We start from the raw sequence: 144016 nt of genomic DNA, 5'->3' as shown, positions 1-144016 counted from the left end.
CGAACAGCAGCTCTCACTCTCATCACGCAGTAGTCCAGTTTCCTGTTTATGTACACTTACCATTATGAATGGGGTCGAGTTTAATCATTGTCATTTACATTTGTGAGCCATGCATTTGTGGAATGAGCAGCAGAGCAGTCGAGCTCAGTATATGGGTTGGCCCCCATGCCAAACAGTTCATTCTGTTGTTGCTGTTGTTTATCGCTTTGAGCCTCTGCTTCCTCCAGGTGCTGACAAGGTGCCAATCATGCAGGCAGTTTGATTGGTGGCTGATTAACTGCATCGCCACTACGTCTCGCTTCTTCAGACTTCAATCAACAATAGAAGACCAAACAGGAACCGGCAGCAGAACAGGCTGCTTACATTAGCATCAAATATTTTATGGGTGCAACCATAATAATCTGCCACACATACCACAAATGCATGTTCCACAAGAACAAATTTCTCAATTCCCTTACTTTCCAGGCCATGCTTATTTGGAAAAAAGCATTTGATATGTTTATACATTCTTTTCTGAAACTGCTGTATTGCACCTTCAGAAGTTTAAACTGATACAATTATTTACATTCTTTATGAAATATTAAATGATTGTACATCTTTATGTCTAATATCCGTGGAACATTTCTATCGCAGAAAAAAACAGCATTTCATCTTTAAATACGTAAGACAGTTTTTTTTCTCATTACATTCAATCCCTTTTTCTCTCGAAGAGAAGATTGCCAAATGGATGATATCTCATTTTTTTTCTAGAGGAAGCTGTCAGACAACTGAGAGATTGTTTTTTTTCTCTCTCAAATAAGTAAAGAAAGGAGCTGCAGTGAAGAAAAGGTTTTTACTTGTCTCCCGTGCACCACAGTGAGTTCTGCCCATGTGTCAAGTAATAACCAGACAGTCAATCATTATTCTCTCAAAGTTCTTGGAAAAAAGATGAAAAAGCCTTTTGGTGTTAGACTCATGCTGCATGTGAATGAGCAAGCGTGGCAATATATTGAGAAAGCAGGTAAAGAACTGTGTCGATGGAGTGTCTAGACACCCGGCTCTGGTTCTTGTGTACAGAAATAGACGGTGACCTGCTGCGTGTCTGTCAGGTAACACACACTGCAGCATCGGGGATTTGGCTCAGTCAGTCTGTTTTATCAAAGCAGCTGGCAGTACAGGACATTACATTCATACATCGAGCCCAGAGTCACTCAGCCTATAGACCTCAGGTTTTTATTTATTTATTTTTTTTAGTTTAAAGACTGAAGGTTGGTACTTGTGAATGTATCAAAACGAGATGGAAATGAATCATTATAAATGACACCAACAAAACATCACAATGTCTATAGAGAACCAGCAGTCACTTACTACCTCGCTGAGACCAATTATATAACATTTCAAGTAAAAAGTTTAGTTTTCGTGATGTGTTTTTTTTTTCAGAAAAGACTGGCATTTTTTGCAATTACAGGGCAATGTTTTGAAAAAATATCTGTTTGCTTGAAAACGGCAAAAAAGCTTAAAATATATTCATGTCATTAGTGTGTGTTATAGCTTGTTTTTCTAACGAAATCTCGCACACAGACCAGAAAATACAGTATAAACATCAACAATCGCTAGTACAGACATTCATATGGATAAACGGATGTCTGTCAACTATAAAACTACAAAGTCCCACAAGAATATGGACTCGGAGTTATGACTCTAGAAGCCACCAGTGTTGTTAATTTCCATTTTATTAGGCCTCCGTTTGTCCCGTCTAATCCTCCGTGAAGTCTGTGTCTGTCTCCTGTCTTTGTGTGTGTTCATTGCTTCTGGTAAAAATGGTAAATGGTAAATGGACTTCACTTATACATCGCTTTTCAACAGCGTGAGCGTTCCCAACGAGCATTACATGGTTAGCCAACACACTGCGACCATGCGAAGCACTGTCAATCCAATCACACCTGCAACCTTCCGATTGGGAAATAGGAGTACTGGCAACTGACCCATACAGGGAGGGGAACTGAGGTCATGTTTACACGTACCCGGGTTTTTATGGGTTTCACAGGTTATCCCCTAAGACGCAACAGAGATTTTCTATTTTCCCTTGAAAAAGTTGTGTAAATGGGGCCTAAATGTTTATGTTTATTTGATCGATTAAATTGAGCCCTGAAAATCAAACTGCACACTGACATAATGAAGGTCACGACCCTTTTTCGATGAAGTACAAGTTTTGAAACTATGATGGCTGCTTTTTTAAATCAATGGGGCCATATGTTCCACCAGTATGTGTTTGATCTTTTCACAAGTTATTATTATCATAAACATATCTTTTTTGCCAGAAACACTAATATCAAACAGCTGTACTCTCTGATAAACCAAAGCAGTATGTCCAAGTCATTTACCCTGATTGATGCATGAGCAGAACTGATCCCATAATTCTGTTTAACACCCCAGTTATTTTTCAGGACTTGACAGGAATAGACCTCATCCCCACCACATCTACTTACCCTGAGTAAACACCTCATTATTACCACCTTTGATTTACTCGCTATGTATGACAAACTTTCCTGGTAATATAAATAAAATTATGAATTTATGGTTAGGGTTAGATCAACATCAGTAAGCTTGTTATCTCACTATAAGATGTATTCATTTTTTAGTGAGAAATCTCTAATAGATTGTATCACACCTATAACTCACAGTAAAATAAGTTTTCCTTAATATTTATAATTTGTTATATGTCCTGCGAATTGTTATAAGACACCCCCGAAGGTATGCATGAGAAGTTGTTGGGAAAAAATAGAGAAGACAGAAAAAGTGCTCTGTTATACATCTGTTTAATAAAATCAAGGCTATCGTCAATCAACAACAAAAAATATGTGGACTTGGCCTTGTGCTCCAGTAGCCAGGTCTATAAATGTTGTTTGTGTACAAATTGTTTACAAGGTATACTCTCACACTCCTCTTACTCATCTCCCCTAAGGTATTATCAAATATAAATGTTATGAAAGATCATCACCAGGATCTATCAAAGTAAGTATACATTTATTTGAAACAGCCTTGCATTGATTCTATTTGAAGTGCAAAATAAACAGTATGTATGATGGGAGATATGAGTGCACCAACAAGCAAGACAACAAGATCAGGTGTGGAGAAACTGGCAGCCTCTGGAGCGAAACAGAAACAAGGACCCACATGTGGAAGAAGAACCATTGACAAGCTGCACAGTGGTCGTGGTGACCATTGTTGTTTCATAGAGATGGAATAGTTCAATGAGACTTGTTTGTTCTTTGAAAACATACATGGAGTTTTTTGTGTGAGGATGATGGATGGATGGATGGATGGATGGATGGATGGATGGATGGAAAGTTCACAGGGATGTAATCAAAATACTGTATGACATACAGTATATAAACAGTGGGACCTTGAAAGTCAAAGACAGAAAATCCCAGATGTTAAACTGAATTAGACTAAAATGAACTTTGAAGTGCACAAGCAGAATCAGTTACTTTATTCTTTTCTGAGGTACATTAATGCCACATAACAAACTCATGCACATCCAGCACCATTGACAAATACAGTGGCGTAAACCACTCAAGTTGATGTTTGATATTTGCAGTATAGAAATGCAACCAAATGCCTGGCAGGGCATCCTGCAAATTTGCCAGTATGCGTTTCCAAATAGAGCCACTAACTTAAATAATGTATTGCCTGCCATGTATACCTAGCTTTAGCAATGGGGATCTATGCATTAGATATTCATCTATAGACTTTCAGGGGTCTGCAGGGAGAAAAAGTATTGGTAGATCCATTTGAAAGGCTTTTCCAATCTTTTCCTGCACCCTTCTCATCTGCCAGATGGTACTAAATACATTTTATCTACCATTGGAGAAAAAAATTCACATCTCGTTCATCAGCAGGACCTCAAACCCTTATCATCCTGTCATACAGCTGTATAGATAGAAATTGGCCTGTGACGCACCTCTTTGATTTTTCTGTAGGTACCCCCACTTTTCTCTTTATCCAAGCTCAAAAGCAATGGTAGATCCATCATTTACAATGCTGCCATTCTGCCATTCCATCCCCACATGCCAGAGGCTACTCTTATATTTCATCTTTGGTAAAGTTCATATCTCATTTGAAACGGAGGCTCATATATGAAAAAATGAGTATGTGACGAGAACGTGCTCACCTTATGCATACTTAATAGCTGACATACGCTGATTTCCAGAGCCCAAGCTCCAGTAATAAGGCAGTGATTTGATAGAAAATTTGATTTATTTGGAAAGTGAAGCATTAGCATTGTTTAGGCGGTAAACAATAAATCCGATTGGTATTTATAAACAAAATGTGATTTTTTTCTAAAAATTTCACATTTAGCAGTGTTGTGTATAAGGGGACAGACACCCTTGAAAAGCCACTAGCCTATTGCCAGGCTCACACAACAAAAGAGAGAGATCCTTCCCATAGCCCAAAAACAATCATGAATGCCATAAATGCATATGTGACTTTCTTTCTGAGTACCTGAAGGAAATCCATGCAAGCTCTCCAATAGAATGCTATCTCTCTATTGCTAATGAGTGCACAAACCAAATGCTAAACCTCAGTATTTACCTGCATTGTGTTCAATGGAATCAGCAACATCTCATTCAGCCATAGTGCAAGTGATGCATTGATGTTCTTCTGTATTTGTAAGGATAGTGAGAGGCTGAAGTGGCACTATGAGGTCCAGTAGCACAGCCTTCTCAGGTTCCTTGTACTGTCATAATATTAATGAGGGTTTTATTCGATCACAGTACTATGAACCTCTCCAGCCATGTAAGTGAAACTACCAATAAGATGTATTACCTGGGTTTAGTCATCTTTCTTCCAAAAAAAATCTATATTCACACTGTGTGTATCTGGTCTATTTGTCCACATAGCTACAGTGGAAGTCTCAGCCTAATCGGTACACTTCAGTGAACCTCATTGATTTATTGATGCTTCAGTATTCCAACAGTATCACAATAGTCTGATGCATTGTATCTACTGCTTTGACTTACTGAAGGCCTGCTATCAGGTTTTGGTCTCTGTTCTTCTGGCAGCACTGTTGATTTCGACTAAAGATTGTTGTTGCACACCTGAGCGAGATGGCAGCACAGCCGATTGAGGATGACGCGTTTACTGACTCAGGCCACAGGTCAGTGGCCACACCGAAGGGGCAGAAACATCGGGACGCAGCCTGACATCCACAAGCCTCTGTTCCAATGAGAGACAGGACAAACACCTGGAATGGATGGAAGAGACTGTATGATAGAATCAATCCAACTATAAATCACATTGGGTTATTTACATTTACATTTCCGTTTCCATTTACATTATGTTCCCGGCAGCCACGGCGGCCACGTTTGCCAGAAACGTAATGCGCCGTGGGATTTTGGCCAATTTTTTCTTTGTATTCTAGTCTTGACAACTTTCCTCACAGTCCGTCACGGACCATGGGGGGAAAGTGGCTGCTGAGTTCCGGAGGCTCCAAGTCGCACTACGGTTCATCCAGCTGTCTATCACAGATTCCCTCAAGGCCTGTCACGTTCTGGTGGGACCCTTCACATTTGTCGCGTTCTGAGGAAGGTCTGGAATGTTTTTCACCTTCTTTCAAGGTTTTCTATGGATGAAACATGGACGCCGGGCCATTTTGAAGCACGTTGCAGAGAGGGAAGGCCAGAGTGCAACAGGTAGGAAGAAAGCAGGTGAGAAGGGCACGATCCATGTGGGTGCGCAAATGCTTATCAGAAGACAGAAGCTGGGGCACTACTCGACATTTCTTACCAGGGAGTTCCGCACCAAAGATGTCAAATAATTCATGAACTATCTGAGGATGCCCCCAGAGCTCTTCCACGAGATCCTGGAAAAATTAATAACAGCCGGTAAGGAAAATGCACAGGAACTGTCCCTGGTGCTGAAATCTAGGTTCAGCATAGAATGCAACGCGTCGGGTCGACAAACCATCACACGCCGGGACAAGCCACGAATGAACGCGATGAAACGGCTACCATACACCATTGCTTGCTGTGAGAACCGTGACGAAGGCGCGATGTAAAAATCTGGCACGGCACCCACAGCAATCACGACCTGTTACGTTTGTCCATCCCGTCCCCCTGCGTTGTCTCACGTCCATCCCGTTTTGTCCACGGTGGACTGAAACGTGGTTGCCGTGGCTGCAGGGAACATAGTGTAAACCCAGCTTAAAAATAAGTAGTTCAAAGTCTTCAGTAAAATGTAAATGGACAGAAAGCCCAAAAAATAAAATGCAGCAAAACAAGACAGTCTGACTCCAATATATTTTTTTTTTTCACAAGTTGTAAATGGAACATGGAATAAATACATTTTCTCAATTAACAGAGCAGGGTCCTGATTAGAAAGCTCGAAAATACAAAATTAATATGAAAACTATCCACACTGATAACATGTGATGGATGTTTAGTAAAAGGTTCAGTCCATATGTCCATCTGTCAAACCACTCAAAATAAAAAATAATTTCAGTATGTCCTTCTCTTCCTCACTCTTTGAACTAATTTTAGGAATGGGAATGGGAGAAGCAATTTCTTGCAGAGTATTCAAGCTGATCCCCTTCCACAGACAAATCTCTACCGATTTTCACAACCAAACTGCCCAATGGCCGTTGTCAATTCAATTCAATTCAATTCAATTCAATTCAATTCAATTCAATTCAATTCAAATCCATTTCTGTAGCACCACATACAACACCCTCATTTCAAGGCACTTTTACAGAAGATGGCTCAACAACTACACTTGAGCCAGCGTCGGTAACAGGGAAAAGGAAAAACAGCCTTTTAACGGGAACAACCCTCAGTCTAAGTCTCCCAGCAGCCTTAAACTACAGCAGTTTGACTAGAAAATTGTTCCAGGGTGGCCTGAACTGTAAGCTTTATTAAATAAAATGGTCTTAAGTCTAACCTTTAAAGTATAGACTCTGCGAGCCTCCCTAACTGACACTGGGAGCTGGTTCTGCATGAGAGGAGCCTGATATCTGAAAGATACTAATGTTCTATTGTAGCAGCAGAAACTCTTCAGCCCAGCAGGTCTGTCATTATTTTAGTTTTTCTGTTTAGTCCATGGCCCACAACTGCAAGAAAACCATTCGATTTCATCCTTCTCCATGAGAACTTTCCAATTCTGTTTGAACTGAATACACAAGCTCTCAGAAGCTCCTTTTCCATTGAATATTGATGTTGTTTCTCCACAAGTAAAGTGTAGTATTGTATTTGTTGTGGTAAATCACATGTAACTGCATGTTCAGCTGTTTGCTGAAGCAGCAAAACTTGAGCTTTCTTCACATTCTTTCAAGCCAGTAAATGACACAGAGGTCAACATCAGCCGGCGCATCAAGGAAAATGAACAAACTTCAAGTTTGATGAAAAGGCTGTGCCAAGAGAAGACGGACACAGCGTTCTCATCATTAGCACACGGCCATTTTTCAAGCAAAGCGGAGTGCTAATATCTGCTGCCACAGATTCTTCAGCTTGACGCTGTGTTGTGGAGCCGAGTGTCAGATACTGCCGGGGTGGGGCCATCGATCAGTCCAATCCTGCAAAGAAAACTTCACATCTGAAAAATGTAACCCAGGGAATTTAAAAGTCTTGCCAGGCCATCTTTTTTTATAAACTCTCAAATACTTGCTGTCTGTTTGTTTTTGACCCTGCACTGCAATTTCTCCTGGTTTTGTATTTTAGGACTATTTGTCTTGATCGCATAAAAATATATACCACTGATGGAATATCATTTATGATATCACAGTTATTGTTTGTACCTTTCTTCTGCCGAGGAGGTTTAAATGGTTATGAATGTGAAAGTGTGCATACAGTCTTCCTACATGAATACGCACACACACACACACACACACACACACACACACACACACACACACACACACACACACACACACACACACACACACACACACACACACACACACACACACACACACACACACACACACACACACACACACACACACGCACGCACGCACGCACTCATCAAATGAGTCACTGACAGGAGGTTAAACAAAGTAGCCGTGGCCTTTCACATTTCGAATTACACTGGAGAGGAAATGAACATGTTGGCGGAATGTGATGTTTTCCCACAGCTATTCTCCGTCTCCACGACATCCAGCTATTCATCCATCCAACCATTCAGTCATCCATAAATGCCATTACACTTACTTTGTGTAGAGAGCCACAGAAGAATGGGTAGTAGTAGTAGTGGTAGTAGTAGTAATTTAAGTATTGAGTGTGAGGGGATCTGCTTTAAAACCCCAGAGGCAGCAGAAAGATCACCCAGTGTGGACATGCTGCAATAACTTAAAGAGGAAACCCCTATAAAAGGGAGCAGTTATACAGTAACACTTTTACCCTATCAAGCAAATGCCAGTAATAATCGTAAATGCTCTACATCAACTCATCGTCATTTTCTAATGAAAAGCAAAGTCACAGAAAATCAGCCAAAAGAGTAAAAAAAAATCAATAAATGAATAAAGTACTGCAGCACAACCACCAATCCAGGGACTGTCCCGTTCTCACTCTGTCATCATGTTTTTGTCTGCTTGCCTAACAAGTTTTATTGTGAACTCAATATCACTATCCTTAACAGCTGTCGACTGTACTGCCTTGTTTATCCTCTTGCAATGATTCTCACTAAATGCTGTGAAAAAGTCAAGCCACTGTCCCGCATGAGTATTCATACAAACTGAGTTTGAACCGCTAGATATGTTAAGTATTAAATATTCAAGCTTTAACACAAAATGTGTGAAATACAGTTATTTTTTTTATGCTGATTTATAACACATTTCACCCAAAGCTGGCAAACTTGAAAAAGTTGTGTAAAATCTGGGTTTAAGCATATGTGCAGGCACTGAGCACCTGACCAATGGCTTTAAAGCGAGACAATAAGGAACAATTTTGTGGTTATGAGAAAATGTTGGTAAGTTCGCGCCACCTGGGGCTCTATTTCAAATGCCACTATGTTAATTTGAGATGGCAAAACAAATTCAGCGAGGATGAAAAAAAGAGAGGCTCCGATCTAATCAGGACTGCTGCTTCTGAGTGCAAATACAGCACTGTTTGCTTTGCCAGCAGGCTCCTCATCAGAGACGTTCCAAATGATTTTTCTTGACCTCATTGTCGAGCAGTAAAACGTCACAGGCAGTTGAGGATGACTCTTCCTCTTTTTCTGTAGGCACATAGAAATGATTTCAATGCAGCTGTGGAAATATGGTGCGGATGGTTAAAATGAGCAAATGTTTGTGTTTGAGTTCATTTGACTCAAACAGTTCAAAATGATTCAGCAAAGCTCCCCAATGTGGGTGTTGGCATAGTGTTGAACAAGGTCTTTGGTGCAAATGAACATTTCAAATGGTCCGAATGAATTTCGCAGATGTTCATATGGTTGTGGACATGGAGAGGAGTTTGGAGAGAAAGTTGATTTATGTTGTGATTAACACGACACACCAGGTGACCTTCAAGCATTTCTCTGTCACGACCTCGGCTGCAATTTCCTGTAATCTGCCCACAAAGACATAAAAGGTGCCTAAATCACTCTGGCAGAGGGTTATATGATAACGGAGACAAAGAGAGGACCAGCTGTGGTACAGACAGAACTATTTTCACTGAATAGAAGCTGTTTTCATAGTTTTTTAGAGTACAACCTGTAATTTTCTCTGGCGGAGTTTCACTCGAAAACAAACAACTGATGCTATAAAAGCAAAGTGTCACTTTGTGCTCAGACTGATTGGCTGTTAACGTGCACGTTCCTCCGAGCGGGCAGCACGACGTAATGTTTCAGTGAGGATCACAACTCTGACTTAGTTGGTGCTCTCAAAAAAAAAACCAAGTAGGAGACCAAGCCAGTGAGTCTCCAGCAGGATGCATAAATTAACTTTACTGTGGGGCTCATCTTTCACTTCTGTTTTGATGGACGACCAGTGACACCTGTCACTCATCTTCAAAAGCTGTCAATCATGCTGAGTTTATGATAATGGAGTACCCCCGTGTACTCAGTCGGGTTTTCTGGAAAGCTGCAGAGAACTTTGGTTTTTGTTCAATGACTCATTGTAGATGAGAGTGCCAAGTTGGAACAACATTTAAAGGCACAACGGACAAATTATTGGAAAACACACTAGTCTGACCTGCTGACTGTGAAATTAGTTTGTTCCTTATTTCATTCTGACGTTCGGGCCCATTCATTGGTTCTCTGAGGCTGCCCTTGTAAGTGTCCTTGGGAGATACAAGTCGCTCCAACTGGCTGATCAGCAGCTTGCACAGCATTTTTCGCCCTACAGATGTGTGAATGAGTGAATGTGACTGGAATATTCCAGTACTTTAAGTTCTAAAAGGTATGAACATGTTGGTCACAGTGCACCTAAAAACACAAAAACTGAAAATTTCCTTTAAATGCTACATTTGTAAATTACGGTTGGTTTGAATTGAGAGATATTAATACAAACTACAATCGATGTCTACGATAGGACTGAGCTTGTCTTGAGTAAGGTTTCGCCCCAAAAAACGGACATACAATATGCTATGAAATAAATCTCTTCCATTTCTAGCCTCAAAAAACAATCAGAGGAGAGCTCATAGCTTTGCTAATGATGGACGGATTTGGAGGCTTTTAACAGAATTGCAATGACACGAGGTCGTGGGGAGCAGGAAGTGCTTCAGTTTGCTCCAATAGTCTTCATTGCCCTGAAATCAGGTCAGAACCAAATGGACAGGAAATCAGGAAAGAAAATCTGTGGACAGTTACACAGGTCGGCTGTAGCCATCAAACGTTACTGCATATTTGAGCCAAAAAACATCTGGTAAACATCCAAAAGTTAAAATGGAAGAAAATATTGTACATCCATTAATATACGTTTCTAGTATGACCAAAAATCAATTAGCTCAGCATGAACAATGAAAAAAGAGGTCATTGAGGTATGATAGTCCTATATAAGATCTGAAATACTTTTATGTCAGTAAACAGAACAAATTTACCCCCATGTCTAAATTTATTTTTTAATTTTTAACTTCATAGTCGATCTGAAAGTTTCCCGCATTTTATATGTTCATGCCAAGCTGAACTAATTGCTTCCTGCTCTTCTGCGGTACTTACTGTACAGTTCAAGCGTCTGCCATTGATTTCCTCTTGCTCTGGACTCTTCGCATTGATGTGTAATAAACTCGTTTTCTCTCATGTCACTGTCCCTTTAAATACATACCGTGAAAAATATAGCTGCCATTTTCCATAACACAGATAATGAGCTTTAACTCACTTTGAGTCTGAGTTAGTTTTATTGAAAACAACATTGTGTGAATATACCCTAATTGAAAAGCTTGGCAGGATTGATAGGATCCTCTTTTGCTGTATTTCAGACGGTGGCATACACTCACCGGCCGCCCGCCCATATCTATTGTTCCCTGACATTTCCTCGAGAGCAGATTTATTGGCTCACATAATTAAAAGGGCTGGTGTGACATGCGTTGGGTTCTGCTACCTGTCGTCTCATAAAATCTGTCAGAAGTGTGACGAATGCAACTGCAGAACGTGGAACTGGGGCAGAAAACAAAACATGGCAGCCATAAATCTCTGAAACGCCGATGGAGCATCACCGCTCGCCACACACACACGTCACGTGGCTGACGTGCACCGATGAACAGGAGCGTGCACGCGGCAGAGTATGTATATAACACACACACGCAGGGCAGACTTACTGCAGTGAAACGGATACAGTTTGTCAACCACAACATTAATCTCATTTTGCATAGCATACATGATTTTAATCTGACTTTGCACATAGCATATGTATCTTTAATCCGTTTTAATACTCGAGCCGGGTGGAAACAGGCGCACAGTGGCCAGGATCAAATTTTTTCAAAAGCTTAGGATTTGATGTGATTTTCCACTGTAATGTGAGGAGATAGGGTTTCTCTACAAGGAATTGTGCTGTAGCCTCACTATGCCTCCATAACTCTTCATTTACCACGGCCCAGCATCTTGTTAGGGAAAATCATTTATTTCTTTATTTTTTGTTGGGGGGAAAAAAAGAAGAAGAAAAAAACGCAATCGTTGAAGGTGCAGAATGTAACGATTGTTTAATGTTAAATTGATATAACCCCAAGGGGAGAAAAACAACACTTGTGATGGTAATCGCAGAGACAATTTGAACGACTGCAATTACAGAACCAAGAGAGCCAAAAGTTTAAAATCCAGTCAAATAACTCACAAGTAAGAAAGGCAACCAAATGTATCACCCAATGGACAACAGAGGTATGAGCGTTATTCAACCCTCCACCGCATGACTTTTTATTTGGGTTCCTAATAATGGATCACGATGACTTGAATGTTCGAAGCTTCAGGCTTTCTTGTCTTGCCATATCATTGTCAATGCAAACTCTCCTGCCTAACAACCAAGCAGTCACAATCTTCATGTCAATAAGGTGATGGTACCACGTCTTCGGTACTAATCTGTTGCTGCCAACAGTACCAGCTGTGTGGATTCCTTACTGAGCAAACACAAGCATGAGCGGGACACTTACCAGTAAACCAGTCGTCAAAGTATAACACATGATTGTGTTGCTTGGGTTTTGGCTGGGCCAGATGGAGGACAACGTCACCACTCCCTCCAACAGCGGGTTGGACAACTCTCCCTTCACAAATCTCAAAGTTGTGTGGAATACCTTCAGAACTGGCCAAGACAAGTATTTTGTAACCTGATGGTGTTCATGTTGCTTTAGCTTTTTTCTTGGGAATGGGACCATTTATTCATCTATAGCAAGATTCTCATTCAGTGGGATGGTTTTCAACCCTGACGTGAGATGATCGACCAACGGCTGGATCTTGTGCAGAGGATTTGAACGGTGAGATGGAGAAGATAGCAGAAGAGGAGTTACATGGAACCGCAAGAACACTGGATTCATAGCACAGCCTTTATACTGCTGACAGCTGTTGGAAAGGGAAAACGCATTTTTGAAGCTGCAGGTGTGTCTCGCTCTCCCTGAGCAGCCCAGCAATAGGACTGATTAATGCTGAAATGGAACTTCCCCATGAAGGAATTAACAAAGTTTGATTAATTAGTTAGTTACAGATTTTTCACTCAACCATCCACCTGTTATGTCCTTTGAGGAGAAGAAGAATTGGTGTTCTCTTTCTGCAGGTGACCAGTCATGGAAATCAGATAGTCACATCAAAAATGAATTCCAAGAGAGAAGAACATCTGGATTGTGCCGTCAAATATGTTTTCACTTGTTTTTGCTTTGTCTGTGGCAATAGATAATTCATGTGACAATATTTCAAAGGAACAATGTTGTTTCCGTTTCAAACAGTTTACGCAGCAATGTTTGGAAAATGATGTTTGTTTACATGGAAAAGGTAGAAATGCTCAAAAAACATGCAGTTTCCATGTAGGGCCACAAACCACACACGTGTGAGTCCACAGACATTCACATGGACAGACAATGAAGTTGGATTGCTATAACAGGTGACTCTCGTCTATAAAGCTACCAAGTCCCAGGAGATTATGGCCTCGGAGTCACGACACTCTGCAGGCTGCCATTGTTGTTATTTCTCCATCTTTTTCACGCATGTAGAGAAGAAGTATTTCCTATAGTTGTGGTCTGCATGTGCAGTAGCAGAGAAGAGTTGCGCTTGGGAATGGAGTGTGTTTTGGAAAAGTTCCACCTTGGGTTTTCAGTGACTCTGAGCCAAACCACCAAAACTACTTATTTCAGGAATAATGAGGGCAATACAATTCTGCTGAATATGTTTTGAAAATATCAACACTACTAAATATCACGATGTTAAAAAAAATCTGCAACAATATCAAATTGTTGCACGATACAGTTTCAGTTATTTCAGTATTTCTTAATAGTCTCCCAGTAATTGTAAGAATAATGAAAGTCACATTTAGTGCAACTATCACAATTTTAAATTGATTTAGTGCATTGCTGTTTAATGAGGAATTTGAAAGCAGTGTTCTGTGAATTGTTGTTCTTCAGGTACTGTGGTGTAAGCAAACTTGGTCTGTGTTTGTTTTTGTGCTTTTCTTCCCTTTGCTCCATGAGTCTCAGCGGGCCTGACCCAATTTCCAAGACAAGGGGGACCTGGTGTCAATCTGAACTCAATCGAAGCTCACCATAAAGGACCGGCTCTGACTCCCCTCCCCTGCCAAATAATACTTTCTTTTCCCGTGTTGCCGGTCACCTGTGAATCTCTCGGTTACTTTTTCCTCTTTGGACTCTGCTGGAAAGTCATGCTCTGGTCTCTGTCGCCTCATCTCCAGGACTGACTCTTCTAGTGAAGACCTATCACCTGTTTGAGTAATAAAAACGGTTTTCTCTGCTCTCAAAGGGGTCTGAGTGTTTCTGTGGTGTGACCTAATTGGGCAGACACATGGACACCATCGCCACACGCCGTCTCACTCTGAACAGCCACTGCGCCTCCCACTTCCCTTGTTTTGCTGGGAGGACCTTCTATTCCCATTCCTGTCAGGTACTCGGGTAATTTGTGGACCTGCTCTCTTTTCTTTCATCCAAGTTCACTTAACAGCCACTTACACCTCCGGTCAGCTCAAGTCTATCCTGTGAATAGTGAAAATGGCCACAGACCTTCTTATAACAAGTTAAATAATCAGCCTAACAATATCCATTCACATTGTGAGTATTAGCTGCAGAAAGTGGGTGGATTAACAGAGTGTTTTTGAAGGGTCTTTCAGAGAAGCTAAATGAAAAATTAGCAGCCCGTGATAAAAAAAAAAAAACCTCCTGTATGGATGAGCCTATTAACTTCACAATAACACTGAATAATACGATGAGACCCCACCCCCTGACGTTCTTTTTCCAGGCAATCTGTAGGGTGTTTACAATCTGTCTCTGATCCCACTAGTCCTCATAAGCATGCTCCCAGTCAAACAGCGACACGAGCTCAACATCTGAGAGTGTTGACAGAGGGCTCAAGCACACGACCAAGTTCAAATAAAGCAACGTCTGTATAGGACCGGCTCAGACTCCATGAGTAGTGCCGTTTAATGTAAAGTTTTCTTCAATTGGATTGATATGGGGCATACCAAACCTACCTCTTGTTTGATGGCAGTGTCGTGCTTTTAATTGTCTGATTCCTTGGATTCTGTTGGAGAATCATGTTATTTTTCATCACCGTCACCTCATCTAATGGACTCTACTAGTCAACACCTTCATGACCCTCTTGTTTGACCAATAAACCGTTTCCTCTAGCTACTCTCCAATTAAACATGTCAGTGTCTCCACTTCTTGGTTGAGGCAGTGCCTTAAGAAAAAGTGCAATCATATCTGGTTAACCCACAGAAGATAATAATTACAAATTAAGTGCTTAAAAAAAGGAGTTTATTTTACACAGGAGCATATTGCCACTGGCTGGGCATGACTGTTTTTTTTTTATTTTTTCCTGGAAACGCTAGAAGCTAGAAGAGCATGGGGAAGATCCCAAGTCGGGGCTATGCAACAGTTCTACCCTGCTTGTGTCGTATGGTACCAATGTATTCAGAGACAAAAAGCAAATGACAGTTAAAAAAAAAAATCTGCAGCAAAAATACATTTCTATGCTAATTAATAATGATGTAATAATTAATAATAATTAGATGTTAATTCGACTTCAGCAATAGAAAACAGAACTTGGGTAAATGAGTTTTGTTTTTGTTTTTTCACACACAGCGGCACCATATTAGTTATAGTAGAGCTAATAGAACTTGATATTTCAATCAGTTATTGAGTCAGAACTCTTGAAGTGGACCCGGCTGATGATGGAGCACAGAAGAGAAAAATTAACTTTTTTTCTTCTCTTTTTTTTTTTTTTTTTTAAATCATCAAATGGTCCTCTTCATTGCTGGGGCCCTTTACGACCTACTCAGCAACATATACTGCCAAACAATCAGGGAATGGATACAGCAATAGCAGCTCCAATGGAGCAGCACCGGATTCTCAGGAGGGTAGCTTAGTCCTTGGGCGCCTCAGGTGGGCACTCTGGTTTATTAATGTTTTCTTGAAAAGCCCGCATCATCTCGGGTACGCTTACCTACAATTTCTGACCATCTTGTTATCCTTTCTTTTGATCCTAAGCCCATTGCCTCTATTTTCCACAACTTGATGATCTGTAACTCCAATCTGTTGGCAACTTCATTTGGCAGGTTGTTGATGTTGCAACAAATCCCAGTAGAATAGAGGAATTGGTTTTTTTCCCAGGGTATTCCTGCAGCTTGTTCCCAGCACATCAAGTTTTTTTATTTTTCTCTTGTGGTGTCCAACAGAAGTGGGAAGTTTTTTTTTTATTTCTTTCATCTCCTCTCAGGACTTTGGCACTTGAGCTTTTCAATCTTTGTTCTTGATCTTGACCCTAAAGAAAACCAACAAATTAATTTGTTCTTGTTGAGCATGTGGATACCTTTACCCCTCAGCTACAGATACAATTCCAAACAATTATCACCTTTCTGAATTTAGTAAGTGTAAAGATTTATTGCTCTTATTGTTCCACTTCAATGTAATTCTTCAAGTTTCTAGGTTCATTTTTCATATCATGACCCGGCTCTGCTCCCCACTAAATTCTGCCTGTTCTGACTGTTCTTCACCCTTTATTCTGTCACCTCATACAGTATGCCATCCCCAGCCTTGACCGGGCCCAGTCCGTCTTTTTACTTTTTACAAAACGCACTTGTACCCTGACAAGTGTGTGTTCCAGCCTTCTAGTATGCCACATCTGTTAACCACCTCCCCCCCCCCCCCCCCCCCCCCCCCCCCGTACTTCAGAATTGTTTAATAAAGTTGCAGCAGTAAGCATTAAACAAAGCCAAATTTTAAGATTTCATTCTGAAACTCTATGTTTGTGTGCATGAAAGTCCCTTAGCTTTAAATTGTTAAACCTGTCAAGCAGCGACACCCATCTCTCATTTATTTGATGTTCTTCTTAAGCCAGAATAAAGGCGTCCTACTTTTATCTGGAAAATTTGTAATAATTTCAATGAAAGCTCGAGAAGAGAAATAAGAGGTCGTTCAGGCTTCGAGTGCAGAATTCGTGCAGTTGCACTTTTGAAATAATTTTAAGTGTTTCTGTGAAGAAAATTTTGTTATATGACAAAATATTATCTCTCAAGTTAGTTGGCATGTTTTCCTTGCCCAAAATAATGTCTTTTTGACAATAATGGTAGAAAAATAACTCTTGGGTACAGAAAATCTAAATATAGCAACAGAAAAATAGTTGTATTCAAGTGGACTTTTTAGGACAATGATTCTTATAGTATTTGCCATTTTTGCGTGCGGTGCACTCTGCCTGCCATTTGTCCTGACTAGGATGATAAAATTACTTTTTTTTTGTTCATTTCCTTTAAAAAGCAGCACTTGCACTTTATTTTGTGGGCAGATAAGAGGCCATGCTTCTACGACTTCTGCTCTGTTTCTGAGCATATGAGAGCCACAAACAACAATCCATTCAGTTTAAATACACACCTAACAGTCCTGTAAAAAAACATATGTTTTCATACGAATTCAAAATACCCTCTGGGAAATACATATAGGATGTTTAAAAGTGTCCCGACAAAAGAGAAGGTTTGTTCATCCTACACTGCTTGTCATCATCTGAAGTCTCACTGACCCAGAGGATACTGCGACATTACCCTATTTTACATTATAACTATAAAGGCTTGCCATAAAGTCCCAAGTGATACCATCCTGTTCATATGCATTAAAAGGAGACGAGTATGTTCAGTCCCATGATAACACAGGGAAACCTGATCACAGTTCTGTCTCATTGAGCTGTCAGTGAATTACTTTCAGCCTGGTAGATCATTTAAAAAAGAATAATAAAAAAAGAAATAAGCCATCATTGTTTTTTTTTATCTCATCTATCATTTGGATTTTGTCTTGTTAGTTGGGCTTCAGTGATCTGTAAGTCCACTTGGGATGTTGCACTCTTTCTGGGACCTTTTTGTGTATGAATTTGCATATTTTCTCTGCGTGAAAGAATATATTTGAGGTTGATTGGCCACACACAAAAAAAAAGGTATTTGCCAAAAGTCAGCTTGACTTCATTCTGGCAGTCCCTGACTACAAGGCTAACAATTCTAGTGAAAACACATAGTTTTTTTGATACAGAAGGTCTACATTTACACAACATTTTTAAAAAGATGTAGAAATGCTGAAAATGAAGTAAATTTTATGGTGGGCCACTAGTGGGTGCTGTGTTTTGTTGTTGTAATGAAACCACACACGCTCACAGAGAACAATATGCTGTAAATATTAACAATGAGCGTACACTAGTATTCATATGGACAGACGACAAAGTTATATTACTATTATGGTGACTCCCAACTATAACCTACCAAGTCCCAAGAGAATATGGACTGGGAGTCATGACACTCCAGAGGCTGCCATTGTTGTTGTTGTTGTTGTCCATTTACTCGCACATGTGAAGAACTATTGGCAGAAGTGGCATTTTGAAAAAGTTGCCCTTTGCCACATATCCACTGAAATGGAGTGAGAGCATTTTCAAAAAGTTGTGTTTTCAGTGGCTCCGAACACCGTTGTTGTGAAGACTCCACCCCCCCCCCCCCCCCCCCCCCCCTCCAAACCCAATGAAAGTTTTGAAAGTTCACTTGTCATGTAAACAGGGCCTTGGATATACTTGGATATAGTGGTCTAGAACAGTGGCTCTCAAAGTTTTCGTAATTGGTACCACCTGAGAAAATATCAAGCTCTCCGTGTACCACCGTTATGACTGACCTGAACATACAGCTATGGACAGTTAAGAATTAATTCTAAGTTCTGCACTACTTTGATAATTCTACATATTTTCAAATACATATTATTAGAACAATATATTTACGACTCGCCCCCATGTACCACTAGAGGGAGCTTGTGTGCCACCGGTGGTGGCGTACCACAGTTTGGGAATCACTGGTCTAGCAGTTGAGTGAAAGACTTTACCTTTAACTTTAGTTTAACTCGGCAGAAGTGTTTTTTTTTTTTTTTCAACAAACAAATCAATCCAAAACATAGTTAAAAAAGTCTAATCCATAAATTGTTGCTTCCAGCAAAGAACTGTGACAATAATGGGAATTCAATTCAAAGAGGTACCTGAGGTGAGCACCAAAGACTCCTTTGAACACTGTCATTTCCATCTCGACACACGGCTCCTGTGTAACAGCTGCACTGAGCATTCATGTAAAATAGGAGTTTGTTATTTGACAGCGAAGGTTCTTTCTAAGTCACCTTCCCGATGTAAAAGCTTTCTGACTGCGTCAAGTCAGAGACACACCTGTTCTACTCCTGTCACCGCTCCCCTTTGCTTTAATTGGCAGACCACAGAAACCTTGAACAACCTGACTCATGGCCTGTCAGTCAAAGCAGTGGGACATAGGTGGTTTGAAAAAAAACAAAAAAAACTGAGAAACTAGGTCGATACAAGAAAAGAGCTTTCAGATGTTGTCGACTTTGGAAGCTTGATAATGGCTGTCTGCTGGAAAATGGATGGCAGATAAAGCGTCTGAGAGAGTGTTGGGTTATAAAGCCATCGCAGTGAGACAGAATTGGCGCCTTTTTCTATTTCTCTGCAACCAGTCTCAGTGGTTTGACTTAAAGTGGAAGCTTTGAGGAGACTGTGAAACATCCTGCTTGGCTCTCCTCCAGTAGAAAACATCGCCTGGGACACTTTCTATGAAGACAAAAAGTTTACACTCTGTTCGTGTTTGTGTTGAAAGTAAGACTCCTGCGGTGGTATCTCTGAAACTGATGATGAATTAATGTCCTCTTTTTTCATTCCCTCAGCTGGGATTTCAAACTGATGGATTTGGGTTGATGTCATCCTAAATGGCATGTGGTTAAAGATAACTTTCCTAAACTGAAAGAAAACAGCTTTCTAATAACCTTTAGAAATACGACTGCAGATTTACAGTTTGTCATCCCTCCCATATATCAAACACATATTGACTTTACTATCACTTTTAGTGCTTTCCCCAAATAATGATTGAAATAATTAGCAAGTATTTCATTTCTTTCTCTTTTTTAGGAGTAATGTGTCCAGCATATAGTCTACTTAGTGAATGGTCTGGATAAAGTGTGTAAAAAAAAAAAAGACAGATGGACACAAAATAATTTATTCATTCATGTTACTTAGCATGTGAGGGAAGACATCCATCCACATATTTGCTTCATAACTCTTTAAACCTCCATCTCAACCCCAACAGATTTGTCAGAAATCTATTCCAAATGAATTTTGCGTCCAATTACAATCCCATCACCCAAAATGAATTCTAAAGCTCCTGTGTAAAGTGTCTCACTGACCAAAGACAATCTCCTGATGAATTCTTTCGTCTGTTGCAGTTTGTCCGCAGAGTCTCGAGCCACTTATGACCGGAGAGACTCCAACTTATTCCAGATTTGTTATAAAGAAGAAGTAGGAGACGAATAACGTCAGAGCTAAACATGAACACATGAAAATATAAAGTGAAACAGCTGATGTGGAATCCCATGCAGTTCCATATTTTCTGTGCCTAAGTGGAGTTCAAGACGATGTGGAAATACACCTTCGCCAGCTGCGAGAAAAAAACAACCCTTTCTGGTTTATTAAAGATCCTCAGAACAATGTGTGAGAGTGTGACACGGTGGTAGTCGGAGTAGATTACATTCTTTTGCGGGAACAACCATGCTGGTTGAATTAAGCAAGTTATTGATTGTCAAAGCTGATGTGTCTCTGAAGCTTGTTCAGAGGCTCATGGATGAATTTGGTTGCTGCAACAATGGACATGTCTGGTTTACACATTAAATAGTTGACATCCAATGAGTTACTTTTGCCTTCCGAAGCTCTGGTATTAATAATTTAACAGAAAGAAAGGGTAGGAACTCCAAACAATGTTGCATGACAATGTTTTTTTTTCCACATCTTTACCAGGTCACAATTTGGGATGTGTGTATGTTCATGATGTTCTGGTCTCCAGTTCAGACTGAGTCGCACCCTGATTCACCTGATAGGAGCGAAGAAAGAGTCTGTCAGACCCCCTCGGGTCTCTTTAACCTTCCTACTTTTAATTGGGCCACTCCATCAAAGTGGGATGTCTTGCCAAAGAAACAGTGCTTCATTTTAATGTTCTCTCATTAGCTTTTAAATTACTTAGCAGCCCCACGACTGGAAATCGGTTGTTTAAATCCTGGAGATCAAAGACCAGCTCGGGGTGGAGGGGTAAAAGACCCTGCAGAGACTGTTGTGATTCACTTAAACATGCTTTCTGCTCTTTAACCTCCCATGGACGTCATGAATTTACAGATGTTCTTATTATTTCAGTGGATTACCTCAGCGAGTGAGTAGTGAGTGCATTACAGTGAGTATGCATGGTTAATGGTTCTCTTTTTCCAGAAAAAAAAAAAACATTTAAATGCCACTGACTTTTGCACCTGAAGATACTGAGAAATCCAGCTTGGTGCTTCCTTGCTGCCCTGGATGGTCAAAAAAAACAACTGGCTGATATAAAACTGTCATAAGCTGACTAAGTCTACAGAGCCTTCTTGGTTGATTTAAAAGCTGCTCCACCTGTTTGGTGAAAGGACCATCCTTTTTATTTGCTCCAGCATTATTAAATAGACTTGTTTGTTAAGGTTGTTACAGTTAAGGTGATCATTATATTGGGTGGAGCAGCGAGAAGCACCGTGCTGTCAGAGAACACAGACACATAACCAGGATTCAAAAAAACGTAACCAATAACAGGCAAGGTAAAGCAAATCATCAATCTGGGAAATAAAAACAGGGCTTAGATAAGCCAGGGGGAACAGAGCAGACAAGCTGAAACGTCAACGGGGTCATTTATATACTGTACATACACATGCACAGAAACAAGGCACACATGACATCAATCAAGAGGAGTCGGAGGAGGAGGCAAGAGCAGAGGAGGGCACTAAAATAATAACAGACCATTAATTAAAACCGGAAACAATATGAAATACAAGGTCGTCAGAAAAAATCTGATGAGATAGCCTATGAAAACAGGACAAAGCAAAAGGTGACAACGCCATGTCACTGTGCCAAGAGGCTTTTTTGGGCTGAACCACCCAAGGTTAGAAGTTGGTCGGATGAACATGCCGTAAAGCACTTCTGGATTCAACTTGCATGACATTTGTGTTGCATGACATGTAGTGTAGCTTAATTCAATGGATTCCTTTTTTCCACATTTACCCGATGCGGTGGGCAGTGTCAGGATTCGGCGGGTCCGGTCCTGGCAGTTTTATGTTTTGTGTTCTGTTTGTTTTGGTGGGTGTTGTCTTTCTGTTCTGTGTGTGGTGTTCCTTCCTCCCCCTCGCATTTTGACAGCAGAGCAGGCGCAGCCGTTGGGGAGGATAACTCGTTTCACCTGTGGCTCATCAGCGGCTCCGCCCTTAAAAGCCTGGAGCTGCCAGTGGTCGTCGCCAGTCCGTGCTCCTGTGAGGGTAGTCGTTTGTGCCAGCTCTCTCGCCAGGCTCACCATGCTCAGGTACCCACAGTTGGTGACCTGTCTGCTGTGGGATGCAAACGTGGGGAACTCCTGCTCTGAAGTCCGTTCTCTAGCTTCTAGGCCAGTGCTGCCCTTGAAAACCAATGGATGAGGCTGCCATGCAAGGTGCTCTATCCGTCCAAGGGGAGCCGTTCGGGGTTCAGTGTCCTTCACAACATACTGGAAAGGACCGCTCTACCGACCCAGCCACAACCAGCTCCACATTATTACACTTGATACCATGTTCTGTACCAAATTCTAAGCATAAACCTGGAATGTTGGTGATACACCTCAGATTGCTCACTGCTAGATTTTGAATGGTCATGATATGCAGAAATGGTACTGATGGGAAATGCATTTTTCTTGTACGACTCAGTGGCAAGGACTCAATATACTGAGAGCATGCAGATAAGGCTTAAGAAACACTGTTAACTTTATGGTAAACATAATGTTTTTGGTATTTCTGTGCAAATTGAGAGTGCAATCTATGTTTCTGACTCTGCTTCCATTAGTAAACCTTCTCATGACGTCTGTGTATGTAATCATGCTAATCCAGTTTGCGTACTTGGCTGTCAAAATAATGCCTGACAGCTGATTTGAAGTCGTGTAAATGTTTGCGCCTCTGCGTTCCAGTCCCGCAGCTGTGTTGACATTTTATTATTTTATATTTGATTGAACAGTGAGATGTAGAGCGCATTGAAATTCAATTTCATCTTGTTTGGGTTTATTTTTTTGATATATATAAATAAATAAATTGTCATCGACATGCTGGGAAATTGCTACAAACTTTTATGTTTATTTCATGTTTTTCTTTTCATTATGTTCATCATTATGTACTTCATGTAAAACTCCATAGGAGACAAGCTTGCACACGTGACTAAGCCACAAAAATATCCTGAGCTGACTTTTCTCAGATTAGTAAAACAGATCAAAAGTAGTATCCGTGCATTGATTTCATGGTCGGTGTACTCTTCATGTTTTACCTGTGCATTGATTCAAAGATGAGTGCTATGAGAACTTATGCCCTTCAAAACAGACCACATCCTTTCACAAAACAAATGTGGTTTCTGAATGAATGAATGAACGAACGAACAAATGAATGAACAAACGAATGAATGAACCCACAGGAAAAAAAATGTGTCCTGCCTTTTGGGAGCGAGTGGGTATTATTGGAACTGTTATTTATTCACAGGCTCAGTGTGTCAGTTCGTGGAAATATTGTATTACACTAATATTTATTCTTTACTACATTTATCTGCAATGCACGGCACAAATGCTTCAGAAAAGTGTTTAGGTTCGTTCATTTTTTTGTCTTATAAAAAAGGTTAAAATCAATCGTCTTTTGTAAACTGTTCTTGAAGAGTAACAAACTGGTGCATTTAGCCTTGAAAAAATAAACACTGCCTCTATTAGAGAGGCTTGCAAAAGCTTGTTTGGCAGGTTAAAGAATTAAATGAATGTATGCTTGTACAAAAGCTGGATTTGCTATAAATACATTTTTTTTTTTCCTTTCTTTAATCCTTTAGCTGATTGAAAATATGCGTGACTGTCTGTGTTAAAGTAGCAACTGATACTGCTAATATATTTGCAAATAATGTAATCATCTTAGTCAATGTAAATATATTGAAGTCGATAAATTGCCAACAGTGTAAAGAAATATTTGAACCAATCCCTTAATGAAATTAAGGTATATTGGTATCTTATTTAAATACCATTAAAAAAAATGGTATCTTATTGAAGTAGCATTGAAAATATTCTTATGAAATAACTGAAGCCAGTAATGTAATAATATATAAATAATGCTGCATATCCGTTTTTGTGCAGTTTGCTTATCAAAAACATTTATTGTGGATGTCATAGTTGTTATAGTCATTAAATATTCATCCTATGTAGTTCTGTTTTTCAAAAAAGGAAGTAAAGAATAATTAGAGTTTATAAGACAAGTGAATCCTTCCAGTTTATTCTTAAAGCGATAAGTAAAAATATGATGCATCTAAACATTAAAAGAGATGACGACATTTTGACAAATCTTTTCAATATCCTGAGCTAACTTGATGGAGTTGGTAGATTTAACCAACCGGATTTGTCTCAGTCGTTCTCGTGTCATCAGATCCTCCCGTATTGGACAAAGACAGAGCCCAGCATAACATCAGCGATGGGAAACAAGTTTAATGCAATCGCAGTATTGAAAAAAAACTTTGTTTTTGAGGGGGCTTGTTTAACAAATTGCCCTCTCAGTCTTACTATGGACACAATTTCCTTCCAAACTATGAACAGCAGCAACATATTTTACATTTTAAGGTCAGAGATATCGGGTAAGAAGCTTATACCTACGGCCCAAGTATCATTCTCTGCAGTTTTATTAAGCAAACGGATCATCAGCTTATGGAGAGCAGACTTTACCAAAGCTAGCGGAAAGTAGTTCAGTAAGGGAGGGAGCGGGGGGAGGGCTGAGGAGCTGTCTGGATGGTATATATGGAATTAAATCCCCTTTGCTTGGGGCTATCGTTTGAGTAAAGCCATTAAATGATTTGCCTGGTGTTTGTGACTTTTGTTTACCTTTGACATCTACTGCTGGATGTCAAAAATTTGGGAAACCGTTTACATATGAAACCAAGGTGCTTTTGCAAGAAGCTTTAAAAATGTTCTTGTTGATAAATGGTCTGGACTGCAGTTGGACGTTTCAGCACATGGGCTCTTCTTCTGTGATAAATGAAGTGTGTGGTGGGTCTGGCTGAAGTATGCAAGGGCTTCAATGAGAGAGATGTTGTCTCACTGGGAGCAGATGTTCAATATTGTTCATTTATATTTCACCGCTAATATTGGACTTCCAGATGGGTAGACCGTCCACAGCAATCACATTGAACACTTTGTGCTGGTTTTGAAACCGTGCACGGACAACCAGTGGCATTCTTGGTATCCAGAAAACAAAAATCAATTTTTATAGTGTTATATAGAATTTACTGAGTGCGTGCAGGGCTTTCTGCTGTAGAGTAATGTTTATTTTTATTGTCGAACTGCCTCAGATCCAGAAGATCCGGAGCGTCCAAAACTGACCCATAGCGACCTTCAGTCTCATTTTCTCTGCCAGGAGTGTCAAACATAAGGCACGTTAAACAAATGTCTTAAGAGTAGCAGACACAACACAACACTGAGACCCGAGATGAGATTTCAGTGATGCTGCCGTTAAAGATAGCCAACTATCAATAGCAAATCTATACTCTCGGGGTGAGTATGCAAAAACACCCACAATGCAACAGCTATACAGATTGTCGCCAGTTAAACTGACAACGTTCTGCATGAATTATTTCAACTTTTCAAAACAGTGGTTAACGTTGTTTAACACCTGAGTCATTAATTTAGAGTTTCACCTCAGTTGTGGGACATGTTAAACAAGTGTAACCCCCTCAAACACCTGATTGGAGTTCATTAGTCAGTCATTATTCAGTTACTGGAGCTGCTGGACTGTCGGTGTTGTTGTTCCCATCAGCAACACTTTAATAATCCTGGTCCACACAGGCGAGCACCACCACGCTATACGACATTCACGCCGCATAAAATTTATTTGAATAGGCAGCTGCTTTTGTCAGGAGGGATTCCATATTCCTAAATCTGAAAATCATATATCATAGTGTTACTATGACAACACTGCTTGTTCCAACTCTAATTAGTTAGTATTGTGACCAACAGAATCTGAAGGGAATAGCACAATTACTGTAGTACACCAGTGACTCACCGGCTGACATTTCATTCACATTGTGCCGCAAACGGCGTCTGTCTTGTGCTTGTTAAAGTAAAGCTTTTACAAATTAACAGCAGATGAAACACAAATACTCTATTTGGGTTGGAGTTGCTCTTAAAACACTTTGAAATATCGCATTTAGTTAGGCTGTTTTTTCGTTTTTTTTTTATTAATGTTTAGATTTTAATTCAAAAAAACAACTCTGTCGTCATTGTGTGGGTAAGTCAAATGTCTGATGATCGTGTATTGAAGGCAGCATAACTGGGGGAAGACGCTCTTTCTATCATTTGGACGTGAGTGGTTCTGAATTGAGAAGAAGAAGCAGCAACAACAACAGTTAAAAACTCGATGACAGCAGTCACACGTAAGAGAGAAGTAAGCTCAGAAATGTGAACGCGTACAGCACAAGAACAGATCATTTTGTACATATATTTCCATAGTTGGAAAGAACAAGGCCAAGTGCAGAGCGGACATGGATCAAGATGGCAATGTTCATTGTTCAACGCAAATTTGCAGGGTTTTGGCAACGTTCAGCTCAATCAGTGACACAGAGGTATAAATGGTATGAAAACCTCGCAGCCCAGGTTCAAAACGAGGTCAGCAAGAAACAAGACAATACAACGCCAGGTTTATAAGACGACAGAAGGGCCGTACAAAGGGCCTAACTTGATAGATAGATAAAAGATGGACGAAACTAACCAGCTGGCAGCAGTCAGACAGAACCTCACAGCTTATAAACACAGAAGGTGTGTTAAGGAACAAGTGAGACACATTAGAGAGAACGGAGGAGCGCGTGGGAGTCGGGAAAGAACAGATCTGGAATGACAGAAGGATCAGCCTGAAGGGACGCATGAATCTAAATATGGAATATTTATCGAGAAATACAAAAGCATGAGTTAAGAACAGGATTCAAAGCGAATAAGAAGGGAATTGGGCGAGGTTCTACAGAAGTGAGAGTGAAAACAGACAACTTTTGTTGCCTTATTGGCATCTGTTAACTGCAATCAGAAAGCGGCTCTCAAGGTGGATCTTTTTGAAAACGCACCGTCACTGTTGAAACAGTGAAAAATGCTTTTTTTTTATTTTCGCTTTTTTTTTTTAACACTACTGCTGTGAAAGCGCATCATGGACGTAGTAAATAATTCTTCTGCACATGCATGAGAATGTATATGAATGATAACATTGGCTGCCTCCAGAGTGTCATGACTCCCAGCTCATATTAGCTCATATTCTCCCGGGACGTGGCAGTTTTATAGTCGAGAGTCAAACTTAAAACCAACTAATTTCAACAACGTGTGATAACCACTTTAGCTTAATTTCCCCTTCGGATTCCTTGATATTAAACCCCATAGTTCATATTCAAAGCATGTTGTCTTCTACTTTGCTCCACTGTGGAGCTGATTATAGCCACTATTGATCTGCGTACCAGGGACACGAGAGTGGTAATAATTGAGTGGGAAGCTTGCTTGTTGATCGATGTACTAACTGATTGTTGGCTGATATAGAAAAAGGACAGAGCTGTCACCTTGGTATGTGAGCCCTCATGAGCACTCACGCACTATGTTCGCTCACAATACACACACACACACATCGACGCCACACTTTTGATATTACTCTTAACATCCTAAAATGTTGTCCACCCCGAACAGGAGATATTGCAGGACTGATATTAGTTTGAGGATAATGTATCTTGTTTCACCCGGTGTGAAGGTGTCCATCGCAAAACACGTTGAAACACACAAAGAAAGTGAGTTCCTGGTGACCTCTGCACCAACCTCATTCATCATGCCTGTCCACGTTCCTGTGGGCACCCCCCCCCCCCCCCCCCCCCCACACACACACACACACAATGCTTTGCACAATTGGGAGTTTAAATAAAGTTCCACAAAGCTGTTGATCTTCTTTCAGAAGATATCCGATGACCTGTAGTTTTTATTTAGACCACACAAGGACGATGCTAAAAACAGCCTCGGACGTGCCATATAAGGAGCGTTCAGTGCTGAGAGAGGATAAAGCTGTGAGGAGGCGAGGAACAAAGGATGTGGAGATAGATTTGCAAAAAAAAAAAAAAGGGTCAAATTAATTAGTCATTGTAGAATGTCCTATATGAGGCACAGTGGTTAGTGCTCCTGCGTCATTGTGAAAAGTATTTAAAACACCAGTCGGCCCATTCTGTGTGGAGTTTACATCCTTCCCAATTCTACCTGGGTATTCCAGTTTCCTCTAACACTCTATACACACAAATATCCGTATGAGTTTAATCTGCGACCCTAACTTGACCATCAGTGTAACTATTTTTTGTATTTTCCCTGTGATGGACTGATGACCTGTCCTGTTGGCCCTCGTTTAGCTGGGATGGAGCCCCCGCGCGCTGCAAACCTGAACAAGAGGCATGGTTGGATAGATGAGTAAACAACAAATGGATATGAAGTGTTGTTTATACTCGCATATACTTTATCATGATATATTCAACATGGCCAATTTTAGCCGTGATTTCATATGTCTTCATCAATCTCATAAGAAGACAGCTTTTTGAGGCAGATGGTTGGAATAGTCTGTGCTGGTAAATTACCCCTTCATTAATTGTCTTTGCGGATAGGTGTGGCGATGCTAATTCAGCTATAACTCAACCTGCCAGTAGCCACTTTTCTCCATCCGTGCACTCCTGGATATTATGTTAAGCTGCAGTGACATGTTCCCTGAGATCGGTGGAGTCCTGCAGGCCCTGTATAGTGCAGCGATATCAGCTGCATATCAGATAGGACCTGACAACAGGACATCAGCGGTAACATAGACATTTCTTCATGTTTCCAATGAGACACACCAAAAGATTCTGATAGCAACTTATTTTTGAAGATTAAAAGCCGATTTTCAGGCATAAAGTTTCTTTTCTGTGTGTATACCTGTCGTCATTGTGATTTGGGCTCTAAGCATTTCAAATCTACCTTTAATACTGCACCTAAACCGCTGTGAGCGCTTAAACACTTACAAGAGAGAGAAAATCCTGATTTTATATGATAAGCTCGGGGTTCAGTTCGCCCAAGAGGTAACAGAACTATCCTGTTTGGAGGCTGTGAGAAAAAGACATAGATGCCACAACATTAAATTGTTCTATTATTTTGACATCAAGGATTTCAGAGGCATGATTGGGTTCAGTCCGACATGTTGTAACATGCTGGGGGCTTTCTAAGACAACATGTCATTACTATAAATATGTTTACGTCCACATAAAAATTCATATTTTCTTCTGCTGTCACATGTCCTCACTTGCTCTTTACGTTTCTTTTTCTTTTTTTTTTACTTACAGACACGCACATTGACGATGAAGTCCGACACCATAATGACTTTAAACAGCCCAGAAGTAAAATGCTCTTGATTTGTCATGAATGTTCGCTGAAGTTTATTGATGCGATAAGATGCGATACGGCCCTTTGAGCAGTTGCTGTACAGTGTCTGTATCATCCCCTGCTGACTGAATCTGTCATGAAAATAGCTTGGGGACAACACGGCGGCTCAACAATTACACCAACATCCAATTCATGCCTCCTCAGACTCATTTCCCATGTATGGGACGAGTGTTCGGCCCCGAGGGCTCTCCATTGTGCTGTCCTAATGGTGTTCATGTGCCGCAAAATGGCGTCTCATCTTCAAAAGAGGGCATATGTTCCGCTTTTCAAAGGCCCTCAGAGCTATTTGTGTCCATCTTCTTTTCTGTCACAATGTGCAATCAATAGACGAACTGCTGCCAGCATGTGAAAACCACCGCTCCGGTTTCAAATGAGGAAATTTTGAGTCTGAAAGACGGTTTCTGGATACGTGTCACAGGGTCAGACGCACACCATGGTGAACATCAACACCAAATTATTTATAATTTGGTGTTGATTTGGTTTTATGACGTGTCATTTTTCATGCATGTTCCGGACTTTTTATATCTTCGGGGAAAATGTATAAATGAAATAGCTGAATTTTACATTTTTACCCCAATAACTTGTTAAAGGGTGTGTCAAGACCTAGTTATTCATTATTTTTACATCAGCATACATACTTATGACATTGTATATACATACTAGTTTCCTTAGTGAAATGTATATAATGAGTATTCTTATTTTCAAGTTGAATGGATCACGTTCACTGAACGATAGAGGGATGAAAAGTAAAGGCAAACCTTTTTACTTAATCATGAAAATCATATAGACGAAGTATCAAGATTTATAAGTGAGCAAACAACTAATAGAGATACTAGTATTATGCAACATATCTATTTCATTATGTATTTTCTGACTGGAATTTGAATCAATGTAACGTTGTGAAAAAATGAGGTAGAGGGTACTAAATGCAACGATACACCAATTATTCATTCATTCAAGGACAAATAATGAACACACTACAACCAAATTGCATTTGAGGAGCTCAATATTAAATTATGAATGAGAATATACACAAATTTAAACAGAACTAATAATAATCCCATCAGTGAAAATTACTACATCCCACGGATGTATTAACGGTCTATAAAGATTATAAGACCTTTAATACAAAAGGCCCCTATGATACTCAGTAATGCAAGAAATGTTAAATTAACATCCCCTGAAACATCAGCAGTGGCTTTTAAAAGTTCGTCTCGGTCAAATGGTAATTTCAGCCGCGGCAAGAGGACCATGAGCACACGAAAGATAAAAATACAAATGCAATGAAGAGAAAGATTAGCATTTATAAAGGCAGCAGAGCCCGATGATCTCCTGCTGCTCTTTCTTCATTTGCTCTGAATTGACCATTTTCTCACCTCAGACTACTCAGCCACGAACATTCAACACTCACTTTTCTGTCCACATGGAAGATTTGCTATATGTCCCCTGCTTGGTGTAATTATATACCGCGTAAATAATAATAGACCCGTAGATAAAAAATGTCCTCGACTCAAATGAAAACACAAATAATTAATTAGCTTTCAAAAGCATTGAGTCTGATAGAGTCCTTGGCTCTGCTCTCATGTTGTGGAAAAGTGATTAATCAGAGGCACACCAGACATTGTGAATGTCTGCACAGACCCCTGTAAAAACAACAGCGCCCACTAGAGGTGCAAGTTTCACAACATGAAAACTACATCGTTTCCAGCATTTTTGCTGTTTCCATGTAAATGGACATCGTTTTTTCAAAACGTTGCGGCGTAATCGCAAAAAATTTAATTCAACAAAATGATGCGTTTTCAATCGAAATGTTGTCGTGTAAATGGGGCCTTAATCTGCAGCTTCAGTTCAAAATCAGATTCCTGGTTCAAAAAACATAAACAAATATTTGCTAGTTATTACACTACTAAGTAGGGGAGTAACTGTACTTGTCTCACCCTCACGGTATGGGCGTTACGGTTCGGTACACAGAGTCATATGACAAATCTGTCTGAGTGAGTTTGGATGCGGTCTGAAGTTTCCCAAAGGCAATGAAGTTTCCCATGATGGCATAAAATGTGCAGCAACTTCCAAAAAGCACAAAAGGTAAACTGCAAATCTGTGACGTTTTGTCTGAATCTTCATGTTCAATCAGCATGGTAGTAGTAGGAGGTACTTTTTGAATAACTTAAAGGATAACCATGCATGTTATGTTAGCAATTGACTTACTAGAACTCAATGCGTCTATTGTTGTCTCCGGTCCTCGCAAGTGCAGTTTGTGTCCGAGACATTATCTACCAACACCGTGTCATTGTGCACTTTCACTGAGTGCAGTTTAACACCAGTTCACGCGCCACAATGAGGCCACAGAGAAGTAAAGTGGCTCTGCAGCTGCCTGTGAAAGGCAATAGGAGGAGGAGGAGGAGGAGGAGGAGATCCTGTTAGGCTCTGCTTCGGATGACGAGCTGGAATCACGGAGGGTGAGAACAAACAGCCCCGGCGGCTGCCTCCAAAGCCACGATGTGAGTCTGAAGCAGGTTGGCCCTTCATCTGCATCTCAATGAGGAATTTGATCACAGCTCAACAATCAGAGGCGACGGCACAATGTGAGGCCACGGGGACCGCCGCTTTTCAGATGAAAATAACGTCTCGGGAACAAATTAAAAAGGGAGCCGGAAAAGGGAGACGTGTGAAGCGCAAAACCCACATGTTTGCAGTGCTTTTCCTTTGTGCTCGGTAGTGTTTATTCCGCTATGATGTGTTATCGTAGGTGATAATGACAGTTCAAATGAATTGTGGAAGATGGAGGAGGTTACTCAGACACTCAGAGTGGAAAAAAGAAACCATAAACTCACAGATAATAGCCTACGTTTAGTGTTGCGGTACTTTTTAAAGCAGGAGATTTTACAAAAACACATTGCATTATGGAGTTTTTAACATTGACATGAAGCTGCAGAGACGGTCTCTCTTGGTTTGTCCGGTGAGGTCTTGGCGTCTCGCCTGCAGAGCTGGAAGAAGTTTCAGGGACAGGATATCTGGATGATTTTGCTCTCCATCTGGACAAAGTGGGAAAGAAGATGATTGGATGAACAAATAAGAAACAAAGTGATGTATTTTCTGGGATGTGTTTATACATTGCTTGACAGTATAGTATTAGTACTAGACATCTGCAGACACTGGTTGTCATGAAAAAGACGACAGTTGTTATTCTGGATCTTCAATGAGACTCTGGACTTTTTGAATATTTTTTTGAATTGTCTCAGTATATTGATGTAATTCTGCTCAATCTGTCAGGACCACTTGTTGCAGTTTGCTTCCATGCAGGGTGAATCCAGACTTTACCTCCTGTGTGCATCAACAGACGAGGCTGAAACGGTTGGACAAAGGCGAGCAGAACGTAAATGGTAGATGGTAATTGGTGGTACGCTATTTATCTTGTCTTGTTTGTAATTAGTTACATCTGGAAAGACACCCATCACCACACTCATTTATCCAAATCAATTAATGTTGGGGGACATCACATGTCAGAGTCCTTTGCAGATAATCTGTCATCCCACAACTGAAAAGACATATCCAAAATGTCTCCAAGTTTTATGGAGTGTTCTTCTGAAGACTCAGAAGTATGTCTGAAGACACGAACACTTCAAGGTTAAAACAAATTGGGATGTTTGAGCTCTGATTACGGACAACAATTCAGCGAGGTGAGATGTGAAAGAGAAGAAGAAACTGGCGGGTTTTTTTCTTAACAGTATGCAGACACACACACACACACACACACGCACGCACGCACACACACACACACACACACGCATGCACGCACGCACACACACACACACACTTCCTCATTGCACCAGTTGTCGTAGCGGGGAGTCGATGAGTCATCCCTGTAGCTTTTACACAGGCGGTGCATCAATCACCCTCTCCTGATGGGAGCAGATGGCGCGTGGCGGCTCAACCAGTATGGAGTGTGTGTGTGTGTGTGTGTGTGTGTGTGTGTGTGTGTGTGTGTGTGTGTGTGTGTGTGTGTGTGTGTGTGTGTGTGTGTGTGTGTGTGTGTGTGTGTGTGTGTGTGTGCGTGCGTGTGTGTGCATGTGTGCGTGTGTGTGTGCGCGCGTGTGCGTATTGAGAGTGCCAGCCACCAAATGAGAAAGTGCAGTTTTTCACTGGAACGCAGAAAGAGGACAATGGAGTGGGGAGGCTGCAGTATGACCCAGGTGTCGGGGCAGTTAGTGGGAGGGCGGGTTGTTTACAGTCATATTAGTGACAAGCCAATACACTGTCTGCATGTGTGTGTGTGTGTGTGTGTGTGCGTGTGTGTGTGTGTGTCACATGATATGTGCTCTGAATAGCGAGAATTAACATCCCAGGCGATGTCAAGTCTGATTATAAACCTCATACGTTTCTCTCAGCTGCTTCGACCCCCGCTGCTATAAATACGCAACAGGTTTCTAATGACAAACATGTGGAGCATGTTGGGATTCAACCGCACAGAAACAGTGGTGATCTACAGCTTCGGTTACTGTATTTAAAGACAAATGAAATGTCAATAATGAGAAAGGATCAACTGAATTCAAGTCAACTTGTATGACATTGCTCATACCGGTAATGTCATACAATGACTAAAGGCAAAAAAAAAACCTTGGACAAGCTGAGGCAGGTGGGATCCCGAACGATGGCGCAGGTGCTGTGAAATGTCAGTTTGTTTTTACCCCATGGGGTCACTTCTCACTGAAATGTGTTTATGAGTTGAAAGCGATTATGTAATCAAGCTGCAGCTCTTCTGGGGATGATCAGTCCTTCATCACACGTTTCACTGGCGATGACGCCAGGGACGAGGAGGGCAGAAATATTGAAACTTACCCCAGAGATGACTGCTGAGGAAGTTACTGTAAAGTAGCTATAGTTCTTTTTGTTTGTCTTTTTTTTTTTAATTCTATGGTCACAAAAAAAAAAATTCACTTGTCTTTCTATTTTGTGACCCTTTGTCATCACTTTGTTTTCTTTTGTACTTGATTTAATCTCATTGTGGCCATTTTTTGTCTTTCTATGGTAATTTCTTGCTATAGAGATTAGTGCCATTTTTTCAATACTGTCTTCTTTTTACTATATTTGTTTCGGCTTTAGTGCATCTGCATTTGAATCTTTTATGTTTGTGTGTTAATTCATGTATTTGTATTTGCTTTACTTCCATTTAATGCTGTTTTGCGTTCTTTGTGGCCCTTTTCAAATTTGCCTGACGCCATTTTATGCTTGTTGGGATATATTTGTGACTTTATTGACTTTTTTTTCTTTATTGAAAACTGAAAATGAATTCACATACAAGCTCCTGCCAAAAAATCTGTCTGTGTAGGTCATGCGAATTTTGCATTTCAAGCAATATTACATGAGAGGGAGTGCTATTGTACTGAGTTTTAAAGGTAATACATTACATTTTTTATATATCATTGTCAAACAGAAAATGTCTCTGGTTCTTATTTCAAGACTCTAATGACGTTGGATTGCACACCAGGCAATTAATTGACCGTTTAGAATTGAAGGCTGTTTAACACAGAGCTGTAGAAACAAACATTATTTGCAATTCATTCGTGACATCCCCACATTCATTATGACATTTCTGCCGTGGCATTGGTTTATCGTTTATTTTCCCAGTGGCTTCATGTGTTTTATTTCCTCATGGTAAAGTTTTATGTCTTGTCATGTCGTTATGGTTCTGATTTTATGATCCCTGTTCTTCTTCATGCCATGTTTATGTTGCAGGTTTTATGTTGTGGCTGGCTCTGCTCCCCAGTTACTATCTTCTCTATTCAGGTGTGCGTCTGACTGTGTGCATCATCACCTTGATCGCTCTTTAAATACGCCTCATCAACTTTGTTCTGCCAGCATGTTTATATGTGCCATCATCAGTGTATTAATTCAAGCTATTGATCAATTAATCTACCTAGTTATTCCTTATTTGGACCTCGTTCCCACTTTTGCATTCCAGGACCGACCCTGGACATCTTTATGCCTAAGCAAGTTAACTTTCAGCTTTTTACATAAATAGATATTTTAAGATACAATAAGTCTCCAATTAAAAATATTTAGTATTACATTTTCTTCCTCTAACATGACTACTGTGAAGTAAGCACACTATGCCATCCGATGATAAATAAATAGAACTGACGTGTACATTCAAATGCATACCAATAATTAAAGGGAAAAACTGCAATAGTAAGTAGAATGCAGATTTTTAACTATTGTACTAAATTGAGATACTTGTCAGTACGAGGTAGGATCAGGCTTGTAGTGCCGGCTGAGTTTAGAGCAAATCTTCACAAAATGTGTCAGTCAATGCGATGTGACCGCAGACATGTGGATGAGCATGTGTGTTTAAAGAGAGAGACACAGAGGCAATTGCCGCTTATCTTGTCACAGCTTTTGTCTCTATTGATCACTATCGCCTGAGGTATTGGCAGACTGGAGACTTCAGACTTTTTCTGAGTCCAGCATCTACAGACTCCATCAATTTCACTTCCGCCTGAGTCGGACTGCAGACCGTCCTGCTGCTCTGCACAAAGGCTACTAATGGCATCGCACTTTGTGTAGGTGGGCACTCCGGGTGTGTGTGCGTGTGTGTGTGTGTGTGTGTGTGCACGAGGACGGGGGGGGGGGGGGGGGTTTACAAGTATGCACATGCAGCGCTCACGCAGGGAGCCCATTTCCAAATGTCAAGTGTTTGTGAAATAAATGTCAACTAGCTCAGGGATGGGGAATCAAAGGGCTCCTTAGCTCCGGCTCCAGTAGATAAGACAAGAATAAGAAAAAAAAACGACTGGCCTGACAAAGAATTCAGAAGAAAAGGAAGGAAAAAAAAAAAACACCTCATGGATTCCCCACAGTAAAAACAAAAACCCACATGAGGCACATGGAGAGAGCAGACTGCATCACACGGATGTCTTGGTGAGCAGCAAGAAGAAACTGTGTTGTTGACGGCCTGCATGCTTCACTGTTAGAATGGAAGATGGTAGGAGACCATTGTGAGATGGTCGGGAGGTAGAAACTGTCCCAGCACACTCTGGCTCCACGCTGTTTTCAGCCACAAACACACGACTGCAGAATCGGCTATTTAAAGCCGTCCGTCTGTTTGACCAGGTGAGACTGTGACATTTAATTTCTGCTGCCATCAATAAAATATACGCCTCTATCCCTCGTCTCACCTTTCAATCCAGCATCTACTGCATCAGCGTCTCTCGGAGTCAATTTGTGAGTGACATTATAATCTGTTGTGGGTGATTGTGTTTGATCACATGGGGACCGCTAGTATAAATGTACAAAAGGTCCACAGAACCTGAGGACACGTTGTAATAATACTGGTGGGGAAGAAGATCTTCACCAGTAGGTAATGATAAAATTAAATGTTGGGTGAAGACATTAAACACTAAGTAATTCCAAAGAAGCATTTGACAATACATAAATCTACTGATATCAGCCATCTGAGGTGGATGTTTTATATAAAGATAGGACTTTACCGCTGAATTAAAGGCTGTAAAAGCAGGTTTGCGAAGTTCAAGGGTGAAATTGTCAGCACAGCAGAGACTTCAGATCCATGTTTGTGAAACGGCTCAGTGCACTGAGGGAGCAGCAGCAGGACGGCAGCTCAACTCTGCCCTCTAAGGTAAGAAATATGGTCACTGTATGTGGGCCTGCTCATCTCATCATCTCCACATCTTTTATTGTAGTCACACCGAAATCGGATAATTCACTCAACGCTGCCAATTATTCAGTGTTTCTTGTCCAAGTTCACCCAGATGTCTGCACTATAGCAAATGAGAGATAGAAGTGGGTTCAAGACAGAAAGAGATGTAATTTACTTTCTTTATAATAATTAATTCATATATCATTGATCAATGAAAGGTTGAAGCAGACAAATCTACAGGAATTCTATTAATATTCATGTCATTTTGCAATTGTGAGAAAGACAAAAGCTGTTTAGCCATGTAGCGCTGAGCTTCTTGATGATGATGACGCATTTAAAATTAATCTAAGATATTCACTGGCCTTTGTTCTTCCCAGCTTTTTTCCTTCATCACTTGCGAAACATTTTGAAAGAGAGATTGTCTAGAACCGGTAAATAAAGCAATAGATTGCAGAATAAAAACTCTTCAGATTCTACGAACTGTGACCTGGGTGTGTACTTTTGTTTCCTCAGGAGATGTCGAAACCTCATCATGGCTTCACAGAGCAGAGTCAGCACTCAGTTTCTCCTCCTCCTCCTCCTCCTCACTCTCATTTCAGAGTCTTGGTATCCCTCCTCTGTGGAGAATGACTCATTGTTTGCAGAGATTCCTCAGCTCACAGGCGCATCGATTGAAGTGGGCTTACGTTTCCTTCGTGATGCGGGACTCCTGCATGGCTGGCTCTTTTGCCGTGACGTCAACCGGTCGGCTCGTCACGCTGACCTGCTCAACCCGCTCAGGAGCCGAACTCCGGCAGCTTGCAGCTCGTTTCCCTTAAAGTGAACATTTTTCATTGAAGTGCACGTTCCCCTGCAACTTCCTTTGACATTTCTTGTGCAAACTATCAAACCATCCAAATACAGATTTTCCCCACAGTCGTTTTAGTTTTCTATAACCAGACTTCTCCTTGAAACTCCACTTTTTCCACTTTCATCATGATTGATGGTTGTCGATTGTTCTATTTTTTACATTATTGAAACACGGTGTGCATGCATTCCTTCGGTTCTTCCTCACGGGTTGTGATTATTGTATAGGAAATTATCAGCTAAAAAAAAGTCATGCACACGATGCATCTATTATAACAGCTTTCTTTATATTCTAAAGCTGGCCTGTTTATTTCTTCCCTCCATGTATGTAGTGAACACTTCGCTGTGTACTTTTATTCAACTCCAATGTGTCAATCGGCACAATTACAAATCGTTAGCTTGCAAAAATGTAAACTCAAAGCATAAGAATCAAGATGTACAATGGATCCCTTTCTATATGTAGTTATTTACTGAACTCAGCTCCAAGTTGAGTGCTTAGATTGTGAGGAACAGATCACTGTGTTCAAATAATACAATTTGAGTCATCATTACCAGGAAAAAAACTTACAAAAAGGTTGACTAAGGAGCAGTAGCTTATAGATACCACCTGGCAAAGGGGGCAGATTGCTGAGTAATCACAGGGTTAGTGGTGAAAGAGGCCAAGAGTTCTTGGAGTGTGAGTGGCAGGTAAGTTCTTTACTACAGAGAATTGACAACAAAGAGAATGAAACAAAGCGAAACAGACATAAAAGGAATACGGCCACAAATAATGCAAGCTGACTCGAACTTTAACAAACTCAGAAATTATGCAAAATTGAACTGTATTACAGAAAGTGACTATGATCTCATTGCTCACATGATCACTCAATATTCTGTTCCTTGAACTGCCTTTCTGCCACAAACTGTGATCTCACATGAACCCTCACCCTTTCTTCCATGCTTTCAATCCTCCAAACTTCTCACTTCACTTTGATCTAAACGACGCGGTTCTTTGCTCCCCCCACGAGCAGCAGGGCCCGAAGCTGAGATACAGGTGCCGTGACACCTCTCACATCTGACAGAAATCAAATGACAGCACCAACACAGTTTTGTTCCCCCATCACTAAAATTCTTTTTGACTTCGAGTTGAAGCTGGTTGGACGAACGAAACACAATGGCTGAAAGTTGAAAGAGAACATCTTTTCACGCTTCAGCTAGGATTTGAATGCATTGTTGTAGAACTGCAGCTCCACAAAAACTCTTTCGGCGCCTATGATTGCGGCATATTCCTCTTGTGGTTCTGCCTCACTCGTTTCCAGTGGGGTGTTGGCAGCTGTTGTCAAAATCTCACTAAAACACAGTTTACACAGCAACAAAAACAGCAAACAGACACAGCAAGGGACCTGTTGATGTAGAAAGTGACGCATCTGTTAGCTGTAGCGAGAGCTTTTTCTAGTACTCTAGACTCTGGATCAGTTTCGAGTCCACAGTATCAAGGTCAAGTCTTTGGTTTTGTCTTGGTCTTGACTCAATCTCAGGTTAGGTGGTCTTGACTACAACACTAGATTTTACAGCCTATGATCGTAATGTTCACTTCTAATCTTTGAGTGATGAGAGGTTGGTTTTTGGCTCCATAGATGAAACAAGTCAGGAGCTCCTTAGACAGATGAGACGAAAAGTATATTTACGTCAAGAAAATGTCGCATATAGAAGGTTGACGTAACATAAAGAAAAATCCTATATTGCAATGACAAATGTATATCTAGATTCTATAGTTTTAATTTTATACTGTTTTAATTATTTGGATTTCATCAGATGCACATGAGACAAGAAAAAAGTCAGTCAAAGGAACACATTAACTTATTATGGGTGGCAAAGACACACTTCTTCTTGATGGCTAAACCTTATAATAACAATTAAATTAGTGAATTACTAAGTAGTTTTGATTAATATTAAGGTATGTTTTTATCTCTACAATGTGTACAGCTATGATGAAGCATGACATTATAGTTGTATGCTTCTCATGTCAATATAACCGACATTTGGCTCTTTGCTATAAAACATGTTTGGAGACTTTGAAGGTTTAAATTGTATATATATATAAAAAATATATATATAAAATAAAAGATTTCAGGTCCTAAATGATCCACAACACGAGAAGGGAGAAACAATTTCCATGTTGTTTTTCAGTGAGTCAGATGTCACTAATGAATGTTCAGGAGCCCACTTCATGAGAAAACACTCTGGATCATCCGTCATTCATGTGACTGACCAAAGCAACATCTACTGAATGATCCTGATGAATGCACTTGTGTTCCGCTACCCATATACTGGGGATGGCCCACAGTGACTGCTTGTATGAAATGACTAAAGTGGCTTGTTGTTTGTCGTATAGTTTCACTGGAGGTTAAACGGCTTTCATGACTCGGCTGCAGCTCACTGTGGGCATCTGTCCGCGGCCCACGCACCCACTTTGAAGAGCAAGCTGAGGGTTTCGGCTGCACTTCACCCCAGCACACCTCTAGGCAGAGAGCGAGAGAGAGCGAGAGCAAGAGCGAGAGAGCGAGAAAGAGAAAGAGAAAGAGAAAGAGAGAGAGTTTGCTTGAGGGTACATTGTTGTCTTTTTCCTTCATTGTGAGATTGCTCCACTTTAAGTTGTGCCACTCAATTTGAATGGTTATGTTTGGCTCTAATTCATCAATATGGAGTGAGAGGGACTACTTTATCACTGTTGTCACTGTCTTGTATTCATTACTTGACAATTATATGACAATAATAAACATTGTCTGCTGGTATGCTACTATTTTAGCAAGTAGCCTTTAAATGCTGACAGCCGTCGACTGAGGCATGATCGGTGGTGTCCCACATTGACCTAGTGTTTACTTAGATTGAGGCCTCAAAAGATATTTGGTGAGGTCTAGAATTATTGGCTTTGATGGCTATACATTCATTTGATTTCAAAAGCTATTAAAAAAAAAAAAAACATTAGTTTGGGTTTGACAGGAGCGTAAGCTTTGGTTCCATCCTCCACCCATACCTACTTTTTGCCTCCAAGAAGTGAACTTCTGATAGGGACTGATAGGATATAAACAATGGGTATTTTGATTTGCTGAAGACCGCTTCATAGTCAATATGTAGGTGGTCAATTCTGATTACTTGTGGGGGTGCAGTGTTTAGCTTTGTTTGTGAATCATAAAACCATCTCTCTCTGTCTCTCTCTCACTCTCTCTCTTTCTCTCGCTGTCTCAATCACTCACACATGAGCCTTTAATCTAATTGTCTTGACTGATAATACAATTTTGAGGTTAGTATCGGCTTCACGTTTCATTGTTGTTTATTATCTCCCAATTTAAATGGTAAATTGGTTTCACTTATATGGGCCTTTTTTTAAATTCTTATTTTTTTTATTCTTCAGCAGTCCCAAAGCGCTTCACATTTACCCATTAACACATGCTCATGCACCATTGGTGAAGGCTATTCACTTCTATGGTGACCACAAATAAGGTTCTAAGGAAATAAACGGCCCTGGAGTGAAAGTGAACAAAACTTTAGAGCCATTGAATAATGATAATAACTCATTATATACTGAGAAGGTCCTAAGATAGAGTCCAAGTTGTTCTCCCTGTATGTTAATACATTTAATTTGGCGGTGCCTTTCAGGTCACCCAAGGTCACCTTACAGAGAATAAATGCATAAAAACATCAGGACATCAAAAAATCACAAGAGTTTAAAAATAAATATGTGCGACCATGGTTCAGCTGGTGAAATTGGTTGTCTCTCAATCCGAGGGTTTCAGGTTCGATTGCTCATATGCCCAAGCGTCCTTGAGCAGCTGAACCCCAAATTGACATGGATGGATTGAACTCCTCACACGGCTGCCACCTCCTTTGGTTTGTAAGTGGGTGAATGCCGTCAGACATTTAAGGCAGCAACGATCGCCACTCCTGTCTGTTCCGCCTCTGAATGGTTTCCCAGGTGTGTTTAAGGGCTTTGAGCTCCCATTCCTCAGTCCAACACCAGGTGTTTGCGCTTCCCTTCTCTTGTCCTTTGTTTGTTCTTTCAGTAATCAGGTTTCTAAATCTTTGGCACTTTGCTGGGGACGAATGAAGGTATCAGACATATTCCTTATATTAATACTTTGTTTGCACTTTGATTTTGCCTCTGTCCACACACTGTAAACCCGTGTGCGGTTTGTTCTTTTGAAATATGTATTCATTCGTTTTTTTTAGGACAAGCTGGGTAGAGATAAGTTGATTTGGGAGAATCTAAGTTGTCTGAGTTTGAATCCAGGGTTTACCCTTTGTCTCACTCCTAGTCATCTCCCCTGTGACCCTTTAGATGTATACAATTTATAGGTTGGATGGCTAAAATAGTCCAAAACACTATAGGTGACCAAGAGGTGAGGGTAGCAAGCTTGTGACTGGAAGGTTGCGGTTTGAATCCTATTATTCCCAACTTCCACTGAGGGCTGAATCCGGAAGAACTTCCGGTATAAACAACTTGTGCATTGCCAACATGTGGATCACAATCCACTGTGGCAGCCACAGAAGGGAGCAGCTGAAAGACTCACTTTCAGTGAAATTGAGATTTTATTTTGCAAAAACTGTGTCAACAAGCCTTATGAAAGAGCTAATATTGTTCCACTCTGTAGCTTTAATCTGAAAATAAAGTAAAAAAAAACAAACCAAAACAACCCAGCAGGGCAACAACATTGATGAGAAGTTTCTGAATCTGCTCATCAACATCTGAACCAGGTCTGACTCAGTGCACCAAAACATCCCAGAGCAGCCAGACAATCAACAGTCGACTTCCAGGTAATGAGAAAACTGCTCCTGTTTTAACGTTTCATTGACTGCAGCAGGTTGCTGATTACATTTGTCAATATTGGGCTGAGGATCAGTGCACACAGCTGCCTTCCAAACTGAGGGAAAATGAAGGATCAGTAAACACTTCTGCCCTTGTTGAGTCAACAGAATCGTAGCTGCACTATGAGAAATCGGACTTGTCCCTTTAAGATTAACCTGTGAGCGACTATGACATGTTTTAAGTGCTCATACAGCATGCGTTCTTTGAGGCGACCCATTATGGGTCACTTTGGATGACTAGTGAAAATCCAGAGTAGATGAAGAAATTGTAAAATGTAATAACATTCCAAAAACTCAAGAAGGGAATACTGAAATACTCAGATTCAGGCCGGCAGGCACCAACATGTCACATTCAAAATAATCATGACCAAATTTAATGAGATTGTTTTCACTAAGTCTACATGGCAGGCTATATTGACTTGCTACAATATGATTGGCTGGATACAGAATTGCATTAATTGAAAGGAAGTATTGAATACTGACAAGAGTTAAACTTCCTGCACTCTTTCTTCACAATTAAATGCAATAGATGATTTAAACATGGCCTATCCTGTCTCAAAAAGCTAATGATTCAGTCTGAACTCCTATTGAAAGGGCTTTCTGCATTGAACAATTAATACATCACATTAGGCTGAGTAAAACCTGGATAAACAAAATTACTAACTGAAAAAAAACAAAAACCCTTTGAATTGGAGATTGACAGTGCTAAATCTGTTAATGTTTGGTCATTAATCACAGACCACCCGCTGCCCCCATCCACAGCTTCACTCAACTGCATTAGAGTAATTACACAGGCAGGACATTTTTCAATGTGAAAATTGTTTTTATTTCTTTCTTTCTCTCTCTTTTTTTTTTTTTGTCAGGCAGGGCAGGGGTGTCGCTGATCGCTGTCACTCAGTTGACGTTAACAGATGCCTGGTTTGCCATCTGTGGGGCCAAAGCCTTTAATCACCTCTAAGTCTATTGGATGGTGGCGAAAAGGGCCTTAAGAGCTTAAAAAGCACAACCGGCACACTTTCACACACATTTACACATGGGCTCCAAAAGATATTTATAGATCTGGATAATCAACGTGTGTCTGAGTCTCAGCGGTGACTGTAATGACAATTTAGTCTCTGGTAGCATCATTAGCAGTGCTGTAAGCCAATTTGTTTCCCTCATTACACTGTGTGACCATGAATAGTATATGATAAAATGCAGCAGGTAATGAGATTAAATATGACTATGAATGGTCTCTACATGCCAATTAAATGGATTGACTATGGTAAAAACCCTAGGGAAAAGTGCTAACTGGACATGTTATCTATGTGGACAGAATGCTCTCTTTGTATCCATATTATAAAATATATAATTCAGTTTAATTATAATAAAAGCAACCTAGCAAATATGTTGTATCACACCTTTTCTTTCCACAAGCAGTAACACATGTCTCTGAAAAACAAAATTATTATTTAACTTATCTTTTTGACATATATCAGAAGACAGAAATTGAAACACTAATTACTTGAAGAAATTGACAAAAAATGCGGATTTGACTGATGAGAGACATAAAACAACCAAAAAAAGACAGGAGATGACCTAAAACAGGCAACGTGATTCAAAACTAAGATTCTAAAAAGCTTAAATGGGTCACCTGAAACGTACAAAATCAATGAGTGACATCTGATGTAAAATTAGTTAAGATAAAAAGATGTACAGTAACTTCACAAAAGTACATAACGGTTACAAATGGATGCTTACAAATCAAAATCAGATTAGAACTAATATGATGAAAATGCAGAAAATTAACCCAAGATAATGAAAAAACAATGTATTGAATTATCTTTCAGATCACAGTCAACTGTGTGTCAAGATACTCTCATTCAAGAATGAATGGATGATAGTATGATCAGCGTCGGATTAGTAATTTCAATAACGCATACTATTTTGTTTTAGGAATGTTTCAGTTCATTTTGTAAGGTAACAAGCCAATTTACAGGCTACACTATATATTGATGAAACTCTCAACTAATACATAGACAGTCAAGACTTAAAAAGACCAGGAAAACATCTCCCGGGTTGGAGTGAAAAGCACTTCGTCCAGTGTGGTTAAACTGAGTTGAAAAGCTGACTCATCCCTCAAAAGAAGGAGTTTTGACAAAGCCGATCAAGTTAATAACTAACATTACTCACCTCTTTCTAATGGTGAGATTTTTATTTATTATTCCAATTTTTTGAAGGTTGGGCCAGAAAAATATTAGCTCAAAAAATAACATAAATTTGTGTGTGTGTGTGTCTTTTCAGCTATCACAAAAGCAATGATAAAAATAAATCTGGTGGTTATGGCAATACTCAACAATAGCATTGCATATTGATGTAATGTCGCGCAGCTTCAAATCTAACTAATTGGAAGGTGAATTCGTATCCATGCTTGGGCTAAGACAAGAGACGATATTCCTTTATTTGTCTCACGGTGGGGACATTTTTTAAATCAGCAACAAAATAAATTGGTTATACAATCTCACATTGGCAGGGATGAAAGACCAATGCTATCACTTCACACACACACTGGGGGGGGGGGGGGGGGGGGGGGGGGGGGGGGTCTTTCCACAGTGTCTTTCATAGGGTGGGAGTCATTGTTTGTGTTTGCCCTATGATGTATTGCTGTTCTCTATGCTCAGCTGGGATGGGCTCTGGCACCGAAATGGATATTGCAGTGATGGAAGGAGGCCAGCGGTCAGCCTCAAAGACTGGCCAGGTCATTCTGTGTGGCGTTTGCATGTTCTCCAGATGTGTTCCCTGCACAAGATAAAGCAGTATACACAGAAGACAGATGGATGAAAGATGGATGGATGGATAATAATTATCATTAGAATTATTTATCTTTTTTTCAAAGAGAAATAATTACCTTAGCAACAAAATCTAGAAGCATATTGAAGAATCAAACATGTATTTGCAGTTGGTGGTGTAGTGGTTAGTACCTGTAGTGGGTTTGAATCAGAGCTGTGCTGAGTTTGCGTGTTCTCTGTGAGTACATTTTTCTTGTGGTCGTGTTTTCTCCCACAGTCCAAAAACATGCACGTCGGGTGCAAATTGCCTGTATACCTGCTGTGTTATTTTCATGCAATGTGATGGATTGGCCCGTGAGCACGCAGGTTCACTTGCATGAGCCTGGAAACATGCAGCGAGTCCATGCGTGCATGCGTGGTGCGTTCAGGGGACGAAAAGTGAACATCAACTTTAAAAACGCGGTGTTACGTAATGTCTCCACGCTGCCAGGGGAAGCCTGTAATCGCTTTGAGTGCGCACCTTGCCGCAGGCGGCTATTATTAGCCTTGTCCCCGGTCCCTGCGGTGCTGCAGGCGGCTATATTCAGCCGTGTCCCCGGTCCCTGCGGTCGGTGCTGCAGGCGGCATATGTTGCACCAGAGCGGGGGAGGCTCTCTCTTCTCTTTTTCCTTTCCTTCTTTTTTTTATTTTGGGATGTGCTCCACTGCAGCACACACTTCCGTGTTGTCTGTCACCGTAAAGCAGGAAGCAGTGTAGTAACGTGTGGGAGACTTAATCTGCCCCGCTGCTGGTTTACGTACAGGTATGTCCACCAGGCTCAGAGTGGGAGTCCGCTGCGGCTTCGCGGATTAACTATTCCGGGAGACAAGTGAGTGTTTGGACGGGGCTTGTTCCTCGGTGTCACCTGCTTTCTGTTCACTGCACCAGTTCCGTGTTTCAACATGAAACATACATTTCATGTTGCAGATTCGTCCCGATGACAGATGAAGGTGGAGGAGAAGCTACATGGAGGCTACAACCAACTAACTAACTAAACTAACTAACCCCGGATCAGTCGGTGCTCGCCATACAGGAGGACTGCGGTATATTGCACCACCATGCCAGCCGGTAAGCTGTCTCTGTCTCTGTGTGTGTGTGTGTGTGTGTGAGTGTTGACATGTCGAAGAAATTACCCTCCGCCTGAGTGTGTAAGTGCTGCGTTTAAAGACATTGTTTTGGCTGCTTATCCTTACGTTGATGGGAGGGCTGAAGTTGGCTGCGGTGCGTTCACGGGCATTCTTGTCCGTCCTTCACTGTAGATTAGGGTGGAACGTTATGTCTTTAAACGTTCCATAAAAAGTGTTGTCATTCATTGTGTCCAAAAGCCTGCAGCATGACATGTTTTGGTTTGTGCTTAAATTTACAAGAAGTGAACCATAACTTTGACGAAATTCTTTAAACAAAAGGCTTTACATTATTGCCTACTAAACAATTTAAGTGAAGCATCAGCACCTTTTCCATCATGTGTTTACAGGACGAGTCCTGAAATCAAAGTTCCACTTTCACTTTACTTTTCTTTGTTGGTATGCTGACTATTACAAATATGACAAGGCAAAAGTTGGAAAGAAAATACAGTGGTGCGTTCACTGTCAGCTGTCCTAAACATGTGCATACACTCTCAATAACACCATCAAAACACCTGTTTAGGTTCCTGCAGTTCACTGTTTTTCTTCCTTCTCTACTGTACTCCAACACATACTTTTTCCACCTGTTTCTTTCTCTACAGTTTTACTCCAATACCACAACTGTTTGATTACTGTCATTGTAATGCTACCATGCATTTCCTGTTATTTGTGCTGATGGAAACAATTACGGGATGGTTTTTACTTCTGCTTTCTACAGCTTTCAGTTGTCAGTCTCTGCAAAATTGAGGCAACATGATATGGGCTTTTTCAAACTGGAATTGAAGTTGTCATGAGCATTCTTTACGTTCTATATACAATAATGTGCACACTGTTGAGCTCAACAATGACTAAACACACTGAGGGACTTTCGACCATGTAGAAAAGGTAACTTTTCTGATGAGAAACCAGATTACACTGACACCATTGAAACCTTTTTTTAGCAAATGTGAGCTGCCACCCCTTTTTAACTAAAGCAGACATAACTGCGGTTTTTCTTGGAGAACAAAAGGAGTCAGAAATATTTTAAACCTATGGGTTCAAACTGACTGTAGATTAGTTAATTCTTGCTGTTTTCTTTATCACATGTCGTTATGTAGCTAAAGGTTTTTAACTAATTAGTGGCTGGCTAAATACACACCTCTAGAATATCATTGAATGTAATGGTTTGCCAATATCAACATAATTAAAATATTGTTGAATCAGCATGACAGAAGTCTTCATTTTGGGTTAATATCAGTTTTTATAAGTCTGCTACTTGTAAATTCCTATAATATTGAACATCCTAAGTATCATTTGCACCAGTTGACATTTAAAATAGTCAGGTTAATGTGTTAAAACATTTCACCCTACTGCAACTCATTCCACCTTGTACTGAAACTCCAGCCTCACACGCAAATGTAAATTGATTTCCCAGTCATAGACTCTTGAAATATTAGAGATTTTGGGAAGGCGTATCCCGAACAGGGAACACAGGTGATCTGGGATAGCTCTGCAGGGGGAAGTCGGGCCATCTCTGAGGAAATTTGACAAGTGGGTCACTTCACCAGAATCCTCACTTTGATGCTTGCACATGTACACGCACGCACACGCACGCGCACACACACACGCACACGCACACACTTTCTTCTTTGTAGGTTACAGGAAATGATTCACAAGGCAACTCGAAGCACATCTGGGGAAAAGCGTGAGCCTTGCAGAGCTTTCCTCATGCTTTGTAGCTCTATGACTCACTCCTCCTGTGAATGGCCGGGAGTAGAGTTTTGCCCGTTTCCACCCTCCAGATTACTGACCTGACCTCAGAAAACTACCTCTTAAACTGTGAGCGAAACTTGTTACACTTATGTTTTCCTCCAAATCGTGATTTCTTGCATATGCTGTTATTTCCGAGCTCTTTAAGCTGCAGCGACAACAAAGCTTCCTGAAGGTACTTCTTGATGCTACACAGTGACGTAGTAGTTTACATCCCGACTTCACAGCGAGGATGTTCCCTTGTTCGAGTCCGGGCTTTGACAGTTCTGTGGAGTTTGCACGTTTTCCCCTGTGTGTATCTATTTATTTTCCTGTGCGTTCCCTCTCACAGTCCTAAAACGTAAGCATATCTCGGAGTGATGTCACACTTGACAGGTTTTGCCCGATAACAATCATGTGTGGTGCAACTGCTTTGTTGATTTGGTTCCTTTTTGTGGAGATTTGAACCCTGCCAAACTTGAATGCTCAGCCAGTAAGTGGATGATAAAGTCCTTGATAAGATCTGACCAAACACGGGACTTCGACTGTTTCAAATGTGCTGTATCTTTGCAGCTGATTACATATTTGTGTGAATTGAGGGCTTCTCTCATATAAAGCTGCAGAGAATAAGGATGGATGGATGGATGGAGTATAGTCTGAAGTGAACTTATAGTGTACTTATTTTCATCAAGTCATCACTTTGTTTTTAATCCAACTGCACGTTATTACTGGCATATTGGTAAGAATCAGAATTTCTTTTTGCCGAGTTTGATTTTACTAACACGTCTTTGTTGTTTTCTGCTCCGATTATAATCCTCATATAAACCAATGGACTTGAACCTTTGTGCTCTGACTTGACGATCACGCTCTGGGCATTCCTGCATACCAGGCTTTTTACACGCCACGTCTTTAAACATTTTTTTTTTCTTTTGTTTTGATAATTGGTTATTTCATAAACCATTTGCAAATATTGGGTCGCAAAGAAAGTGTTTTTTTTTTTTTTACTTTTTCCGCGCTTTCACGTCACAATCCCCTAAACCAACCCGTCATTTTATGTACCACGATTTGCTGACTTTTTGATTCAGGCCCCGTTTACACAACTTTCATTCTTTGTCATGCGAATGTTCTAACCACAATACTGTACTTGAGCTTTAAATCAATGTGCCAATGTTTCAGTATATGACGTTTGCTATGCTCTGAGGTTTGGTGGTCTTGGTGACTGTTGGATGTCGGTTCCATTACATTACATCACCTGAAAATGAATGGACGTTCAAAGAATAGAGTTCGACATTCCCAGATACTTTGTTTTTGTTTTCTGTGATGCACAAAAGTATTTTTCACTAAATTATCAGTCAAGAAAATATTAATTGTTAGAAAGCAATTTAGTTTTCAGAGAATAAAGATGTACTATCATAGTATCTAAAAAAAAAAAAAAGGCGACTGTATGATCAGTCTTTGAAAATTGTTGCTCAATTTGCATTTTGAGAGTCTGAAGACATTGCTCCTCACGTTTTCCAATAACAGAAGATTGTTCAATGATGAAACGTGAACCCGAATGAAGTTTAACAAGATACTTAAACTGCAGTTTTGCGTGGGGTTCAGTGTGTGCCGCAGTCAGCAGAGGTACACCCTGTGTAATAAAAAAACAAAAAAAACACTTGACACACGGAAGCGTCAGTCACATGAAAAGTCCTACAGCTTCATTCTCAATCGTTCCTGTGTGACTGATGCTTCCGTCTGCCTGCTGCAGATAAATGGACTCACACCTTCACATTTTGATGTCCCCTGCTTTGTCTGTCTTCTTTTAAATACATACTTATGACGATTATCATCTTAGCTGTCCTGACTTTCGCTTTTTTTCTAATCTTGAACTATCGGGAGAGTGTTTCATAAATCAAAGCACCAGGAGGAACCTCAGAGAGTCTGCATGTGTAGGGCTATTTTTTATTTTTTTTTTCTCCTGCTTCTATTTTAGGAGTGTTGGACTTTGAGTGCCCTTGCCCTTATTTATTTATTTTTCTTCTTCTTCCTCCTTCAGCAGCTGCTCTGGCAGGTAACCAGCTGCTGTTTACTGGAGAATGTTTCACTAACAAAAACCCACTTGGCTGCTGAGGCAAGTAGGGTGAGAAATGAACCCCTGACACCCCCATTAAACCCCCCCCCCCCAAAAACCCTTCCTCCAGGTAGACTTATTATGTGTTGGGAGTGCAGTGTGAGGTGGCAGCACGGGGGGGTGGGGTGGGGGGGGCAAGGTGGGCTTTCTGGCTGCAGATGTCTGGATGATGCAGCAGACAGCATCTGCAGCTTCAAGGACTTTGCATCCCTGCAGGCTCCTGCAGGCTGCGTCTGTGCGCGCCGTAATTACTCCCAGTGGTAAAACTGCTGATTACATTAGCGGTAATGTGACGCCTTCAACATCGATCCCTGACGGGCCGCGACGGCATCATGGGGCCGTATGTTTGCGTGTGTGTGTGTGTCTGAATATTTTAGTGACGTGCATAAGTACCCCATGGTCCAGTGTTGCAGACTGCTAAGAGCAGCCAACGCGTTGGCCTAATTTTGTTATCATAATTTGCTGATATGAAAAAAAGTAATGTATCCCATTTGTCACTGCTGTTTAATTCTCCTGGCCTGTTATGTCACCGCCCACCTGGCAGCTCAGGAAGCTCCTTAAAACCACTTCACAATCTGGAGGCTTAAATCGAAAGCACATAATCCTCCGAACTTTGCAGCTTTTTCTTTTTTTTTTCTTCTTCTTCTTCTTCTTCTTCTTCTTCCCAGTTGTCATGGAAATGTAGATATTCCGATTTCCATTTTTGGATAGTTCAGCTCAGGGTAGTTTTGGTTAAGGCTGTGCGATCGCTCCTCAGAATTAGAAAGGAGAGAACAGCAGAACATACGGGGAGGTGACTGGTGCAGCATTCTCAGAAAACCAACTCGTTTTTATTTGCGCGGGTCTGGCTTTGCCCCGGGAGGAGTGAGGAGGCACGATTGAGGCCTTGAAAGAAAAATTCTGAATGAAGAGATGAGCAGAAAGCCTTAGTTACTGTAGTTTTCCTCGCACCAAATAGCCCTCCATTGTCCAATAAACATATCTGCCAGCATGATGGATGATACAGGAGGTTTGGGGATACGGCTGAAGATGGGGCATGGCTGAATTCCTAGGTGCTGTAATTTCAGGCTGTCATGTCAACGCTTAAAAACAAAGTTATGCAAACTTTTCCAAGAGCATGAACAGGAAGAGGCCGCTGCAAGTGTTTCTGATACGTTTCCTGTTGAATGAGGAAGCACAGCGTTGTATGTTGAAAATGTGAAACTTGCAGTGGGTCTATGCTGTGCTGACATCACAGTAAAGTGATGGACCTGCCGTGGAGAGTGAGTGAAATTTCACACAGCACGCTGAATATTGTGGAGCGATGAAATCTATCTCGTGTTTGTTATTGTTCATTCTGCTCAAATCCAGTGAAATTTACATTGATTTTGACAGATGTAGTACAATAGATATTAGAGAGTGGAGAGCACTCTATCAAAACATGTTTCAGCAGCAAGAATGCTTTCAAAAAAATGCGTTACTAGTTTATTTTTATCGCCTATTATGAATTTCAGAGTGAATTGCCAAGTGATAAATCAGATTTGGTGAAGATATCCTTCACTATCACGGTGCTATAACTTCCTCTGAGCACATTTGTAGACCGTTTTAGAAGGAAAAACAAATGAGTGGACTTTAGCAGAGGACGGATTTCTCTTTGTTCTGAACCAGTCTACATCATTCCTGGGGCCGCTTTTCCTTCCAGCACTGACTTCCGGACTTCAGTACCACATTCACAAAACTGGTTTTCGCAGTTTAACCTGAATTAATGTTATAAAAAAAGACACTGGGATTGGACGAGGCCGCATTGATTTGTTTAACACTATGGTTATTACTAATTGACACTAATTTCTGCCCTCGTGGTGCTCTATTTTGGAGCTCTCACTTCAGGGTCTGTTGTGGTCTGGAGGCTCTCATTATCCTCAAAGTGTTAACTACCTCATTTAAGTCATTATATAGGACAAATCCAGTGTCGCTGCTGTTACTCGCTCTCTGCTGCTCTTTCAGACTGACTCAACAGGATGACGAGCACAGATAAATGGATGGATGGGAGGATTCCTGCTAGAAAGTACTTTTCCCCCACACTCCATGTTATTGTACTGAGACCTCCTTCTTCTTGTTTTGCAGAGAGTATCCTGCTTCCAGGAAAAGTCATTCCCAATTTTTGGTTTCGCAAAAGACGGCAGTATTTCTTTTCCTCCAATCTTTGGTCATTGGTCTTTCGGTAGAAACCTTAAGCATTGTCATTTCTGAGTTTACACATCTGTTGGCAGACTGAAGAGCTCATGCTGGGGTGAGTGCTGTCATTAATGACGTTATGGATCCTCCCAATGACTCTGCTGGTGTGAATGTCCCGCACTTATGTGACGGCTCCTCGCGAAATGCACTCTGCAGTTTTTAACGCCCGCTGGGAGAGCTTTCCTGACCTGAGCGCCGCAGATCACACGCCATGCTTTAATTGAGTTTGTTGGACATGTAGTTGACGCGTCAGATTTATTTCAGTCTCTAGTAATAGCCAATATTTCACAGAAATAACCTGTGACTGTGAACATATGCATTCTGACATGTACAAGACTGCAGCCAGTCGTGGTTAAGAGGTACATTTTTCAATTGGTGTGATTTGTGAGGCACGGTTCAGTAAAAAGGTAAATTGCGAAATCTGATTAACAATTCAATTAATACCCATCAAATGAATTACAAAACAAGCAGTAAGCCAAGTTGGAACTATTTGGAGCTCTGCAACATTAAGTAAACCAGCTTTATATGAAAACATTTATTTACAGCAGAATAAAATATCTTCCAGGAGTTTGTCTCCAGTGTGGTGCAGGGCGTCGGGTTTTGGCCGAGGCTTCGTGCTCGGTGTTTATTAGGTGAGCTGACCTTCTCGTGAGTTTGCGACGTGGCGGGCAGACATCGAAGGAGCCGATGATGTCTGACGAGGCATCCGTGAGCCAGGTGGAGGAGTCGGTGCAATATTTTAAAGAGCCACGTGGTGTTTTGATGCAAAGCCACCTAATTGTATGTGCACAGTTGGTTCCTGTGCTCTTCTGATGATTCCTGCCTCAGTCGCTGGCTGTGATTTGTATGCATGGCGGAAGGCGGTTTGTTCTCCAAAGGAGGATTTGGGCCTAAATATAACTTCAAAGCAGCTGTGCCTCCCTCTGTTTCTTACGCCTGTCGCATCTCTGCAGACATGGAAGCTTTTATCTTTCCGTGCTTGTTGCGTGACGCTCGGCTCGCTGCTCCCCAGCACTTATGGAAGGATTTGGCACTTTTCTTCTGGGCTGTTTTGTCGTTGGATGTTTTCTTGTGTCTCTATCAGCATCAAACAGGTGTTGGTACATGAGATGTTGAGCAGCAGAACAACACCAGCATGTGACTACGAGTGTTTTCTCTGAGGACTCTAGATTACTTGCAAAGACAGTATTTTGATTTTGTTCCATTTGATCTTATATAAGATCAAGTTAAATAGGGTGGGACTCTTTCATGTTGAATAGTTTTGGTTTTATGCTCGACCAGAGATTACCAATTTTACTTGAAAACGTCTAAAGATGCAGCACTTCAGACATTTTTGTTTATGGGGGACCAAAAGAAGGAATATCTCATTCACCAAATCTTATAAACATTCAAGACTTTGTTAGTAGAGGGATTTGAATTGTTTTACATGTGTATAGCTTAGTAGGAACAGAAGTCTACTTCCTCACATTTGCTGTACAATGACTGGATTTCAGCCTGATGTCAGCCTAACCTGGTAAACTTGACTCCGAGAATGACATGCTCTTAAAATAGGCCCAGCACTTTGTCCATGAGAACATAGCACCGTTCAAATATTGATGACACCATTTTTTAAAAATGACTTTCATGATTATATGTCCCAAAGTGAAGGCATTTTAGAGACATAGTCATGTGCCACATGAAACAAATTCAGTCCAATTTGTGGAACAAATGCGACTTCCTGGCGTCGCAACAGTCCAGAAGCTTTCAGTGAGATCCCCCGGCTCTGCAGTCTGTCCTTTTTTGGATGTGAAACACAGTTTGTGAAGTCTGCGGAAAGAATGTCTGTTTGGACACAGTCAGTTTGCTCTCGCATATCCAGGAGAAGATCAGATACTGTGTATTGTTTCCCCCTCGATTTGAGTCAGAAAAGTTTTGGATTTAATGTAATTCTAATTTGTGGAGTGACTGCAAACATCTGCCACACGTCACACAAGGCGATGCTGGCGTTCAGACAAAACACAAAATGAACTGTCCATAAATCTGGAGCTTGTATAGAAGAAGCACGTCTTGCTCTTGCTCTGTGTATTTCGATGTACAGGTTGGTCACAGTCTCTCTCTGGGAAAACGTGTGGTGCAATTCCAGTAGGGTCTTCCCCCAAGATTTCTTCCCACAAGATATGCTTTTGCAAAAGACTGAAAGTAAAGGCTTCCAGAATTTAAGGTGCTGAATTTCAACTTGTTTTTTCACCGTTTTATTTTAGACCGATGGAGCCAGTGACTCATTGTAATGACTTTTCTGGTTTTTACATGTGGACAATTGAAAGCCACGCCATACCATTTAGTCAATGAGTTTAAAGATCGTTTTTAATGTCATTCAGTGAGGCTGTTGTAATGGGAGTTGCATTCTGATCTAAAATTCAAGGTTTGTCTTTTCTTCCGGTTCGTTCATGTAGTTTCACTTTATTTAACGGAGTCTGATTAAAAAATAATCAATTGCAGCTTTCTGCATCAGTTACTGAGTTTCATTCAGTTACGGGCTGATGAAAGCATTTTGTATTTGTTGTACTTATTTGACCTGGGAGATATTTCGGTCGTGTGTTCACACCATTAATGCCACAAGAATATTTGCTACTTTGGTGCTAATGAAGCATTTTCAAAAATAGAACCGTGTGTAGTCAAGCAAAAACCTGTTATTTAAAGGTATATGTACTTGAGGCATGAAGGTTTTATCCAACGCTTTCCATTAGACTCACTTTAGCAGCTTGTATGCAGGACGTGTTTGTTAAGTAATGAAAGAAAAATTATTTGAAATGCATTTAGTTTTGTTTATAGCTACTTGTACCAACCCAAGTCCTTTTATACCAGCAGTCTTTCAGATTCCCTGAACGATAAAGTGCTGGTGTTTGTCCAAAAAGTGTTCAAGTGAAAATGGAAAACTCTCGTTAGATATTGGGCGTCTGCATACACGACAACGGTGCTCTGAGTCGTTCTGCCCATGCGCGAGAAGGATTCATTCTTCACTAGAACGGGCACTTGTAGAGTGCATCCCTTCACCAACGCCACATTTGTCACCATGGAAACCAATGGATTATAAGGTCATTTGATCCACCACACCTCCATGTACACACATTTTACAATTTCTGTGTGACCCCCCCCCCCCCCCCCCCAATTGACCTTTGACCCCCAACTGCTAACCAGGGGAATCACGTCACGGCATCATGTGGCATATCAAAGGATAGGGAATTAAAAAATTTAAGAGTTTGGTATTGGTTTGACGTCAATCGGATAAAAACTGCGTGATGATGAAAATATTTTTTGGACCTTTTCGTGACCTAGACCTTGACCTTTGACCCAATCACTCTTTTTCAAAATGTTGCCATTTAAGCTGCATTAAGTCTTTTTGGGACTAAAATGCTAAACTGATGCCTTTTCACATGAAACATGCTTGTATAAACAGAGTGTCATTGTTATTGTTTGTTTTTGTTTTTATGACCCAATAATGCTTTACCCAATTTTGTTACTGCTGGGAATTTGCACGCCCACACACACACACACACACACACACACACACACACACACACACACACACACACACACACACACACACACACACACACACACACACACACACACACACACACACACACACACACACACACGACTCCAACTCTAAATCTTGACTTTGAAGTATATTTGGCTCTAAAAAAAAACAAACCCTGCTCTTCTCAATGTTGAAATACCTTCTCACTCTTCAACATACCTCTGCAAATGATCTTATTTTAAACACCCTTCTTTATCAAAAATGTGAAAATTGCTTACATTTTCCAAAAGAACCCCCCCCCCCCCCCATATTCAAGGTTTGGATAATAAATGGAAGTACAAATGTGCACATTCCCCAGAAGGACAAAATCACCCCGTTACACAACCACAATGTCCCGCGCACACACAGATTCACACGTGTGCTAAAATGCTAAGTGGTCCCTCTCAGTAAATCTGCATAATTACGCTCCAATCAGGATGATTAAAACACCGTTAGCCCAACAGACACGGCCACCGAAATTTCACTCTCGTGTCATCTCTTCAGTGTTTTTGGTGTTTCTCTCCACAAGCCCCCAGAGGAGTGGGTACTGGGTGGGTACTACCATTTGGACTCGACTGCAGCACTGCAGCTTCACCTGCAGCTTGCTGCCGCTGCTGGCGAGGGGAAACACAAGCACTGCAAGGTCAGCGATGACTGTTGGTGTATGAAGAGGGGGGAGACAGAGGTGGGGGGGGGGAGAGAGAGAGAGAGAGAGAGAGGGTGAAAACAGAAGAGAGAGAGCGAGACAGAGTAGTCGAAGTCCACCTGGCAGGCCGTCTGCCACTTCTCCTCCAAACGGGATGGATTCAGAGAACAACGAATCGGGTAGGAGGCTTTTTTTTTTTAAGAAAAAAAAAAAAAAAAAAGAATGTTTGCTCTCCTGCCTTTGTCTGTGCGCGCGCTACAGCTTTGCCAAATCCCTCGTGTGTGTCTGTCTGACTGTGTGGTAAGACAGGGATGGAGCAGGAGAAGCTAACACATCCTCGTCTTAGCAAACAATCCTGCAAGGTGGCCGCCATTGATCTGCTCTGTGTGTAAACCCTGGGGCACGCTCGTACAGGCTGCCCAATCAGCCGCCGAGTTTTCACTTGACGGACACTCCGTGAGACCAATACGCGTGAGCGTGCGGCTTTCATGTTACCATACTTGAAGAGGGATGAGCCACTATAGGCTGCTCAGGATTGTTGTTGTTTTTATGAATTGCAGCTCATGCTGTCGCGTCAATGTTTGTCTAATATGTTTTTGCTTTTTATATTAGTAGTTTATATTGGTTATTGCCCCGTTCTTTCTACTAAGGAAACACAGCAGAGGGAAGCCGGATGCTTGTGCGAATGCGTACGCTTGTGGTTAACACTTGCTGACAAATGGTGCTAATGAAACTTGATTTTGATGATGAAAACTGAAGACTCTATAAGGCTTGAATTGATTATATTTTCTCTCTTTAGACCTGTGAACACACACGATTTCAATTAATGTGACGATGAGAAAGTTAACCCAAAAATATTTATCCTTTGTGTGAAATCAAACAAAACTTTTCTTCTGAACATGTGGAAGTTTAAATGAACTCATAAATATTGTTATTACTGTGGTCATTACAGCTGAAAGTGTGATGTTTTCCCAGATATACAAAGTAATTTCTGGTAACAGATCTTACAAAAACAATACCTATGTCTTCAGCGATAACACAAAATACCGTATCGGGAGTAGAGCTTGGAGTTGGGATTTACTAATCTGGATGTTTGGGATGAATGGCCACTTTCTTCATTACCAATCACAGAATGTAATGGCAACGCGTCCAACACTCTTTCAAATAGAATTTTTCCATCTTTAGTCGGGAGATAAAGCCCAGCAAGTCAGTGCCAAGGTGACCAATTGGTTTTGAAAGTTGGGAGATGTTGAAGTGCATTCAAGGAAGTCTTATTATTCATTGTAAGTAGATCTTCAGTATGAATGTCACATTCAAAGCAAAAGCATCGACTCAAAATTCCCTTTTCTTGAAGTGTAGTCGATAGTTTGTCACATTAGCATGTTTTCGGAGAAGCTCTCCATGGCGCGTATGTCGGCGCACCGTCTGTGAAGCCCAGGTGAATCTGAGCATGAAGGACTGTGCACGGTTGTTTTGGTGTTTGGGTGGCTGGCGGCTGTCCTTGAGCCTCAGGCCAGGCAGATGCTTGATTGGCAGCAGCGCTGAAGCACCAGAGGTCATCTGCTGCCTTTCACGCTCAATTATGCCCCGCTTCATCCGCCCTTGCCATTTTGCTGCAAGACACATATGTGTTGATGCTCCTGTCTTTGTGAGGACTCTCATTTGCATGCACATGTGCAAGCTAATTGGAATACAGCGGGTTTCAGACAGAACGGCAAAGCAAAACATTTTAAGGTAGCTATTTTTACTTACTACCTGTTTGAACTGGTTTGATCCTGAAGCAAGAATTAATTTAGAACTGCGATTTTATTGAAATTTACATAATTTATTACTGCAGAATTTCCACTTGAGAACATTTTCTAATTGTGATTAAAAGAAAATAATTAAAGATCACAGGGACGCATCCTTTATAAAGATAGAAATCCAGAGTCATGCAAACTCACTTGGATGGAAAGACAAGTGCAGCCAGGACAGCACACTCAGGTCCCACTGACAGATTAGCTGACGGTAAGATTCACTGCTCACACGCAAACATGACACAATAGCTGACTGTACACTCAGTTGGCAGAGGACATGTTTATACTGACATTCTGCTCAAAGGGCTGCAGGTTGCATGTAATTCTACACTTAAACATACTGTTCACGCAAGGATGCCTGAGGAAATGTGGTCCGGTCAGACTTAATTCAGCTTTAGCTCGGTATAGCTGATTGAGTGGATGGAGTTTTTTTCTTGTGTGTTTGCATACCTTTTTGGTGCCTATGTGTATTAGAATCAATTAATTCCTTGCTAAAGAACCGATAAAGGCAACATTTTCTTTGAGTAACTTGGGTGCTCATCCACCGTTACCGTGGAATCGCAGATAACATTAAAAGTTGTTTTTGTGCTTTTTGATGGCAAGACATGGTAAGTTATTAGTGAGCAGCAATCCACTGGAATGAAATGCCTTGTTGACCTCTGAGGTCCATGCAGAAAAAATCAACTGGCTCACAATGAAATAAAAAACCACAGTAACGCAGATAACCACTTGTTACAACCAAGGTATGCAGAAGAAAATCACAGACCACCCAACACATCGAACCTTGAAGCTTGTGGGCCCACTGCAGCAGAATAACGCCACACAGTGTGACACTCGGGTGCTAAAAGCAGGAAACTGAGGCTCCAGTACACGCACGCTTTCCAGAATGAAAGGAAAGATTGCCTGGTCTATTGAGCCCTCAGTGGTGCGTCGACATTTAGATGGCCGAGTCAGAATTTGGAGTAAACACCATGAAAATATGGATCCTTTCTTGGATTCCATTTCTTGTATCATATGTAATCAATGTAATTGAATTCTATGTAATTAAAGCTGCTGGCGGGTGTGTGATGTTGTTGGATATTTTCTCGGCACGCTTCAGACCGCTCACCATGTACATGTACACAGTGTACCGTCGTGCTAGAAAGCAAACATCTTGAACATCTTTATTTGACCATGATAATGAGTTCACTGGACTGAAAAGGCCTGCATACTCACCAGACTTCAGTCCACAATAGTGTTGAGAAGATTCACATTAGTGTTCATCTATCAACTGTGCAGTGCTGGCACATCAATATTGACACAAATCTCACCTTGTTAAATCCATACCACCAAGAATGAAGATAGTTCTGTATGTATAATTCACTCTGATGTACTCCAGCATGTCCAAGAAGTTACTCTATAAAGTATTATGGATATTTTTGGGAGCCAGCCATTTATATTCATTATCTGGTGCTCTTGCTCCCTTTTAAATCACTGACAAAATTACTAATCATAAATTCACCTGCAATTTATCAATTACTAAAAACAGTTTGTGACGACTTTACTTCAAATTGTTACCCCACTGTCGTGTTTTATTTATGATCATTTGGCCACTGACTCCAATAATAATTATTTTTGTGATCATGAATAAACCAGACTTCCAGTAGGAAGCCACTGTCGTTGGAATCGCCGGCTGCAGACATTCATCAAATCTGTCAGGATTCCAGAAGTCTGTGCCATTGTGTTGATGATGTTTGATTCGATGGATCAATTTTGGCTCCATCTCCACCTCCTGCCTGATGTTGACTTTTCAGTATGAACAGTAGACGATGCAGAAAGCACATTCGGTTGGTTCAATTACTCTTGTAAATGTGGCGTCAAATTCAGATCATTTGTGTTTCACGTGTCTGAATCACTCAAAGAATAACTAACCAAAAGAGGCAAAATGTAATAAATGAAAATATGTGTTATTGAGTTTTACTCACACACCCACATGTAGGAGGTTCCTAACTCTTAGAAGCATTTATTTGTATTTTGTTCTGGTAATTTGTTACTATCCAGGCAGTGCAGTACTATACAACTAAGTATTGATGCTTGGCACCAAAAACATTGTCTGATGACATCATTCAGTAGACATTAAATCTTCTTCCAGTCTTTGTTTTGTAACAAAAAAGACTGGAACTGGTTCTGACGAAAGAAACACACAAGGTTACAGTAGTTATCAATACATATATACACTCATTTACCTAAAGTTTATTAAAGAACATCGAAACAAGAACCAAACAGAATTTTGGCGCCAGAAGTTACAGCTTTGTGTCTTATATTTTCTAGTCTATGTTCTCGTTATCCGTTTGGATTCATACTCCCAGCCTCATGGGGAAGGGTTGAACCTGATGCAGGCCTGATGTCAGATTTCCAAATAAAAAGGGGTAAACTGAGACTGCTGTGCTTCCCAGAAAACCGAGTTCCTGGAATCTTGTCTCTGCCGCAGGATTAATTGATATGGTGATGGCTCGTGATCAGCTTAATTCAGTCTCTGGCAGATCGAGCAGATTTGATTGCTGATAGGGATTCATTCAGAGGCTGTCCAAGTTAATTGGATTTGTTCAGGCTTTAAGGAATGAGGAATTCTTTCATGAGGTTGGGTTTGACTAGAGAGCTTCATTTGTCATGGACCGTACTGATGGTGCAGACACTGAAACCATCGATGTGCTGTATTACTGCACATTGAACATTTATTGTTTCCACCAAAGTAATAAAAACATTAAATTCCGACTTTTATTGCAACCTCTTTAAAATTATGTACTAGTCCTTTTTCGCTCTGACATGTAATTGTTGCTGCTCTAGATTGTAAAGGTAATGAAAGACCAACGCTAGTAAAAACATAATGTGTATTGTATTTTGTCATGAAATGGTTTAATAACACAACAGATCTCTGGTTCCATCTCCCTACACCATCTGACCCTCAGCTGCTCCGTATGTTAAATCTTGTGCAAACACGCCTGATTAAATGTAATGGGGTATTGATCAGATATTGATTAAGCTTGCCCAGATCCAGCTAAGCCTTGATAAACAGCTGGGCTTATTCTACTAACTATCGATTGCAGAACCCTTCCTGAAGCAAACACATTGTTTTGTTTATGACAGATGGTTCTGCTTTGATAGTTGAACCTTCTTTACTTGGCTTTTTGCATTCTAAAACTAAACTATACTGTGTTTTATTCATAAGAAATGCCAAATCAATGGCTGATCATTGACCATTGAGACGTTCTTGCTGTTGGTAATAGTTTTCCAACATTTTTTTATTTTTTTTTTATGTGTTAATAAATTCAGCAGCTCTCAGTAATAACAAAATACACCTTTTTGTTTGTGTTTTAAAACATGGAAAAAAAAAAAACCTGAAGTGAAAACGGTAACAACATAGCAGTAGAAAGATGCCATGAGTGGTGCAGTGTTGTTGTTGCATTGCGTGCCAACACTATAAAGCCTGAATTCACTCCACATTCGGGTCACTAATAATGGTTCCCCTTGTGCTGAAGAGGGGGTTGCCCTGGTGGAGCAGCTAAAAGCATTCCGCAAAAGTGTTCTTCTTCTTCCTCAGTTCTTAAAAGTGTTGGTACTTCCTTACAAAAAACTGTACAAACAATGTTTATATTCCCCCTCAGAGGATTGCTGTATATTTGTAGTGGGAGTAAATAAAAAAAAAAAAAAAGGTAAGAACATCAGATCATTTCGGGAATTTGTAATCAAATCGCATTTTAAGCTGAATGAATCGATAAACACTTGCAGGTCTGTGCAATGGAATTGTTAATTTGTTTTGTTTTCTACAATTGACTTTTTTTTTTTGTTTCTGAAATACAACACTTGGATTAACGTCCTCTTCGGCATGTTTACCACTGCAGTCATTGCAGGTTGGTTGTCTGGAAGAAATGGGTTAAACTTTTTGTTGCATATTCTCCATCCAGCCATCACATTATTCATGCTTCCTTTCCACACTTTTGTCAAACTGAAATTTTCCATCCCCGTGCAAACAATGGGTTTCATTGATCACATCTACTTTCTTGCTACTGTTCTTGTCTGATATGTCTGTTGCTTTATTATGTGGGAACTGAAAAGAACCTGCTCAGGTGCACTAAAAAAAACCAAAAAAACTTCCGTGTTGGAGAGTAAAAATATTGGACCAAAGCTTAATTGTTTTCCCTGTAGCTAATTATCTAAATGAATGCAATCAAAATTCCAGCTTCTGCTGTATAAAGTTATTTTGATGCAAAGCAAAGAAATTGTAGGAGATGACCATGATGCAGGCTGAGAAATGATAATGACATAACTGTAGCAGACGTCATCTTGTTTTTTGAGTCGTCTTTATTATGCTTTGATTTATTATCTGTGTGTTTCCTGTGTCTAGTATTTGCACCTGGGTGGTGGGAGTGGGCTTATAAAAGCTTTGTGGGTTCACAACAGTTACTAGAGTTGTTAAATGAAGAGAGTGCTCGTGTAACACCACATAGTGCTACAATATGCAGTTCGTAGGGAAGGTTTTGGTCCATTTATAGTGGGTTTTTTTTTACCCGAGTTAATTAGCACAGTTTATCCAGCAGGAGTTTCGGAGGACTCCTGTAGTGCCTTTTCACTATGACTGGGTTTGAATTTTGAAAAGCGAACGTCTTCCCGACACAAATGGAGCGGGGACAATAACCTCAGAGAGGACGGCCTGCAAAAAAGTGTTACGTTACAGCATTTCATATCTCGCTTCAATGAAAGAAAAGGAACCGGTAATAAGAACTCACTTCATCTTTCATTAATTTCGGGAAAGTATTTCTGCAGTGTTTCAGATGACATGTCCAGTTTTGACTGAACATTTAGCGACGAGGGCACTGGAGTTAAATGCTCTTTTGTCCGGAAACACTGCTACTGCATAGGTGCACCACAATCGTAGTTAAGTAGTTCTTCTGCACATACATCGAGTCGATAAACCAAAACAACAGTTGCGGCCTCCAGAGTGTCATGACTCCCAGTCCTTATTCTCCTGGGACTTGGAAGTTTGATAGTTGAGTCGCCATAATAGCAATCCCGCGTGGCCGTCCGTTTACATGAATGTATGTGTACTCACCATTCTCAATGTTTAGTGTGTGTGTGTGTCTGTTTGTGTGTGTGTGTGTGTGTGTGTGTGTGTGTGTGTGTGTGTGTATGTGTGTGTGGTTTCATTACAAAAACAAACAACAGCACCTGCTAGTGGCCAAACAAGAAAACGTCACCATATTCAATGCTTATGCTTTTTTCGACATTGTTTTCAAAAAGTTGCTGTGTATGAACCGTTGTGTAAAAGTGGCCTGAATGGGCATCCGTACTGTTTGGAAAACTGGTTATCCAAAAAAAAACAAAATAATTTCTTGCATAGCATAATTCATGTCGTTAAAAAAAACATTTTAAGACGGCCACAAATGCATAGATTGCCTGGCTCCTCCATAGAAAACAAGTTTATACATTTGTTTTACATTTAACTGGCACTCAACTGAGCGGAAGCAGAAGCCAAATGAGCAGAGATTATAATGGCAGGGCTCCAGCGCTGATTAGGATGAGCCGTTTCTTTTCTCCATGATGCACTGACTTGAAGGCATTTCTCATTGCTCAGTATACTATGTGGTAATTACATGGTCCAGTGCTTTGGTGTACTGCTGGACGTTCGCCATCACTCTTCTGCAGTTGCCATCACATGATGTATATACTCTGCTGTCTTTCTGATGTCCTACAGTGCCCCCCCCCCCCCCCCCCCCCCCAGGCTTCAGAGATCTGTTTGTTCTTGCTCTCGCAGGATTGAAATCTCATGACATTGAAAAAGATTGTTTCCAATCCGGGGGGGAAAATTATACATAATAAGATTGCATTGGTCAGATTTGTCAGTAGATAAAGTCAGTTGAAGTTGGACTCAAAATAAATGGGCCATTCTAAATTTAATGCGGGCACGTAGGTATGTAGATTATTTCCTGAGAACCTCGACAAAACAAATTCATTTCATAGCCTGCATTTTGGGGAGCACAGTGATGCAGTGATTGGACCACGGTTCACGCACGACAACCATGAACTATGTTGAACCACCTGTTCTACCTTTTAGCTGTGTAGTTTTATGAGGTACTCCAGCTTTTTCCTACAATCCCTCGTTCCAAACATTCACAAGTTAAGATCTCTCATGAACTCATTGCCAGCCTGCAAGTATGCTGTTGTGTGTCGAGCCTGTACGGGCAGCATTTTGTCCAATGTTCAGTTGGTAAGCAAAAGAAAAACCAAATGGTTATACACATGTCCACCGAGTTTTCTTATTTAACCCTTTGAACTGTCCTTGTTCCCTTGTTTCCACACATCTGTTTCCTGTGATTTTGAGTTAATCTTTTTCACATTTTATTTTATTTATTTTTTTAGATAAAAGGCGCCTTTTAAAAAAACAACTAGCATTGAGTTGTGCTGCTTATTTGATAGCACTGTGACGCCATTCCTTAACCACTTTATAGTTTGAGGAAAACCTGAACAGGCTATCGAGTGAATTATTGTCCATGTCAGATTAAAGTGATTCTTGAAACCATATGAGCATTGGGGGAAATATTTCACTCGCGTAGTCTTGTCATGTGTTGAGCAGATGTGTTATTTCAGGAAAGTAAACCTGAGTGGAGTTGTGTAAATGGCCTCTGAATGCCACAGATTCTCTTCACTGCTTCATTGAGACGTTAAAACACTCAAAGCAGGAAACTGCTACACGAGAGAAAAACTTTCTGTGACTTTGTTTCATATCCTGAAGTCCAAAAGGTTAATTTAGTGCCATTGTGACCATCAACCTTGACGTTAAGCAGATCAGATACGTAGTAGCTTAAATGAATCTACTGTTGTTTCAGTGGAAAGTTTGACTTTGTGGTTTAAATGTCTCAGATTGTTTTTGAGGTTTCCAAATATAGCTCTTGACAATGTCGATAAATTAAACATTTTGGACTCCCATGTATGGTTCAGGGTATGAAAATGATACAAAAGTGAATGTCGAAAACTTCGGGAATGGTTGCACAAGCAACAATAATATCACATTTGTAGCAACTTGATCCGAGAGAGGAGTGAGCTACTAAAAGGATTACGATTGAATTCTCCCTCCACTTCCCGTACACGACCTTGTCTCAGTTTTCCTATTGTTACAGTAACGTTTACAGATCACTGTCGGGCAGCTGCTCTGAGAAAACATATTTCTGGAACTACGAGAGTAAGGGTTCACTCTGTTTTGAACCTTTTTTGTGTGTTTGTTTGCATGTGTATTCGAGAGGGTTTGCGGTTCAGAGTATGGCGCTTCCATCGCTCTGACTGAACTCCCATTGCGAACTGACATACATTTTAAGGCTTGAAAGCTTGAACATGTCTTTTGATGAAGCAGCCTGATCAGACACGTCGACTCAAATGGGGCGAGATGAGGAGAAATGTTTAAATGTGTATACGGTGTGCTTATGAACACTGATGTTTGCAATGCTGCATGACCAATTATAAAAAAGAAGCATATATGTCCATCAAATACAATAGCTGGTCTGTTTAATCCCTTTCATCATTAATGTTCTCATGGTAAAAGACTTGGCTCTACCGTAGTGGAATGGGACATCATCTGCGTACGGTATCGATTTAATAATCAGAGGTCGAGAATCAAGTGATCTGTGGAACGGCGATGCTTTTTATGTTCAGCGGTGGCACACCAGTTATCTTTCCGTCAGCGCTGCAACGCTTTCTAATCATGTGGATGTCACCGGGTCTCCAAAACACTGTAACACTCAGTGATTAAACAAGAACCAGTCTTAAAGTCTCACTATCCAGATAACAGAATATCAAATCTGCTCTCGCAGCTGCATGGCGCCTCATGTTGGAACCCTTTGAATGGATTCATTTGTGGAGGGTGCACTATCGTGAAGATCTGACACATTTATTTACTCCAGTTCTGTGCTACTGATCTTTTATAGATCCCAAGTTCAGGTCCTCACCACATTGCAGCTTAATTATCAGATTACATCACGTATATGCGCAGTATCTGTACTCTTATATGTCTTTTACTGCTGTAGATGTGAATATTTTGATAGTCTCCCCTCCTCATGGTTTCTTTGCATAAGCTTTATCATAAAGGGCTTGATTCAAACCATCTGCTTGCAGTTTATGGTGATGCGCTGCTCAATCTCCGGGAAATACAGATTTGAGGTTTAATCTTTCTCCTAAAAAAGAGAAAAGCCTTGGATCTGACTCAAAGCAGAACCCAGAGCGGTGGTTTTGCTGTTTTCCCATCTGAATCCTACATAGTTGAACGGCAACTGTACTCGCATTCGCCTAACAGCCAGTGAATATCCTAGTTTTACTATAAAGTGTAGATAATTATCACATGTGTACGATGTGACACATAACATGAGACATATGTAGTTTTTTTTAGGACAACGTTTGACAAATCATTTTCTATCTCCGCTTTATTCATGCTTTCGCTGTCCTCTCATTAATCCTTGTTTATTTTTCGAGGCAAATACTAGCCCAGCTTGCAAACAAGAGATATGATCTATTGAATGACTTTGAGTTTGAAAAGATCAGCACCCAGGACTCTAATAAAGTTACATTTTAGGTGAGGAGCTCCACAAACTGGTAAATATATCTACAAGCAAACAGGGCAAATATTTTAATAATACTTGGGGATATCTACGATTTGGCTTTTTTCGTTGAAATATTTAGGTTTTTTCATCATTTATTTATTTATTTATTTTTGGGCTGTGGAAAATCGTGATTAATATAAATATGTTCTATGTTACTTAGAAATCATCTAATTTGTATGGATTAAAAAAAGACCTTGTGTCATTGTTCGACAAAAATGCTGCGCACGTAGTGAAGATGAGCACTTTGAAAGCAAAACAAACTAATCTGTTGAAAATATTCTCATCATCTACGGTGAGGGGTGTCAAGAATAATCCTCCTCCTTTCATCACATTCGTCGATATACGGCTCAGACGGGCAATTGTGTCTTGTGCCCTGATTGGCGCTTCCTCCCACTACCTCCATTTTCATCAGCTCTCGTTTCTCCACACCCTGCCCCTGAGATTAGGGCTTGAACAGAACAACATCTGGTCATTTCTACTTACTTGATTGGAGGTTTGAAGGATTTCTGGCAAACAGTTTCATTAAAAAAAATAAAGGAAAAAAAGAGAAAATCCGTTGTTTTAATAATTCTTTTAGTATGTTAAAAGGCATCGTATTGAGGACGGATGTGTTTTGTCTTCTGCCCCCTCTCGTGATTCATTGTGTTTGTGGTGGCTGGGAAGTTGGATCCAGGACCAAAGTGGGAGAACAGACTGTATATTGGGCTCGTTTGTCACCTTGTATCATGCCTGTCTGTTTCCTCTCCTCCATTATTTTGTTCCTTGTTACTTCTTCGAGCTCTCTATTCACTTATCTCTTTCTTTCGCTCTCCACTTCATCTGCACCATCTTTTTCGACCTCTTAAGTATCTTAATTTCGATTTAGCCTCCATCCAAATCCTGTCCTCTCTTCTTGAATGTCCCTTCTACCTCGCTTTTTTCCTCCATCTTTCTTCTCACTCTTTCTCTCTGTTGGCCTCTCTTCCTCCCTTTACTGGTTGATTTCTCGACTTGTGGTGGTTATAATTTGCTCAGGGATGGATGGGCCGGCTCTGCAATCATCCTCCTCCCCGCTGTTTTTGATGGATGTCTCGACTCGGCTATTGGAGTCTTTCTTTGAGCTGCTCTGCATTCGCCACCCCTCTGTTGCAGACCGATGGAGCCGCCGGCCGGAGAGGCGCTCGTTTCGGTTTTAATGCGTTTTTAAAGACCCAAATGTCCCTGAATGTACTCTCAGGGGTCTGCACCGTGAGCCCGACCTTACTGATACTTCCAGAGGTCTTCAGAAAATGTAAACACTGTCGTTAAAATCCTGTTTTTTTTTTAACCTTGATTTGTGGAAGTCTTTTTTTTTTTTTTTTACTTCTCGACCTTACAGTGCTCTTAAAGATTGCGGTCAACAGTCGTCCTGCTCCGCTAAGAGCTGTTTCCCTGCTTGTTAGAAAATACTGAGTGTTTGTTGAAACTCTGAACATCTTGATTGCCATTTAAGCCAAACTTTACACTCCTCCAAAATCTCTTTTAGTTTAGTTCTATCTGTTCAGGTCTTTGCTGAAAAACATACTTTTGTGTTCCATTTTGCATTTTTAACTACCGGATGATATAAGCAGATCATTTTTACATATATTTAGAGAACAGTGCTGTATGCTAGATTAATAGCATCCATGGGATTATTGCAAGATTATCAAGATGATTTGTAGCATGCAGCTTCAATTAGAATAACAGAATGTTCTACCTTCCCCCTTTGCTGCTCATAATCTTTTCACTTTGTTAGAAACTAATTAGTTTCTGCATAGATTTTTTTTTACTCATTATGCTGTATGTTTGTAGAAATAAAGTGCTTTTATTTATGTTTGCTGAGACGTGATTTCGTCATCTGCCTGACCGTGGGGGTTAAGTTTGTCTATCCCCCCTCTCCTCCACCTTTTGTCTTAACGCAACACCCCCGCCTGCATTCCCTTCCTCTGCCGAAGAAACGTGAACCCCGTTTTTTCATCGGACTCGGATTCCATTTCCTCCTCCTTGTTTGTCTCGCATGAATATTTAAATGAGGACTTTTGAGCTCCCACTGCGTCTGCAACAGACCCACTATCTACACGCGGATCATAATTCAGTTTGAGAATAACTCATTTATCACGAGGCGCGGAGTGTTTTGTGGTCACTGGTTAAATGTTTATGAGGCAGTGCCACAGGGAAGGTGAATGTGCTCAAGATGATATAATCTGATGCCCTCTAATCCATCTGAAATCGCTCCACTCCATGACTAATGGCTATTGTCACCGAATAACCTCCGGGCTCAAAGTGAAACATGCATATTTTGTCTCAGTAGATTAAGATGGGAAGAAATGTTCACTGGCTTTGGCACGTTTTTAACAAGTATGGGGGGAAAAACAAAAAAAAAGTGTCTGTAGTTCATCACTGCAGACAAGGATCATTGTGTATTTTGTCACACAAACAAGAAAGAAAAATGATCTTCTGCTCTACAAAAAAGTAGTTTATGGAGTGGGAAAAACAACAACAACAATGTGTTGCATGATTAATAAAGCAGATTTATTGTGCTTTTCTTCAGCCCACATACAGTGAACCCGAAATAGAAATTAATTGAAACTATCTCATTATATTTAAAGAAATTGATGCAAATGCAAAGGAGTTCAGTTTGTTATGGTTCAGTCACAGATGGAGAAGAAGTACTTTTTCTACTAGATCCTAAAATAGCTTGGAGGTAAATTATCTGAATGAAAGTAAAAAAAAAAAAAGCCATAAAATGGCTGTTATACGATAATTTTATTTTAATTTTTCCGACGTGCAGAGCCAAGATATGTTGATATGGCATCTTGACTGCGTTTCCCCCGTGATGGACTGGCACTTTATCCAGGGTGTACCGATCTCTGCCCACAGGGCATCTGGGATCAGCGCTCGCTCACAACGAGCCTAAGTCAGGTGAAGCAGTATAGAAGATGGATGTTTGTGTTAGAAGTTCCTTGTTGTGACGTTAAGTCACTGACGTGTGCATAAAGCTCTTAACAGTGGAAGACAATCTGATGTGTGGTTTACAAGGGGCTTGGATCAGATTGGATAGCGTCAATTAAATCGCGTAGAAGTGTTTACGCGTCACTGTTCGGAAGTTACTTGTATTGAATGAGCAGGACCTTGATACGGCAACCTCACAGAAAAGACATCATTAATGGAACATCGCTGCTCTCGTATCAATCATATCTCAGCTTATGTTTTGTAAAGTAGAAATGCTGTCAAGCCTAAATTGAACAAATATATTTTGGTCCAAGTCATCGAATCTGAGAATTTCAGATGTGAAGACATGCCATTTTTCTCGATGAACAAAGTTTTATGAGAGAGCTCCCTGGATATCATCGCTCCAATTCCGTTCGGTTTAGGCAGCCCCATTGCAATGGTGACACGCACACTCTGCCTCCCTTCTGCTGTTAAATGAAAAATATGAAAGAGACCTTCAGAAATAATGTGTCAGGCAGTTGGATAAATCCTGCTGACAAACCGCCAAACGTGGCTTGAACTCCAGGCCGCTGAAAGAGGGAACAAAAACAGTTTTTTAAGCAGCATAAATTTAGATATCCGTCTGGCTGGGACTGCAGCAGAGCAGCAGGGAGGCTGTAAATTTATGGGTCATCATCTGTTTTTGTCCATGTGCCCTTCAAGGTTCAAAAGCAGGACGTGATGATGCAAGTCAATGAGCACACCAGCCATTCACAGCTACTTTTTTTTTTTTTACTGAGACAAACACTCTCTTTGTAAAAAAACAAAACAAAAGGAAATGCTGACATATTTGGGCCTTTCTTGTTTGTATCAAAATCAAAAGAAACTCCCGTCTGTGTTTTATAGTGGGAATACATCTGTCATTTTGCCAGCTACTGCTTAAATGTTTAAAAAAAAAAAGAAAAAAGTAACACTTTGTTTATGGTACTCAATATTTAAGAATCCTTCTTTCCTCTTACAGTCATGATGTCTATTTATTATAATGTCTTGGTTTAGCCTTTCTACCATTTCTTTTAAGTAATCAGCTCAAATTGGTAATTTCAGGTTTTCTTTGCTCTTTCCTCTTACATAACCCACTGATGAATTTGCAGCAGCTAGCGTAGTTATCCAATTTCAAAGACTTGTATTCAAATTTAGATGGGCAATGATTTGAGTTTTTTGTCGGTCTTATACATATGGGGGGGAAAAAGGGAACGATGTCACCCTTCTGGAGTCAGATGTAGGGGGAGATGAGTATCTCTAGTGACCCTTGAGAGTATTGTGACAAAGTGAAGTAGTTGCATTTGACTCTCTCTTCGATTCTGGTACAATTTAGTAAGCATTTCTTCTGGCTTTGAGTAAGAACAATGAGATCCTCTGTTTGGATTTAATGCGTAATGACGTCACTTCTGTTCTTTTGTGGTTTGCCTACAAGCCATATCTTGACTTGGGTGTTCAGGGTCATCGTAAAAGAACATGGTGTTCCTGCAGATCAGCATTGGTGCTGATGAAAACATCCTTGTGTGAAGCTTTTATATTAACTATATCAACCCAATTCTCTGTGCTTTTCTTCTTTGTTTCTCATTAGACAACACTGTATTCGTGTTGCTCATTGCTTTCCACCTGGACTCGGTCATCCATCGATCGCGTACACCTGCTTCTACGACGGCGCTACCCGCTCCACTGCTATGCCTTTGCCGACCTTACTCATAGCTCATTTAAATCAAGGTTCTGTCTCTTGACTCACAGACTTTTTATTTATGTTTCTCGTGTACAAGGACAGGCTTGCAACAGCCACACAAGGGAGTGCATTACCAATCTGCTCACTCGTTGTCCGACCCCTAAGAAGTGGAGTGGAACCGTGCACTGTGAGAATGATATTGTTAGGCGACTGATTGACAGCCTGGAGAAGCCTCTGCTTGTCAAAGGCCATAGAATTAATCCACAGGGGTGAGGGCATTCTTTAATCTTGTAGATTACGTGCCTTGCAGACGGGCTCGGTGTAGATTAAAGGACGGGGCGCAGCGGGAGGTGAGATTTACTGTGGCAGGATGTGTTTGTGTGTGTGTGTGTGTGTGTGTGTGTGTGTGTGTGTGTGTCTGTAGGTGTGTTTGAATATCAACAAAGAAACGATGGAGGGCGTGTAAAGATGCCCCAAAATGTTGGAAATACCCGTCAGTGTTTGGAGAGGTGATGAACACTTTAGAGAAAAGTGTGTTATTACCTCTCATGCAGTTCTCTATTTGACCTGTGGGGAAGTTAGTAAAGGTGAGGCTGGAGGCTTAAACTGACTCTGAACACCAGCATGTGGCCAAATGAGGGTTTTTGCACTGGATTTGAATGGTTGAGTTTTACTTTCATGACGTGTGTGTTGTGGTTGCTTTTGTTCAGTATCTGAGCTGAATGAACAAAACAGTCTTGTACTACTGTTTTGGTGTCGCTGTAAGCAGTGGCTCCCGACCTTTTTCTGCTCGGAACTGCCCTGGTTGTCTGACAGCAGTTCACCTGTCCATTGGCTTCACCAGAACATTGCAGTGAAGCCGAATGCTGATGAACATACAAAAGGCTTCAAAACAAAAGTGCTTCATTTTTTCTTCTTTGACATGTGCAAAGGGCCTCCTGTTGTGATTTCTCTTGTTCTTCTCAGATCATTTGATATGAGAAGACAAGCTTCTTGTTCCTTTATATTTTTTTTTAGAAAGAAATCATTCTGTATGTTTCCTACAATTAATTTCAATTGGATTTGAGGTTTTTTTATTTTTTTATTTTCTGATTATGATCAGTGAAAGTATTGATCGTGTAGGTGCACAGAAACTTAGGAGCCTCTTTCTGGCTCTGTTTTGGCTTCATCCCTGTGTTGGATCTCGTTTTCCTGTGAACAGAGCGCTCGTAACCCGAGCTGCTGTGGACAGGCCCGCGTTGGACTCGGCGGCATCTCGTCTCTCCTGTCAGAAAGTGGTTCGCTCCCAGGTGATGACGCTCACCACCCGTTGGCTGAGCTGGTTGTCCGTCACACCGGTGATGTTGAACCAGTGGCAGGAAGGAACCGTAAACGGGGGAAACTCGGATCTTGTTTATATTGCTCAGTCCTGTTGTCTGCTTTACCCGGAGACGTGGAAACGGAAAGCTCGTTTGCTTCGCGCCGACGCATTTTTGATGGATTTCCTTTGAGAAGAAGAGGGGTTGTACCTGTCCATGTCTGGCGACTAAAACAGTGTCGCCTGTTGAGATCAGTTTATCTTCGTCATGCCGTCTTTTCGCATCTATGTGAGAAGAGCGATTCTGAGGAGGTACAGGCAGGTCCCACCAACAGAAGCCGATGGCACTTTCAACTACAGCCGAGCCGCTAACCGACGAGGCCTTTTGAACTCTGGTAGGTCACATCTGGACTCCTCGAGAGGTCGTAGTAACCGTTTGTTTTCCTTTACAGTTTAACATATCAAGGTTGTTTCTGTTACAGATTTCAAAATCTGGAAAGAAATTGAAGCAAAGAAAAGAGCTTTACAGTTGGTATAGAGATGTGTCAATCAATTAAAACATAAATTTTGAGTTCAGTTTCATCAATGATCAAATATGTATCTTGTAGCAAAAGCTTGGGTAAGAAGATTAAGTTTTAATTGTGGTAGTTTCTAGTGAGAGATGTTTTTTTCCACACTGCTAAGGGTTATGACAGTCTTCTATTGATAATTAGCATTCTTCAAAAGTGTGCTGTCAAGATCATTCATAATATAATTTTTTAAAGTACTCATTAATCAGCTATGTATACAATCCAAAACTCTCAAATTCCATCACCTTGTAGAACATAAAACTGCTCAATAAGCCAGGAATGATATGCTGCTAAAAATATCCAGAAATCTTTTTCTGAAAGGAAGGGAGGCCACAAGTTCAGGGATCATAAACATTTCCACTTGTAGTGAGTTTTTTTTTTTTTTTAACAATTGTGAAAAGTTAGCATTCAGCTTGCTGGCAGTGTGTTGTGGAAAATATTTTTATTCATATGGCTAATTTTGGGCTGAACAATGGTGTTTTTCTTAAAAGTATTTCTTACCTAAGAAGCAGAAAGGAACTCTATATACAGATTTCCATTGACACAATTGGCTTCATAACCATAACGTGACTCAACGTGTTTATTCTCACATCACCTTTGGTCAGTTGGTTGTTATCAACCACATGAATGAAAGACAAAAACTCATGATTTTGGTCATTGGGACCTTTATTTTCAAAATAACTGACAATGTCTACCGTTTAAAAACACATGAATTTAGTCATTTCACCAAAGTTTTCGCTGATCAGCAGAGTTACTTCTGTATTTGCGCTACATTTAACATGCTGTTATTTTGGCACATAATCATTATGACTCATTTAGCGGTCATGGGGATTGATCACTGACAAATTACATTTCTCACGCTTCATTTTCAAGAAGGTTAATGTCCCCCCAAATAATGTATTGACACAAAGTATTGATGTGCGCTATTAACAGCAAATGGCTGCAAACGTTCACTTTGCAGCAACGACTCTCATTCTTTCAATGATTTTTTTAGAGTGTGTCAAGTCCAATCTAATTTACAAGACAATTTATTTAGGGATTTGTGTTTTCAGTGGCCATCCAGATCTACACCGTCAAAATCAAAAATTTTTATAGGAGCTTGTGTGATAATGTTGATATCTCACTCTGTGAATGCAGGCAGCTGCATAAGCACTTACATTTGTATTAATTTCTCCTTCCTTTGTGTTTCGTAGCTGCAGGATGATGGATTCAATCCTCTGTAATGACCTCCTCTCAGCCAGTTGAGGTTGTTGTCTTCGGCTGTGATTTATCAGTCCACGTGACCACCACAATCTTTCGATTCGAGGCCCTCTCACTCTGCGATTATGCAGCCTTCTGTGAAGATCTATAGCCAGACAGTTAAATTGATGCATCGCCTCTATTACAGCACTGAAGCCATGGTGCTCTTTGCCAGAATGGGTTTTAATGTAATTTGGAGCTGCTGTCATTCATTTTCTGCCACTGGAGCCTCACAAATAAACAAGTTGATCAGGGCTAAGTGCAGTCAGCTGCATACTACAGGAAACTTATCTGAGCTATAGGATGGCAGGCGGTCAAGACATTGTAGATATTTGTATCGTATATATTTCACATCCAAGCAGTCAGAAACTGAGTGTTTGATGCATTTTTGCCAAGAATGTTGTAATTTTAAGTATTTCTCAAGGAGGTTTGTTGTAAATTGGCCAAATTGACAGAAGGAAAGTCAATAAAGGAGATGAATAACTTTATATTGTGGCCACTTGTATCACTGTTATCGTCCAGTATCTATTGTTCAATATTTTATTTATTTCTCTCCCAAACCAACATGATGAACTCCACGTTTGGGGGTTTTAGGATCTACTATAATATATCTTCTCATGCTTTCATATTTACTACAGCCTCTAGAGAGCACCATCTAGTTTACCTTCTGAGTCCCCTCGGTGCAGTTGAGCCTTACTAAACCAAACCCGTGGATATAAACATCATCCTACATCCAACATAATCATCCTTCAGTTGGACTGACCGCATTCAAAATGTGTGTTTTTGGAGACAGAGGAATACCATATTGCATGCATTGATATGCTCATTGTTCACCAGACATACGAACTATCCCCTGATAAATCCTAAAACCTTCATATATCTAGATTCAAGCTTTTGGTTAAAAACAAACAAAAGGGAAAAAAAACAACAACAACAAAAAAAAATGGTTCTTTAACGTTGTCCAGGCCACCATGTAAAAAACAGATTTTTGGAGTTCACCTCCAGGCATCAAGCGGTTTTATCATGAGTGCACACACATCCTCAGCAAGACACTCAAACCAAGCCTCTTTTAAGCTCCAGGCTGTACATTGGCATAGCAGAGATAATAATGAGGATGGAAAGCTGCTGCGCATCCTCAGGCCCATCCATCTGCTGTCCCTGACTGACCCGTGGAGGAGAGGCGCATACTCTCAGGTGTTTTCACTTTTTCCACCACCTAGAAACCTTCGCACTGCGACTCCGTAGGAGTCCAGCATGTCTCGTGTGTTTACATGGATCAACCTTCGACATCTCAGATGTGATGACAGTGTTCTGTAAATAGGCTACATTTAAAGTCCGGCTTCTTTTAACAAGCTCATCTATGTATGGATCCACTTTGGATAGCTGGGGTTTGCCCAACAGCTCACCAAAAACAACTTTAGGAAACCAGGATTTTTTTTAACAAATGTACATCTGTGTTCAAGTGTGACAAAACCAGTAAACATCAGAGAGAAAAACTGAGAAAGTCATTCTGTTGAACATCAAATGCTTTGGGACCACTCTGCCTTTCTTTGTGGAGTTTGCATGTCTTCCTACATCGTTTTCTTATTTTTCTTTTCTTTCCCTTTGTCCTGTTCTGCAGCTAAGACATACAATTTAATGGGCGCTTGCCTCGTAACTGACGGGTAATCTGTCCAGGATTACATATGCAGGAGAAAGTTGTAAACATTTCTGAAATATTCCCTCATAACCAGGGCAGAAAAACAGCGATATATTAGATTAGGACCTTGGTGCATGGTGTTATCTGCTGGTCAGCTGTTCTGTTCAGTCAAATGTTTGTGAATGCAGCCCCTTCAGATTATAATTGATTTCGACAGATTTCTTTCACTGTAAGACCTGGAGGTACACGATGTTGCGCTTCGCTGCAATTTTTGTTTTTGTGAACGGTTTGGCAAACATTTCGGGAGAATTGATTTACCAGATGGAGCCTCGGAGCATTCGCTGTCATCTTTTCTCTCGTTTTCTTGCGTCATTGGTCACGTGCAGAAACTCTGAGACCGTTTGAACTGTGAAATCGAGAGGCCCGATCGTTCCTTGAAACACTATCCTCCATTCATGTGAAAGAGCTGCTCGAATTTTCCAGCGGTGGAGCAATTTAGTCTTTTGTGTACGTCACAAGTGTGGCTCCGTGCGGGAAAACAAGACAAAACAGGAGCTTAAACTGGTGTAACAAATGAATGACGGTACTCTGATGCGGTTGATGATTTAATCAGCTGGCATGATGCCTTTCAGATCAGTGACACTGTAAAATGTGAGAGACATCATATCCATGGTCTCTACATCAATTCACTTTAGATGAGAAGCAGTGGTTCTTGGCTTTATGGTATAATCTAGTTTTCTGGTTTGCAGTTTTGGAGGCCAACCTCTTGTGATAAGCAGTGTTTAAACAATTCAGGTCAGCCTAACGTCATGAAAGCTACAGTATCAGATTACATTGTTAAATGAAGTCAAACCTCTGATGAAGAGGTAAAGAAACTCCTTTAAGGTATTTAATATTGTCTGTTAATATTGTCCAAATTAATGAAATGAGAAGGAAATTATCCCCAGAGCACAAGGTATGATATAAGAATATGGACATTGGTTGATTTTATCCGTTTATAGAAAAAAAGAAGAAGAAAGTAATTCATTTTAATTTGCAATTGGTGATTGTATAGAGCTAAAAAAAATAACAGTCAGTTGTAAAGTTTTCAGCATCGAGAAAGAAAAAGACGAGTCGTCTTCTTTGTGAGCAGAGCTGGAAGTAAATGATGGTTGCCTCTGTACATACATCACATCCCTAAGGTGTTTTTCAAGAACCGACCAATTAGTTTCAGGTTGACATTAGGTAGGTGCTTATTAGAAGCAGCTAAACAACACAACAGAACACCCAAAAAGCTTTTATGAACTCCAATGCATGCATGACAGAGCCAAGCCAAGCTTGCATCCTAAATATAAAGTTATTTGTTCATATATTTATTTAGATCAAACGGTCTGTTAATTAGGTTTCGTTTTTTTTTTTTATTGTGCTTGTAAGCAGACGCCTTTGGTGAAGATTTACATTTCAATAGTGTTTTATTTGGTATATAAATGAGACGTCATAAACGGAGCTGGATCAGGTTTAATTTTGAACAGGTGAATCGGAGTTGAATTCCATTAAACCCTCCAGGTCACACTAATACTCGCATGGCGGCTCCCGCCCCTCGCTGGCCTGCGCCTTAATGTGGCAAGTAATTGCGGGATCCATTATGAACGCTTTAAAAGCCGTGGCTATGGAGAGGTTGCCGTGGCGACAGGCTATTGGTACGAGTTGTAATGAAGTTGATTAATGTGCAGACTTCTGGCGGCTGCCATCCGATCGTGAGCGCTGCGTGCTAGCCGAGCAATATACCCGGAAGATGTCGAAGTGACCTCTTCTCATTTCAGAGGCCTTCGGTTTGTGGAAATGGGTAAAGTCGCTGAACTCTCTGAGCAGGGACTCCTGGACAATGGAGCACTGGCCTTTTATTTTGAGTCAATGTTCTTAAACTGGCAGCGATGATTGATTAGCGTTGAGCGTCAATTCTTGATCATTTTACCTTTTAAAATGCATCCACTGAATAAACATATTGATTTGTAACCGGTATTAGTTTGTTTACCATAAATATTGGAACACTGTTGACACATGTGCATTAAAGCATCAGTTCAGGACTGTTCATGATGAAAGTCTTCAACTTGAGCTGGTTAAGTTGTTGTTTGCACCGCAGAATTGGTCTTCAACATGTAGTTGTTTATATAAGGTCGTCTAGAATTTTATTTAAGTACTCAAGTCCTTATATTTGTCCGTCTTTTTTGAATGACATACTTCTTTGGAACTTTCACAATTAAACGGTCTTAAGCCACACCCAAACCATTGTTGTCAATGATGCTGTTTTGTTTTTTTTATTTTCTGAAAGCCAAATTTTCTTTTTTTTTCTTTTTTTTTTTCTGTCAATATTAATCATTTTTTTCCACTCCCTCATCTACAAGAGAAATGGTGTACGTTGCGTGATAGTAGAGGTCTTTCTCCTTTTTTTTTTTAACTCTGACAGAAAACATGCTGGGCCCGGGCACGACAGATATTTGTGATGAACGGGATGAAGTTTCGCCTGACGTTAAATGGCTTACCACATTGATCGTCCTGTCAGAACAGCTGCTCTGACCTTTAAGTTGTGTTCTCCGGTATCTTTTAGACGCTCCAAGTCTGACATTTCTGCTGATGGCACTGTGCATTGACTGTCACAGCTATTGATCAGAAAGAAACATTCAAGACATCTGCGCACATGTTGGGGAGGTTTGATGTTTTTGGGGTTTTTGTTGCCTGTAAGATGTTTCCGCTTCATGGGTTGCTAAGTAAAACCTACAGAACATTGAATAAATGGAGGAGAAAACTCTGAGTTGATTTGAATATATTGAACCTAAACATTGGTTACTAGCCAAGGCTTCTTTCCGCAAAAGTGATCCATTGTTGTGGGAGCTGGAAATAGTCCAAATCTGTACGGAACCTGTGAACACAATATTTCCACTCGCACAACTGTTGTTTAACGGTCTCACACTGCATGCGAAATGTTGTCAGTTGCTTCTTCCACGTGCTGATCATTCTTTCCGAAGGTGCATTCAGGTCTCGAGCAGCCGTCTCAATTTTATTCGCTACAGACATTCCTTAACTTAAATAGGACCTTTTTCGTGTCACTGTACTTTCTGTCGCCTCAATCTGATCTCCTAAGTAGGATTTGTAATCATCCTTCTCTCCCAATACTTAGCCAGTTAACTGCTCACTAAATGTCCCAGTGGTGATTTTTTATTTTCATTTCATCATGTTATTGACCCCTCACTGCTCAATCGGGCGAGATGACTCATGGCTTCTTATTGACTTATTGATGATTGCAAATTATGCTAATTCATGCTGCTCAATAGGAGATGACCTGTCAGAAGCAGCTCTTGAATGTAGAGTGAGTTTGCATCCTCTCAGCCTCTCGCAGGGCTCAACATGAGTCCAAAGAGAAAAAACGCACATGGTTTTTCTAATCTTCAGCTATATTGTTATTTGAAAGCGAAGGTTTGATAAAGGTGCAAAACCTGTTTTGTATTTGGAAGCTTTGTTTTGAAGATGATGATGACTAATGTCTGTTACCAACGTCCAATGAGTCAGAGCAACTTTTCCCTTACTGTTATGTCTTGGTTGTTTGCTGCAGGAGTCTGTGGCTGCTGTGGGCCACTGAGGCCAAGATACAAGCGCCTGGTGGACAACATCTTTCCGGAGGACCCTAAAGTGAGTATTGCTGGTACTTTCTTTTAGATACAGTGCTAGTGAGTTATCTTTTACACCTGAAAGTAGAAAGTACTGTGCTGTGCAGGTGTTTCAGCCAGCAACAGCCAATTGTAGTCGAGTTGTTGACTTGAAGAAACAAAAAAAAAAAACATATGCAAAAGTAATCAATGTTTAACATCAAATATAAATACTCAACTTTCTGTTTCAATTGCAACACAAAAGTTCAATGGTACAACCCCCCCCCCCCCCCAAAAAAAATGTACAGAGATAACATGTCTGTTAAAGTTGTGTAACTATATGTTTATGCACAGCTGTTATCGCGGTATTCAAATTTATTTGGTGCCACAGTGACGGCTACAGCTGCAGAGAGCTTTCCCACCGCAACACATAGTCGTGTAATCACGGAGCCACATGTGAATTCATCACACTTTGATAAACGTCTCCATTTCATGTGATGTGATTCTGTTAACCAGGTGACCACAGGTTATCGCTCGTTTGAGTTCTCGACCCCTGTTAATTGAAGCAATTAACACGTATGAGCTTCCGTATGTATAGAGAGTCCTTTTCTGTTTTTCGACTCCATATCTTCCTGAGGACCTCGGGTTTAGGAAAACAGGTGCGGTGGGAAATCTAAATGCTCGAGTGGTCGAGACCTTGTCAAATTAATTATCACATGCCGCGAGCCCGGGGGACTGAAGACACTCTGGGGACGGCCTGGTCATGAATGAGCTCCCTTCTCTTTAAGTATTGCAGGAATAGATGTATATTTATGGTTAATTGGCTCATTCAACAACATGCTGAAGTTCAGATTCACTTTCTGAGCTTCCAATGGGCCATTAAACCGAATAGTGCATCCGTCATGCTCATTCTGGTGGGGAAAAGGGATGAACTGTGCGTCGGTTCGTGATGATCTAAAGCAAAAGTACAATCTGCCTTTTGTTTCTCCCTTTTTGTTCACAGCGGTTTGTCTTGTATTTTAAAATTTAATGACATAGACTTCCAGGCTCTGTTATGTTTCTCAGTAGTGATCTGTGGTGTTCAGTCATTTGTTATTACAAAATAAGAGCCAAATCAAAACATGTTCGCGCTCTGTTGAACAGTGCTGTCAGTTTTAATGTCAGTATCACACTCTGACGTACAGTTTAAGAAGTGAAAGGGCAAATTGAATGTGTCTGGCTTGTATATCACAAACCAATTGACTTTGTTAACTTTTGAAGAATAATTTAAAAAGGCTTTAAATTGCTATTTCAAGATATTTCTGGACCATATTGTACAGATTTTTTGCTTATCCTCAAGCTTATCATTAGAATTCAGACTGCGAGTTCCCTGGTACGCTTGATGCCATCATAAGGCTCAGACTTACAAACCTGTTTACCTGATAAGTCCTTGCACACTGATTACTTCAAATAAATACATGGAAACAATATTGGTTGAAAAAAAATCACTTTCGTGGACTCTCTTCTCCTCAGGTCATTCATGCGATCACATTTTCTGTCTCCACGTGTTTGAATTAGCTGGATGGTATATTTGGGAATCGTTCTAATCTCGACTGGTTTGTGTTTTACCTCAGGATGGCCTCAGTAAATCTGACATGGAGAAGCTCACCTTCTATGCCGTGTCAGCTCCAGAGAAGCTAGACAGGATCGGGGCTTATCTGGCTGAGAAGCTGAGTCGAGATGTGGTGCGACACCGTTACGGGTGAGTAAGGGATGGCTGTGGCCTGGTTAGCGAAACTGGGTCATCTTTCAATCCCAAAGCGAGCAGTCTGCATATTCAAAACCCCTTTTCTTCCTGTTCATGTGGAAGAAAGTCTTTTTTTTTTTTTTTTTTTTTTTTTTTTTTTAAAGCAAGACAGTGAACTTCCAGTTGGTTGGAATTCAGGTTTGCCACCTTGCATCGCAGCTTTTACTGTGTTTGATTGTGCGTGAATGTGATTACAAGCGGAGCACTATGTAAGCTCATTCATAGATTCACATTTCAATCTGGGGTCAAACTAATCAATTACTTGCAGCTGCATATTTTGATTCAAAACGAAGCTTTGCAATGACTTGAATCCTCACCAATTATATTTATCTAATTTCTGGTCAAAATATCACATTCGCCTTAAGACAGGACCGATCTCCGCTCATAAGTGTTATCTTGCGAAGTGTAAAATGTTATCAGCTTTTTTCTGCTGATTTTAATAGCTTGGAATGTCTGGAGAGACTAGGAGATGTTTTCTACTTATTCAGCTTTGTTATTTGTTTATTGCTTCAAGCAAAGTGACATATTTCGACATTATTTTCCTCAAAATATGCAAGAGAAACAAAAGTTTCCAATATTCTGGAGTACGTCTTTCACCCGATGAGTGGATGGTGTTTTGAGTAGGCTCACCTGGAGTGGGAAACAAAAGTTCTATTAACTGAAAAATAAAGGGAACAAAAGGTGAATGCACGCAGCTTGGAGTTAGAAGTGTTAATTGGTATTTTAACACACAAAGAAACCCTCATTCAAATTGACAGAACGGATTCAGAGATTTTGGTCTCGCGACCACTTCGCTGAACCATTGGGCCATAGTTTCCCCTGGAAAGCAAACGAAATGAGTTGAGACGAAAACGTCCCCTCACATATTTCTGAAAGAAGCCCACCAAATCAATGCAGTGATTTCATGTCAGAAATTCTGTTTCATTTGCTGTGATTTCAATTCCCCCGATGTCCAGAGTCGGAACAGTCGTCCTTCTCGCTCTCTCTCTTTCTTCCACTTACGGCCATGCATGCAGTCATAACAAAACCATTTGCCGTCCCTTGAAACACGCCGTTTGTCCCGCAAAGTGATGCGTCTGTATTCTCTGCTCTGTTACGTCACTCTAACTGCAAAGCTGTCGTTAGGTTTGGCAGTCCCCTTTGTCGTCCAGATGGCACAAAATGATAGAAGTCGACTGCTGCTGGCGTAGATTTCTGCCATCAAATGTGCTCCACAGTTCACAGGCTGCTTTTAACCCAGATAAAAACGCACCAAAAAACAGATGAGGCTCCTCACTTCTTTCCACAGATTGTTTTTTTTTTTTGTTTTACTTCAGTAATGATTGAAGTCCATATAGCTCGTTGAGACAAAAACCCAACCGTGGAAATGCTGCTGCTGCTTCTTGTCTTAGAATTTTCCGGTTGCGGCTGACGATACCCTCATGTATTCTCCACCCTCACAGCAATCGCCCGCGGGTCACCGCATTCATGAACCTTTTCACTGGCTTCCTTCATTTCTTCATGACATCTCCATCCTCAGCATCCATCTCACAGAAAAAAGCTATCATCTCTCCCATGTACCAATGAAATGAAAAACCATCTGAAATGCAAATATCTAGATGTGTTTGCAAACTGAGTCCCTCAGATTCCATGTGGTCTTTCCAAGCTTTTTCAAGGGTATTGAGTTGCCTCTTCTGTGAAACGTAGGTGGAAAAAGTCAGAACAAATCCCAACTCGTCTGTAGTTGAAGAGGGGAAAATGACTTTCAAAATAAATGAAAAAAAACCCCAGTAGAACTAGGCAAAGATGCGCCACCATCTGCCACAACTGATGGGCGATAAGGAAAAGAAATTAGTAACAGAAAAAAACAAAACAAGTTATAGACCCAGGAAAGGCAATCAATTAGTATGATCCAAAGAGAGATTAACCCTAATCCAGGAACCATCGATAAGGAACATTATTCTCCACACCCACGTCTTCCTCTTATAGACAGGTAGAAGGTCACAGATCAGAATCAGTCCACAGACAATAAAGACACATAGTCAAGAACTTGTAAAATTGATGTATAAAGGGCAACATTTCCAGGTCAACCGAACCAACCTTTTGTCAGACTTGACAAAGAGGAAAGTTTTAGACCTGATCCTAAAAGCAGAGAGAAGCGTCGCTGAACTTAAACTGTAACTGGTTCAAAAATGTCTCTTCCCCATTCTGCTTTCTGAAAACACTCAGAAACGACAGACTAAATAGCACAATAATCAGCTTTTCACAGGTGAAGGAGAGTAGTTGTTTGAAGTGCGACTGGAAGAATGACATTGAGGAGCAGGAAAGACATCTCTATATATAAAGAAGTGTTAATTGCATTTCTTGTGTAATTAGCAGCCCGTGGGGTGTTTCATTGCAGGTTTCTCAAACACCCCTAAAGCTGCTATAAAAATCTCTCTCTCTCTCTCTCTCTCTCTCTCTCTCTCTCTCTCTCTCTCTCTCTCTCTCTCTCTCTCTCTCTCTCTCTCTATTCAACCCTTTTTCTATTATCAATTCTTTACTTTTTCTTCATGTCAGAGGTTATGAAGTAGAAAATGTTGTTTTCTGACTAAATCCCAGATCCATCTCATGACTGGAATCTTATAGAAACAAACCAAAGCACAATGTTCCTCACAGCAGTGGAAGAAAAAGAACGCATTGATACTGTAAATAATTGTAAAGAGAAAACATCTACTCATTGTAATAACCCTGAGTCTGAATGACTGACAGTCAATGTGAATTCATATCAAACAGCACATCACCGACATTAATGGAATCAACTGAGGAAATCGCAAACACTATGGATCACAAACTATACACCAATTGGAATATTCATTAAAGAATACTGGAATGGATTAGAATCAGGGCAACAGTTTTACACTGGGTGAAAAGTTATTTAAAGGACAGGACTTTGTGAAGCTGAGAAACTACTTTTTCATGCGTGGACATCGCTTGTGGCGTCCCCCAGGGGTCAGTGTTGGGTCCCAAATTCTTCATGCTCTATAGAGATGACATCTGTGAAGTTTCTAATATTTTAGAATTGGTTTTATTTGCAGATGTCACTTAAATGAACTTCCATTCCCATGTCTGTAGGAACGTGGTGATCGCGATGGAGGCTCTGGACCAGCTGCTGATGGCCTGCCACTCTCAGAGCATCAAACCCTTTGTTGAGAGTTTTCTACACATGGTAGCCAAGTTGCTGGAGTCCCGGGAGCCCGACCTGCAAGTGCTGGGAACCAACTCGGTGAGTGGTTCTGTGCGACGCCTTCAACTCTGCCTGAACTTTCCCAAGAAACACCACAAAATGTGGTTTGTTCTTTCACAACGCATGCGAGTACATAATCTATATACGGGCTCATATCCTTGAAATCATAGCCATATTTTCAGTAAGCACGCTAGAAGCGTCAGTCAGCCGCAGCCCAGACGTTGATGTTGCTGGTTAAGTAGCTAATTTAACTTCTGCTCTTGCAGAGGAAATGGCGCTGTAACATATCCTGTGAAAGACTCTAATCATTATTAGCCTCTGGAAGCCGCCAGCAAATGTCAGCCTCATTTCTCCTACTAAGTCTTCTGAAGGTGAACCCAAAGTCGTTCCTTTTCCTTCGTGCTTCTTTCTATTCGAAGCCTGGCGTCCTCTTCGTCGTCGGCGGTTCATCCGAGCAGGAAACCGAGCTGAAGGTTTAGATGCGAAAGGCTTTGCATTATTTATGTGTGGTATTTAGACTCTGACAGAGGAGGAGGGCCAATGCAGAGACAGGTAGTTGAGATGGGCGGTTGGAGGGAGGGGAGGGGAGGTGTGCTGTTGTCAAAAGCACCACGGGAAGCCTTTAGGTGAGAGCCATGTTAATTAAATGTTCCTCATGGTGCCAGCTACAAAGCCGAGGCACCGTGTCTTATGTTGACATTTATGTTTACCTGGTAGCCCAGCACACTGAAGCGCTGGTTTGTTCGACTGGCTAATTATCAGTTTAAAGAACGTGTTTTCAGACGTCTGCAGGAGAACACTAAGACAGGACACAACAAATTACAGCATTTTGGTGAAAAAACGGTTTTGAAATCAGCTGCTTTCACTGCGTTCAGTGGAGCGCCGGCAACAACTAATTATTTAAAAACATCACACATTTGGGTTTTGTGCTTCTTTTTTTTTCTTCCTTTTGTGTCCCCCATCATGAGGATGGACGAAAACGTCTGCCTGAAGGCACATTTTTATTCTTTGTTTTGTTTCAGTTGCATCTGTCAGTAAAAACATAATCCAGATCATCGATTGAGATCTAGTAGGATAGTGGGTGGGAAAGACAAGAAATACAAGCATCTGGATATCCAGATACCTGCTTTATCTGTTCATGCGGTGCCAAGGTCTGTCCAATTTAAGATTGAGTGAAGGGCAGAGTACCTGGGACATGCCGACAATCCTTTATAGGGTTGACTCAGAGATGCAAAAACATTGGCAAGCAGTTTAGAGTCAACGGTGACTTAACATGTCTCTGGATTTGAAAACAGGCCTGAAAACCGAGACCAAACTAATGCAGGCACGGGGAGAACATGCAAACGCATTCTGGAAAAAAAACAATCCATGACTTTTCAGTTTGTGGCTGGAAAGCAAATCACCATTTCACTATGCTGCCTCATATTGAAAATATTACAATGTCTGCTGACATGATATGTACATTGTCTATATACAAACCATAAACATCTAACTCAAGCACCGTATTTTTGAAATGTTCTTTTAGTGGTTCAGAGAATGTAGTTTCTTCGTCTCCCTTATTATGTATTCCCTTCTTATTAGTTCAATTGTAAACACTTCTGCAGAAATATCTTGATCTAAATGAACTTTCCTCATAAATCAGAGTACTTTGTGTTACATTCATAGTTTTTTCAGTGCTGTTGAAAAGGCCATCTTACATTGCTGTTTGCTTCCTTGCTGTGTGTTATCTAACTTTCTGCCCTAGTGGGTGGAGGTGGTGAATACATCTGTTTGTACACTTGTTTAAATAAAATAATTTCCAGTCAGTGAACAAATGACAAAATCTGTCACCTTTATTTGAGCTTCGAGTCTTCTTTTGAACACGAGACGAAACGTTTGTGTTTGAGCAGTAATTACCTGGGTGAATGTCTTCGTGGGTGTTTCAGACACTTTGATATCGTTTGCCTTCAACAGAGGGCGCTTTGAGAACTACCGTGTCCTCTTGTTCTGCTAGTGTTGTTTTGCTACAAAAACAAAAGATGATGACCAACACAGCCGTCCTGATCACATAATCACAACAGCAAAACAGGCTAGAATCAGTGTGTGGAGATAAGTCTGCTCTCTCATTCTTCAACGTTCCTCATTCCTCACCTGTGATCAGGTTTTTTTTCATCCAGACTGTTTGCTCAAAGCCGTCTAAAGTATGTTGATAATGGCCATCACTATTTGTCACTGTCTAATTTTGCCTAAATTCATCCTTTTTTGCAGATTTTTGCAAATTATCGGCCTGTGTACACAATGCACGACTGACTTCCGGTTTTGTGTTGCACCCAGTAACGAGCAACGTGATTGGTCAATTGGTACCATGTGGTATATACTTTTTGAAAAGCGGCCTCTGATTGGTTCCAAATTCTTTGATTCATCCTGGTGCGTTCCTATGCTAAAGCAGAGAGGAGGAATTTCCTTCCAAGATGCTGAGGGATCATATCTGCAGAATCCACACGGGCCGTATTAATTATATTGACCTATGATCAATCAAATTTTTCAGATATATCATTTACAAATATATTACACCCAAAACACCCAATTTCTGCCTAAAACCATGGTCCTCGTGTTGTCTCATTTCTACTTTTACGATCCAGGGAGGTTTTTCCCATTCTGCTTTGTGATAATTGTTCCCGATACTGCAGTACTGTGACACTAAGATTTACTGTTGAAGTTTGTTTTGTTGGGAGCAAAGTAGAAATGACAAACGTATATCCAAATGTATTAGGGGGTCACGTTTCATTTAAGTGACAGCCCTCCAAGTGACATCAATAACCAAACCACCCAGTGCCCATTACAAGTAATGCAATCCTTTTCCTACTACAGCAGACCAGTGCTCCTATTTATAGCTCACCCAGTATGTGCATGTGTTGTGCAACTTGAGTACATTTGTCACTGTAGTGTTTTTCTGCCGTATGCGCTGCCAAGCGTCCACTCTTTTCAAATATATCTTGCCAGTTAACTTTATCACAAGAAATTCGCAGACTGAGATGTTGAAGTGTCTCTTCGCCTGCTCAGAAGAAGAAGAGACGCACGCACGCACGCACGCACGCACGCACGCACGCACGCACGCACGCACGCACGCACGCACGCACGCACACACACACACACACACACATACACAGGAGTTCATGTGTCGGGTATTTATAGCCTGTGGAGCCACATGTGTCTTATAGACAGCTGGTAGCTTGAGAGTGAAAAAGCTGTATTTCTCTTCTTTCTGCTCGGTCTTCTTCATATTTGCAGATCTGTGATTATATCTGTGCTCAATTTATGGATCGGGAAAATTCTTAGCTGGTTCCTGCGTCCAAAAACAAAATGGAGTCAACGTTACCTGCAAGCTGATATACCTCTAAAATCAGTTTGAACAAATCTAATATGACCCTATTAAATTGTACTTGTCATTTGTCTTCTTCCTTAATATGTTGCATAAGTACTCTTTTTCACATGGTCTTGAGTTCATAGATGAACAAAGGAGGGTTCGCTTATTTTGCTAACAGACACACATTTATTTGTCCTTTTTATGTCTTTTTTTTTTTTTTTGTTAATCCCATGCTGCATATCGTAGAGTCTAAAACTACCAAGTCAGCCACCGTACAAGAACGCGGTCTATAATTTCCTAATTTTAATAAGTGAAAATATATAATCTCAAAGAACACACACTACTTCACACATCTTCCAAGAAATCTACATAATTCAATATAAAAAATGGTCATGCTTGTTTTTTTAAAGTTATCAAATAGTGCAGCTTGACTAGCACATACTTAAATCCCCACACCAGATGTACTGTTTACCCCTTTGTGTCTGCAGTCAGCAGCTGTAGAGGAGTTTTTTTTGATGATCCGTCAGCACAAAGGAGAGCTGTGGGGGGGAGACAGACTCCCAGTGTAGTATTTAACAGGCTCGGCACATCTTCCTCACCGTTACCTGAGTCAGGACTCGGGAGGCAGTTGTTATGACTCGATGTCTGCGGCCAAATACACATTTTACGGCGATAAACTGCGATTGCCAGGATTATTGATAGTTGCCTCCAGTCAGCAGCAGATGGAAGATGGTGGAGTGTTGAAATGCCACGTATAATGGGGATACTGATAATGCATGATCTTGGGTGAGGCCCCCGACGACACAAATGTTTGGTAGCTAAAAGCACTGTCTGAATAAACCTTTCCTATTTTGATCCAACCACTTAAAGCCTAAATGGCAAAAACTTCTGGGAGCAGTGAGTCATCATGCGGCAGGTATAATCAAGGTTTTTAAAGACATCTTTTTCAAATGAATACAGGAAAATTGAAACAACTTAGAAGTACAAACTAATGAAAAGCCCATTTGTAGGACTTTCTTTACTGATATAAGGTATCGGGAACCTCCTCCACCTTTACCTCCACATGCTGCATGTATAAATGCAGCTACTGGCACACTGGATCAACGGTGTCATCTTAACAATCTACACATTAGGACAACTTTGTTAGACTGATTAAAAGCTGATTTCTACAGTCGCCATGTGGGGTTTGGCATGACCACTATATGTTTATGTAACTGATCCTGATTTCTATTGAGAAGGTAATTTATCTGTAATCAAAATGAGCACATATTGCCACATCTTGCTTATTGTTTCACCCTCATTTTACCCGGGTTTCAACTTTGAATACCAAATGTGCTGATGATTACCATATGTTATCTGGCTTTTGGAGTCGGGTCTCTATTTTAGATACAAAGCACCTAAAAAGCTGAAAGAATAATAGAGTGAAGTTTGTCACCAGATTTAGGATTGTATTAAAAGATGTGCTCAAAAATCCAAACTTAGTTTAAAGTTTTACCAGTTGTATGACTTTTGTAGTTTTCTTTTACATTACCATGTCCTTCCTTTCTTTTTATATGGATTATATGTGAGTGTGTTGAGAATAGGTATAATAATAAGTATTGATAATCTGTGGTGTAGAATGTGAAAAATATGTTGCGTATGTATGAATAATATATAATAATCACATACACGTAATGCTTAAACTCATTAAACGTCTATCTATCTATGCACCCAACCCATCTTTTTTTCCTCGCTGGTTTGTTTTAATTGTCCAAATATATGTTAAAGTACTGTAATTAAAACAGATAATGAAACCGAGTCCACTTTTTTAATGGCACTTCTTTTTTTTTTATAGTGGGCTATTTAAAAGCACCTGCAGGGAAGCCAAACAAATCATGCCTCTTATATTTTCATTGTTAAAGATCATAACCTCATCGATAGCAGGCACGAGGTGAGCCATGGGGTCCCCCGCTTTCTTTATTAGTCTTATTTACATGATGAAACAGAGACTCCAACCACAATTAGCCCCACTTCACTCCGAGCACTTATCCTCTTCATGTGAAAGGGGTCATTTCTGTTCAATTAAAATGAAATGGAATTTCACAAATGTGTTCAGACAATACCTTGGGTGGTTTTTTTTTTTCTGTTTAAAGAAATGCCGAAATGATAGTGTGAGAAAAACAAGCATCCCCTTTTTTCGATGCTGCGTTTTAACGGATTGCCTTTGTTCGGCCGATACTGTGTTTCAGAAAGCCACACTTATGTTCACACCTACGAGGATGTTCTCCTTGTGAGACAAACGTGCTAACTACTACATGCGTTCTCGTGCGGATATGTCTGCAAAATGCATTTATTGTTCAGATGAACTCGTGAATTTCTACCTTGAAAATGAGAACTGCCAGAGTGTCTGTGTTTTTGCAATAATGTGTACCAAGTTCAGGAAAGATATTGTTTGCTTTCTAAGCACAGAATGTCTAAGCTCAAGGTTTGACCACAGCCGCCCCTTTCAATGTCATCGAATAAACCTCATTATTGTTTTCTAAGTGGATTTCCCTGCTTTTCTGCTGTAGATTACTCATACAATACAGTAATGCACCGAGGGAAAGCTGCTCTCTTGTGCTCCTGCTGCAGTCAGACCCGCTTTCCATCAAAGCTATTACCCATAGGAGAGGTTAGGTACAAAATGAGAGGAAATTATCAGGTCGTGCTGGGGTTTTGTCAGGGATGCCATACAGTACAGAGGCAATTTGTTGCAGTGGACAATGATAGAGCGGAGAGAAAACACTACCCCCGGAGTGGTTGACTGTGTGCAAAGAGCAGGGGGGCTCCCTGGAGGACAACTGTTGCTTGGCGGTGGCAGAAAATAATCGGCTGGAGCTCCGTCACAGGTGTTACAGTTGCCAGGATCTTTCAAATCCTTTCTGTCATGTAAGGATCTTAAGTTGCTATGTGTCATTGGTATTAATGCCAACATAGACGTAAAACGTAAATGGAGTACTGCAAAATCATCTGTACAGCTTATGCTCATTTCCCTTTAAAAAAAAAAAAAAAAAACTTTTTTTTTTTCCCCTCATCATATTTTGTAACTTTTAAGAGATAAGAGCAACCAACAACTGTTCCTAATATATTTTTTCCGAGTTTCTCTTGATGATGCTGGCTTTAAACCAGTGACAGAAGTGGGCCATCAAGCTCTTTGGAGACCTCATGAAGACTGTGTCCCAGTTGTGCAGTTCCAGCTCTTTAACTGCCGATTCCAGGTTGTTGATGTGGTCCAAGCTAATGAATGTGCCCCATCCAACCCAAAAAGATTTTGCCAGTTGATCCACAGCTTCATTTATTCATCATTATAGAGTTCACATTTTATAGGTATTGCTTAAAACGATCCCTATTTTGTCAATATGGTAACCCTTCAACTCATCGTCTTCATCATCTGTGTGACATGCCAACTGAAACGGCTCGTGGACCTAATGAGCGTTCTATCTCTCGCCCGAGGACACCTGAGGTTGATTAACTCTTTCCAATTCTTTACGCTCTGTTTCTAGTTTGTGAAGTTTGCCAACATTGAGGAGGACACGCCATCCTACCATCGCCGCTACGACTTCTTCGTCTCCCAGTTCAGCGCCATGTGCCACTCCACTCATGAAGATGCTGAAACCAGAACCAGGTGCTGTATGAAATCAGAAGCTTATCTCAAACCAAAAACCACATCAAATATACAGATCTGTGTATTTTGTTTCTCTTGTCAAATGGAATATTGTCAAAATGTACATTTATAGAGTGATTTCTCACAACTTAATTTTACTGTTTATGTTTATGCTCCTGTATTGCCACGTTTTGGTTTCCTTTTACTGGTCTTGTCAGTTTAGAGTTTTCATGTAGTTCTGCTGGGTTTATTTTAGGGCTTCCTGTTGTTTTTAGCAAACATTCTTCTACTGAAAAATGGCTATGGACAGCTTAGTAAATAGTTTTTGTTTTATTGTACCTTCATCTCAATTTGACCACTTTAAATGATTCTAAATATAAGGCGAATCCAAATAGGGCTTCAAAGTTATGAAGGGGCTCACTTTGCTCCACTGAGTTCATATCGAAGTGAAAATGGAGTTTGTCTAGTCTCATATTGTCAAATTTATATTTTATTTATCCATGGAGACCTATAATCTCAACTGCAGACAACCGTGCAGTGACTTTGATGTAATGTTGATGATGCATTTCTAGGTCACTATACTATGGCTTTGAATGGTATTGAAACAATCTGTGATTTCCTCCTGTCATCGCTCCGACATTCAGGCTTTCATTGTTCTCGGTGTTAACAGCCACTTCACTCACTATAATGACAGCATGGTGAAACTCTCCCATAATCATTATTCCTCTACGAATTAATCTGAGTTTTTACTTTGTTTTGAAGCAAATATTACAGTGGAATTCTGGTCTATGCCTTGCATAAATATGTTCTCTTATTAGTGAGGCTGTGCAATATTTCAACAATAGAAGTCGCTGGATATTGATGCTGGATATTACTACAGCTGAGGTCTGGTTTAAAAAATGTATTTTAAATCTAACCTGAAGTAACCAGAAGTATAATGTCTTGAATTAAAACGTTTTATATTAAAGGTTTCATAGAGTTAAAAACTTCATATTTATATAATAAGAGAAGCAAAAACATGTACAATAAGTAACTATGGAAGTTGCAACACAAAACAAAAGTGAAATATACACGTTAAACTGTATGTGTCCTTCGTTAATTTTAGGGGAATCTTTTTTCATGTGTGTGACTTTACTTCAATTATTATGAAAGGAACTATGTTCTCCTCCCCTGACAAAATCCTGTGTATATCCATCCATCTTCCCAGTTCTCCATCCAACATGACATTTCTAGCTCCCATTACATTCGATTCCTGGCTACACCACATCACATTTATTTTCCCGTCGTTTAATTAGAATGACAAATTTTGTCGCATATAGTTAATTATTATTTGTTTGCATCATTAACTCTTCTTGCTTAATAATTAAACACCGTTTGAAGATATTCATATTAAATTAGTTAACAGGTGACGAATTGACTCTGTAGTTTTGGTAGTTTTGGTTTAGATGAGAGCAAGCAGAGCTGGAACCAAGCACAGAGTGAAGGTGATGATCCGGGAGCAATCAGCAAGGCACAGCAGTCTTTAGAGAAAGGAAAGAATTTATCAAGCAGCAGGCCCACATGACTTGAAGCTGAGGAGAATAATAAGCAGGTCAGTGCGTGAAAAACAAAAGCCATACACTTCCTTTAGGATGCTGGCTTGACTAGAAGAGAGAACGATGACCTGCAGGTGAGGGTGTGATGAGAGGTTTCCATTTTAGTGGGCAAAAAAAACAAGCTGTCGTCTTTAAATATGTTTGCCGAGACTAAAATCGGCAGTGAAGAGAATACCACGACAGCAAGCATATTATTTTATTGTTTCAAAGATAGATGAACTTCATCTCTCTGTTTACGAGCTGTATAATCATCAAGGTAAAACACAGCATGTGTTAGTTGGCAGTGAAGCGATGGCACATCGCCGGGCTTTCTTTCACCTCTTAGAGTCTGATTCCGAGCAGTAAAGTAGGAAGTGTTTCTTTATGTGTGAAATTCCCCTCCTCCCTTGTTCCTACAGGTATTCTCAACAATGTCAGTGTAGCAGCTAAGACCTTTTTGGGTGCCTCTGTGAGCAAATCTGTGCATAAAAATGTATCCCCATTTGATATGCATGAGAGCGTGTTTGTGTGTGTGAGTGTGTCTGTGTGTGTGCGTGTGTGTGTGTGTTGTGTTGTGGGGTTTGGTTGGGGAGGGCAGTGCACTGAGAGCCAGGGAAAGCCGAGCTTATTTTCGAGCTGGCTTAATACCTCATTGTCACGCTGCAAACACTCTTCTCACTCGGCTTTTTTCTTTTTCTTCTCCATATATTCCATTATTTCATTTTGCAGTGTCTGGCTATAAGTGGAGAGGAATTCCAAAATATAATTTCTCTGGCTGTGATTGGATGAGGCGTAGGGTGGCTTGCTCTTTTCTGTATTTTTTCTCGTACAGCTGCGAGAGGTACAAACGGAGCAGTTTGCTTTGCAGAGCGGGATTGATCCAATAAGTCAGGATGAATTACAATCTGTCATGGCTTTTTCTACTGTAGAGATCGGAAGATGTTTGATTGTGTATTTTAGCCTGTGTGGGCGGAGGCTAATGAGAAGCAGGGAAAGCATGAGACTTGTATGTATTATTTTTCTGTCACTTCTCGGTCGGATGTCTCGATTATTTGGTGCTATAATAGAAAAAGTTGTGTGCAGGTACTCAGCGGACCACCAGGCTTTAACCGTGCAAAAGGAAAGATATATATAGCAATCACAGTTAATACTGAGCTCAAGGAAGAACATGCAAACTCCACACAGAAAGCACTCAATCTCAAACTTCATCACAACGGCATCACAGTGCAGCCTTACATCAAACCAGTTCATTCTTAAACAAAATAAAACAGTGAATTATGAGCACTACATCACGTCAAGAAATAACAGGGGGAAAAAACAACATTAATTGTGCTTTTGTTCCTCAGAATAAATGTTCTGGACCACTTGACTGATTGATTGATGCAATTATTCATGCTGTGAAGACTTGGAAAAGGTTGACCTTCTATCAAATGAATGCTCCTTTTTTTCCCCACAATGCATGATTTTTGCATTCTGAGTGAAAGCACAAATAAAACACTGTATTTGTCAAAAAACCCCACAAAAAAACCCCCCAACATGAACATTTTCTGGCAGTTGCTTGTCTGTGATTCCACTTGGGGAAGCAAGGCCACTGTTAATGGGTTTGATTTGGTGTTGGGAGACTCTGCGCTGTGTGAATGTGATTAATGCTGAGAAAATGGTAAAGTAGGGACCCGCTTGTACACCTACTGCAGTCTCTACAATAGGTAAAATGAGAAAAAATGATCTGAAGAAAGCAATAACGTCTGATGGATGGATGGATGGCATTATGTGTAGTGCAGAGATATAAGTCAACTTTCATATTAAATTAATGCACAACCAGTCATGTCATATCTGGGAATTTTATCTTCAACCATGCAGTTTTAATAACCAAAGCAAAACTGAGTCTCCACTTGTTATGGGTCACTGTTTCATCGTTCAAGTCAGAATTATTTCTGCTTTCGCAACTCTATATATATATCATACAATATATTCTTGCACTGAAGAAGCAGTTATGAATTTTTATTCTAAAGTAAGTGTGCATTAGATTTTCAACTCCACATTAATGATTTTTTTTTGGCATGTATAAAATGGGGGGAAAACAAAAAAAAAAAGCTGATCTTGTGTCTGCCAGTCTGCCAGTTATATGTGTGTCTGTGTCTTTTATCTTGTCCATCCCTTATTGTGTTTACCTTGTGTATCTTCCAGGATCCGTGTGGCTGGGATTAAAGGCCTTCAAGGTGTTGTGAGGAAGACGGTAAATGACGAGCTGCAGGCCATCATCTGGGAGCCTCAGCACATGGACAAACTGATCCCGTCCATGTTGTTCAACATGCAGGACAGCGATGACACGGACAGGTAGTGCTTATTGTCACACAATGTAATTACACACAGCAAAATGGGGTCCACACACCGAAACCACCGCAAACACGCAGAGTTCTGATTTTTAGTTTAAAACTGGAGCATCGGTAATTGTTTGAGAACAGAGAGCTATTCTAGTTTGAAGGTGACCTTCATGATCAATTATTCAAGTAAGTGCATGTGTTTCTCTCTCTGGGCCATCGGTGGAAGTAAAAATGCCTTTTCTTGTAATGATAAACTTTCTCTTCCTCCAGGGAAATGATTGTCATTGTTCAGAGGCCAGCAGAGGCTTTGGTATTCCAGAGATCAACTGTTGATTTAAAAAGTTCAAGAAGTTTGCAATCAGACAGGCTCTATAGACCGAGATAGATTATTGTTTGAAAGAGCAAAAGGTTTTATGTCCTGATGAGTTTTGCGACTCAATTCTACAGCACCATTAGGTCATCTTCTTTTAACGATTGGACTGGAGGCCCGTAATGACAAAGTAAACATAGCCCGTTTTGTGTTTATCATAGTATGAATTTTATCACAGTTGCAACAAATAAATTGCATATATTTTGAGAAAACTTGATTTAAAAAGTCAAATTTATTTTGATTGTAATTCCAGAAACCGAACCTTCTATATAGTCAGAGGCCCCGTTTACATGACAGGAATGCTTTCGTTGTCTTTTTGTTGCCGACAACAGTGCTTGGAGTCACTGAAAATAGAAAGTGTTTGAGAAAAAGTCTGTATTTGGTAAGCTTTACAATGCAATGGTATTAGGAAGCAATTTAACTCTCGCTTTAAATGGCTTCAAACACATTTCACGCCAGATGACGTGAGGGATTGTCACGAAAACACAAGAAAAACATGGAAACTCCACATAGGAAGACCCCCCCCCCCCCCAAGCCTGGACACAAACCGGGGATGTTCCTCCCCTGAAGTGTGAGTGCTAACCACTCCTCTGCTGTGCAGCTGTTTCTAATGCAATAGAAGAAGAAGAAAAAGTGGATATAGTAGTAGTTATAGCGAACTAGATTACAGCTGACATCATATCTTGACTTACGTTCGCTAAGAGTTATTCAGAAGATCAGGGCTTTGCATCAAAGTTTAAGAATCGGCCAAACGTAGAATCATCATCATTTATCGGTGGACAAAGAAGGATCAACCTTTATTGAAGCTGGATTTACAGCTTCGATACCGAACAAATCCAAAGCAGACCTGCTTCTTATCGTTCCTGTGTTTCCGTCTTGTCCCTGAACATGTGTGTACATTGTGGGATAAACCACCTCCTGGCCTATCTGCTACCAGGCATCGGATCCGTCTGGTGTTTCTCTGCTTTGTGATCCCCTCAAGGAATTCCTCCAGATCCTGTTTGTCATCGAGTCCTGTAAACCTGCTGGTGTCAGCATGCAGCCATGTACAATCATACACACCGTGGAAAGTCTCTGCTGCCTTTTCTGGAATAGAGTACTTTTACGAAAGCGGTGGTCAAATATATTGTTTGAATTGGTTTCAGAAAAAGTAGTCCCTGGAACAAACACATTCAAGCATTCTGAGCGACAATAAGGCATCTATAAGGTTCCTATTACTTTTGCTCCCCTCTTGCAGTTCCATTGCACACAAACAACACAAATAATGAATGAATAGTTGTCAGTGGCTTACAATTACTTATGTTAATGTTGGGTGAGATTTAGGTCAGAGGTCACCATCCTTAGGCTTGAGTGTGACACTTGGCAACCGGCACCCTAATCACTGGCTCGCCGACAAAGACCCTCGTGGTCTGCCTATTGTTTGAAATCAGTCGTCATCCCTGCCAAAATGACATCCAGACGCGCGTGCTTCTTCACATCCGTGAGTGCGGACCTCATTTGTGCTCGCTTTTTTTTTTTTTTTTTGTTGGCAGGGATTTTCCACCACAGCCGATTGTCACAAACTGTGTCAAAATAGATTCAGTGAGTTTTGAATAGCGTAAGAGGTTCCTTCCTCAATAGAAGTCGATGCACTGGAGGCAGTGAGGTGTCTCCTCATGTACTGAACATCTGGTGCAGATTGAAAATGACCTTTTTAAGAGGTCCATTTTTCCATGTTTTTATTAAAATATATATTTTCAATAGTTTTATTAATATTTCATTTATTGAAATGAATGTGTTTAAACCCTTTCTTTTTGATTTCGTGTTGTACTGTAGTTGTATTTTGTTTTAGCCCGCGAGTCTGTAAAAACTCATTTTCAAGGGAATCTCATTTGCACTCCATGTCCAAACGGCTGCAAACCCTCATTACTAGTGTTGCATTACTTTCTGATTTGAACACATATTTGATTTCTTTATAAAGCCTCGTATATCCCAAGACATGGTCTGTTTGTTTTGTTTGACCTTTATTTCCTCACGGTTGACTTCCTGGTGCAGGAGAAGTGTCGGGGTCTAAAATAAATCTCGGTGTGGGATTCATTGCAAATCGCTCTGGGTCTGATGTTTGGCTGAAGGAAGGTAAACAATCACCAGGACCTTAGCCGGGGAATTCCTGCAGCTGCTCGTCGCCTCCTCACACCGAAGGCCTTATTAGATTTGCTCACTCTTCAAATTCAGGTGTGCAGTGCGAAGAAATAGGAGATTCAGGTTATGTGTGCAAATTAAATTTTGAGTATTCAAAACATAATAATGATTAGATGTACCAAGTACTATTCCAAGTAATTTTTCTAAATGTGTTGGATGGGCACACTTCCTATGAACATCACCATGAACACGAAGAGCTTAACTTTAATTTCACGTATGGCACAAGGATGTAGGTGATCTGCTCTGGAGACAATAACCACTGAGGTTTGGGTGTGTAGAATCACACAAAATCAACTCAAAATAGGTCCGTAAGAGGTTAAAGGAGCAGTATGTGGAAGGTTTCGGGCTTTTCCTCAACAAACGGACAAATAACAAGTACACATAGAGTAATATTGAAGGTCCAGGGAGTGGCAAATAAATCTTACGTGTAATTGAAATAAATAGTGATTGAGGAGCTCTTGAAACACAGAAGAAACATTCATTTCAACAGAATACTGTTGCTGTATGTTTGTATTTCTTCTAGTTTATCAAACATCCAAAACTGCTTGACAAAATCAGTATTATGTCATATACATTTTAGGCTATATTTCATTTACATTTGTATAAAAAAAAATGTAAATAGAATTTGAACATCAAAGACATTTGAATAAGAATAGAAATTTGCCAGGCGTTGTTCTGTGTGGTGCTGAGGAGTTCCCTTTGTTTCTTCATCACCTCCTGAGGTGGAGATCGCTGCTGTGCTTTCGGAAATACGTAATGCAGGAATGGAAACATTGTCCGCATCTCCACCTGTTTTTTTTTTTCCTCCTTTACTTCACTTCATTTACTTCGTCACTTGTTCATCTTGCTTTGCCAGGTGACTTTTAGCCTCTGCTCTTTGCTTCTTTGTTTCAGTTATATTACTGATTCCAATCAGATCTGCTTGACAGCAAGACTGAGCATGTTTCCTTTTGTCAGACCGCCGTAATACAAAACCAGTCGGGCTGATAAAAAATAATATGACAATTATATGACTGCCCCCAAAGGGGGCTAACAAATCCCATTATCTTTTCTTTAGCTGGTGTTAACCAGTGTTGATCTACTGGTTAATTCTCTTTTATTTTAATGTCCTCCTTTCCCTCCTCTTCTTCACTCTTTCCATGATCCTTTGCTTGTCTCTTGTTTTCATCGGCATTTCTTCCCACCTATAGTCCTCCTTTATCACTTTTCTCAAGAGAGCCTCGCTTTTCTGACTCTCTCTCACTGCAGCTTCTTTTCTCGTCTTCATCTCATTTGTGTGGTTTCCATGTCAACAAAAAGCTATTTTTGGACAACTTTTCTTTTTTTTTTTTTTTTTTTTTTCTCCTTCTTTGTGTTTTCTCTTTGCATCCTGTCTGTTTTTTTTTTTTTTTTCCCTCCTCACAAGTACCAACAACTCTCATCCACCTCATGTGGAAGAATCGGCGGGGGTGGGAAGTAGTCGGTGTCTCGTCGGATTTTGAGCACGTTGGTAAAATGTGTCTGGATGACGACACACAGTGGTGACAGAGGACAGATGTCTTCTGTCTCTCTTCATCTGAGTGGGGCTGAAAGAAATTCGGCACTGCAGCAGAAATGGTTATTTATTTATTTATTAAAACTCGGCAGACAATATGTCGGCCTTTTAATCATTGACAGCAGGCAAAATGAGGAAAATGAAGTCGCTTTCAAATAGCAAAGATGTGATATGACGCGAGACATTGTTGACTGTTGCGCTTTAGGACAGACGTGACAAACATAAGGTCTGCGGGTCACGCGAGGCTCAAATCCAGCCCGTCAAACCAGGAAGTAAACATTTCAGAGAAAAATAATAGTTGACAGCACTGAGACCTGAGCTAAGATATCTGCATGGAAGCTACAGTTACTACCTCGTTGCTCTAAGTCGTGTTTTCAGGCTGAGTTTTAAAAACATACATTATGCCGCATATATAGGCGCATTTTTGGGGACAGTATTTTGCATCATTAAAATTGGCTTTATGTCGAGATTATTGTAGTTTGTGATAGTAATTGTTTAGGTTTTGCCAGAAATATAGACATTTCCATCACTTATCCTCTGCGCCACTTCAGATTTAAAGGTTATATTTTACCCGTCTGACCCGCTCAAGATGAAATTTGGGCCGTTTGCTGCTCCTGAACTAGAATGTGTTTGACACGGCCGCATTAGAGGGTTAGGCGGAGGCCGAGCTACACGTTAGAAGCTCAGTGGTGATGGTGTTAAAATTGTGGGCAGGATGTATTTTTGTTTCTAGTTTCTGTGTGGCAATAGTATTCAGACATTTGGAAAAAAAAAAAAAGTGTTTATTTGTGTAAATCCTCTTGCTGAACAAAATTGATGAAAGCCCAGTCTACTGCCGTGGCCATTTCTGTAAAAAAGTCCTGCTCCTACTGTGTTTTAGTAATTTGATAGAAGAACTTGAAGAATGGAGTTGTGTTTTTAGTTTGGCTGCAGACAATATGACATGTGGCTGTAATATTCAAACTTTGTCTCATCTCACTGCGTTGCATCTTTAACCTTTTTTTAACCCTAACCCTAACATAACTGCAAGGATTTCCAATCTCGTCATTGTCTTTTTCCACAGAACCAAGCTATGATTTCATGCTTTAGTAAACATTCAGTGGCTTTACGCTGCATGTGGGTGAAAGACTTCTGTGTGTGTGTGTGTGTGTGTGTGTGTGTGTGTGTGTGTGTGTGTGTGTGTGTGTGTGTGTGTGTGTGTGTGTGTGTGTGTGTGTGTGTGTGTGTGTGTGTGTGTGTGTGTGTGTGTGTGTGTGTGTGTGTTTGTCTGCCTCTGTGCCCGCTCACTCACCTCTGCTGAGCCTCTCTAAGTGCAACGTGCGCACCGAGGCGCAACAGAGGTGAAACAAACTGAGCCCTCGTTCCACCTCTGCGCCGCTCACAGACGCAGCTGGAAGACGCAAAGATTAATGACACGAGTGTATTGCAGGTATGGATAAATCCGTAACTCGAGATTTGCACTGTAGCCCTTCCGCACATGCCCGTGTGGTAGATTCTCCTGCTTCTACAAATGTCATCCCACAGCATGTTAAGTAATCCTTGGCAATGTGGACGGTCTGGAACTCAGTGAAGGTCCGTCAAGGACGAGTGGACCTGTTGGGATAAATCTGCTATTCCTTTACTGAACTTTTCACATTGTGGCATTTTGCACCGTGGAGCTCTCGTTGATTGAAATGTGTCTCATTATGAATCCAACAAGTCACCCTGAGAACAGCTTTCACAGACGGAGGCACATTAAAAATAGTTTACCTTCTGAAATGATGCCAGCGCGCACCTTTGAGCGTCTCTTTGATTTGAATTGAGATGTTAGGTTCCACCTGATATGCGTGTGTGAGCACAGCAAGGTTAACTATGCAGACGTCCTCCAGCCAAAACAGACTTCAATAGAGCACAACTCAAACTGCTATTCAGATTCTTTTGAGAACGTCAGTGTCTGACGCAACCAGCTGCTGCGTTTTAAATATAATGCAATGATAGTTGGAAAACATGTTCTTAATGGCTCAAAAAGGTACGTGTGTGTGTGTGTGTGTGTGTGTGTGTGTGTGTGTGTGTGTGTGTGTGTGTGTGTGTGTGTGTGTGTGTGTGTGTGTGTGTGTGTGTGTGTGTGTGTGTGTGTGTGTGTGTGTGTGTGTGTGTGTGTGTGTGTGTGTGTGTGTGTGTGTGTGTGTTTTATCTCGACACAAAACCACTTTAGAACAGTTCAGTCAGGGAACATAAATAATAGATTGAGCTATTTGGTCAAAAACCTGATATTGCTGTACACTCCTCTGACTCTCGATGTGTGTTCTAGTTTCCATTAAAAAGTTGTCGCTTATATTATTGCTGGTAAATATGGAAGCATTTTATTCTCCATCTTCAGGACAAATGTTGATTTTGTCATAATATCTTGCTTTAGATCTACAACTTGGGCATCGGTCACAAAACATTTTGGAAATGTCCTAAACTTTGAGAAAGCTTTTCCAGCATTACATGATAGGGTCTATTGTTCAGTCGATAAAGTGGCCTGAGATCTGCCTGTCAGAAAAACATGATTATTACAATCATGTTGAAATAACTAAATTCTCTACATGATATATCGACACAAAAGTCTATTCTCATACAAATGTTAGACTTTTTTGAGAATAGTTTCTGAACGGTTTTAATGCAGATTTGGAAAAATGCAAAATATGGAAGAAATTTTAAGATTTGCATGATTTATTGTTTACTGTATGCCATGGGTTTACTGGTGATTGATCTCTAACGAAACATGTGAAATTAATGATATTGATCAGTTGGGAATTGTTCGCGACATAAGAGCTAGAAAACATCCTCTCTTCTTCAACCCCGCTGAGAAATGACAGGCCTCGCTCTGCCATTCTGGCAAATGAAGTCTGATACGTTGACCTGAAGGACCAGGATCTAGTCTCTCACTAGATGTAAATGTAGAGACATTTTCGCGATGACTCACTGCACCTCGAAACCATCATGTTCGCCTCACATCAGTTACGAATCAGAACGTTTCATTTCCCTCGTCTCCACTTCTTGGCAGCCCAATCACCACATCCTATCTTCCATCATTTAAATGGAAATGCCGTCTTACCTTAATCCACGTATAATTACGCCGCATACATTTCTTCATCACCTCTGGGACCATTTCTTGGTTAATGGCGACTTTCCAGCTGTTTCTAATGGTTCTCTTGTAACTTAATGAGCAGGTCCTTGAGTCAGATCAGTGGCTGGAGGAAAGCTCTTTGAAGCATGTTTAGCGTTAAACAAAAAGGACACCCTGTTGAATATTAAACTCCGGCTATTAAAATGCAGCCATAACTCTGTCTGCCATAATTTCTATAAGTGGCCATCTGCGGTTGATGGCCATTTGAGGGGTCTGAATTGTCTGGGATAAGGTTGCAGGGGGTGCTGATCTACTGTCAATATTTAGTGTGTTAAAGGACCATGTTGCAACCAGAAGCCAAGGAAGACATTGATTTAGAGACAGTCAGAAAGATTGATTAACAGAATGATTCCTCCAACATTTTTGCGGAGTTTATTGAGGAGTATTATCATTCCAGCTAAAACACTGGGGAGAGGGAATGAAGGGGACGTCTGTTGAAACGCGCCATCATGGAGTCATCACAGTAAACTGCATGGCAGTGCTGTGGGACAGTCGTCGGTAATCAGTCACATTGTCATGTTGCTTTCTTTACACATCGGCAATCACACAGGAGCTCCGTGAAGACGGTGGTATTTAATGTCACAGATGAAGAAGCTTTCTTCACAACCTGGGATGTCTTCCTCTTCGATCAGCGCTTTTCTTGAAAAGAGCAATTTGTTGTGCAAAAGATTTTTTTATAATATTCTCAGTTTCTTTTCAAGAGGGAAAGTCCTCCGGGACACAGTGTCATACTTTCCTTGAATTTAGCAGTGACTATTGGACGCACAACTTCTATTATTTTTTTAATCTGATTATTAACTGCCTTTCTTGCCAGCCCTGGGTGTCGTGGCTGTGGTACACTGTGGGCTATCAGACGTCGTTTGGGCAAAAACAGCTGAGGGCGAAGCAGCTCGAATCCCTGACAAATGGTGCTGCAATGAATTTATCTACGCATTCTCCTCACATTGCAGTTTAGTTTGGCCTGATACCTCCTGTTCTAATAGAAACATCCATGATTGGCAGGTGAAAATGAATCCCGATGACGTTACCATAGTTTTATGCCCTATCAAAGGCATTCTTGTCAAACAGAGTTGGGGTTTGTCCATTTAAAAGCCTGATTCGACATGAAGGTATGATTAGAAGCTAGCGTTTGAGGGAAGAGCTCTTCAAGAGAAACAACAAACTTAGGTTGCGCACACACACACACACACACACACACACACACACACACACACACACACACACACACACACACACACACACACACACACACACACACACACACACACACACACACACACACACACACACACTCGCACAGTCTTGAGGTACCATTGTCACTTGGTCAGTTGCCCAGTGGTTGAGTGTTACGTGCTTTCGAAATGAGACTTGGTGAACCTGGTGGGAAGCGGTAGTCAAGGGCGTTGGACTCCGTTAATTGCTTCTTGGGGAAGGCAGACGTGGGCAGCGTGCATAAACTAGAGAGGCGTGAAGAAAGATTTCTCCTGTTTCACCATTAACGGTGTGCAGCCTGTACACACACACACACACACACATATTGTATTCTGTTTCAAGGCATCCACCTTGAAAATGAAATTGAGCTATCTTTTTATTTCAACCTCATTCCCCTCGTATCTGCCATCACACAGTGGTTTTTTTTTTTAGGTTTTCTTTTAATAAAACCAATTTTTTTACAATCTACACATTGTTCATGTGGATCAACATGTGTGTACAGCATCACTTGACACTTCAAACCAATAACACCTTGTCACGTTTCATGCTGTAAATAAAAAGCATGTTAATCGCCTCTATGATAATATTTGTTGCTGGTATTTCAAACTGTTAAAAACCAACAAAGACCACATCAAAGTGTAATCTGTATAAGAAACTAAATGACTAATATCAATTTCTTAGTTATCGTCCCGTCTGTTATGAGGTGGAATACATTTGCGAGAACATTTTATTCTCAATTATTATTTTTCTAACAGTGAATTATTGGCGAATTTTAGGATTCCTGCAGGTTTAAAAATAGCAGAACTGTGATGTTTAAGAGCATCTCACAGATCAGAACTAAACTTGGAGTTCAAGGTCTGCAGTAGTCAGTAGCTATTAAAAGTGAACTTGAGATCTCAGTCTCATCATGTGACTCGTCAGTTGCTTTGGACCTGAATATTTTATTGTTTTCATACTGTAAGAGTGAACTACACAGTAAGTCACTTGACTAAAATGTCATCCAAAAGATAAACATAGAATCAAAACAAATTCAGTTGGAGGTTTAAAAGGACACAATTGTGATTACTAAGTGTGAACCTCTATTTCCACATTTGCTGTCACTGTCCACAGCAGACATATGAGGTTTTTTTTATTTTATTTTTTTTATGGATCTATTGTAAAGAAAATAAAGCTCCCTCACAAGCTAACTTTTTTTTTTTTTACTTTTTAAAAACAAGTTTCATTGGAATTTCCCATTGGGACTAATCTAATATTTCTTTTCCTGTTTCTCGGACCTGCTTGAACAAGTTTTCTTAGTTGAATCATTCCATATATCATTAGATGATTAGTCATGAGGAAAACAATTCCGTTTTTTTTACAAAGTTAGTTTTTCGCCATCCAACAACAACCCACCTCCCATTCCAGCAGCCATTTCTTTCTTTTTTCTTTCATTTCTTAACAAGCAATAAGTATTTAATTTCCCCTGAACCTCCTGTGTGGGACGACAGTAATTGCATTGTTTTCCTTCTGGGACCTGACGGCCTACAGTCCATCTGTGGCCGGGCTTAGTGCTGAGAATGTGATTTACTATTGCAGTATTTTATCAATATCACACATAATGGGAGGCCGGCTTGATCTCCTGCCAGGACTGTGGATTCCTGGCAGCTCAGCGGGGAATGACAAACTTGTAGAGACGAAAGTTTCTGATCTTGCATACAGACCTGTCGGGTAAACACGGCAGCAACAAACAAAGTATGATGCTAATTGGAAATGTTCCTTTAGAGGAAATTCTACTTATTTTTTTTTGTTTTTTAACCCTTAAAAGCTTTTTGTATGAACACATGTTGTAGTTGTTTGAGCCTCACTGCTTCCCCTCAGTCCAAGTCTGTTCAACTGGTTGAAGGTCTTTAAAAACCAAGATTTTATAAAGCACCCAGTTTCCAAAGGTGAGCTTTTATTTGACTCCACGTCACAAACCTTCTGACGTTCTTGTCAGGTTGTGTGATCGAATGAGTAAACACAGCTCCTTGTGATCTTTGACAGTTTTCTGGCCACGTTACTCATTTTCTGCTGCAGACCCTTGACACAATCTTTGAAATAACTATAACTAATTACATTACGTTTGGGTTATGAGCAGTCCAGATCAGAGTTCCTGAAGTTCACTCATCTAATTCATATCAATTTGAAGAAGAAGCATATGACCTTCTGAAGAGATGCAATACCTTGCAGCAGTTTTTTTTTTTTTTGCCCCAGTTTGAGACTGACAGTTCACATAAAGGTGAACTTGTATAACATTTTCCTCATATCTATATCACTGTTGACAGGATGCAGCATGCACGCTTCTCATACAAATAACTCCGCGACTGCTTGTGGTATCTCAAAAAGTACAAACAAGGCAACAAATCCTACAGAAATTATACAAGTTCAAGTTATTGTGGGAAAAGGGGGCCAAGATGCACTCACCTGTCAATTTTTGACAATTCTGACAGCCATAACATCAAAATAAATCTAGTTGTGAAATTGTATTACCATCGTCAAAAAAATACAATCAGTGATTCATTCCAGAAAAGTATATTTTACCCATCCTAAATAAAAAAAAACAAAATATTTAATTGATCAAAGCTGCACCAAACCAAGACGACTGTCGCACCCATAAATGATATGTGACAGATAAAAGTGTGAAGAACAAATATGACTAAAATGATTTACAGTGGGAAATTCTCTCCTCTTTCCCCTTGATGTGGAAATGGAGATACAGTAGATACACTCGCAAGCTGCTGGACTGAACTCGACTTTCTGATTATCTCTGAAAAGATACAGACAGGGTGGAAGTGTAAATCGTTGTTAAAGTGATAGCCCCGGTGTAGGGAGGGTGCTTTGATTCACAATGTGCTTGATTTGGTGTAGAATTGAAGCTCTTGCAATCGGTCGCGGTCCATCAAGATGCTGATTTAGTTTCTATCGACTGTCCGCCACCCCCTTTCTGTCTCCGCTTGTTCTCCTCCCCATCTTCTATATCTTTTCCTCTTCTTCTGCTTCCCGCTCACGCCTGAGACATTGTATCACGGCGACAAATCAGAGTCGTTTCAGTCGGTTTGATTCTCACACTTGTCGATGGCACCGAGTTACTTTGACTCCTGTTCAGAATTCCAACTCACGCTGAAATGTCAGTGTCTCTATAAAATTATCGCACCCAAAAGTTTTATTTCAATTGTGTTTGGGGGGGGGGGGGGGGGGGGGGGGGGGCTTTTTTAAGATTATTGCTGACGCTAAAAAAGACACAGTTAAAGGTGCAAGATCTGTTTGATCTTTTGGTCGTATATATAATATGAGCTCATGTTTTTTTAACTTTTATAAATGTTTTTGTTATTAACACTTCCTCACAGGTTAAATGAAATCCAAGCCATAAAAATGTATACTTCGTCAACAAGTGTTTATTTGTTTAATTTCTACAATAGTTGCTCTCTTCCTGGCAGGGCAGGCCAGCCGAACACTCCATCAGGAGGAGGGCAGGATGGTGAGGAGAACCCGGCGGCGCTGGCTGAGAGCTGTTTCAGGGAGCTGCTGGGCCGAGCGGCGTACGGCAACATGAACAATGCCGTCCGGCCCGTCTTGGTGTGAGTACCAAACGTGAATGAATACGGATCATATGATATGTCATTTTGAGCTGAGCAGCAACAAGTCTGTCTAACAAGTGCTCGTCACGCAAGGTCATGTTTTCAGTGCAAACCTACACACCAGCATGTCAAACATTTGAGTTCTAAAGTAGCAGAACAAACCTGCAATCATGTCGATATCTGAGTGTTCAAAGTTTAAAATATCTTGAAAAAAAATATATATATATCAGAAGCATCAAGTCAACGTAAAACATTTTAATCTACTATTCAAATGATTAAAGCATATCAGACCACATTGTATTTTGGTTCAGTCTCGTGCAAAGCAAATACAAGCACAACGTTTATTTCTCCTTACAAAGTGATTTACTCATAGTACTATTGCTTTTTGTATTTTGTCTGTGATACTTTCAAACAAGAGAGGAACAGCATGAAATCCTGAAACACGGCAGGTAAAGTGAGCAAGACGTTTTAATGGAAGAACTAAACACCAAATATTGGAACATGCAGTTTTTAAGGTTGTCATGAAGAGTAGCCTCGGTTTTAAAGGAAGTGATGGGATGGAGCTCTAATTTAAAGATGAATATTTTCTTGAACTTACTTGATATATATTTATCGATCCAAACATCACCTGCTGTTTACTTTTGACTTACAGATGTTGTCAATGACCAGTAATGTGTTGGTCAAACAGAGACAGTCTAAAGATAATAGTTCTGGAAAGTAGCAGCTTCTTAGTTCATGAGAATGGGTGTGTCAACTTCAAACCGAGCATGAGATTCTACTTTGATTGTGGCGTGGTTGCCAGACATGCCTGTCAGTCAACGTTGATCTGCCGGGATTTTCACACATTATCTCCAGAGTTTGCAAAGAACGGTCTGAAAAAAAGAGAAAATATTTGGTTAAAGATGATAGAAAGGCAAGAGGAACTCAGATGAACCACTCTTTACGAGCAAGGTATGCAGAAACGCGTCTCCTTAGGGACTCCGAGATCTGCCTCGTGATGAGAATAGATGAAATGATTCACGAGATAACACCACATAGCCAGAGACAACAGTTCTGAGCAATTTAAGTGACTGTTACGGATCAGAAAAAAAGGGTGTGTTTACTGTCGGTGATGCCGCTCTCCGAAGAGAGCAATTAATTTTGTTTTTATAAAGGGGGACAGACTCCAAAATGTGCTGCCTGCTTCTTATCCTCCTGCTCTGCTGAAAGAGGACAGCATCAGGCTCATAATCTACTTTATTACATGTTGGGGTCAGGACACAGACGGCAGGAGAGATGACAAGATGGCAAATAAACCTGTCGTACACACACCCACACACACACACACACACACCCACACACACACACACACACACACACACACACACACACACACACACACACACACACACACTGCATGCACATGGAAACAGACACGCCTTCTTATTACACACAAACATACACACACCGTCGTCCTCTGTGCCGACTCCCAGCACGCCGAGGAAATTAAATGAGTTTCTCTTATCACAAGGGGTGGCTGCTGTGCGTTACACGGCACACCGTCGCCACCCGGTGACCGTCCCTTCCTCTCGGGGATTTAAAGATCCTCGCCACTGCTCCCGTCAGCTTGCGCTTACACCCGCCACTCAGCACGGCTCGCATAAATTGGACAATTACTAAGCGAGCGGCTGAGTCCCGCTGAGATTTTCTCTGTCGCTGTCTGTTCCTGCCCCACTGAGCGGAGGCGTCCTTTTCGGGCCTCATGCGGGCTATTTATAATAACAGCTTCTCACGTTTAGCATTTTTAGCGTCTTTTACAGTGCGGTTACAGTGGTGGTGATATCACCTGCTTGTTTCGTGTCTTGGCGCAACAGCAGGAGTAAAACTTCTCAACAGGCAAGACACGAATGTTATTATAGATCGGGCGGAGAGAATCCCTCTCGTGTGCAACGTCACTGCAGTTGGTCCGAACAACAGCTTTAATTAAAATCTTGTATTTTGATGGTTTTGGCCTCTTCAGTGACGACAGCACTACGGCGCCACATCTCAGTCCAATAAACCCGCAGGACTGTTTGACGCCACGAGTCAAAGGTCTGACCGTGCCTCCATCTTTCTTAACGTCTTTCTCCTTTTATGGTTCAGTACTATCATATCGCCGTTTGTGTCATGACGACTTTCACACAAAATATAAATAGTATGCAGAAAAAATGTTTTCACTCCCCTCAAACAAATATGAACACAAATGCAGTAAAAAAAATTTACCGCAATTTGTTTAGTTTAATTTGAGTGTTGTTAGCTCACATGGCGAGCTGGTCGGTCGGTGCTGGTTCATATCCAAATGCTTAGAATCGTACTCGGCAGTATATTTCTCCACTTTTATAGCATTCTCCTTTTATGGCACAGCCTCCATGCTCTCTTGTTTTTTTTTTTTATTTTATTGATGAAAATACTGCCAACTTTACTACATGTTGTTCTCAAACTCGCTTGTCTGGCAGCGCTGGAGTCCCTGGTTTAACCGACTTGTTTGTGCTGGAGACCGTCAAGACGGTGGGCTTTTAATCCTTTAGCCAACTATTTTTAATACCTGTGCTAAATTCTCAACAAAAAAAAAAATCAAGAATGAATAAAATTCTTTCATTCAATAGAACTCAGGAGGAAATTCATTCAGGCACTAAGAAAAGTCTTCATGCTCCCAGAAAGTCAAAGAACCGTACAAACAAAACAAAACGGAAAAAAAATTAAAAATCCATGCTGTTTTTCTTTTTCATTTCAGAATACTTTCAACTCCCTAGAAGCCACGAGTGGGTATTTTACTCCGCTCAGAGTGAAATGTTCAGAGGGAAATGTTTTAATTAACTATAAAAACGACCACTTGCAAATTCACTTTGTGAAAGAGCCTCCTAATGTGGCCATTAACGATTGATTACACAATATTCCTGCAACTGCTCGACATCTGTAGGGGCTCTTTAGGGTCTGACATGCGTTTAATAATTTTTTTCTCATCTCATTTTCTCTGTGATTTGTCCCATTAGCTTTTCTCTTTGACACAGGAGATTTTTTTCACTTAATTTTGTTCAATCTTGGCGTGTGTTTTGCATTATTTTTTACTTCTTTTTATGCCATTTTGTAAAGAAAGAAAGACAGACCACCCTCGCTCTTCTTATTTTCTTGTTGAAATTTAAATATGTCAAGTAATGTCCAAATGTGATTGAGTTGGTTGTTATATTGAATATTTTATGGTTTTGTATAAGTGATTTTGCAGGAATTATAAAATTGAGCTTCATCACCTCCTCTCTTCTCTGCTCTTTTTCCATATTCAAAACATTTTCCATCCAGGATTTAATCGAGTCTCAGTCCCAAAAAAAAACGGTCTCTCTAACCAGGAGGGGTTATAAACGGATAGTCCCATCTTCATTTCTCGTCCTAATTCTTTGAGCTGTGCCCGGGAGGAGCTGTACAGCTTAGCAAATCTGCATTTATATTGTTCTTCAGTTCAAAAGAAAAGTTTTGGTTTAATCAAAGTGGTCGAGTTTTTTTTTTCTTCTGGTTTAAATCATTTGGGTCCTGGCTCTTTCACGCCCAGATTTTCAGCTCTTACATTAGGCCGACGTCAGAAGACGATAAATCACTGTCCCGATGATTCTTTCTCTTCTCACCTTATTTAGCTGCTCGATGTCCCACTTTAACTCTCCAGCGGAGCAACGTCGTCCAGGTTCATGTTGCTGCCGGTGGATAGTCAGGTGGTTCATCAGAGCTTGTCTGATTGGAATAAGACACTGCGACTCAACCGCATGCTGCAAACTCACGGAAGTCCAAAGTCACCATCAGAATCTATTCTCGCTTTGTCCCTCTCTAGTCTGAACCTCAGCACTATTTACATAGAAGTAATAACTTTTTGTCGATTTGAGAAAAAAAACTTTTGATATCTTTGCATGTAGAATAACTTCAGCAACTTCTTCAATAACTTAATCAATTTCTGGTATTTGTTGCATCTACTCATCTTCACTCTTTCTTTTGGGAAGTGCAATTTATACAACTCTTTGAATCTTTCGAGGCACTTCCTGTTCTTTGAAAGTCTGGACGTGCTAAAAGAAATGTGAAGCTGTGGAGTAAGAAAATGTACTGTTCTCTTCAACAGTAAGTTTCATGAGAAGAAAATGTACTTAAGTTGTGGTTTCATGATGTCTGTGAATATATATATATACGGTATATATATATATATATATATATATATATATTTTTTTTTTAGTTCAAGTAATTTCTGAAATTGATCAGGAATATTTCAACTGAAGCTTGCAACGGTGCATAAGTCCTTCATATTAACCTCTGCTGCCTGACATGTTCACCGTTGACACCCAGTCAGCGCTTATCTGAGGTCTGACACCTGACAGAGGATGCCCCCACGACACACACTCACGCACACACACACACACACACACACACACACACACACACACACACACACACACACACACACACACACACACACACACACACACACACAGTTAAAGAGTAGTAGTGTGAGAGTGTCACACAGTTTTAGTTCTTTAACGCCAGTCATTAGAAGCAGAAGAGGGTCTGCCTGTTTCTTCTCTCACCTTCAGCTCCAGTCACTGACTCCCTGGCATCAAGCGCCCCCTGCAGGTTAAGCACGTCCACATCATTTGTATAGATCTGGCTCTGTAGCTCAGCTTCTGTTAAAAGACCTGATTGGATTAATTTCAGTTTTTAGTTGTTGGTGATGACTCAAGCTCAAGTTTGGCTCCATCAGAGTCTTTTCTTCTTTCTTGAATCAGTCCTGTTAGTTTAAATAATGATCAAACCTCTATATTTTTCTTTTCTTCTGTTTTCTACTGTGTCATTAAAAATCAGTATCACAGAGCAAGCGCCGTTTGGCTGCTTTCCCTTCAACTCTTTGAAAACCACCTCATCTGATGCAGCGCTTCATGTCCCTGCGGGATCTCCATCTTTATCTTCTATACTGCTTTAACCAATCCAGGGTCACAGGGCCCCTGGAGAGATGGACAACACTTGCATTCAAACATATGGGCAACTTGGATTGAACAAATTATCTCAAATGCATGACTGTGGGAGGAAACCAGATTGCTGGCAAAAACCCAAGCACGCTCAGGTCCACAAATTCCACAAAGAAAGAACCAAAAGCCCCCTAGTGTTATGGCCACAGTCCACAGACACATTGATAGCAACCAAAATGGTCTCATCAGGATTTTTCCACACTTCTACTCTTCTAATTTCTTATTTCCTCTTTCTCTGTCATTTCATATGTTTGCTGGTTCGAGCAGCTCTCTTAATTTCCCCCGCTGTCCCTCAGTCATGGTCACTTCTCATTTGCCGCTGATCCACCATAAAGGCCTGATTCAACCAGCTTCCCCCTCCTTCAACAGATGGCGTTTAGCTGTGACTGCTCCTCGAACTCTGGGAAGCAGCGATGTACTTTGACTTTGAGCTGCTGTTTAGTGCTGCTCTCTTAAGAACTCCTCCGCTGCAGAGAAAACTCTTGATCATCTTTTTTGTGGAGTGCTCCTCATGTGATACTTTGATGGCTTTTGAAGCAATGTTTTTTCAAATCTCCTGGACTTCCTATTCTTGGTGTTTCATCTCGGCTGAGCCGCCTGCCATGTCTTGCTACTGTTTCTTTCCAGGGCTGTTTTTCACGAGGTCAAATCGCATGAGGCCCATCTGCTAACTGCATTTGAGTCCATATGCAATACTTCAGGGTGACGGAGTTTTTCAGCTCCCCTAAGCTCTGATCATAATAGGGTCTCATTTTTACGGTCATTTATAATTCAGGAGATTTGAATGCAGCTTTTCCTTTACAGGTATGTCATCTTCTTCGAACCAAGCATGGCTGCATGCATTGAAATGAATCTGTATTGTGTGTAGGGGTGTGACAGTATTGAAAAGCTCATTGAATAGCAAATATATCGAGGCCTCGCGCTGAAATGTGAAGGTGCGACTACTTGAGAAAAGAACCGCATGCCCGCTTTTATTAATGCGCTTCTGTCTTTAATTTCTCCCTCGATTAAACAGCCGCTCTGCTTCCCGGCCGCTCCTTCTATCTGAGAGTGAAACAAGCTCCTGCAGGGATGAGGTGGAGGAAGAGCGACTATAAATAGCACGGATTGGGGTTAACGGGGGAAATGGAGGGTTTTTTTTGGGGGGGGGGTGTCGATTGACGTCATGTTGATGAACTGTTCTCAGAGCACCATCTTACAATGGCCTTTCTATTCCTCTCCATCTCGTCTTCTCCCCTGCCTTCCTATCATTTTTTCTGTTATTCAATATTACATCCTTATTTCATTTCACTTTGATTTGCTTTTCCCAACATCCACTTCTTGCCTTATCCTTTTTAATCATGCCTCTGACGTAGAGAGTTAAACTTAGCAATCCCGAGATGGTTTATTTACCTCATATTTTGCTCAGACACTAAAGTCAAACTTTATTCAACTGATCAAAGTCAGAAATAGCCTCTTTTCTTTTCTTTTTTTTTTTTGTTTTTCCATTTCCCCATCGTAACACAATGTTGCTACGATCAAACGCAATGAAACAACACAGTGATCTGCCAGTCGGCCTCCAGCTGAGCTGCCTCTGATGCTTTGCAACAGATTGTCACTGTAGTTACAAAATTATTAACGTGAAAATCTCCAGAACTCGGCTGGCAGGAACAGCCCGAATGCTAAGCAGATCTGTTTGCTGCGACTGGTTAAATAAATCCTGTGCTGTGGAGTATGAAATCAGGCTGCACATACACAAACATCAGCTTGTAAAGTCAGAAAGCAGCTGCACTGCGTTTGAAGTCTCACCACTTGATATTCTCGTCCTCCCCTGGATCTTTGCTCCCGGCTCTCTTGCGTGCTCTTATCTTCAAGTGGAAAACAATCCTTCCGCATTTCAGCTCAGAGGTTCAAACTATGGCCAGTGATTTCGTCCTTGTGAAACGTCTCACTGAAACACAAAAGGACACATTTCATGAAGATGTATGCTACCTGCCAAATGTTTGGACACACCTTCTCATTCAATGTTTTTTTTCTTCTTTATTATGACTATTTACATTGTAGATTCTCACTGAAGGCATCAGAACTATGAATGAACACATGGAATTGTGTTGTAAACAAAGAATTTGACATAACTCAAAACACATGTTATATTTTAGAATCTCCAAAGTTAACCACCCTTTGATTTGATTCCTGTTTTGCACACTCTTGTCCATCCGTATGAGCTTCATGAGCTCGTCATCTGAAATGGTTTTCTTACGGTCTTGAAAGAGTTCCAGAGATTGCTGAGCACTTGTTGGCTCTTTTGCCTTTGCTCTTGCAAACCGTTTGGATTGGGTTTAGGCCATGTGGCTGTGGAGGCCAGGCCTTCTGGCAGCACTCTTATCGCTCTCCTCCTTCGTCAAACAGGCCTCACATGGCCCGGCGGTGTGCTTGGGGTCATTGTGTCATTGTCTTGTTGAAGAACAAACGATGGTCCGGCTGAACACAAAGTGGATTGGATGGCATGTCGCTGTGAGATGCTGTGGTAGTCATGCTGGTTTAGTGTGTCTTCAGTTTTGAATAAATCCCCAACAGTGTCACCAACATAGTCCCCCCCCCCCCCCAACACCATCACACCTCGTCTTCCATGCTTCACTTTGGGAACCATGCACGTAGAAACCATCTTTTCGCCTTTTCTGGTTCTTTGACGGAACCACATATCTCAAATTTGGACTTAAAGCACAGCTTTCCACTGCTCTAATGTCCCTTCTTTGTGTTTGTTGGCCCAAACAAATCTGATCTGATTGTTGCTTTTTCTTAGTAGAAGTTTTAGTTGATGTAGAGACGTGTCTGCTACCAGAACTCGATTGATCTGGGCTCTGAGCTGAGGTGCTGTTAACTTCAGATTTCTGAGGGAGGTGACTCAGGCCTCGTTCACACTGCAGGGAAATGAGACCCAATTTTTTTACTCACAATTGGCCCATATCGGACTTGTTTTGTGGCCGAGTGAAAGCTCCAGTTCAGATTTTTTTCACACCAGAACCAGGCCGGATAAGCGCCGGAGGAAGCAGCGCCGCCAAAATGTTAAAAGCTGTTAAAAGCTGTGCTCTCTTTTTTTTTCCTTTTCCCCTCGTCATGTTGTCTAGATTGTGTCGGCTCGTATTTTACAACCACTTGAAAATGGATATACACACGCTGACCAGCACTGGTAGATAGGCAGGATCCCCCAGTGAGATTTGGGCTGTTTTTTTAATGAGGTGTGTGGGTTTTACATCGTTTGGGCTGGAAACAGTGAGTCACATTTGGCAACCCTGGTGCAGACCGGCGTGCCGTGCGTAAATAGTGTGCTCGGCGTGACTTCACTTCGCCTTCTGCGCATGCGCTCTGGAGCCCAAGAACATCCGGTCTGATCACGTTCACACAGCAGGTCGCCTTTCAAATGATCGTGGGGGAAAAAATCAGAACCCAGCAAAAAATCGGAATTGAGCTCAAGACCTGCAGTGTGACGGTGACCGTAGCCTCAGATGAACTCATCCTCAGCAGCAGAAGTGACTCTTGGTCTTTCTTTCCTGGGACGATCCTCATGTGAACCAGTTCCGTCGTGGCACTTGCTGGTTTACGGAAATGCACTTTAAATATTTTGTCATTTTCGGACTGCCCGTCCTTCAGTTGTTCCAGTAATGATGGAATGTCATTTTTCTTTACTTAGCTGATTGGTTCTTGCCATGATATGAATTGTCAGATTGTCAAACAGTTGTCAGATAGGCCTGTCAGCTGTGTATCAACCTAACTTCTGCACAACCCAACTGATGGTCCCAAAACCCATTAAGAAGGCAAGAACTTTCACAAATGAACCCCGACAAGGCACGACTGTGAAGTGAAAACCGTTTCAGGTGACTGTGTCATGAAGCTCATTGAGAAAAGGACAACAAAGCAAAGGGTTTCTACTTTGAGTAATCTCAAATATAAAACGTGTTTTCAGTTATTTCACACTCTTTATTACTACATAATTACATATGCATTCATTCATAGTTTTGATGCCTTTAATGAGAATCTCTAATGTAAACGGTCAAGAAAATCAAAACATGGAATGAAAAGGGATGTCCACACTTTTGATTGGTAGTGTATGGGAGTTTCTTTTGTCTAGTGAAAGTGTGAGGTTCACATTTCTTGTATTAGGTGAGATTTTTGGACTGTCTGAGGAAACAATAACACACAAGGATTGCCTCCCTATGAGTTCTACCCACCACGCCACCCGGCACTGTGTAATATATTCACTTCCAGAAATACAAGTCTACAAGTCTTGTTATTTCCATGTACTGTGATCTCACCTTCCCTGGCTATTTCTGGATCAAAGTCAATATTGCTTGCATCCACTCTGCTTGCGCGGACTATATAATGCCCTTGCTGGAATCAGGTGGGAGAAATGTGCAGCCTGTGTGCAGGCGTAAATAGCAGATGTATCTTATAGATGGGTTTACCTTCGCGCCGCAGGGCAGCTCCCTCAGAGACGAGGAAATCTGTCGTTCTCGGTCGGCGGAGTCATCGCTGACTCCTGTGCGGTGTTTATTAAAACCTTTGACCTTTTGTGTCTCATCACCACAGCATCAGCTTCGAGTTCAAGCCAGCACTGTGCATGTCAGATCAGTGGTAGGAAATCGTAGATATTCTCAGTATTTTCACGCTGTTTAACGGCTCGTCCTCTGAATTATCTAATGATGCATGTCTTTCAGCACATAACTCATTTTAACAGTTAAGGTGTAGGATCATGACTTAAAGGGTATTATTGATTATCTAATACTGACTTTTTCTGAAAATACAGAAAAAAGATGTACTTCAGTATGCTATGTATCCTAAAGGTTCAGTCTTTGCTTTATGCGATATCTGCTAGTGGAATGAAATAACTAGTGAGTACAGTTCGACTGCTAACTACGTCGTATTGTTACCGAGTTTTACCTGATGTTTACCTGGATCTGATGTTGGTTTGTTTTTGGTGCTAGTATGGAGTAACTACAAAATAATCATTATTTTATGGGGTTTTTTTTGTTGTTGTTTTTCTGTTTTAGCCACCTGGACCACCATCACCTGTGGGACCCCAATGAGTTTGCTGTTTCCTGCTTTAGAATAATCATGTACTCTATTCAGGTATGGCACGCATAACATCTAAATGGTGAAGAAACATGTAAACGTTGGAAGCTGCTCCACTGTTATGTTGCTCGATGCAATGAAGCACGTACATGGACCTTACATGTCAGACATAATGTTGGATTTTAGTCTAAAAATTGAACCCGTGAATGTTTAAACCCGTTCTTGTTAGTGCCTCACATTTGTGACATTTTCTCTTATTCACTCTCACTCAAAGATAAGTTAATCTTGAGCCGTCGTCACCTTCCCTTTATTTTTGTTCAAGGCTGTATCTCATGAAGGTCTCAGTTTTTAGCATTTCAATCTTTTTCTTTTGTTTCTCTGTGTGGTTCTCTAGGCTCAGCATTCGCACCACGTCATCCAGCAGGTTCTGAACCACCTGGACACCCACAACAGGAACACACCCCGAGTCCGAGCTGGCATCGTTCAGGTCCTCCTGGAGACGGTGGCCATCGCAGCCAAAGGATCCGTAGGTGAGTTCAAATGTAACACCGACCAGGCTTGATTTTATTATGCTTCATCCACTGGTGAGAAAGAACTCCATGGAGTTTCCGAATGCAAGATCATTTATGTAAGGCTCACGTGGGCCCGTGGCTTTACACTTTCTACCTACAGACTTATACTGTATACAGTCTGAACTGAGATGCCAGTGTGCAGTATATGATCGGAAAGGCAAGGATTGACTTTAAAATCACATTCATTTATATTTAAAAGACAAATGAATCGGTTCTATTTGTATTCATTTACATTTCACTCACTGAAATAATGAGCTATGAATATTTAGTTTTTCCAATACTATGCAGGGGAAATAATGTCACAGTGTAAGTTAAGTGTTAATATAAACACCTCCCACTGCATGCAACGACTCGTTTTACACTTTTCTTTTTTACTCCAGTCGATTTCAAACAAGAGCCTGAAACAAACTTGTTGAAGCTGCTACAGTCCGAGGATTCATTCATAAATGATGGCTAGAGAATTATCCAGAGACTACTGGAACATTGGGTTTCGGCCTAGTAAAACAAAATGTTTGAACATGTGTTTTTTTTGTTTTTTTTTTGTATAATAATTGGGGCAGTCCCATAATGCTTGTATATATACTTGTATTGTAAACACAAATTTGATACTGAATAGTTCTTGAAATGCAGTGAAAGTGGAGAATGAGAGGCGCTTATCAGGTTCTGATGTGTTTCTCATCTTGACACGTTCCTTCTTCAGCTTCCTTCTCTGTGCTTTCGTACTGCTCATGTGTTTGGACGTGTTAATTGCCTGCTAACTAAATTAAAATGGGATTGTCACCTCTTCAGGAGAGGAAACGACAGATATATAAAGAAACTGTTGATTAGGAAATACATTTCTATTTCAATTATTGAGCGTTCTTTTGGTGAATTCAGCATTTAATAAGTTAATCTTTACTTCCACCAACCTGCGCCTCCGCCGGGGGGAAAAAATCACGACATTCCCCGTGGGAAGGAATGATCCAAGAGTCTAACAGAAGCGACATATTCAGCTTCGAAAGCGAAACCTCGACTGCTCCCAATCTGTGGCTCGGTACAGTATGGAGATGTGGATGCATTCAGACTAAAAATAAACTGTGCAAACACCCACTTTCCAACATGCCTGGTATTAACAAGCACAGCGACAGCATAATTATATCGTAGAAACACCTCAGCGTACTCGGTTCCACTTCACTTGCAACATGATATCGAGTAGGGAATCAAACTTAAAGTTCTTATTGTTTAAGCTCTTGCTGCAGTGTGGAATTTAAAAAAAAAAAAAAACAACAACTATGAAATAGCACATATATAATTACACACCAAACATTAAAGCATGACAGCTACTTATTTTACTTTAACGCTTAAAACGTACTGCTCTGGGTCAATAAGACAACAAGTCTGAGAAATTAGAAAGAGATTTAAAAAAAAAGTTTCTGAAAACAGCATGAGCCTCTGTGGTTTCTCTAATAATCACACAAGAGAAGGAGGAGGAAGAGACCGCTGTTGCTGCACTTGATAACTTGATCAGATATTACAAGATAAGATAAGATAAGGGCAGGGACAACTCAGGTCATGACAACAGTTGCTTTTGTTGTCTGAATACATGTGCATATTTGTAATTGGCCGAACTCTATTTCGCAATAATACTTGTATTTGTATTTCCTGATTATTTAATGCACAAAGAATTTTGTGTGCGTTAGTATGAGGTGCATGTTAATACCAGGTGTATAGAAACAAGACTTAGTATTGTTTTCGTCTAAATGTCCACTGAGAGACCAACAACACAGAAATACCAGATGATATAGTTGAGCCTTTTAACCTTTTCACTATATATATATATATATAGACACATTTTGAGATTTTGTATAAATAACTGAAGTGAGATAAATTTACTTTCAAGTTTGTACCATAATGAAGTGTAATATTTATTCTTTTTGGCATAACACACAACAGTGTTATTACTCTCTTGTCCATGTTGTGACTGCTGTGTGAGAAATAGCCCACTGTTCATTAAAGGAGTACAACACATTGCAGGATTACAGGGCTTCTGACTACGTGGGAGCTCTGTAAATTTTAATATTTCTGTTTTTCTGGTCACTCTCTGCACCACTCGATGCCTCCAGCTGACAGCTCGAGGATGTGCGGGGAGGTAGCAGATTTGGGTCATGTTGTGACGGTGTTGCTGAGTGTTGGTGGTGTGTAGAGTAGCACACAGTGACGTGCAGCTGTAGAGTAGATTTAACGAAACAGTCCAGACTGTGTTGGAAGTTTTCACCCCGACAAACAAGCGCATGGATATCGTCTCAAACCAAGCTTAGGAGCAAAAAAAAACAAACAAACAATGGATACAACTTCAGAAAACTGTGCTTTCTCGCTGTGTCTTTATATTTCCCCAAAAATATATAACTAAGATGACTTAATTAAGATGCTTAAATAGATTTTTCTACCACTGTGCGTTCAGCCGTTGCCTCGAATTCAAGGATAATCAGATCAGATGTCAGTGCTCAGAAGTCAATCAGTACACAAACGTGCACAGCTTGTCCTTGTCCTGGTTTACGTGCTCTCATGTGTGATTGATCTATTGTTGAAATCATGTCGCCTCTGCGGCAATCATTTCCTGTAAAGCTACAGCATCACAGACCAAAACATTAGTCAACAGCATGAGGCGTGTATCTGTTAACTCACATTTATACATTTTGGAGATTAAAAAAAATGCTCCAACTTCACAAAATGTGACCATACCTCAGAGATTTAGACATAATAGCTATTCACCATGGTTCGACTTTGTCCTTTATCAGATGGTCTTTACGTCCCTTTGTAACAATAGTCATTGTCAACGTATAATGTCCTTGATAATCTGGGGAGGTTGTACAAACACATATTGTGTTATATATTTTGAAATATGTTCTTTTTCGAATGTATTCAAAAAAAGCACGTCCCCTGTGATGCCAACATTTTTTTATTTATTTTTTGGTGAGTTAAATGAGTGGAAGCCTCATTGTGCCACAGGCAGACAGGGTGAGCCAGTTGGCACGGACTCTGTGATAATCTGAGGTGTTGCTTTTTGTGACAGAGTGAATTAGGACGAACAAAGCAACTGTGCACTGCAGTCGTCGGGAGTGCGCGGGTATCTGCAGGAAAAGCAATTCAAAAAAGCTATAAAATAACAGAGGAATTAAGCCCTGTATTGATTTAGAGACGTATTTGGTGTAATGTTTTTTTGTATATTTTAGTCCATCTGCAGAAATATTTCAACACCTATTTACTTTAATAAGGTTAATGCGGGTTTCATACGCGCCTGCTGCAAACTGTATCAGCTTGCTAATTGCTACCTCATCTAATGAGTTCCATAGAGGGGGAAAAGGGCCGTTCTCCACCTCTTATTAGACCACTGGTAATGATCAACGTCTAACTGGAGGAAAACAGCGGCTGCCAAACGATGACCTTTACATATGTGAAGTGAACGTAGTTTCATGTGCTCCTGTGTGTGTGTGACACCAGGCCCCACGGTGCTGGAGGTGTTCAACACGCTGCTCAAACATCTGAGGATGAGCGTGGACTTCGAGCTGGGTGAGAGCTCCAGGAGGAACTCCAGCTCCAGCGTCTCGTCCGGCCGCGGGAAAGAGAGCGATGAGCGGATCGTCCAGAACGCCATCATCCAGACGATCGGTACAGTTTCCTCCCGTCATCTCTGTTTGTTCAAATAAACACATTTAGATGACTTTATTTAGTTTTTTGGATTTTTTCTTTTTCTTTTTTCCGACGAAGCTTTGCTTGCAGAGATCATACACGTTTGAATAAAGCGAGGACGTAATGTGCTTTGACTTACCCATTACGTGTTTGCTTTTGAGCTCTGACTCATTTGTTTGTGCATCATGTGCCATCCCTCCCTGCCAGGGTTCTTTGGTGGAAATCTGCCAGATTACCAGCGAGCTGAAGTCATGATGTTCATCATGGGTAAAGTGCCAGTGTACGGGACCCCCTGCCACACCCTGGACACAGTCAAGATCGGGTGAGTCACGCCTTCATTATCCAAGCGCCCCGGGGTTCCCACACTCGCACCAACATGCAGCTCCCAAAAGGCTTCTCAGGTCTGAGCATACTGCCTCCGCATTGTCTTCTCTTTTACTGTTTAATCGACGGTCAGTGCTGCTGGTTTTTTTAATGAAGCAGTTTTTACAACAACCGCATTCTTTTTCAACTGGACCGTTACCAAAGCAACATCTAAAATCCAACGAGAACTAGGGGATGGGTACCTGTAACATTTGAACCTTTATGGTATCAATAAAATCTCAACATTTTTCAATTTAACATATTTATTTCTCAATATGTAAAATTTTACATATATATCAAAACAACATCCAACTGATGCATTGTAACATCACAGTTCAACAAGAAAACAATTAACTACAACTACACCGTGTTTATTTTCTCATAAATGCCCAAATTAAAACCCAGCTCCACATAGTTCTATTCTTTCCCCCTTTGGAAACATTGCCATGGTAGATCTGAGGCTGTCAAATTGTGCGCTCTTCAGCCTTGAGAAAAATCTTGTGCTTAACCAAGTGCTTCCTCAGATTCAAAGTATTCCCGCCGCTGGCCTTGCACTTCACGTCACAATTATTGCCGCGAGCGTGATCTGCATCGCATTTTGTAAAGTGCAGCTGTGCTTTTGAGCGCTTTCTATCAGCCATGCTTGCTCCATTCACTGCTGCAGCTACCGGCGTCATTACCCTCATGTGCATGCAATGCTGTGTTCAAGTCCGGCTCGGAAAATTGCCTCGTCTTCCACTCCATCAGTCACAAGGATGCATTTAGGTACTGAAACATGGCACTGTTTGATTTCACGTGAATCGGTACTCGGTAGTGCCGATGGAAATTCAGTTGGTACCTGTAAAAGTGCAGAATTTGGTACCCATCCCTAACGACAACGCCTTCTTCATTCATTCACTTTGATCTCTGTTCATAGACTGTGACGTCAAACACAGTGGCCACGTTTCGTTTTTTAGCAGCCGTTGTTTGTGGGGAATAAGCGCGTACGCACGCACCTTCACCTGGAGTGAATTGTACCTTTAATCTGTCCTCACTTCACATCCTGGACCCCCTGCAGTGGCATCAGAGCTTCTGGGTCAGTGAGACAAGAAAGAAGATAAAAAGAAAAACAAGCTTATCCCTCGGGTCTCAGGAACGCAAGAGATAATCCCAAATCAAATGAGCACTGCCTCACCCAGCCTCCAATTCCATTCTTTTCTCCTTTTTGGATAATTGCTGAGGGAAAGAAATTTGACTGCAGTTTGTTCCTGAGTGGAGGACTGATCGTACTGTTCTTTAACCGCACTTAAAGCTGTCAGCATTAAAAAAGAAATTTGTTTCTAGGAACCTTCCTGTTCTTCCTCAAACTGACTCACACTTCAGAAACTTATAAAAGGATTTGATGCAAGCAGTGGCGGGTCGTGCATTTCAGACCTAGGCCTTCACTAGTGCTGGTCTGAGTCAATCCACCCCTCAATAAAAAATTTTATGGCTGCAAAAACCAAGTTATCATGCAGCATAAAAAGCCATTGCATCACAGATAGATACTCGTGTCGCCAGAATAAATACTTTGACAGATGAAAAAAATCGGAGTTCACGTCTCTCCTTCTGCTACAGCTGCATAAAAATGCGACTGCTATTCCCAAAACTTCTAAAGGATCGAGGAGGGTGACAAACGTCAGCTTTTCATGGTCTTGAAATAATATAATGACAAATAACATAATCCTGAATCCTGCCAAGGAAGATGTAGTAACCCGTGAACTCAAGTAAATTGCACTGGACCTCCATGCCCTTGGAGTGCTGCGGTGCGTTCAAAGACCTCTTGGAAAAGTCCCTCTTGAAAATTGTTTTAACAATACATCTGCAACCAAATCTCTTAATCTTTTCCTTCAGCCATTGTAGGTTGACAAAACCGCGATTAAATCAACACAACTATATTTTTGTTCATGCAGCTCGCTACAAATGCTGTCAGCTCACATGGGAGAATGAACTCTCTGACGATCCAATCAGAGGGCTTGAATATGCTGACGTCACCCCAGACCTGCTAGAAGGCCCTGAGTCGTCAATATCAAAATCTGATTGGTTGAAGCAGCAGCATCACTGACACTTATTTTACACTGCAGCCGCCTGCAGAATTGAATGTGAGGCAGATTTCTTTACCCTGGCAACAGGTGATGGCTAAAATGTGATTGGTTAAAAGCTTTAATATGGAAGTACGCGTCTGGAAGCAGCGCAGTCAGGGAAGAAGCTATGAGAGGAAGCAGACAGACCAATTGATATTATTTAAGAAGTATTCATGGACAAAATATAATCAACATCAGTCTGTGATTCTGATATTTTCCTTATTGCAGGCCGTGATGGCCCGTCACTAGATGCAAGTCTTGTTCCTAGACTTCAGTTTATACGTGAAAGACAATGAGTTACTTCGAAGAAACATTTTTTTTTTTTTTTTGTCTTGAATTCAACATCATGCCCATATCTGAGGAAGAGTAGTTTGGTTTCATTATAGTATTGGAAAGGTTTTTCCATCAATGCAAGTTAAAAGAATTACACAATTTGTAGTTAACCTTAAATTAGAAGACACGTCTCAGATAATGTGTGTAGAAATTTGAGGATTTATTTTCTCAACTTTGAACTTTACACAGTTATATTTAAAAAAAAAAAAAAAAAAAAACCTGTCACACGTTTTTTTGATGTCCAAATAAACCTTGATTTTGTGTGACTCAGGCATCAAGGTACCAAGCGGATCCAGACCATGCTGCTCAGCTCCCTCATCATGGTGAGTTTTCTCTGTTTTCGACCGTAGTTTTTATGTGTCCTTGTTCGCCTTTCAGCCACATCGATATGCCGGAGGTGACATGTCAGGAATCCCTCCTGGGGCTTTCTAAAAACCTGACACAAAGGTCTTCTCCGGTGGGAGGACGGACTGATTGCAGGAGGTCAAAGGTCACTGCGACTTGTGGTTTTTCCCATTCTCTCCTGTAATAACTCGGGAAATTCTTCAGGGGAATTTTATAGAGTTCGGTTCACACGGTCTCTAGATCCCAGTGGTGAAAGGTCACGGTCATCGCCTGGATTTTCAGTTTTTACCCGTTAGTTTGAAAGTAGAAAGCAGTTGCGTTTTTATTCATGGCGACAAAGTGACATTTGAGACATGAGATTGCCTTACTGGACTTGAAACCACTGGAAATTCCCTTTTAAAAGTTTTTATGTGGGAAGATAAAAATAATTTTCAAAATACTAAGATTGATGTTGAAGTTGTCATCTCCAGCGTGGATCAGTGCTTTTCCATCAGCTGCTTCGATAATTTCCCTGTAAGTCTGAATCATCTCTGAAAGGCATAACAAGACAGTTTGATTCTATTTTTTTAAATGTTTGTGTTGAAATGTACCACATAAACATATAAAGTTATTTTCTAATAATACTTCAGGAAAGTAAAATGACTTAAGAAACCAGAGCTGCATTTCATCTGAATTACATCACCATTGATATCACCTCCCTCTACGTCAACCGATGCCAGATAAATTGTAGTTTTGCAATTTGTATTCGAGCATCGTCAGATTTCCAATTGAATCTCAACCCAACTTGAAGAATTGTTGTTGCACCCTAAACCTCACAAACTGGGACAATTGCACTGCCAACCTATACAGCATCTTAAAATATTCAAAAATAAAATGAAATCGCCTTTTGGAAGCAGATAATACATTTTCACAAATACAGCCGTGAAATAACTACAAATGGTTCCAAAGTGTGTTATTGTCATCCAGCTTTATACAATATATGTCACTTTCAGCTCGCCCTTTTCAAAAAGTGTATTTTTGTGTCTTGGTGACATTTCTCCTGTTATGCAACGTCGTAATCATCTATTTATTACCGGCCACTTTCAGCGGTTTTCATGATGAACACTCGACATCGACACGAAAGCATTTCCTTCTCGTATATTATTTCCTCCACTGAGCGACCCCTCGTCTCTCAGATAAGAAGGCCCAGGTGGCATCGGCGCACCGCGAGTGGCGCATGCACGCTCAGTCCCTTCCTGCAGCCTCGTGCGCTGCGGCGGTCCGTGCACGCTCTCCTCACAGCGCTCTCTTGACGGCGTCCAGCTGTCCTCGTCTCACCCTCGACTCGCCACCACCTGCTTCTCAGTGCAGCTGGAGGAAGGGTGAAAGGTCAGAATATTTATAACGCCGTGCAGCCGCAGATGCGGCCAAGCAGTGGAAGGGTGGGGGTGGGGGGCTGGGGGGGTGGGGGGTAATGAGGAAAGTGTGTGTTCTGGCAGCGCCGGTGTACGATCTCTGGTATCTGGTGACTCCTGGGGTGAAACCCGGTTGTAAGAAGGCTGCGTGTCATCCTGAAGGTTATTGCCAATGTGGTTGCAACAGCAGGTTCAAATTTAGGGTCTGATACAAGATTACAGCACATAATTTCAACTCGGTTAACACGTTATCATCTATGCCACCATGAAATGAAGACACCCCGAAGTCTCCGTGTCTGCTTTGAAACCAGACAAATGCACTTTAATCCAGAATTCTCATCTTCATGTCGACTGCGTGGCCTCGGGTAACAAACACACACACACACACACACACACACACACACGCACACACACACACACACACACAAGTGCAAGTTAAAGCAGAGTAATTGCGCGTGATGACCCGTAAAGCCAATGTGATAACAATCAGGTTGGGTAGAAGCTCTCGCCCTGTTCACACAGATCATAAATCATCACGTCAGAGTGACACACAGCAGAAAAGGTCAGCATTTGGACAGTTTAAGTTGTTTGCAAACGCAACCTTTAAGCTCCGTTGAACTGCTGTTTTCTCATCAACACTCCTCGCCCGCAGATTAATTTTGTCACGCTGTGATAAGTCGGCCCTCACCTCTCCCCCACCTCTCCCTCACCTCTCTCTGACCTCTCCCTCGCCTCTCTCCTCTACCTCAGGTGACCTCCGGCTTCAAGTCCAAGTCCATGGCAGCCGCGTTGCCTCCCCCCTTCCTGGACCCGCTCTTCTCCATCTCTCTGATGGAGGACAGTGAGCTGAGGCAGCTGGTGCTGGAGATCCTGCACAACATCATCGATCGCCACGACAACCGTGCCAAGCTCCGCGGCATAAGGTGCATAACTTACCGATAGGATCCACTTTGATTTTTGCCGAAAGAAAATCTAACTTTCTTTTTTTTTTTCTTGCAGAATCATTCCCAATGTCGCAGCGTTGAAAATTAAGCGAGAGAAGATTTCCAAACAAGACATTGCATTCATGAAGAAGGTAGAGAATCTGAAGCCGTTGTGTCCTGAACTCATTTTCAACATTCAAACTACAAACAGCCACAACTTTATCGCCTCTTTGGTCTTGTATTTGAACTTATTCATTTACAGCCTCTGAAGCCATTCAGTTCAAAGCGATAATGTGTTCACTTAACTTAAGGTAGTTCCAAATATCAAAACACAAATGTTTGTGTTTACTGCCACAATTGAAATTGATTCAGTGGCGACGTCTGTTTATTTAATCAGGATGTGACGTTGATGCAAGAAGTACAGACAAATCAACACGTCCGCACGGCATTCCCCAGTGAATCTTAATGTAATCTGTGAATTGCTCCAGCAGATCATATACAAGGCTGCAGCTGAGAGCCAGATGTGCTCGTGCGCCTTCAAAATCATGTCCAGCATTCAGACGAGCTGCAGTCAGAGGTCGTTGACGGGATCTAAGTGTAATTCATTAGTGGTGAATAGAAGTCATTGGCCTCCTCTTGCCATTAACCGCAATGTCAGACATAACAAATGCAGTAGCCAGGCCTTGGCACTGTGCTTTTTTCTATTTGTTTCACAAAGACCATCGCCTGGCAGCACAGCCCTCAGACGCACTGGGTTATTTTTAGGCCGATTCAGAATTAATAGGATTAATCTTTTCACTGGCATTTGCATTTCCGAGCACAATAGGTTTTTCTCATTCACATCACGGAGAATAGAGCCGCTGCGGAGCAGAATATTTTCCAAATGGGGGCGATTAATTAAGCATCCAATCCACCGAGTATTTTGTCGAGTAAGCTGTTCAACTTTTTGGTTCGTGAAATGTCAGAAAAATGGAACGAGCAGAAGACACTTCTTCTTGTCTTGTTCCAGTTTCATTTGTTCTGGGAATATTTGCATATGAAGCATCGGTAATCACACACGCGTGCCCGTTTGATGATTTGCTATATTTTTTTAAGAATGTATTACAACTGTAGCCTTTGCCTCCATTCATTTTATTCGCCAAGAGAAATCTCACAAATAAACACATCTTTAGACTTGTGCAGCCTGAGTACTATCACCCCAAGCAAACCGTGAACAAAATACATCCTGACAACATTTTTTCTTCTCAGTGATAAATTAAAAAATACTGCTATGAAGTTAAAAAGATATTAGAATCGTTTGCCACAAGTTTAAACACAAAAGTCTTATGTAGATTCGCTGTGCTTTATTCTGGTGAGAGGTTCAGGGTACCCTAAAAGTCCTGAGTAGGATATCCACAGGCATGTAATGGAAAGAAGAATATATTCTGAACTGAAGACCTCATTAGAGGCATTTGTCACGTCTTTATAGTTTATTTCAAAATTGCTTTGTGTACAAAACAATTATTTACTATTAATAACGACCAAAGTCACTTCCCACTCTTCTGATTTAATTTCTGAAGATTAAAATCGATAGTTTTAGCCGCCAGCCGGACCACGTCTGGTGCGAGCGGTGACCTGACGACCAAGGCCTCCACCCAGCGAAGGATTTTTTTTTTTTTCTGGGCCGCCGGAAGTTCGCTCCGTCCTGAACCCGCTCCGCCTGAAGCAGCGGGGTGTAAAGTCAGAGCTGCTTGTTACGGGGGACAACCCAGGAACCCCGAGTCTTACCTCCATATGTTGGCAGTGTCCCCGCCGGCTGCGTCCCGTCTGGCCGAGCTCCTGCTCGCTGGCAACGCTGCTGCTTTCCAAGCACCTCGGGGAGGGAGCATATGTTTGTTAGCACCTCGTGTAGATACTTTGATTACTTGCATTCTTTCATTTGTCCACAGTTCCTTCTTAAAAACCTGCGCTTGTGTTTGCTTCATTTGTTAATCCTTTTTTTTTTTTTTTCCACTCTTGACTTCTGCCAATTATCAATAATGAGAGTAATCTTCATATGAGAGCATTAATTAATTCCACATCCATTACATATGCAGCTTTGTTGATGTCTCGCCTGCAATAACAGCACTGCCGCTTTGGGAGTCAATGTCTGTAAAGCACATCCACACTTCTCTTCTCGTGTCCCCTCAGCATGGCCAGCAGCTCTACCGCCACATCTACCTGGGCTGCAAAGAGGAAGACAACGTCCACAAAAACTTTGAGCTTCTCTTCACCACCCTCGCCATTCTGACCATCGAGTTGGCGAATGAAGAAGTGGTCATCGACCTAATTCGGCTTGCAATCGCTCTGCAGGTAAGACGGCACAATGTATAGAGCTTAACCCAGTTTCCTGTAGATTAGAGGAGAGAAATTATGCCAAGAGGCCACATAAAGCCTTTTTGTTTTCTAAATTGGGGCAGAGTAGTAAAAAGTTTTACTTTATTTTTTTGTCTGTTTTTTATCTGAACTGCAATTTTGGCAATTATACTATGATTTGAGGCATTGTATTGAAAGTTATAGTCAAATTTGAGAATGTGTCTTCATATGAGGAAACGTACTCACTAAGTAAATGTGAAAGTAAAGCCAAGTAGTCCAATATTCTCAGAAGAGGGACGACTCTGTCTTCACTTTTCTAATAGTAATTATAAGAATAATAAAAAAGAACATTTTAGTTGCACAGTTCAAAGATAATTATTCAACCAAATGTGCGTTTGGTTGAATGTTAGGAAGGTGGTGGGAGCTGTAGTGTTGACAGTATTAAAGGACCATGGACTTTCAACCAAATATTTGCTGTACTTCTTGTGGAATGTCCAGTGGTTGATGAGCAGGCTACATTACCGCCGTCAGCGGCATGGTGCTTAATGTTTTTAGACTTTTGATTAATTAAAAAAAAAAATAGCCCCCTGCATGGAACACAAAAGGTGTGAAGTCAATCTGTTGCACGCACTGACACTCAGCCCGGCCGCTCGTTTGCACATCACAGGTTTGATCTTTTGAAATGTCACAGCGGTATACATCAAATAGAAGCGTACACGCGCGCGAGATCAGGGGTACCATGTCTACCATCACGTGAGCGTCTTTGTTCTTATGCTGCACATCTTCAACTGACTGGAGGACAACAAATAGGATCAACCAAGCAAATAATTCATTTTTCCTTCTTCTTGAACCTTTTCGAGGCAGAGAGGGACGCAGCATAATGCAACTTCAGTTCTCGGCGAAAGTAGTAAATCATCTAAGAAGAGTTTTGTGTTTTTAAAAAAGAAAAAACGAAATAAATGATTAAGGACTCCCCAAAAGAAGTATGAATTCTCTTATTGCCTCCATGGATGTTTTAATTTGTTTAAATCTTCGAAATAAACAAGCTTCAGTTTTCGATAAATCTCTTCAGTGTGGGAGGGGAATAAGTCCTTTTAACGGAGTTATTCAGATCTCCTGTTTCGGGTTAGAAGAGCACAGAAACAGAATGGAAATAAAGTGATAGGCCTGACCCACAATATGAGAAACCTAAACCTCCAGAGCTGGAATAAGCTCCAGGAAGGCGCATTATTATGCACATAATACATTTAGCGGCACGGTATTGCAATAGAGGTTATATAAACTCATTTCTTTCTGATATAGTTGTATTGAAGTCCATGTGTTCCTTTGCAGCTCACTGTTTCTATTAAAAACTCATCGGCAAACTGTCCAGAAATGCAAAAGCTACCGTAAAAAACTGCTGTTTAGTTACTGGATGCAACTTTTCCATTATCTTCAGTGAAAACGGCATGTAGGGATGGGCTTTAATTAGATCGAGTGAAAAATGTCAGTAATTGTCCATTTAACTGTAGTTGCTCCACAATAAAAGTCTCAAGGTGAATGGTTTTTAATTTGCATCAATCAAATCAATTAAACTCTGCAAATATTGGAATTAAATAGCTTATTTACTCCTTGCGTAAAGAGAACATGGCTGTTTAAAAGCAAACTTGATTCTAAGTGATTGAATAAGCTTTTAATCTCTCGATCACCATATTCCAGACTAAAATTAATGCAGCATTTTGCTTGATTTTTTTTTTTTGATTTTTTTTACCTTTCTCAATTCAAAATTAAATAAAAAATCATTTGAATAAGTCAAAATAATAATTACATGGAGTGATTTTTAAAAAGTGACTTAAAAATACCAAAAAAAAAACCTAGATGAGATGACCACAGAAGTCCACCACAGACCCACAGCGAATCACATGCCCGCAGTGTCACCGTGCGGTCGTTACCTTGACGACGACCTTTTTGTGGCGACAGTGTGAAAACAGCAGACGCTCCTCCCTGCAACCTTTAAGAGTTCGGAGAAAAGCTTCGCCGGGCATTGATTAAAAGATAAGCGCACCTTCAAATTGCGCGAGGAGCCTTTCTTTTCTGAGCAGTTTGAAAAGTGGGAGAATCCACCGCGGGTCATCGTGGCCTCACAGTGTGCGATCAAACACCACCAAGTAGCTGCAGCGCTAATTAGATGCTTCAAAGACCCCTGAACTCTCTCCAGGACCACCGAGCAGGCTGTCAACCTTCAGAAATCCACAAACTCAGCAGGCGGTCAAGTAATTTGTGTGTGGTTTTTTTTTTTGATTTTGGCTTCTGCTGGTGGATGTTACGACTAATACACATCTTCCGACTGCCCTGTGAAGGACATGGCTCTGGCTAATGAGGAGAACATGCCCATGTTCATTCGCTGCGGCATCAACGCGCTGGTGGCGGCGTACCTCAACTTCCTGAGCCAGATGATCGCCAACCCGCCATTCTGTCAGCACGTCAGCAAGGTGCAGCCTCACATCCACTGAACATCAGCAAACATCCCAGCTGAAGTTTTCATCTTTTCTTTTATCTTTGGAGCTGTTTGACAGCTCATGTTTGTCATCCTTCTTCACTTCTCTTAAAAAAAAACAAAAAAACAAATTAGGCCATTAGTAAATAACTTTCGGGTTTCATCTCCAGGTTATTGACTTGAGGACCCTGGATGCGCCGTATCTTCTGCCTGAGCACATTTTCAGAGACAAGTGTCCGTGAGTATCTGCTTTTACGTTTGCAGAGGCAGAAGTCTGATTTTTAAGAGGATATTGGAATGCAGGCCATTGAAAATCACAAAGGAAATGACTGTCAGGGTTCACAAAACAAAACTCTCCTTGGTCAGAGTATTGATTTATTGCTAATTTCATAAGTACTTTCATAATGGAAATGGAGATTTTATTATTTTTCTTTTCCCAGAACAGAGTGGATTTTTTTTTTATCCACCCCAGTAATGAAAATCTGCAGCTACCATATTGTGCACAATCACAAAGGCATATTTTGACCTTTGGTTATTAGTGCTTCTGTATCGTTGTTGGTGCTGATGCATTTTTATTTTAGAAATGAGCTGTAAAAAATGTAATGTTAGGCTTTTCACATTTATGGTATATATTTGTGCCCCTTGTGGCATGTGGAGGGCTCTAAATGTAGTTTCCTGTCATTGCACCACCATGATTCTGGTCGTCTTTTCTGAGATATGATGTCATAATCTGATGCCAGGTCCTCTTCCCTTCAACATAAAACTAATTTAAACGTTCACAGCTTTTTGTGAAACTCCACTATCATCAGGCACCTGATGAGAAAACCTGATCATGAGTCTATTTCTGATTTTAAATTCCCCCCCCCTCTGCACTCAGAGTCACAAATGCTCGATGTGGACCTGTATGCTTCCCAGCTGCTGCTTTTCCAAGACATTTGGACCCTTTAGACATTAAAATCACGTTTCCTCAACGTGCCAGATGCAGCTCGTCTCTGTGGAGGTGGGTGACGGTGTTCATCAATGTCTTCTTCCAGACTCCCTGAATCTTTGGACAAGGATGACAAGCAGCTGTTTTTCCAGACGGCTGACATGGCAGAGTGTCTGGCGGGACCAGGATACAACTCGGAAAGACTCTCCATTCCCTACATCCCCCAGGTTACAGGTATGAACCACAGAAGTGTTTCACAATGTAAAAGAGGGGAGATGTAAGACTTATTAGTCCTCCCATCTCTTTTATTATAGAAGTTTTTGTCTGGAGTTTTCAGTTTCAGAAGTTTCAGTTTCATAAAACGGTAAAATATCAGTCATAGTTTTTGAAAAAAAAAAAAAAGTCAAATTAATCCCCAAACATCAGAGTAAATTCATTTAGTAAATTCCCAAACTTATGAGTTTTTCTCTCTATTTTTTTTTTTTTTTTTTGTCACATAATGTGATTTTATATGCAAGATTTATAACCAGGATTAAACAGGGCTATACGTCAAAGTGATATAAGAAAGGCATTTACATATAAATGTGACGGGAAATAAGTTATTTGCATAAAATAATTAATGTTAATTAATACATTTTGTATTCTTTATGCTTATCATACAGTATAGCAGGATTAACAGCTTAAAAAGTTAAAGTTAAAAAAAATAAAATAATGAAAAAAAGAAACTTTATTACAGTTATTTATATAACCTATCAGTGACGAGAGGCCTGGTGGTGTTCGCCTTTGCTCTAATGGACAGCGTGCTTCTGTTTTCTTCTCCCTGCCATGCGTTCACATGACACCAGTGCTTTACACTGTAGGGAAAATCCTCCACAGGTGCAGGCAGACATCCAGAGGTAACCGCAGACTGTTGAGTGACGTGACCGTAGTTTCCCACCTTCCTGGATAGACCTCAGCAGTCCGAAAAAAAAAATAAAAAATAGAACTGTTCACATCCCGAGATAATGTAGTCAGTAGTTTCCCATGAAGCTGGTTAGTTTAGTGGAAATGTTTTCTTTCCAGCCTTCCAGCCGTTGAACCCTCTGACCCGCTCCCCATTTGTTTCGATAAACCTGTAATCCTGTAAGAGTATAACATGGACAAGATGTTGGAATTGGCTGAATTTTAGGATATTTTACAAGTTCATAAAAAAAGACCCAACGTGTAACAATGACCCAAATTGTTATAAAATATAAATGTAATATATACACCTTTACATCATGAGAAGCTGTATTTTGATGTATTTTAGCTTTTTTAGAACCTGCAGACATCAAACTGTATAAAATTACTGAACGTGATGATGATTTTAGAAACTGTTTTGCCTGCATTTCACTTGGACTTGTTATGGTGAGTACATGTTCTCCATGTAGATGATCTATGGAGACTGAATATTATAGTTTTGCTTCCTTTTAGTCCATAATGCTGTAGAAAGTTTTGTTTTGTTTTTTTTATAATTCAAAGCTTCAATTTCTTTTTCTTTTAGAAACAAATAAAGGGGGGATCCAACACATTAGTTCTTTAAGTGGAGTTGACTGCTAGTTCATTTTATACAGTTATTACATGGCTGGGTGCGTCCAACTCCATTTTTGCTATTTGAACATTACATCATGTCTGAAGTGCAAAGTCCTGTGCGGGAATTACTTTCTATTCTTTTTCACTTCAAGAACTTCATTGTATATAAGGGCAGATAAAGCTCTGCACGAGATGATGAATTCATACAGGTTTATTGCTGAATTAAACCACACAATAAGTCTTTTTTTTTTTTTTTTTGACCATCTCTTTGACTAACACTTCTATATTTTACAAAATAGTATTTATTTATAGCCCGCAGGAGGCTCCAATGTGGCCCACCAAAACAACAAGCAAATTGCCTAATTTACAAAGAAAACATATATTTTTTTTAACATATTACTTAAGAGTAGTGGACAAAACACTGAGACCTGAGATGGGATATCTGTGATGTTTATGGAAAATATAACGAGTTTGTGAAAAGATGCATAATGCAACCCTTTTTTTTTGACAATTCACTGTATTTTGAGATTGTAGTAATTTTCAGTCGTAATTCTTTGGTTTCTTTGAAAATAGAGACATTTCCATCACGTACGATCTGCGCCATAGCAACAAAAACACCTTTAGAATTTGAATGTAACCGTTATTATGGCACTATTTTACCTGTCTGGCTCAGTCAAGAGGAAGTTGGGCCGTTTGTGGCCTCTGAGCTGAAAATGTGTTTGAATGCGTTCCGCATCCTGGTCTTTAAACGCCATGTAACGAGAGCTCAATTCTCAGTCTGGCCGCTGCATTTCAGACAAGCCGAAGTTTTTGAACTCCTTTCAGATTTCTGACTCTGCAGCGATCGAGTTAAGTAGAATGAAACGAATCTGACTATGAACCAGATACCTGCGTCTCTCACCTCGTCTGTCCGCTGATGAGTCAAACAAGCTTAAAGTGCTCGGCAGAGGTCACTGTGACTTAGGCGAACAGCCAGTTCCGTGCGCCGCTCGGTTCGATTTCACCCCTCGTCTGGTCGGCCATGTTGATCCTCGTCAGGTGACCTTGACCCCGACGCCGCCGTGTGGCTGGCTGCTTCCGTTTGGCTTCTGTCTTGAGCGGTGGTTAAACCCACAAGGTGTTGAGGGAAGCACGTGGACTAGATAGGGAAGTTTGGAAATGTCACTGACAAAGAACAACATAACAATGTCTCACACACATCTACATACAAGATATAGCGATGGAAAGTCAGCAAGACACACTGTTCTGGACGTTACCTGCTGGTCAGTCTCATGAAGGCTGCATGTGTCCACACAGGAGCTTCTTAGACTGATAATCTGGATCTGCACCCTGATCCACACCATGTGTAATCCAGGCCCTGATCCACACCATGTGTAATCCAGGCCCTGATCCACACCGTGTGTAATCCAGGCCCTGATCCACACCGTGTGTAATCCAGGCCCTGATGTTTACTGCATCAGGAGAGGACCATCACATTCTGCTTTATCATCTCATGAGACTTTTTCCTCTCGTTCGAAAAAGATACATGACGAAGACATTTTAATTTATGTGCTTGAAAAAAAAACCAGGAGCTAAAATGTCTAATGTTTATTTTGCTGTAGTCAAACTTTCCCCTGCAGTCGCCATGTTTTGTGCTTTAATAGTGTAAAGTAAATTCTGAAATGAGGCGCTCTAAATCTCTGACTGGGACGCCTCTTTGCTCGTGCAGATGAAGACCGTCTGACCCGGAGGAAGAGCTTTGTGGACACGATCTCCCTTCAGGTGGACATCATGTCCAACAGCCTCCCGGATCAGGTCAGTTTGATCATCCATCAGGTTGAAACACTCAAACATTATACAGAGAAGAATCCTCCACGTGTGCACATCTGGTGCTTTATAGTCAGCGTTCACTGCAGCTTGACGCCACGTCACTCTCTCTGCAGTCCCAGTTGGCCGAGGAAATCACGTTTGAGACTCTAAAGAAGGCCATCGGTGAGTGACGTTTGTGTCTCTCCTGTCTTCGCTTTCATGTGTTCGTGAAGCTCCTCAGCCGTCTGGCCTGAGGTTTTGTGATAGGATCCCAGAATGTTGTGATTTTCCAGGTGTCAAAATGTAAATTTGTCCTGAGCTCTGCTGGGAATAGTTTGTGTGAGTGTCACACTTACCCAGCAGTGAGTGTCTATACCCTCAGTCAGGAGCTGCTAATACAATATTGTGTTTTCATCTCCAGGATCTTTTTTTATTTATTTATTTTTAATTCAAGATGTCACATAGACCTAATCTATCTCTGCGGACCAGACGAAGCTATATTAAAAATCTTCCTTACTTGAAATCCGCAGTCATTTAGGGTTTTTTTGTGTTATTTTTCCAGATACGACCGGTTTGGAGGAGCAGGAGAGAGAGAAGAGGCGTCAGGTGATGGAAAAGTTCCAGAAAGCCCCGTTTGAGGAGATCGCCGCTCACTGCGAGTCCAAGGTAGGTTTTCTATAACGAAACAATGAATTCCACTTCGAAAATAAATCTCTGCTCCTGTTCACTTTGAAAACCGTCTTCCTTCAGGCGACGATGTTGCACGACCGGCTCGCACAAATCTTCGAACTCACAATCCGGTAAGTTGTTATTTATTTTATTTTTCGTGATTTTTAATAAACTCTAGAAAAATGTAAGGACATTTGCGTTTGGTATATTATTTTCTATGTTGTCACAACACTTTCTCTATAAGGTTTAAGTTCGAGCGACTCGCCATGGTTGTACCATAAAACATGTTTAAAGACAGTTTATATGAGAGATAAGATCCCCATCCTATAAGTCTGAAATGTCCTCAGATATCCAGCGCAGGACATTTAAAGTCTCGCTCTCTGTCCCCCCTCCTCCTCAGGCCTCCCCCGAGCCCGTCCGGAGTGGTTTCTATCTCCGCAGGACACACCCAGCACCAGTCCGTCCCCGTCTACGAGATGAAGTTTCCAGACCTGTGTGTCTACTGAATACATCACACACAGACACACACGCACACGCACACGCACACGCACACACACACACACACGCACACACATCTGCAATAAATGCAAAAACTTCAAATGCTGAGGAAGAACGACACAGTCACAGCTCATATTCCCGTTTCGGTGTTTCCAGCCGTCAGAGGAGGCGGGGATGAAGTCCCAGAGGCGACATGCAGGCAAAGACCTCAGTCATCGGGGGGGGAAAAAAAACGACATCAGCTGCTGCATTTTGTCTCGTGAGCCTCGTCCCTGAAAGTATACCCAACTTTTCAAAAACATCACATGCGAACACGGCGGGATTTGACCTCGGCCACTCCTTCCTGACGACCGCCTGAAGCTTTGCACCTTGTACATGTCTATCTCGTCTAAACCTAGACTCTCTTAGGAAATAGGAAATACCAAAAGCAACTCTAGGAATAACCACGTGAAGCCAATTTCAGCTGTGATACTCCCGCCTCTTTACCACTTCCTGTTTTCTCGGTAGGCGTTAGTGCAGTGACAAATTAGTAGAAATGTGCAATATATAAGCTGTGGACTCTTACGCACTTCGATAACGTCGGTGTCGGTAGACGCCGGTTGAGCTTTAGGTCTGCTGCCGCACGGCTTTTTCAGTCCAGTCTTCAGCCGTCGCCGTTCAATCTTCGCTTCTGTAAAGGCGACGACACTTCAGAAAAGACGCCAACACCCGGCCAGGTCCAGGCAGGAAGCGGAAGAAAACGCGAGGAGGAGAGAAGCGTGGGGTGGATTTCACTCACTCGCTCCTGCGGCTCGCCGACTTTCAGCTTCCACGTGTGGAAAGGAGTGTGAATGCTGGCTTCATGTCATTCTGAGAGAGCGTGTGAACTTCTTTTTTTTTTTTTGAAAACATATTTTTGGGAGGGAACAAAAGTCTGCGATTGCCACCTGTGAACTGTGAATTTTCGATAGATTAGTGGAAATAAGTCATACGAGGTGGGAGAGAATGACCGAGAACATAAAGAGTTGAAGGAGGATGTTGACGAGATGCGGGTGCGTTAGTTTTCAAGAAGCTGTTCTGAACAAAATTCAAGCAGGTCTTCCTCTAAATATTTAGCAAACGCCAGCCCGAGCTTAAGCTTTACATGTTTACATCATGTCGATTTAAAAGGGACATTTCTTGCCTTCCGTTGTGTCCGAAAGGCACCGAGTCAGCACAAAACACTCGATGGTTGCTGCGCGGGGCAACGTTTACCATCTTCAGGGACATAAACTGCATGAAAGAGGAAGTTTTCACGTTGTGGAAAGATTTCTAAGGAAAGCGTTAATTCGAGGAAGAAATGACGTTGACAAGCTGCTACGTTTAGGTGTCGGGAATGAATTGTTTCTTTTCTTTTCGTAACATAACTTTGACTTTTAATCCTACATGATGAAGAACCGTCCGCCGACATCTCACAAGACGACCTGCATGAAAGGGCGGTGCGGTGTACAGTGTAGGGCGGCGCATCAGATTCTGATGGCAGCTCATCTTGTCTACCTACATAGATATACTAACCATATGTTCCTCCCATGAGAAAACCCAGCATGTGAACATCGCTGCTTTCTTTCTTATGCATTACATTTTTGTGTATAAAGCTTCGTAGTTTGAATACCAAAATTCATACGAAACGCGAAGCCGGCAGCTTTCTCAAACAGGTTTTGTTGCAAAAAAGACGGGACGCTGCCCCTGTTTCCTCATTTCAAACGGTCTTGATCTTTTAATGTTGTCAGAGCTGCGGTTTCCTCCTCGTTGCCGAAAGGGTTCATTCTTTATCGACATCTTCAGCCACTCTGATACAAAGCAGTGGCATTTTGGAGGATTTAGACATCTGTTGATTCTTCAACAGCGACCACAAGGTCACATTTAGTCTCCAAAAGTCTGAACAGGAGGTGTTTTTTTTTTTTTTTTGGGAGTGTGTGTGTGTATGTGTGTGTGTGTGTGTGTGACTGCGATGCTTCATATCAGACCCGGCTGCAGCTGTGATCCGTAATAACAGATGGTTATCAGTGTCTCTCTCTGATGTGCGCTCAGGATGGGAAAGGAAATCCTGCTGCTTCCGTGTGGTCCGAGCAGATGTTTAGAACTCGCTGCTCACTTTGGTTCATTCCAGGATGAAGGTCAGTATTTTCTTACAAGTGACTGGTTTGAATGTGAAGATTAAAAGTTGTTTTTTTTTTTTGGGGGGGGGGGGGGGGGGGGGGGGGTCCTTTTTGTGTGCTTTGGACACATCTGCGAAGAATTGGGATGTAAAGTGTCCGTGAGGGAAGGAAGGAATTCTGGAAGTAGGAGAAGATTGTGTGTGTGGATGTTTTGCGGATGGTTTTCTTGGACGTTGCTGGGCTTGAACTTCGTCCTTGAACTCGACGGAGAGGGAACTGGCGTTTTCTCATTGTACGCTTTGACAAGCAAGCAGCTTCTGGGGGTGGATGCAGCATCTTCCAAATTTGTTTGTGTTGTCTGTACACCTTAAAGGGAAACCGACACGGTTATCTTTGTTTTTTTGTTTTTTTTTAATTGCAGCAGCTCTTAACGCAGACCCTCTTGTCTACCATCTGAAATCAATCGTTTCGGCCCCGAGTCCACAAAAACGCAGCATCAAGACAATGTAATTAGACACCAGCCTCACTCTAACTTAATCAGTCGTCATAAACTGCCAGCTATCTATTTTGAGAGGTTAACCCCGAAACACCAGCATTCCGATGTGGGGCTCTGCAGAGAGAGAGAGTGTGTGACCGGAGCAGCAGCTTGAACCGGCTCTTGATGCTCGCTGACGGTCCGCTGCTCATTCAACAGGTTCATAATACGATTACGTGGCTGGATTAACTAGGTCGTCGTCCTTCGTCCTCAATGTGATATTTAACCTAGCAGTAGTTATTAGAAAGTTGACTCTTTTTGGTTTTTAAAGATGAAAAGAGCCTGAAATGGTGAAAAATTCTTTAAATGTTCTGAACCAATGTGCATATCGACATTGCGTCACGTCTTAGCTTTAAACTCTTGTGACTTAACATCATAGCTCTTAAGAACCAACTAACTGCATGATTTTTTTTTTTGTTTGTTTGTTTTTTTGCTGCCAATCATGCACTGGGCATATATGCTGAAAATATATCCATCTAAACAAGTCGTCTGGTCAGAGGTGACTTTTCCTCAAACCGAAGCTGACTGAACCAGCACAGTGAAAAGACGTCAGTTTAGTTTGGAGAAAAGTCCGAACAGAAACTGACTTGTTTGCTTTAGATGCGGCTGGAATACAGGATGAATGTGTCTTTACAGCAGCATATCATATATTTTTGTACATTTTACGCGTCACGAATCATTGAAATGTTGCCTGGTAGAGATTTCAAATACTGGGGGAGATTTGTGCTATATGAAGATGAATGCTGACTTTTTTTATATATTTTTTTTTTTTGTTGTTTTCTGTCTTCACAACAACACTGATTGATCGATTCAGGGTTTCAACGGGTTTGTGCAGTTTAAAATGTGTCTCCTCTGAATTTCTCCAATCGCAGAGTCCATTATAGCATTTCAAAACGGAGTATATAGGGAGAGGATTCCTGTTATTTTGGTGTAACGTTATTAGAAAGTGGGAAAAAATACTAAATATATTATGTTTGTATTTTTTATTTTCGCTCAGGCCTGACAAGGTTATTTGAAATAGTTTTGAGGCTCCAGATTCATTAAAAAAAAATAAAAATAATAATCCTCAAATGATCAGTCTGTTTGATTGCAGCACTTCAAAAAACTCTCTGATAACGTCTATGCATTGCTCCTTTCAGGAAGTCTGCCAAACAAGGTCGCTGCAGTATTATCTCCCGCACACAAGACGAGAGTCACAAAGTTCGTGAACGCAGGGTGAATCCCTCCGAGTCTGGTCCCGAGCCCACTCGCTGTAAAGTTCAAACGATCTCGTAAACTTAGAAGAATGAAGAAAAATCAGTGTTTCACCACACGGCAGAATCCAACGATCACAATTACAGCAAAAGTTTGACATTGTGTTTGCACTCTTGATCACTGTGTACCTGGTACTAGGAAAAACAACTGAACCCGCACAGGCTTAAGTTTGGTACAAATGGATCTTAAGAAGTATTTTTGATTTGTTAAATGTTTTTTTTTTTTTTTTTGTTGTTGGAAAAGTTGCATCTCGTCGGCGTTGAACAAAATGTCAAAACTGCAGTTTTAACAGCTTCACTACTGCCCTGCCTTATTTCACGATGCTGGACACAAAAAGCGCTTCGTAACCGTTTGTTCTGGTTTCTTTTTCCACCGTTTTCGAGATGGTACTGTTGTTGTTTACCAGCTGGGATCTGAAAAAATATCGGCAACAAATTATTGAGAAAAAAAACAAACAAAACCTGAGCTTATTTTTTTAATGTTTGTGATGCATCCGTTTGTATTCCTGTGCCAGTTTTAGAGGTAAAAGGTGTCGCGTTTGTCTGCGTTTAGCCTTCACAGTGACGAACCGCTACGGCTCGGCTTCGTTTCAGATGCATCGGTAACTTTAACCACTAGATGGCGCCGAGGCTCGGCTTCTGCTGCGGGTTCCAGGAGACGGTTTTGAGATTCGCGATCGCAGTTTGTGTTACGTTTCACGTAGAAAGGAAGTTATGAACAGCTTCCGTCTGTTGATTTAACAGTTTATAGATCTAGATTATGCACAGGAAATCTACTGATCTGAGTTTCGTGGTTCAACAAATGTAAAGAGGGTTTATCTGAGATTATCTAATCTTGCAAAAATACCAATTGCTTCATTTAAAAAGAAAAAAAAAATGCACAAAACTAATGAAAAAATAAAGTCTCAGGAAGTTTTTTAAGATGTTTGAATATTTCAGTGAAGAAGCCTGAAGATTGTCACTATAATCAATCACGTTAATCTCGTCACTGAATAATCTGCAGATAATCCCAGTTGAATTCGATAATGTCCTGGAACCGCAGCAGCAGTGAAGCCTCGGCTCATCATTACAGAGCCTCTATTTAATAGGAAGTCGTGTGTTAATGTTTAAGAGATTAAAATAAAGTATTTCTATCACATTCTGCTGTGCTCTCGTGTCTTTATCGTTTCTTTGCTGTTCTTCAAGTTTTTATTCCAGGAATTCACAGCAGCCGTCCTCCAGATTACAGATTTTTAAAGTAAAAAAAACCCCAGAAAATCACAGTAAACCTTTGATTCTTTTTTATTTTTATGTCACTTCTATAAATTACAACTTGATTTTTTTTTCGCGACAAAATGACCTCAATTCTCAAACGGCTGTTGGGAAAGCAGTTTGTGAGGCTTTCAGTTTCCATCTCCCTCCTCTTCTTCTTCACCTTCCTCCTCTTCCTCTTCTTCTTCCTCCCCTTCTTCTCGTTTCTCTTCTTCCTCCCTCTCCTCCTCCTCGCCTCCTGTCCTCACTCTCTCTGTGGGTTGTGACTCTCGACTGTCCTCCGCACTGAGCCGGTGGTCTTGGGTTTGAATCCCGCTGACGGTCGTGGATTCTTCGCTCTCCTCGCTGGAAGCCGG

At 40.9% G+C, this 144016-nt stretch overlaps 1 protein-coding gene across 1 annotated transcript; it reads left to right on the top strand.

Moving 5' to 3' along the window:
- The first annotated feature begins 80562 nt into the window (after positions 1-80562).
- efr3a (EFR3 homolog A) lies at positions 80563-143540 on the top strand. The gene is made up of 22 exons (XM_080462053.1): positions 80563-80637; positions 82208-82335; positions 85474-85624; positions 92453-92574; positions 96315-96464; positions 108355-108495; positions 118538-118616; positions 118954-119089; positions 122612-122779; positions 123008-123122; positions 125870-125921; positions 128088-128260; positions 128337-128412; positions 130430-130591; positions 132934-133065; positions 133241-133308; positions 134105-134232; positions 137258-137343; positions 137472-137520; positions 137900-138003; positions 138088-138137; positions 138407-143540. The coding sequence occupies exons 2-22, from the start codon at positions 82229-82231 to the stop codon at positions 138510-138512; spliced, it is 2355 nt and encodes a 784-aa protein (XP_080318179.1). The 5' UTR covers positions 80563-80637; positions 82208-82228; the 3' UTR covers positions 138513-143540.
- Positions 143541-144016: the final 476 nt, after the last annotated feature.

The sequence above is a fragment of the Lipophrys pholis genome, assembly GCF_963383615.2.
Source record: "Lipophrys pholis genome assembly, chromosome: 1".
NCBI lineage: Eukaryota > Metazoa > Chordata > Actinopteri > Blenniiformes > Blenniidae > Lipophrys > Lipophrys pholis.
The sequence above is the reverse complement of the archived record's forward strand: the minus strand, read 5'-3'. Positions and strand labels throughout refer to the sequence as shown.

What these genes read in the sequence shown, in the direction of transcription:
- efr3a (XM_080462053.1), top strand. Translation starts at nt 82,229, where the DNA reads ATGGAGAAGCTCACCTTCTATGCCGTGTCAGCTCCAGAGAAGCTAGAC. An exon ending in GTGGTGCGACACCGTTACGG is followed by an intron (nt 82,336 to 85,473) that starts GTGAGTAAGGGA and finishes CCATGTCTGTAG; the next exon opens with GAACGTGGTGATCGCGATGG. An exon ending in CGCCATCATCCAGACGATCG is followed by an intron (nt 122,780 to 123,007) that starts GTACAGTTTCCT and finishes CCTCCCTGCCAG; the next exon opens with GGTTCTTTGGTGGAAATCTG.